Source organism: Ammodytes marinus (genome assembly GCF_949987685.1).
Source record: "Ammodytes marinus genome assembly, chromosome: 14".
NCBI lineage: Eukaryota > Metazoa > Chordata > Actinopteri > Uranoscopiformes > Ammodytidae > Ammodytes > Ammodytes marinus.
In genome coordinates, this window is record NC_137218.1 from 24,550,546 (window position 1) to 24,694,724 (window position 144,179).

The window sequence follows — 144,179 nt, forward strand, 5'->3', positions numbered from 1 at the left end:
GGGGGACACACGACGACAACTGTAAATGATTCTGAATGGCCCAATGGAATAATAGCTCTTTGCTCTGTAATATTGACGCGTCACCCACGCTGCCCCACATCCTTTGCACTTTTATTCCATATGAAATAGTCTATTCTACTCTTTTTGTTATCTTCTTTTTCAACATGTCCACATTTATATTATATTTCATTTGCAGTTTGTTCATGGTGTTGGAAGTTTTTGTATGTCACGTTTGGATCGAAGACACTGCAGTGCTTCATTGACTGACAACACTTACATTTATTTGTCTGTAAATATATATATACAGTATATAAATAATGAATCGGTTCTCGGCTCTGTTTGTTCCTTTTACTTGAGTTTCTTGTAAAGCCCATTTTCTTTGCTCGTTGGGGGAATAGGCCTATATCTCCATAGTTAACTGATTAAGAATTATTTGCAAAGCGTGAAAAGAACCACATAGATATAGGCTACAGTATAATGACACTGCTGCCAATTTGATTATGGATCAGTGTCCATAATAGAAAATGTGTTTTTTGAGAGAGAGAGCGACTGCCTGTTCATACGGGTTTCCTGCACTGAGCCCGCTGTTCTTTAAACGCAAAGACTGACAGATCAAATCCCTTTCAAATGATAGGCTATTTCTAAATAACTGATGATCCGTTGAGAATGACATTCATATGCCTACATGGGCTACATGTATTAAATATTATAATGTTTAACAAAGGACATTGATTAGTTAGACTTGTCTATACAAGATGTGGGAAAATATACCTGTGGCACGTGGCAATAATAAGGTAAAATGCACCCACCATTCAACATAGTCAGATCGAAATATCGAAATGTTCTTACAAGAAATGTAAATATTTTGAGTTAAGAAAACTCTTTCTATTGGCCTAACACCGCTATGTTGCAGTCATGTTCGTGTATGGGCTAAAACATTTGGTGCTGAAATTAGAACTCGATCCTGCACGCGGCTAGCATCAGTGATAATAAATAAACACGATGTATTTACATATGTTTGACCGAAAAGACCACATTATTTTCGGCGGTAAGCACGGATCTTTTTAAATAGGCTACCAATAAATACAATGACCCGAAAACGTATTGCCTGTCTAGGCTGCGTTTGTTCCAGAAAATGGAAATGTTGTGTTTGCTATTTCTTTTTAGATCAGCAGTATTCCAAACTACGTTGTGCAGAGAATTTTCAATTAATATTTATTATTACACATTTCATTTTGCTTAAGAAGGAGAGAGAGAGAGCGCCCGCTTTCTGAGCATTGTTCATGGAAATAATGCATCCAGCAAACATCAGAGAATCAACCCCACAAGGTTCAACATGTTTTTTTATAACGTTTAACGTTTTTGAGATTATTACCATTATTATTTTACTATTGACTATTCTAAATAATTGACCATGTTATTTCTCTAAGGTTTGGTCTTGTTGAGTCCTGTTGAGGTCCTGGGTTGGGAGTGCAACAGCAGTGCGGCTGTGTTCTAAAGAATTTGGTGGATGCACAGAAACATTTGTTGCTCTATTCAAGGGTGTTCTTTCATATAATTCACAGATAAGGTAATTAACCGCTAGTTCACGCTGCAGGATATCTCATTCAAGTAATATTGGAATATAATCAACAGATAGTCAACAGATGCCCAGCATGTGGAGGACAAGCGGATAAAGGCTGTTGAATAAAAGGTTGTTGAATAATAGGTCGACACCTTCGAGTGTTGTAGTAAATGATTGATTGTCCATTTATTTTTGTGGTAACAATGTCAGGAGAGAGAGACATAATGTAATTACTGTCAAATTATTATGAATACAATAACACTTTCTGAAACGAGCCATACATTAACACACAAATTTCATAATCTCAAAATAGCTCTCATTACACCTAGGCTACTGAATTGTTTTACCACATGCTGCATCTGCACAATAACATCCTCATTCTCTCTTGTCCTACGCGCTGGATTCACCAATCCCTTCCTTCCTTTTTGAAAAGCATCTTCAAAATGTGATTCTGATTCACAGGCAACGGAGAGAGAGAGAGAAAAAAAAACGATGTGGAGAATAGGCCATGCAGAAGGTGATCAATTAAAAGATTAAGCGTTTTGCAACACATGGACGCCTCTACATTTGGGCCCTAATAGCAGGGCCATCAGCTCATTTTCAGGAAGCCTGCCGCCTACTGAAAGCGTGCTTCTCACATCAAAGCATCCACGTCTGCCTTGGCTTCCCCCAATGGGCATAAAGGGATGTTAATTTGGCCCCCTTCATGTACGGGCGCTGAAAGACTCCTTCAATTAACTGGATTTCAATGGGCAAAAAAACGAGTAGGTGGGACCTAAAAAAGATGCAAAGAGAGACTCACAGTCTGGATAGGCAGCGTTTCTCATTAATTTGAAAAAGGGAGCTCCGTCATTTGTTTCCAAACGGTGCATCTGAGGACTTAACACTAAAAAACACAGAGCTTCAAAGAGTACATGATGGGTTAAATAGAGACTATAATCTAATTAAAATATTGCACAGAGGTAAATAGGGCTTTGATAATGATCTGAGGGTTCAATTAGTAAAATGAGCTGCTTGAGAGCGTTTTGTGCTCGGGAGGAGTATACTAAAAGCAATGGCTGCAGAACCTGGGACCAAATCAGGTGAGCTTCAAAAGTGTCATCTGTCACCTGAGCAGGATCTACTCCACTGTACACAGAAAGATCAGACCAATATACAGTACAAGGAGTGTGAGTGTGTGTGTATGTGTGTGTGTGTGTGTGTGTTAAATGGGGGGCTGTAAGGGGGCAAGGGAATGGCTAAATATCATTAATGGAATGATATTGTTGCCGGTTTTATGTCACTGACTGACACACTATAAGCACTTAATTTCAGTGGGGCCAACAGAGCTTCATTAAAGTGTGTTTATTTGGTGCCGATAACACAAAGTCTGAGAGATACACTTTAATATTTGTCTATATAGACATTTAGAGTTATGACTGATCATATGGTGTATGAGATAATCTTGCATATTTTGCAATAGCCTTAAAATGTGCAAATCAGACTATATAACTATAGTGCTTTAACATATTTGCATTTTCATAGGCGTGCAGCTTTCTAAACCAGGCAGCCTGGTTACTACTGCTCTATTAATTTTGTTACTACTGTTAGTGTAATGCGATGATAATATTAATGTTAAATTAAAATGTTTGCGTTTGAAAATATAACATAGCCATTTCAAGTGCAATGGTTCTCACTAAGCCAGTGCATCACAGCCAACGAGAGAATGTAAGTAAACATGATTACATGGGTTCCAGAAAATCTTTCTTACAGTAAAACTTATGTAAAAGGCAAATTTCTTTTATCGAGTCCACCTCAAGAAGATAGAATTGTTTATACATTGGTGGTGCTTTTTAGACAGTTACACTCAGGCTTCCCTTTGACCAACATCTGGTTTATAAACTGGATCTGCCAAGATGTAAACAATGCAGAAATCCAGGATTCAAAATTCCATGTCTCTGGCATATGTGGTTGAAACTAAAACTTAAGACATCATTTTTATTTTCTTGATATTGGTGTGGTCCTTTTTCGGGGAAGCTAGACATTGAGATAATTAAGGAATCATTGTCCAACAATGACCAGATTCAACTATGCACTGCTCTAATCAAGCTTAGGCACTGGAAGTACATGGAGCAGCATGCCAGAGGAAATCAAACTCTGCTCATCAAGGTCATCATGACACCAGCTGTTACAAAAGACATCGACAACAACGTCAATATAAGGATTAATGTGAATATTTACAGTGATTTTTCTCATAGGGGGCATTTGTACAGTTTATGAACATCAATATATACAGGTCCTTCTCATATAATTAGCATATTGTGATAAAGTTGATTATTTTCCATAATGTAATGATAATAATTGAACTTTCATATATTTTAGATTCATTGCACACCAACTGAAATATTTCAGGTATTTTGTTGCTTTATTACTGATGATTTTGGCATACAGCTCATGAAAACCCCAAATTCCTATCTCAAAAAATTAGCATATCATGAAAAGGTACTCTAAACGAGCTCTTAACCTAATCATCCGAATCAACTATTTAACTCTAAACACCTGCAAAAGATTCCTGAGGCTTTTAAAAACTCCCAGTCTGGTTCATTACTCAAAACCGCAATTATGGGTAAGACTGCCGACCTGACTGCTGTCCAGAAGGCCATCATTGACACCCTCAAGCAAGAGGGTAAGACACAGAAAGAAATTTCTGAGCGAATAGGCTGTTCCCAGAGTGCTGTATCAAGGCACCTCAGTGGGAAGTCTGTGGGAAGGAAAAAGTGTGGCAGAAAACGTTGCACAACCAGAAGAGGTGACCGGACCCTGAGGAGGATTGTGGAGAAGGGCCGATTCCAGACCTTGGGGGACCTGCGGAAGCAGTGGACTGAGTCTGGAGTAGAAACATCCAGAGCCACCGTGCACAGGCGTGTGCAGGAAATGGGCTACAGGTGCCGCATTCCCCAGGTCAAGCCACTTTTGAACCAGAAACAGCGGCAGAAGCGCCTGACCTGGGCTACAGAGAAGCAGCACTGGACTGTTGCTCAGTGGTCCAAAGTACTTTTTTTCGGATGAAAGCAAATTTTGCATGTCATTCGGAAATCAATGTGCCAGAGTCTGGAGGAAGACTGGGGAGAAGGAAATGCCAAAATGCCTGAAGTCCAGTGTCAAGTACCCACAGTCAGTGATGGTCTGGGGTGACATGTTAGCTGCTGGTGTTGGTCCACTATGTTTTATCAAAGGCAGGGTCAATGCAGCTAGCTATCAGGAGAGTTTGGAGCACTTCATGCTTCCATCTGCTGAAAAGCTTTATGGAGATCAAGATTTCATTTTTCAACAAGACCTGGCACCTGCTCACAGTGCCAAAACCACTGGTAAATGGTTTACTGACCATGGTATTACTGTGCTCAATTGGCCTGCCAACTCTCCTGACCTGAACCCCATAGAGAATCTGTGGGATATTGTGAAGAGGAAGTTGAGAGACACCAGATCCAACACTGTGGATGAGCTTAAGGCCGCTATCGAAGCATCCTGGGCATCCATAACACCTCAGCAGTGCCACAGGCTGATTGCCTCCATGCCACACCGCATTGAAGCAGTCATTTCTGCGAAAAGGATTCCCGACCAAGTATTGAGTGCATAACTGAACATAATTATTTGAAGGTTGACTTTTTTGTATTAAAAACACTTTTCTTTTATTGGTCGGATGATATATGCTAATTTTTTTAGATAGGGATTTTTGGTTTTTCTTAACTTTTTTGCCAAAATCATCAATATTAAAACAATAAAAGGCTTGAACTACTTCAGTTGTGTGTAATGAATCTAAAATATATGAAAGTCTAATGTTTATCAGTACATTACAGAAAATATTGAACTTTATCACAATATGCTAATTATATGAGAAGGACCTGTATATATATATATATATTATTATTATATTTGTTAGCTCAAACAAATTAGACCATGGACAGAGTCAGTGATAATCCCTATCTTCAGTCAGTCTTCAGAGTTATTGTAAGCTGCAGTTAACCACAAAAGCCATGTTAACACAATAGCAAAGTATAAATATAATGTACATTTGTTTTTTGTGTTGCGTTCAATCACTTCTACCACACCATAATCAGAAACCTAAGAGCTTTGGGTCTGTTGTTGGATTGCACCTTGCCTCAGACAGGATGTACTTTTGTGAAGCGAGCCACAGCTTGCTTTTCTTCTTCGTGGCGTTTTCTAAGGACCTCCAGTGCAGATGGTTGGAACACCTCCAAGTCCTTCAAGCAAGGAGCGTGCTCAGTGAAGTCTTCAGACTGGTGTTTCTGGCTCGGCTTGGCCTGACACTGTACAGAGGGTTTGGCTATGGTCTTGGCATATTCCAAGGCCTAAGATTGAACGACAGAGGGACAGAAAGATGTATGTTAATGAACTCACTAGATACTGCAATCGAAAGTGGTATTGGTCCGCCGAAAGGTCTAAAAAAAAGGTCTGTGCATGACTTAAAGGGGATCGCTCAACTTGGTGTAAACTGGTTTACCGATGGCTTGAATGCTACGGACATTCATTTATATAAAAAAAAGTTATGCAATATAGCTTTAAATTTAATAAAGTGAATGTTAAGTATACTTCTACATCACTGGCTCTGTAACTATTACTGTGGATTTCATTTTATGAAACATTAAAAAAGTTCATATAAATTTATGAATAAATTCGCATTAGTGGTGTTTTCAAGGCTAACCTACACTGGAGCATGTGCATTATTCAGTACACATTATTTGATTGTATTGAATCATCATGTTTTGTTAACCAGCTGTGTGAGAACACTTATTCAGGATCAACAATGGTGTGCTTAGGGATCCGGATAACTCACTCACAGCATGTCCCCAATTTAGGCTTTGCAAGACAGGTCCCAGGTTGGTACCATGTAGTGACACTCTCCATAATCTCCTGCTATCTTTCTTTGTCATTCTGTTTAATCACCACTTGTCTCTAAAACAACCACAAGCACACATGCCTGCTCTGAAAGAGACATGTGCCGGGGTTCACACACACGCACACACACACACACACACACACACACACACACACACACACACACACACACACACACACACACACACACACACACACACACACACACACACACACACACACACACACACACACACACACACACACACACACACACACACACACACACACACACACACACACACACACACACACCTTTATCCTGGGAACTTTCTTGTCATTGCCTTCCGGGTCCTTGGCCAGCAGAAAGGGAATCCTACTTATCTTTTTGTTCTGCTCGCGGATCACATTTGAATACAGCTTCTGTCGTTTCATTTTCTCAGCATGATGACGGTGAGTGACGGAGGGAGGGAGGAAAGAGAGAGAGAGAGAGAGAGAGAAGAAACAGAAGCAGATTATAAAAGGGCTTTAATTAACTGAGCCATTTCTCCCTTAAGGCCACTCTCTTTGTGTATCCCCTCAGCAGAGCCTCTCCACGCTGCCCGACCAAAACCAAACACAGCGAGCCATTTAGCGGGCCTATCAACATTTACACATATCATTCACTAATAGGCTTGGCCCTGGAGATGCACAGGGCTCAATCTATCATAAATTGGCCAAACATGCTCACTTTTTACAACTAGGGATTAACAAAAGGATATATCAAAGCACAAATAGCACTTAACTTCTTAGTCAGACTCTCATTTGCTTTGTAAATGTAATATTATCTGTGGAACAGCATGGGAGCCTTTAAATGATGAACCCACACAAATGGAAAGCAGGTCAGTTGATACACAATGGCAGGAGAGGACGTCAGGACTTAGGCACAGAGACTAACTGAAAGACAACTAATCATGTTTGTCCAAACAATTTCTAATCACATTATTTTCCTAACGGGAAATGAATGTAACATCCTGACATGCTTTTATATTAATTTCTTCTGTACCTGCTTCTATCTCTTGGCTAGAAATAATTGAAGGCCAGAGGCTCTTTAATACAGAAAGCAGAAAAATGTGGATGCTATTGTAGTCTACAGATGGATTTCTGCCTCACATTGGTGAAAAGCTTTCATGATATGGATGAATACAAATGACTGAATCTATGTTGTTCTATCTCTAAATCAATAAAGAAAATGGAAATGCGTGTATGGATGCTGAAACTGGTTTCGGAGAAGATCTATTTGAAAAACTTTGAAAATGTGCAATGACAAATTATGCTGAAGTGGAACCTGCAAAACATTACTGAAAATGCATAAGTGTGAAAAGAACTGCAAAACAATACATATTGGTGAAAATTCAGAAATGTCAAAGGAACTGGAAAACATGTAGGCCATATTGTTGTTGTACAGGCTAACTGGTGACATCGTAGCAGCGAGACACAGTGTAGCCTTTATTGGCCCGTGAGTGTAGCCCACCGATTAATTTAATGAAGAGGAAAAACACCACACAATAAACAGAGTGCTGCGCCGACAAGTACAAGACTCTCCACACTCTTGCCGAGGTGAATACACACGGCGATTTAATACGGAGGAGTACCGAATATAAGAGTGATTTAGAGCGGTTAGGCGCGCTTATTTCCGGACCCTACCCAACTTTTGGCAAATGAAAAGCCAAAATAAGCGGACCGAACCGCTCCGACCCGCTCTGTTCGATGAAAACAAGGCATAAGACATTGAAATAACATTGCAGCTGTGACAGCTGAAGGGGTTTCGCTGTGCTTTGAGGCAGACTGTTCAAAAACATTAAGGGTTACAGCTTAAATTTGTTTACACTACAGTACACAATTTTAATGCACTGTTAATGTACTCTTTAAAATGTGATAAATAAAATCCATCTGGCAGCGCACTATCCACATTAATGGACCCACCTAACAGAAGCTGCTGTTCAATTTCAGCTGATAAAACACTGACATTGCAGGTCAATACTTACTGTCTTATCAATGGCTGTGTAGTCAGGACCCAGGCCTCGTAGTTTTACATCTGACTTCAACAGCCTGTAGTCTTTAAGACTGTATGCCTGAGAGAGAGAGAGAGAGAGAGAGAGAGAGAGAGAGAGAGAGAGAGAGAGAGAGAGAGAGAGAGAGAGTTGTGCAAGGTTAAAATTGCTGGACCCTATTTGTGATCAAAAACCAAGGGATTCCTCTGATTACTTTATTTGAAGCGGTTCAAATGAACCATTGTTTTGATGGATGTCAAAATGGCCCCATGGCACAAATAAGACATTCCTGTCTGTAATTTTGAGGCTTTTTGATATATCTCATTGGGTTTAAATGGTGCATTGTGAAAAAGGTATCACTAATAATACATTCAATAGACAAATGCGTGACGGAAAACATGGCTAGACAAAGGCTCAATCTAAGTGACATTGTCTTCACCAAACTTATAGTAAGACTCCTTCTCATCTCATTTCGCCATCTCACTAACTTAAGAGAAACAAATTAAAACTCCAATAAATCAAACATTATAGTAGCCTGGCATCGATTTATTCAGTTTCAGCACCACCGCGGTGGACAGCTCCCACTAAAGGGCTTCTTTCGCTTCATCTTACGGCTTCTCCAAAGATGGCACTTAAGAAGCCATCTGCGAAACACCCGTATCTTAGCGCTCCGTCTTAGGCGAACCCTTCTTTCGACCCTTCTTTGGTCCCAAAGAACGATCGAATCTGGGAAACGCGGCCAATGTCAGTTCCTTGGTTGATCTAACACTTTGTTCCTGACAGAAATATCTCAACCATTTTCGGTTCAATGATACCAGATGATGAAACTTGGTGACTAGCATGATCATACAATGAGATGGATTGGAAATTAAATTTGGTAGGGGAGAACGGGGTAAGTTGGCACACTTTTTACTCTAGTGAGAATTGCTTACCACCTAAACATCTTTCAATAGTCATTCCTATATTAAATTGAAGCTTAAGGTGTTGGCTTGAAATGTGTACCCCTCACTTTTTCTATCGTATTGTAATAAAGAAGAAATTAATCATCAAAGACACCCTTACACATTGTGACAACCAACCCCATCAAGGGGTCGGTTGTCAAACACTATGGGGTTGTTTGTCACAATGTAATCTTAATGGGAATAATCTTAAAAAGAAGACAAGAAAGTAGAACTAAATTTGAAAGTTTAATTGCATTGTCAAGTTGACAAATAGGCCTACATAACTTAATGTAGCCTTGGCAGCTGGTCTAGTTTGGGATGCACTGGGTTGGTTTGATTTTGTTGCCCTTTTTTCTTTTGCATGCTAGCTGCCTTTTCCTGCTCTATTCTTTCCTTCTCTGGGGTGTCAGTGAGGATACAGCTTGACAATTTATTTCGTTATTGGGTTCCTTTTCTGGCTGCAGCCTTGAGATAACATGTGACAACCAACCCCCCAAAAAATTTGACGACCAACCCCAACTTGAATTTCTTGCTAGCATCAAGGCCAACAACCATATGACAACTAATTAGCTTGCTAACCACAATCTAAACTATAGTTTACCCTTCACACTTTGTATAGTTAACAAGTGTTTTGTTATAAACCCATTGTGTAAAAGCCTAGAAGAAAAATACTGAGGAGCTAAATATTTTCAATTTGACATGAAAAACACAAACAGTCGTCTCACCTCAAATGCAGCAGTCTAACTCCAAGGAAGACTATGTAGGTGACCTCTGATCCCAATTCTGGATATTTACATATCAACATTTCACAGACAGCGCCTTCTGGTTCCGAGATATAACGATTGTGACAACCTACCCGTGTGTCACTACTTCAGCCACAATTTAGTTTTTTGTCACTTGTCTGTTCCCATATTAACTCTCTTGTCATTTCAGACCCGGCCACTCCCCCCTGCTCTGCACTCCCTGCTGATTACTTCCACCTGGCCTAACCACACTCACCTGCTCCCCATCAGCTATTAGCCCCACAGTATATATACCGGTTCATTCCCTCAGTTCCCTGCCAGATTGTCTTTGTGTTACATTGCTCTCCAGCCTATTCTGAATTCCTGCCTGTTTACCTGCCTGCCTATTCGTGTTTTGACCCATCCTTTTTGGATTTTGGATTATCCCTTTGCCTGCCCCTCTTGGACTTGTTGCCTCGCTACCACCTGGTTTGATTCTTCATTAAAACTTTGTTGCAATACCTGAACTGTTTGTTGTCGTGCTATTGGGTTCTGGCCTGCCATTTTGGTACAATCCTGACAGTACAATCTGGCCAAAAGATGAACCCAGCCGACACAAAGGCTCTTAAGGAAGAAGTGGCAGCACAAGGTGCCGCCCTACACCAGCATTCGAGACAGTTCACCGCTATGGAAGTGGCTTTCCAGGAAGCTTCGGAACGCCACAATCAGCATTTTGAGGTTCTGAGCGGCCAGCTCCAGCAGCTCACGCTGGCCAGTCAGACCCCAGCGGTTCAACCACCCACCAGCCCTCCTGTCCCTGCTGTCTCCCGTCCAGAGCCCCGCTTAAGTGCTCTAGAGCGCTTTTCTGGAGCTCCAGATACCTGTCGCTCCTTTCTGACTCTGTGCTCATTGACTTTTGAACTACAACCTCTCACATATCCCACGGAGAGGTCGAGAGTGGCTTTCATGATCACCCAGCTTACTGGGCGGGCCCGGAACTGGGGTGCCGCCGAGTGGGAGAAGCAGTCGGCTCTCTGTTCTTCTGTGGCTGCCTTCTCTGAGGGTCTTCGGAAGGTGTTTGATCATGCTACCCCTGGTCGAGAGGCTGCTCGGGGTCTGTTTAACCTGGCTCAGGGGAGCCGGAGAGTGACTGATTATTCCATCGAGTTCCGGACTATCGCTGCAGAGAGTGACTGGAACTCTTCCTCCCTGGCTGACGCCTTTTACAACGGACTTTCTGATGCCATCAAGGACGAACTGGCGGCCCGGGATCCTCCAGGGGATTTGGACGTTCTCATCGCCACCGCTATCCGCATCGATGGACGTATCCAGGAGAGGAGACGAGAGAAGGTACTGACCAGCACTTCCCGTAGCCTTCCACGTCTTCCAGTTTCACCTTCCACTTCAACGTGTTTTCCTACCGCTGCTGCCTCTAGTGACCCAGTTGAACCCATGCAGCTGGGCAGGACCAGGCTGTCAGCTGCTGAACGACAACGGCGCCAAAGGGAGAACTGTTGCATGTACTGTGGAGAGGGAGGCCATTACGTGTCATCCTGTCCAGTAAAAGACAGGGCTCACCAGGAATCCAGAGGGCGCTGGTGAGCCGCATCAAGAACTTTGAAGGTCCCTCTCGAGCACTACTTCATGCCCAGCTCAACTTTAATGGTCTGTCCCATACTGTCGCTGTCCTCATTGACTCGGGAGCTGACACCAACCTTCTGGATCGGGGCCTTGCCATGCAGCTGGGTATTAACCAGGAACCCTTGGCCGAGCCTATTGAGGCTACTGCTCTCGATGGGCGCCTCCTCTGCACTGTAACCCATCGCACAGTTCCTATTCATCTGGGCATATCAGGTAACCACACTGAATCACTAACCTTTCACCTGATTAATGCACCTCAGCAGCCAGTTGTCTTGGGGTATCCTTGGTTAATTAAACATAATCCACACATTGACTGGAGAACCGGTTCCATTCTACAATGGAGTGATCAATGTCTTGCGGTCTGTCTGAAATCTGCCTTGTTACCTGCCTGCAGCACCCCTTCTTCTAATGAATTCCCAGATCTCTCAGGTGTCCCGTCGGAGTACTACGACTTAAAGGAGGTGTTTAACAAGGTACGGGCCACCTCTCTTCCCCCACACCGCCCGTATGATTGTGCCATTGACCTCCTCCCTGGCTCATCCCCACCCAGGGGGAGGCTCTACTCTCTGTCAGCCCCGGAAACCAGGACCATGGACGAATACATAAACAACTCACTGGCAGCAGGCCTCATCCGTCCCTCTTCATCACCTGCTGGAGCAGGGTTTTTCTTCGTGGGTAAGAAGGACAAATCCCTCCGGCCCTGCATCGATTACCGCGGTCTGAATGATGTCACCATTAAGAACAGGTACCCCCTCCCACTCATCTCTTCTGCATTTGAACTTTTGCAAGGGGCCTCTGTGTTTACCAAGCTTGATCTCAGGAATGCCTATCACCTAGTTCGCATTCGGGAGGGGGATGAGTGGAAGACGGCGTTCAATACCCCTAGGGGCCACTACGAGTACCTGGTAATGCCTTTCGGACTCACAAATGCTCCTGCAGTATTCCAAGCCTTAGTGAATGATGTGCTCCGGGATTTTCTCAATGTATTTGTGTTTGTTTATCTTGATGACATCCTCATCTTCTCCAAGTCCGAACAGGACCATGTGCAGCATGTCCGCAGGGTTCTCCAGAGACTCCTAGAGAACCAGCTGTTCGTGAAGGTCGAGAAGTTCGAGTTCCATGCCACTGAGGTGTCGTTCCTGGGATACATAATTTCAGTCGGAAGTATTCACATGGATCCCACCAAGATTAAAGCGGTGGTGGATTGGCCGGTCCCCACCACTCGTAAGAAGCTTCAACAATTTCTGGGGTTTGCCAATTTCTATCGTAGGTTTATCCGCAACTATAGTTCTGTAGCAGCTCCCCTGACAGCCCTCACCTCCCAAAAGGTAGCCTTCCAATGGTCCCCTGCTGCAGGAAGGGTGTTCAGTGAGTTAAGGTCACGGTTCTCTTCTGCTCCCATCCTCATCCTACCAGATCCAGAACGCCAGTTTGTCGTTGAGGTGGATGCGTCAGACTCCGGGGTGGGGGCAGTCCTGTCTCAGCGGTCAGGTAAAGACCAAAAGTTACATCCATGTGCCTTTTTCTCCCGCAAATTGTCCCCAGCGGAGAGAAATTATGACGTTGGAAACCGGGAGCTATTGGCGGTTAAGATGGCTCTCGAGGAGTGGAGGCACTGGTTGGAGGGGGCGAAGAATCCGTTTGTGGTGTGGACGGACCACAAAAACCTGGAGTACATCCGGTCAGCCAAACGGTTGAACTCCCGTCAGGCCAGGTGGGCGTTGTTCTTTAATCGTTTTGATTTTACCCTGTCTTATCGCCCAGGTTCTAGGAACGTCAAACCAGATGCCCTGTCCCGTCAGTTCCAATCCGAACATGTTCCCACACATCCTGAGAGCATCCTCCCCACTAAGATGGTCATCGGCGCAGTTACCTGGGACATTGTGGACAAGGTAAAACGGGCCCAGGCCGACCACCCGGCCCCCAGTGCTTGCCCTGATAATCGTCTGTATGTGCCTGTGAATCTCCGCTCTCAGGTCCTCCAGTGGGGACATTCTTCTCGCCTTGCCTGTCATCCAGGGGTTAGGCGCACTCTAGCCCTGCTGAAGCAACGGTTCTGGTGGGCTACCATGGAAGAGGACGCCAAGGAGTTCATCGCTGCTTGCTGTGTTTGCTCCCAGCACAAGATCGCTCGCCATGCCCCTGCGGGCCTTCTTCAGCCACTGCCTGTTCCTCATCGTCCGTGGTCCCACATCTCGATCGACTTCGTCACCGGACTGCCTCCCTCCGAGGGTAACACCACTATTCTTACTATTGTGGACAGATTTTCTAAATCTGCTCAGTTTGTTCCGTTGCCCAAGTTACCATCTGCCAAGGAAACAGCTGAAATTATGTTGCATCATGTTTTCCGTTTGCACGGCCTTCCCTGTGACATTGTCTCCGACCGGGGGCCGCAGTTCACTTCTCGTTTCTGGACAGAGTTTTGTCAGCTGTTGGGGGCCACGGTCAGCTTATCCTCGGGCTTCCATCCTCAATCCAACGGCCAGACTGAGCGGATGAACCAGGAGATGGAGACTGCCTTGCGCTGCATCACATCCCAGAACCCGTCCTCCTGGTCCAAGCAGCTCCTATGGGTGGAGTATGCTCACAACACACTTCCAAGTTCAGCAACAGGTCTTTCCCCCTTCCAGTGCTCTCGAGGATATCAACCTCCATTGTTCCCTGAGCAGGAGCGAGAGGCCAGTGTCCCGTCTGTCCAGGCGTTCGTCCAGCGATGTCGGCGCACCTGGGTGCGGGCCCGTGCTGCTCTCCTGCGCTCGTCCGACCGATACCAGAGATATGCCAATCGCCGTCGGACCCCTGCACCCGGTTACACTCCGGGTCAGAAGGTTTGGTTGTCTACACGGGACCTTCCGCTCCGGGTGGAGTCTAGGAAGTTGGCTCCCAGGTTTGTGGGTCCGTTCTCCATCAATAAAGTCATCAATCCTGCTGCAGTCCGTCTCCGTCTTCCTTGCTCCATGAGGATCCATCCCACCTTCCATGTATCCAAGATCAAACCCGTTAAAGAGTCCCAGCTCCAGCCCTCCTCCAGACCCCCGCCGCCCCCCCAGCTCATTGATGGAGGGCCTGCCTACTCGGTTCATCGTCTCATCAGGTCGCGACGACGGGGAAGGGGTTTCCAATACTTGGTTGATTGGGAGGGTTATGGCCCTGAGGAGCGCTCGTGGGTCCCGGCTCGCCACATCCTGGACCCCGACCTCATCACCACATTCCATAGGGACCATCCTGATCAGCCTGGTGGGACGTCAGGAGCCGTCCCTAGAGGGGGGGGTTCTGTCACTACTTCAGCCACAATTTAGTTTTTTGTCACTTGTCTGTTCCCATATTAACTCTCTTGTCATTTCAGACCCGGCCACTCCCCCCTGCTCTGCACTCCCTGCTGATTACTTCCACCTGGCCTAACCACACTCACCTGCTCCCCATCAGCTATTAGCCCCACAGTATATATACCGGTTCATTCCCTCAGTTCCCTGCCAGATTGTCTTTGTGTTACATTGCTCTCCAGCCTATTCTGAATTCCTGCCTGTTTACCTGCCTGCCTATTCGTGTTTTGACCCATCCTTTTTGGATTTTGGATTATCCCTTTGCCTGCCCCTCTTGGACTTGTTGCCTCGCTACCACCTGGTTTGATTCTTCATTAAAACTTTGTTGCAATACCTGAACTGTTTGTTGTCGTGCTATTGGGTTCTGGCCTGCCATTTTGGTACAATCCTGACACCGTGTGACAAATTACCCCGTTCTCCCCTATATCCCAGCTGCTCAGAGGATGTTTCCTAATGACTTTGTTGATCCTCTGACTATGTATCTGGTGCCACCAGCAGGTCAAGGTTTAATAATATAAAGATAATACAAAAATAATACCGTGTACCAGGGTATAATTTGATGAGGATTTAAAGGTACGAAAAATAGAATACCGCCCAACCCTATAGTCGTGTTTGTTTACATAAATAGGTAGGCTATTCCTTTCCTGCCATAAATCGTTTTTGTCCACTTTGACCCATTATCACATGATGCTGGCTTAAACACTGTAGTTTGGTGAGATCAACTCTGAATCAAATAATTAAATTCAGTCTTATGAAGTTTTGGATTTCGGTGGAAAATATATGTAAGTGGTGCTCTTTGTTACTACAAATGTAAACCAAATAAACCAGAAACATATTTCAACTTAACTCAATTGAGTGTTTTTTGTTTTTCAGGGGAAGACCTACATTTAATAACAGACACAAACGAGTACAACCGTGCGTGAGCTTTTAAACAATTTAGCCTTCACACCATAGCATTCAGTGTTTACCTTTTAGGAACTGATATGATATTGAAGTACGGTACACAGGCACATAGATGGCGGGCTAAAACGTGTGTGATACAAGTGACAGAGGCAAAGACACAAAGAGATGTATACCTGTTCCTTTGCATGTGCCGATAATGATGATGATGATCGTGCGTGTGGATGTATGTATGTTCGTGCGTGTGGATGTATGTATGTGTATGTGTGTGTGTGTGTGTGTGTGTGTGTGTGTGTGTGTGTGTGTGTGTGTGTGTGTGTGTGTGTGTGTGTGTGCGTACGTGTGTGTGTGTGTGCGTGTGTGTGCGTGTGTGTGTGCGTCCGAGGATCCATGCAATCCACAAACTGCCCCAGACAAAAGGGAGCTAATCATTCCAGATTGCACCGGCTGCTTTTCGGAAGGAGGATTTCAGTTTGCTTTAGCCATTGGTCATGGACACAACAGGGCACCTTTCATAACAAGCTCTCTCCCTTTTCTCTCCCACCGCTAAGTCCCGCTCATCTGCTTTCATGCCCAGGCCCTGCAGCCAGACTGCTTTACAAACTGAGCCTGTAATCTTGTCAGACATGATGGCTAACATATAGTGGGAGAGATGGGAGGTCAAGGGTTGGGGAGTGAAGGCTCCAGTGTGAACTCTAAGCACTTTATCTTACTTTTCTAGCCTTTCTTGGGTCCACATAACACGGTACAGTACTTTGTGCGGTTACCAATTTAAAGTATTGGCATTGTTTTTCACTAAGGTAACAGTAAATATAATAGATTATACATATAATCAATGTGTCTGTCGATGCCTACAATTTGTTTCTTCTGCATTTCCCCAGGACACCCACTAAAAAACGCACATGGCCCTCAAGTTTGTCTATTCTGTTCTACTGTAGAAACATGGCGGTGCAACATGGCAGCCTCTGTGTACGATGACCCGCATCTATGTAGATATTAAAGGCTCATTCTAAAGGTGCGAACACACTAGGCACTTTACACGCGTACAGACGCATATGAAATCGGCCGTTTTTCCATAGGGAACCATTGGTTTACGCGCGTACATGGCGCGTAAATGCGTCACTCGCGCTAAAGCAACATTTTCACTCGCGCTAAAGCAACATGTTTACGCGCGTATATATTACTTGCGTATATATTACGGGCGTATATATTACGCAGCTACGCGAGGAGTTCAAAAAATTTAACTTTTGTTGCTCCTACGCGAGACGATTAGCCGCGTTGGCCAATCAGCGTTGAGCTTGACCCGACGTCACATACATTGGCAGGGTCGGAGAACAGTGTACTGTACACAGAGGCTGATGAGAGACACAAGGAGAAAAATGTATTGTGGGCGGCCGGTGCTGTATGAAGCCGCTCGGGGTGACGTGGGGAAAGTAAACCAGGAGAATGGACTTCCTGGTTAATTCAGTGAATATGTGCGGCTGTGCTTTAGCCGATAAACAAAGTTAGCGCCGTATAGCATTAGTTAACTCACCCTGTTGTGTGCGGGCGGCTAGCGCCTCATATTATGAACCCAAACATGACGACTGTCCGCGGGACTTTCACGACAAGTAGAGCGAAGCACCGGTGTTGATCTACGCCAGCCACGGTCCCCTGTCACAGCCAGGTAGGGTAATTTTGGCTACTTGCCTTTATGTTGTGCCGCCGTGCACCGATGCTGCTGTAACTGTGTTTGTTATGTAGCTGCCGTGAATATGCAATGCTGTTTTAATGCTAGGCTATTTGTGCTGTTCAGTTTGTCTTTTGGCACAGTTGTTGGCCGTGTTGTTGTTGTTTTTGTGCGGACATGCACGCTGTTGTGTCGGGTCTGATCAGCCATGGTTGATAAGGGAAATACAATATCGGGAGGGAGACTAGGCACGTTACGCGCGTATAACCATTTTTGACACAAAATGATCAAGCAACATTTTAGCTGCGTTACGCACGTAAATCTTACGCGTGTAAAATGCCTAGTGTGTTCGCACCTTAAGGAAACAAAAGAACAAAAAAAGAAAGCAACTTTTATCACAAAGTGATTACACACTAATTAAAACGTACTTATGAACATTATATTACATTTATACAAAGTCTGTTCTGAAAAATGCCAATACATTCTACACACTACATACCAATCACGTTGATTTAGAAACTGTTAAATAGAGCTAAGTTTGATTGTTTATCTCAGAAACGGCAGGATGGCTTGGTCACCTTCCACTCCGGCTCACAGATCAGCCTGACAAACCAGGGCCAAAAAGCAGCTAAATCATTAAATGCAAATGGACGTCTTTAGTGGCCCTGCGCCTCAGTCTCTCTCTCTCTCTCTCTCTCTCTCTCTCTCCTAATCACCTTATCCTTTAACACATCTTCAAATGGCTTGTCAGGGCCTGCAGCTCTGCGGTTTACATAGTCATCATCTTATTGCAATGAAGTGTATCTTAGGGGAGCTACACAATTAACGTGATGTTTTGTGCCCTTAGTCCACCAGAACACTCCTGCTGGATTAGGCCGTCCCCGCAGTGGAGACAGCTGAGGGGGGATTGTGTGGGACTTCAAAGGGGCATTTATTTGTGTAACCTCTCGTGTCTGTGGGGATTAAAAGAGAATGACCACTGAATTGAAGAATTCACGTGTAACATTTGTTAGGTGAAACTGCATAATGACTTCTTATTTTTTCTAACGTGAATGCAATTATTCAGTGTGTGTCAAGTGAGTTTTGTGGCCCCCTGAGCAAGTTTGAAAACAGTTTAAAAACCATGAATATTAAACAAAAGCTCAAATGGAGTTTCTTTTAAATGCATGTGACATTCCAGGTTTGGATGGCAGAACCCCAAAGTACACGCTGATGAAACATAAATATAAATATGTGTGAACATTTATGAAGCCCACAGAACCTCTACCAACCTTATAAGCGACTTTTGTCCTTAGCTGCTTCTGTTTCTCCATGTGAACCAGGTATCCGTCAGAGCTGCTTCTATGAATGGGATATGTTGTTTGCACATTCTGACCTGGGGTCAGCTCAGGCTCCTTTCCCGTCACTGGCATTCCTATAGGCGGCAGAACAGTGTAGGAGCCCGAGCCCAGTGAGGCTGTGCTGGTGGTAGGTGTCCTGGGCAGATTTAGTGGAACTTGCTCACTGTGAAACTCATTTGGACTCCACTTCTGCTCCTCACCTTCACTGGATAAAGGCCACTGTAACACAGCTTCAGCCCTGAAATACACAATTGTTGTTGGATGTATAATAATAAGATATCCAATTATATGGATTACTCAGGGGGATTTTTTATATATATATATTATTATTATTTTATGTCTTGCATATGCCTATTCTTCTATTTATGTTTATGTGGTGTTCGAGGCACAATTTCAACCCTTTGTCTCGGGGATATTAATGTAATTTGTCATTATTTCACAGTTAATTGCCTTTAATCCTTATTTCCTCTGTTTTTCTAACTGCTTTTATTTAAAAGTGGGATCAGTGATTCTGGATAATGCTTGTTGTCAATTTTATTTTTTTGTCAAAGTCAATAAATCTCCTCGCGAGCAGCTACCTGTCCGTATTGTGTGTGCACTGAAGAAAAAATCCAGTGTTCATGCACAGCCTAAACGGGCATGTTGTTCACTACGGTGGTCCCCCTTACATAGCCATTTTTTTAATGTATTTACACCTGAATTTTTTTCAGCACGCACACAGTATGGAGAGGTAGCTGATGGTGAGCAGATATTCACTGATTTTTAGAAAAAAATATTTCCTCAAAAAGCGTTCTTCAGAATCACTCTACCTTAAAATTCGTAGTAACACAATTTTCAAGCCGAGATCCTTAAAATATAACATCGTCATCATATTCTGTCATTCAAAAAACTGAAAATATGGTTCACCTTTGCCAATGTTTGGTGCTACACTCCACTTTGCGGTGGTGAAGTTGTGCGTTTACACCTTTCCGAGACATCTGGGAGGACTTTCCCGGATTTATTTGTTGATATCCGTGGGACGATGCGAGTGAGACTTCAGATGACGCGGGGCTCCAATGAGGATAACCGTGAAGAGATGATAGGTTGATGATGGCATCCTGGCCCTTCTGCTGCAGTAATGGAACGAGATGGGATGAACTGTTGAGGTTGATGTTGAGGTGGATGGTGGGGGCCAGAGGCTGAGTTACTGGCGCTGGTCTAGAGCTCAGACAGTCTCCCCGCTCATTTCTGACCCGTAGGGCAGGGTGCTGCTGATGCTGCTGCTGCTGCTGCTGCTGTGGAGGGGGATTGGGGGATTCTTTCCCCTGGGATTTCTTCCCTGTGCTGATCTGTGTGACCTGGGGTTCCTGTAGGATTAACAGTTTGAGGAGAATTTCTTTTTTTTCATTGATATAGAATGTCAGATCATTAGAAAGGTTCTGATATAGAAAGGATTGATTTGAGGATTTAGTCAGTGCACAGGGAAACAGGAGGGGGGTTCATTCACAAAAACGAAACATATGGCAAAGGCCAAGCGAAAACTGTTACACGCTATTCTAACAAAACCTTCAGTGAATAACTCCTCACGGTTCGCTACCTCTTCAAATTGAGTGTGCGCAGAAAGAAAATTCAGTGTTAAAACACAGCATAGGCTCTGTAAACAGGCACATTGATAGCTACTGTGGGCCCCCTTTGTTTAGATCAGAGTTTACAGAGCCTTGGCTGTGTATTAACACCAGATTTTTTTTGCACACAAAGTACAGACACGTATACAAACATACTGTAATTTAAAAAATAGATATATTTAAAGACTATGGCCACATCCACTAAAGGATTGCGAATGTATTTAAATGAGGGAATACTCAAAATCCAGTGCAAACTTGCTCCATTCCTATGCAAATAAGCCTCGTTGCACCTTATCTTCAAAGGCCAGCGCTATTTGCAACAAGCCATTTTAGTGGAGCAAATAACGTGTATGAAAAGCGTGTACTAAATCTTGCTCAATCTGATTATCTGTTTAAACTACCCTTCTATTCATCTTTCTGTCTCCATCTCACTCTTCAACACTTGTGAGCTTTCAATTACTATTATTGAGTTTTATTATAGGGAAAATCTACAGGAACTGGATTGTGTAATTATATAGAAAAAACAGTTATGATGGAGCTAAGGTTCATTTAATTAGGGCTGCTTTATTAAAAACAATGTCAGCTTAAAAACCCGTGATCTGTGTGTAACAGCCGACCTGTGTGGATGTGAAGCAGATTATAGAACATTCATCACCGTCAAATCCTAGCCGATCGTCTTGGCACCATGCGAAAAAAGCGTAAAAGTGAAAAGCGCTGCCTGAAACAGTCCCACCTGGGAAGACATCTGTAACTGCCTGCTGCGTGTCTTCCCCGTCCCCGGGACAACATTATCTTCATAGCGCATCAAGTTAATGACGAGGAGCCGCGACCCCTTCTCCTGCAGCTCCGCGTGGATACAATTCTTAAAATGTTGCATCACATGCTCCAGTAAAGAAGTGGGATGAGAATGTCCTTGTTGAGGTTGTTTTTTAAATAATAGTAGGCCTAAGCAAAGCACCGTCTTCATCTTTTTCACTTTTCTTGTAAGAGAAGTTTGTTACTGTTTTTTTCTCAGAGTGTCTACCCATCCCTCCAGGGCCCGGGACAACTGTAGGCCCTACAGGTGTTTCCCCCTTGACAGTGCGCCTGCCCGCTCACTCACGTTAACGCAAAACGAGGACACACTGCGCCCAGCTGTCACACTTTGTGGGCGTGTTAGCGCCGGTATATACAGTCATATGAAAAAGTTTGGGACCCCCTTCTAATTTTGGGGATTTTTGTTCATCATTAGCTGGGATTTCAAAGAAGCAAATTCCTTTTCATATATGACATACCTTAGGTAAACAGAAGCAATTCAGCAGTGTCATTTTGTTTATTGGAATAATAGAAAATATGCAATAGGCATCATAACAAAATTTGACTGGTGCATAAATTTGGGCACCCCAACAGAAAAATTATATCAGTACTTAGTTGAGCCTCCTTTTGCAAAAATAACAGCCTTCGGTAGCCTGTGATGAGTGTCTGGATCCTAGATGGAGGTATTTTGAACATTCCTGCATGCTAAAGCAGTTCAGTTAAATGTGATGGCTGCCGAGCATGGAAAGCCCGCTTCAAATCATCTCATAGATTTTCGATGATATTCAAGTCATTGGACTGCAACGGCCATATCAGAACATTGTACTTTTCCCTCTGCAGGAATTTGAACTGTGTTAAGGGTCATTGTCTTGTTGGAATATCCAACCCCTGGGCAACTTCAACTTTGTGACTGATGCTTGAACATTATCCTGAATAATCTGTTGAAACTGGGTTGAATTCATCCGACTATCAACTTTAACCAGGGCCCCAGTCCCTGAAGTGGCCACAGCATGATTGAACCTCCACCAAATTTGACAGTAGGTAGCAGGTGTTTTTCTTGGAATGCGGTTTTCTTCTTTCGCCATGCAAAGCGCTTTTTATAAAGACCAAATAACTTAATTTTTGTCTCATCAGTCCAAAGCATTTTCTTCCAATATGAATCTGGCTTGTCTAAATGAGCTTTTGCATACTCCATGCAACTGTATCTGTGGCGTGGGCGCAGAAAGGGCTTCCTTCTCATCACCCGGCCATACAGATGTTTTGGTGCAAATTGCGCTGAACTGTTGAACGATGTACAGATACACAATCTGCAGCCAGATGTTCTTGCAGGTCTTTGGAGGTGATCTGTGGGTTGTGTGCAACCATTCTCACAATCCTCCACCTATGCCGCTCCTGTTTTTTTCTTGGTCTGCCATGCCTGGGTTTAACTGCAACTGTTCCTGTGTCCTTCCATTTCCTGATAACGTTCCCTACAGTCGAAATTGACAATTGAAACCTTTGGGAAAGCTTCTTGTAGCCTTCCCCTAAACCATGACAATGAATAATCTTTGTTTTTCAGATATTTTGGGAGCTGCTTTGATGATCCCATTCTGTCTCACTTCAGCAGAGAGTCAAAGAGAAGTGCAACTTGCATTTAGGCACCTAAAATTCCTTTTCTCATGATTAAACAGACATTTCTATGAGGTTCAATGCTTAACAACATAATCCAACCAATTTTGTGTTTAAAGTCATCAGTTTTACATGCTGTTACAGGCATTAAAATCAACAAAACCACAAGGGTTCCTATATTTTTGCACAGCCAGTTTTTCACATTTTATTTTATTTCATACAACTAAATACTGCTTTTCAAAAAATATTTGTTTAGAAAACATCCCAGTACTTAGCTGTTCCTGGTAAATTAAAGACATACCACTTTTATCTTTTTTTTTGTGAAAGCAGAGTCAATTATAATGCCGGCTGAGAGGGGTTCCCAAACTTTTTCATATGACTGTACTTGAATGCAAATTGAGTGCAAATTTCTTAGTGGATACTGTGCTGAAACAGAGCAGAATGCGGCGGCTATTTCGCCGCAATTCAGGGAGCTATTAGCGTGCAAATGATTCTTAGTGGATCAAAATGGCTATAAATATTGATATTTTTAACTCCTCTACATTGCTGAGAGATATGCTTACATTTAAAGTATAGCTTTGCCTATTTCTGAAGGTGATGTGTGGAGCACAGAGCATCATCGGTAAACCTACCCACTTGCACCACAAACGCAGCAACAGACAAACATGATATCTTAAGAAGAGGCACAATTCTTTCCCCAAGTGTATGAAGGGTTGGCGGCGCTATTCTTTGCATGCTCTCACCAAATTATTTAGCGGGAGGTCTGTGAGCGTGTGTGCCTCATGCCTCTAATCCTGCTGATTTAGCAAACAGCACTGTTGCCTGTTCCAGTGGGGAAATATTCACACTCCTCTGCCTGGTAGCGTTAAGGTGGCTGCTCAAGTGCTCAACATAATAATGCTTCTCCAATCCTCTCCTTTTTCACTCTGAATCTTCTTTTTTATTTTTAAATCGTCTCTGCAAGACCCAGTGCAACAAAACCATCAGTTTTCTTTGCACATAACCTTAAAGGTGGAGTCAGATATTCTGGTAAGTTGCTTCTTGTCAAAATCACTTTTTTTGTCAAAATAGGTCAATATCTCCTATTGTTTGGGCTGACATGTCAACCGAGTGAAAAAAGGGGGGGCGGGGGGGGGGGTCCTACCGTCAAGTGTGGTGTTTCCTGGAGACACCTCAGCATGGGGTCTGAGCTGTCCTCTTGACTTTCTGTGCTAGCCGCTTCCTTAGGACTTTCATGCACCTTAGACACATGACAAAGAGAAAAGCAACATGCTGATACAGATGAATGTAGAATAAAGAATGTGATACACTGGAACTGAAGCCGTTACTAAAGGCCCATTTAAACGTACACCACCACACGTACTTAAGGCTATCAATACTGCACCCATTACTATCAATGCCCGTCTTCTTCGACCACATCATATTCAATCAATTGTTCCTGTTGCAGTTGTTCCTAAAGTACCCGTTTGTGGCATTGAGATATGTTCTGTTAATGCTCTAATGAAAATCATTTAGTTAACTTCAGGACTCCCCTCGACGGCCGAGGGCCATCTGAGTGGATCGATGGTATTGACGGCCTGAAGACTTTTTCACTGAATGCCACTAATTCTGTGCGCTTGAATAGGCGAAGGTCACAAGGAATGAGTAGAGCCAGTTGTAACACGTCCATCAATAAGTGTGTTTGTGATTGCATCTAATGTGCTGAAGATGCTGCGTTATGCTGAGGGGGAAAAAAAAACTGGCAATTGTTGGACAAACCACCACGACCTTATGCTTTTTCAATACGTTATATGCTGAGTGGTCATTTGTCTCCAGCTTTCAAGCAGATTTTCAATGAGGACAGAGCAGTTATTTGAAGAGCAGGAGCAGGTGAAAGTGCCAACTGCATGTCCAGTCGTGTACACGCGCACACACACACACACACACACACACAAACACACACAGAAACACTTTGCGCCGCTCACCTTTACCCATTGCCCCTGCCATTGCCTTTTGTCACCCATTAAGAACATCCCCAATCAGTTGGGAGTAAATGACCAAGCCTGTATTGCATTTAGAGCATGGTAAGCTGTGTAATATCTTTTCTACTAAATTGGGATGCCCGTAATTGCTTCCTTGCGAGACGATGTCACAACAAAGTCGGGCAATTGCAGCAGCTAGCCGTATTACCTCCCGTACACCCGGGAAACATCTGCTTTCGGCAATGAAGACTTCAAAGGGAGCTGTGGATCTTGAATTGCATTTAGCTCCTATTGTGGCCGGCCCAGGTAATCTTGATTAGGTGTTTAGACTGAGGCAGGGTATACAGTGGCAGAGAGCTCCCCAGAGCTTTGGTCTAAAGCTATTAAAAGATTGTACATTATGTTCCCCCTGGCTTTGAAGTGAGGGCCTGGGAGAGGAGAAGGGACTCTAAGGGGTGAGTGCAATAGCCCAAGATTGATCTGCTACTTCTGTCTTTATCAAAGGAGGCCTCCAAGCCCTGATGAAGCCAATCATTTGCTACCGCCACTCTGCCACTTGGCCCAGGCTAAACATTGTGCTGCATTAGGAAATTGTGTACATTTAATAACACATCTAATTATCACAAGTCTTCAGATGGCCGCTCTTCTTCAAAAGACCAAATGGGGAATTTCAAAAGGGGCCCAGTAACAGGCAAGGCTTGTCTGGATACATATTGATTTGTGAAACCGACGCGATTTGTTCATGGAGTGATGCTATCTTTTGCAAGGAGCTACAGGCAGGGATGGCTGGGAGGTGGCAGAACAAACGCTGGGATAATAATGCGCTATTCGAATTATGAAAAAATCTTTGATCTTCAATATTTCATTTGATTCGTATGTCAATGAACAGCCCTATTCCAGAACAAGAGGCCCTGAGGACAAAACACCAATTTGAAGAAGAAACACAACCAGAACCAGAACCGTCTGGTAGACCAGAAACTGTTGTGCATTTGTTTTCAGTATGCATTTACAGTGACAGTTGAACACTATTTACCTTGAGCACTTGCCAGTCAATCACTCAACTCAATAATGATTCAATAATGCGATTTAAAAGAAGCCACATGACAATGGCTTCTAGAGTGTTGGATCTCTTCTTTTTGAAAAACCTACTCATGTCCAAGCTAGCTAATGAAGAATTAAAGGTGTAGTCAGCGATTCTGGAGAATTTTTGTTGACAGAATCACTTTGTCAAAATCAGTAATTACTCCTCATGATCCGCTACCTGTCTGTACGTTGTGTGAACCTTACAAAATATCCAGTGTTAATACACAGCCTATAGGCTCTATAAACGTGCATGTTGCTAGCTATGGTGGGCCGCTTTGCTTGGTTTTGTTTACATGCCTTCTTTTTACATACCAGTTTACAGAGCCTAGGCTGTGCATTATTAACATTGAATATTTTTTTCCGCGCAAACACAAGGATCATGAGGAGATATTCACTGATTTTGAAAAAGAAAGTGAAAACAACATGCAAAATCTGATAAGCGTTGTGGTTCATTTGACTGTTTTTGAAAGCTTAAGTTAAATATATAGATTAACCCTATAATGCAAAACAGGAAAAAGACTATGCAAATCGTGCCCCCTTCTTTTATTGCCTATGTCCCCCATTAAGTGAGACACGTCTTTGGGGACACAAGGCAATGGAAAACTAATGAGCGAATTCAGAGGGAAAACGACAAAACACAAGGGTTGAAGAGAGGGAAAGGCTCTGGCTCTGTTTACCATGGCACAAAGCTAACGGCTCTTGACTATGTAAATGGAAATGATATGAGACATTGTGGAGGGCTGTGGCTCAGATGGGTGAACAACATTGGGGGTATTATAGCCAGGCAGCAAAACAGTCTTGTGGCCCCGACAAATGGGGAATGTGGGCCCATCCCGACCAATTATGCCACTGTGCCAGGTGCAGGGACGTCTAAGAGCCTATTGGTAACCGTGCTGCTCTGATGTTTTTGTTGTACACATCAACTTATAATAAGCACTACATTGGCCAGACATGGCTCTTTTATATGGTGGAGGGGAAGGCAGATGAAAACAACTATGTTCCTCTCTTTCAAATTAATTTTCCAGACTGGGATAGAGCAAAACATCATATGATTTTTTTTTTTATAGCTTGTTGTCTGAGTTAGCAATACAATATACGATGAATACCAATAATATTACTAAATGAGCATAAGCTTGGCTGATGCAGAAGGAAGGGGGGAAAGGTAGCAAACAACATTGGCCTATATTCTGCTCATGTAAAAAGCTTCATTCAAGCAACTGCACATTGATAGTGTCTCCAAGATTAGAATGAACCTTCGAGAGGAAATATCACCTGAGTGCACAGTAAATAAATGCTGATCTGAAGAAACAACAGCATGTGTTATACTGTACATACTGTGCCTCTGTTTATAAAACACTGTGATGCTGTTGGTGAATGGTGCCAGCGTCCAATGAATTAAACCATTGCAAAAAATGCCACAGCACTATATACATAATGCCAAAAAAAAACATTTCCAATGTTTCAACTAGATCTGCCTTTATTTCCAAAACAAACAACTTTAACTATAAAAGATCAAAATTATAGAGGCAAAAGAATTGAATTCTAAATACTGATCCGTCCGTCACCAAATAATGACCTGTAGGGCCAATAATTGATCAGTTATTCCAATATATTCAGTAAGCTGTCCCCTACCATACCTCATCTTAAGTCATGTGAGTGTAAGGACAGCTTGGCTGCCCAAGAATCATAACCAATGCTAGTGCAGCTCCTGGTGTCTGTTTCTGTAATTGCGACTGGTTTCATGAGATGGCTTGCCATTCCAGAGCTGTCTGAGACTTTCCCTGCGTTACAAATTGCGTACTTTTATTTACTATTCTACATACTAGGGCTGATCATAAAAAGTATATAGTTTGCATAGGTATACAGTGGGGACACACTTTTATTTATTTATTTAATCATAACATGATGCCTTGAACTTGCCTCTTGCTTTTGTATCCGTTGCATTGCTAGTTGTTTTCACTCTGAGCCTCAGTCGATGTGACGTAACTTGCGCTGTCAGAGTTGCCATAAAGCATGCTGATTTTTTCCACACTAAAAGTTAAGACTGGATGTATAAGGGCATCCGGGTATTATTAAGAAATCCTGATCTTTCTTCTGCCGTACCAAATAGCAGGGAAGAATGGGGATTGGAACGCAGCCATGGTAAGACCAGCTCAAAGACCAAATTCTAATTTTTTCATCCTATTTTCTTTGTAAGAACAAAGACGATATTGTTTGTGAAAACTGTCACATACACACCTTATTCACATTATGAGGCCTCTCCTGTTTAAGTGCATGCACCGTTGCATAGGAGCCATATTTGGATGTGTTGCGCCCCAGGGTTTTCTTGTTGCGTTCCACTATGTCGTCTGTGGGTCTTTCTAGATTTCTGTTGGATAAAACCTTAGGACTAATCAATGCAGATGTGCTTAATGGAGTGGGCCCGTCTGCTGTGCGTCTCAGTTCTTGCTGGTGGTAGGTCTTAAGCTCTTGGATGCACATGGCATTTATTTTCTCTGTCAGCAGTTCAGAAGACCTTCTTATATCTTCACCATCATTGTACCAGATATTTTCACACTTGTTGTTGCTTTGATGTTTAGTGAAAATGGTGGAAGGTCTTGAAAGGTCAGCCTCTGGTGGGCTATGTAGTAAAGCTTGGTGGTGACAGTGGGGAGATGTTACTGAGCTGGTGTGACTATCTTCTTGGAGCAGGCAGTAAGGCTGGCCAGACTCATTGCCGGTCACATAAGGAGATACAACAGGTGGACCTGTGTCGACGACGTATCTGTATCCTCCTTTTATCAACAGTCTTTGTCTGTCAGCGAATGCCTTACTAGATTTCTCCTCAGGGACTTGGTACTGTTCATCTATAGAAATCTGTGGGCCGTCACTTAATTGGTCCGCTCCCTTCAGCTTGGTCCTCCAGTTGGGATCATAGCGCAGGTCAGAATAGGCGTCATCAGAGAGCAGCTTGCTGCAAGGTTAAAGAAAGACAACAGCTAAGTACAGTAGACCATTCAGCACAAGCCTGAGGCTACTATCTGAATCAGTAACTAATAACCTAAGAATATAGTATATGGGTGTCCCTGACTAAGAATTGACATAGTCAAATCTGATTGGTCAAATCTTGCCTATCATCGACTATTCATCAAATCATGTTTTAGTTTTTTTATACTCATTGATCCATATTCTCTTCTCATGTGTGACATTGACTTCCATTATTTTCACACAAAAGGGGCTGTAACCCCCAATTACAGTTTGTCTTCTTGACTTTGCATGAGAATTTATTTTATTGAGACAGAATACCATTGTTAGGTTATTGATTAAAAGTTCATGAGTTACTTCCGAAATGTTATTAACTATTATTCTTAATAGGCGGATATTCATCCCACGATTGGCGATTTATTGGGAGAAAGTGAGAAACCAAGCAAGTCCATGTAAAATCAGACATTCAGCACCCCAGTATAGCCAGAATAGAGTGATCCTTGTTTCAACCGAATTTTGCAACCATTCATCTGTGAGATTGTCAGTCGAACCTAATCAAATATTCAACTATCCAGGGTCAACCCCAATATAGTATTATTTAAATATGTTATAAGGAAATGATTTAATTGTTGCTAGGCACTTATGTACATGACATCTCCATGACCAAAGCAAGGTTTCCAGACACCTGAATGCCACATGTATGCCTGTGGTGAGAGGTCAAAGGCGCAAGAGGCATTACACCATTATTAGAATGATGATGTCCTTAAACAAAACAGAGCTAGGCCCTATCAGAGAGTTCTGAAATTGAAACAGATGAGGGGGATTAGGAGCCTGTATTTATATATAATTTGGTGTTTTTACCCTCCAGGCTCTCTAATGAGAGCATATTTGAGGGCTACTAGCGGGGGAATGGTTCACAAACGGCAATTTTCAGCTTATGTAATGGCTTCAAAATTGCATGGCTAAAATGCTCTTTCTGATGGTGATGAAAAGATCCAATTAAAATAAATAGCAGAGAGCCTCTTTGTTGTCCTTACTGGGAGGATGAGGGGAGCCTAATTCTCCTGCCGTGGTGTTGTGCGTTGGGGGGGGGTTGCCTAGGTGTAGGGCCCTTCACTTGGATGAGGCCAAAGGGGTAAGGGATGTCTCCCTAATGACTGAGACTCAAACAAGTTGGAGAATGCATTATAGACAACGTGCAGCTGGGCATGATGCCTCTAACACTGGCAAAACACACCACAGCCTAGTATTTCTTTCCCCAAGACACAGACAACTAAATACAAAAGACAGTGAAATATTGTGACAAACTCTGAATGGGAAAATGAACAAAACTGGTCGTACCGACTATACTCAAATATTCTTTTGCAATATTTCCAATGAGATTGGTGTAAAATATAGAGAATAAGGATGAATGGAGTTGTTCAAATTGAATTTTTTTTGCTTGAATGAGGAATGCCACATTGGGTTTGTAAACTATGCAATGGCAAGTGTGATAAGGCTTTGAGTAGAGACGGACTGTATGAAACACGATAATGGGAATGGGACTGTGTGGCCTGCCTTGCCTCTATGGAATGGAGCCTTTTGTGAGAATATGTCATGGTCATTTTTCCTCTGAAACAATGTCCTTTTTGGAAGCGGACCTACACTTGGTGGGCATCATACTGTGCAGGTTAATGACCGGGGAACAGAGAATGCCCCTTTTCTACTTTGGAGGGAAAATAACTATCAGGCAGAGGCAAAAACAGATGTGGCGTTGTTCCCACCGTAGATGCCTACCTCTGCTCCATCAAAAGAGAGATCTCCTTTACAGCAACAATGATCCTTGTTAATGAACCACGAGTGACCACTTATTGGGATCCACCCAAACAAAACAAAAAATCTAATTACCCTCGACTCATCTGAAAGCACACTGAATTAGGCCGTTCTCACTACAATCTCCCTTTGGTTCCTGCATCTCATTAAATAACTGACACCATTGCATTGTTAAGTGGTGAATGAAGGCTATTTATCTTTTATCATCGGTGGGCAGTTTGAAGTAAAAAGGTTTGATTGCCGTGGCCATTCTCCTCGTTTGCTTTCCATCCAAGCAGCACTATTATCTGCTTAATTTCAATTAATTTGTTATAAACAGCGAAAGTGACCGTCTAGTTCAATAGGCAAATTGAACAAGGTCAGGCACAAATCTCATCGTGGTGAATAGCTAATATAATACCGCATGTTTATAGAATTATTGTGATACACAAGGCTGGGTGTGCCAATAATGTGATGCCTTAATAAAAGGTTTTTTACAACAATGGCTTTACCTCCCTTGTCTCTATGCTGCCCAATATGAAATTGAGTTTTGATCAAAACTCATAAGAAATAGTCATTCAAAATAAAAACTGTTTTTGGTACTATGTTTTCCCCTAGAAATGAACACTGCGGGTTATTTTTTGACAGTCAGTCCTCATAGAAGTTATGCCACTCACGTCACTCACTGCCATCTACTGGCCAAGCTGCATATCTCTTTTTCAGACTCAGTCATATATTTTGCTGTCACCTGCTGATAAACCCGGTTCTCAATTTTTACTTAACGCCAACTTTAGTACTGTGTGTGCGCTAAAGAAATCTGGTATTTATATACATCCTCCGTAAACTGGTATTCGAAGGGCATAAGAAAGGGGTCCACAGGAGCTAGCAACTTGCCTGTTTACAGAGCCTAGGCTGTGTATTAACAACACTGGACTATTTTTCAGCACACACAGAAAGTGGATCATGAGGAGTTATTTACTGGTTTTGCCAAAAAGTGATTTTGACAACAAAGCATTCTCCAGAATCGCTGACTCCACCTTTACCCTGCGATTGATCCACATATAAATATATTTATTACGTTATGTATGTGTGTCTTTGTGATTGTAACAAATTAAACTAAAACAAACACCTTACTCATGTTGGGTGCATCTGGCAGATAGCAACACCAACTGAGTTGCCATTGGCAAACATTGTGTAACTTACCTTGTAGTTCTTTCTCTTTCATGTATCTGTGTAGCCAAATATTCCCCCTGTAAGAGAGCGGGGCTGCTCTTGGCATGGGAGTGTGCTGTGACCTCTAGGCTATCATAAACCTGAAGATCTTCAGTTGCATCATCGTTTGAATCTTCATCATCTTCATATCCAAGCTGTAAGCTGTCCATGCTATCCTTTGGAAACCGTATGTATTTAATGTGATCATCACGACGGCCATTATGTAGCTGCTGTTGGTAAGCTTTCTCCTGGGCCAAGCTCTCTGTGTCTGATTCCACACTGCCCCACTGCTGTCTCAAAGGAAGGGGCTTATCTTGCTCAGTCTTCAACACTCCACACATCTTTTCACCTCTGAATCTGTTGTCCATGTTTCTGTTGTGGGTAGTCTGCTTCATGAAGATCACATCATCATCTGTGTGGTCACTGGTCACTGTTAGCAACAAACAAAAGAGATAGCTTTATTGCACAGGACAAGCAGCAGACTGTAAACGGAGGTGAGGTATGTTGAGTATGCATGTATTGATTTCTCTCTGTGTAGGCCTACTCTTCTAAGTGCAGTCTAAGACATATGAACAATCTTTATTTGTTCATATTTATTTATTTTTATTTATTTAGGCTATTTAACTTTTATTTATCCTCGAGAGACCAATTGAGGGGTGACCCTCATTTACAATGACGTCGATACTTTCATAACTTTTAATCCCATAGACCCTTTTCTACAACTCCAAGAGGGTGTGGTGTTTAACCAAGTGAAGGACTCAGCTACACTCCCTGATCAACCTAAATGGCAGCCACCATTTGCTGTTAAATCATTTTAAATAACCTAATGCTGTTTATGGGGGAAAGTACGATTTACTAATTGTTTTTAAGAAATACACAACAACGTGCCTTCATTCTTCGTAGAAATAATATATAAGTATATAATTTGTATTAAGTCGGGTTTGACAGTTTGGGAATGTAGCCTAATTTATTTATTTTAAAACAAACATTTCCACACTTCTTCCACAGGTCTTCTAGTGTGTACAACGAAGGGATAATGATGGGAAAACTCAGATATAGTGTTGTGCTTCATCTGTTATCAGTCATAGGCATAATTTGAAGTGTTAAATAGGTAGCATTATTTCCATCAGTACTTCATAGCATAAAAGCTAGCTTTGCAGCTATTCTATATTTTGCCCAACGACGCTAGTGCCGAGGTAAAAGCATCGGGTCAAACCAAGTAAAAATATCTACTACATGTCTTGCATTTGAGGACGAAGATAAAATGATAAAACCACGTCGGGTTAAACATTTCTACTATAAAGAAAGTGAACTTGTTCAGAGACGCACCTGTTTTCCCCTGACTGTCCTCTCCACAGCAACGTAACCATGGAAACATCGACGTATACATCGAGCGTGTGCTCTTCATAAAATGTCCGACTGTTAAGTAGGTCACAGCTACGATTATGAAGTACACACCAGTGATGTTCTTTGTCACAGCCCGAACCCTAACTAAATAAGAATAAACGGCTCTAAAACGGTGGCTGGACACCATTTATTGCATTTATCCACAGTTGAGATCAAGACAGCCGCTAGAATTTCAGGTAAGAAGTATTTGGGAAACGTCTCACCTCACCTATACACAAGCTACAAGCCTTTCGGTCATAAGGCTGTATAGAGTCCTCTCCCTAATCGTCATGTTTAAAGCAGTGAAAATGCAACTTCCAAGTTACAATTTACCAAAAGCCACTGAGCAATAGCAATCAAGTGGAGTTCGATTCTGGAGAATGTTTGTAAACAGTGAATATCTCCTTACTATCAGCTACCTTGTCAACTGAAAAATAATCTGGTGGTTTGACAAGCCTTCTCCAGAATCATTGACTGCACCTTTAATGCAGCCATTTCGACAACTTAATTAAACTGACCCCATTCAAAACATATGAAGTGGCTCAATATCAAGTAGTAAAGGTATTGCTAAGAACTAACCAAAGATGCAACCACCTCTAAATGTATGCTGTACCTTATAAGTTGTTTATCTGTTTAACCTACTAATGAATTATCCCGTTTTACTTTTGTTTCTCCGCATTTGTATTGTATATCTTTGTCATTTTTATTGTAACATCAACCTGTCTAATGGACTACAGATGGAAATTAGCCCCCGGGCTACAATCTGGCATCTTTACGTGTACTGCTGTACATGTTCATTAATGTGCATTGCCCTGAAACAAATAAAAATCAGCTGAAAGTGGAGGTCCTTTGCAGAGCAGAAAAAAAATAAACATTGAGAGAAAAGGTTGAGGGTTACAAGATTTTTTTTTTATTGACATGAGTTTATAAAACTCTAAGCCAGACGTGAGCTGACAGCCCAACACTGTGCCAACAAGTTGTTCCCAGTTTTGTCGCAAACAATGCAATAAATTGTGATCCCTGAACCCTGGTTTTATTTTATATTACACTCGACAGCTTGTTGTCATGTGCTTACGAGGGTTACTTTCTTTAGAACACTTCTCAGGAGTGTGGAGTGATGGAATGTTTAGTCGACCTCCTCAATGGTTGGTCCGGATGATCCACCGCCACCGGGAGCTGCGCCACCGGCTCCGGGGAAGCCACCGGCCATGCCCTCTGGCATACCGCCGGGCATGCCACCAGCGCTCTGGTACAGCTTGGTGATGATGGGGTTGCACACCTTCTCGAGCTCTTTCTGTTGATGCTCGTACTCTTCTTTCTCGGCAGTCTGCAAAAAATATAACATTTTAGTATTCAGGTAATTCACGTCAATGTAGCCAAAAATCATTTATACCATCTCTTCCCCCACCCCCCCCCCCCCCACATGTATTTACCTCTACAATATAAATATTGTGTGCAAGATTAATGTAAAGCTTTCATTACGCTTGTGGGTTCTACTGTATTTTATTTTGTCGAAAAGGACCCCTTTTAAAACAAAATGGGTTCATCTCAAGGTTATTCCCGTCAACAATGTCAATACAGAAGACCAACAAATGTATTTACCTGGTTCTTGTCCAGCCAGGCGATGACCTCGTTGCACTTCTCCAAGATCTTGGTCTTGTCGTCGTCACTGATCTTGCCGGCGAGTTTCTCATCCTCCACGGTGGACTTCATGTTGAAGGCGTAGGACTCCAGGGCGTTCTTAGATGACACCTTGTCACGCTGGGAGTCATCCTCATGCTTGTACTGCTCGGCCTCCTGGACCATGCGCTCAATGTCTTCCTTGCTGAGGCGACCTGAGGTAAAAAAATCCACATGGTCAGAATCTGTGGTACAGAACATTTGAGATGGTGCTAGAAGTCAAGTCAAAACTCACCCTTGTCATTGGTGATGGTGATCTTGTTCTCCTTGCCGGTGCTCTTGTCCACAGCGGAGACGTTCATGATGCCGTTGGCGTCGATATCGAATGTCACCTCGATCTGGGGGACGCCACGGGGAGCAGGAGGGATGCCTGTCAGCTCAAACTTGCCCAGCAGGTTGTTGTCCTTGGTCATGGCACGCTCACCCTCATAAACCTGTTGAGAAGATGGTGTAAAGGGGGTTAGCAGACATGTTTGACACGTGTATTCAGTACACTACACAACTTTATTTCGCTCAGACATCCAAGGAAGGTCAGGGCCATCTTTGGTCTTTCGACCTCTGGTGGAAACTACGAATGGCAGGAATAAACGTCATCACTGCGAAATTGAGACAATTTATAGTATGATTGCTTTGTCTGTTTACCTGGATGAGCACACCGGGCTGGTTGTCGGAGTAGGTGGTGAAGGTCTGGGTCTGCTTGGTTGGAATGGTGGTGTTACGTTTGATGAGGACGGTCATGACGCCTCCAGCGGTCTCAATACCCAGGGACAGAGGGGTGACGTCGAGAAGCAGCAAGTCCTGCACATTCTCTGACTTGTCACCGGACAGGATGGCGGCCTGGACAGCTGCAAAGAGAAACTACGGTTAACCTTCTAGGCAAGTATTAGTTTGAAACTCAATGTGAGGTCATGAGGGCCCAGTTGTGCTGCTTGTATAATGGAGTGGAGTCAGCGATTCTGGAGAAAGTTGTTGTCAATATCAGTGAGTATATCTCGCTGATTTTGACGACAAGCCTCCGCCTTTAAAAAAAGGGAATGACCTGCTTCCATTCCACTTACCAGCTCCATAAGCCACGGCCTCATCTGGATTGATGCTCTTGTTGAGTTCCTTTCCGTTGAAGAAATCCTGGAGCAGCTTCTGGATCTTGGGGATACGGGTGGAGCCTCCGACCAACACGATGTCGTGGATCTGCCCTTTGTCCATCTTGGCGTCGCGCAGAGACTTCTCCACGGGGTCCAGGGTGCCACGGAAGAGGTCTGCGTTGAGCTCCTCGAAGCGAGCCCTGGTGATGGAGGTGTAGAAGTCCACTCCCTCATAGAGGGAGTCGATTTCAATGCTGGCCTGGGTGCTGGAAGACAGTGTGCGCTTTGCCCTCTCGCAAGCTGTGCGCAGACGACGGACGGCCCTCTTGTTGTCACTGATGTCCTTCTTGAACTTGCGCTTGAACTCTGCGATGAAATGGTTGACCATGCGGTTGTCGAAATCTTCTCCGCCAAGATGAGTGTCTCCGGCGGTGGACTTTACTTCAAAGATACCGTCTTCGATGGTCAGGATGGACACGTCGAAAGTGCCGCCACCGAGATCAAAGATGAGAACGTTCCTTTCAGCGCCGACCTGGAATTGAAAATCGGTGGTCATTTTTTACTCGACTGCCTAAATTTGATCATGCACATACAGGTATAGAAATAATTGTTCCGCGCGTCTTACCTTCTTGTCCAACCCATAGGCGATGGCAGCAGCTGTTGGCTCATTGATGATACGCAGAACATTGAGGCCAGAGATTGTGCCAGCATCCTTAGTTGCCTGACGCTGGGAGTCGTTGAAGTAGGCGGGCACGGTAATAACAGCATTGTTGACAGTCTAAAAAGGAAACAAGCCAAACATTAATATCATTTATAATTAAAAAATATATATATACACATATATGGAAATGTGTCAAAGGCCATGTCAAATAAAACGTACTTTTCCGAGGTAGGCTTCAGCAATCTCCTTCATCTTAACCAGCACCATAGACGAGATCTCCTCTGGGTAGAAGCACTTAGTCTCACCCTTGTATTCAACTTGAACCTTGGGGCGGGTGCTGTCATTGACTACTTCAAATGGCCAGTGCTTCATGTCTGACTGTACAGTTGCGTCCTCAAACTTGCGGCCGATCAGTCGTTTGGCATCTGCAAAACACAGGCTTGTTATCAAAAGAGAAGGGCACTTATCCAAGAGATTTTATTCAATTAAGAAGATCACTCAGACATCCAAGGAAGGTATTGGGCCATCTTTGGTCTTTCGACCTCTGGTGGAAACTACGAATGGCAGGAATAATCGTCATCACAGTGAATAGTGCTTTAATAGTTTAACGTAGGACCATTTAGTATTTTGCTGTTATGTCATTCTTGCCTTCAATTAGGAAGTTAAAACGGGTCGCCCACATTTTGCAAATTGACTGAGGTACCAGTAAAATATGTTGCACAGTCACAGCCGAGGTTAAGCATTTCAAAGTACTTGATAAATCTGTTTTTCAGTAAGCTGGACAAGAATGACATAAAAACCACTATCACAATAGTTGAGCACTAAATAAAGTATTCTTACCGAAGACTGTGTTGGTGGGGTTCATGGCGACCTGATTCTTGGCTGCATCGCCGATCAGCCTTTCACTATCTGTGAATGCAACATAGCTGGGCGTGGTCCTGTTGCCCTGGTCGTTGGCGATGATTTCAACTTTGCCATGCTGGAACACACCAACACAGGAGTAGGTGGTCCCTAGATCGATACCGACAGCTGGTCCCTTAGACATGATTCCTAATAAGAGGGGGAGAGAAAAATAAAGTTAATTTGATATTGTACAATTCAGAGAGACATTTCAGTTTCCCAAACATCATTCAGTCCACAACACCAGCTAATATACCAGTTGTAAATTAATATTAAATATGTGGTAGTATTAAGGAGCTGGAACATCAATAGTGACACTTAATGAAATGGTTTTATCAATCCAGTCCAAGTCTCAAACCATTCTGCACTTTAAAATGTTTTAAACCTGCAGTGTGTAGAATTTTGGGTTTTATTTCCTAGCAGATTTTGTAGAAAGTAATTATAATATCCATAAGTACATTTAATTTAGTGCATAACAGCTGATTTTTTTTTTTTTTTTTTTTTTTTTTCCCTTAGAAAGGGTCTCATATATCTCCATATTTCTGCATATTTTGGACCAAGGCCTTGTGCCGCCATCTTGAAAGTGTCATAGTTGGAATGTCATCAGGTGCATTGTTTAAAATTTAGAATTGTTCTTGTCCTTGAAGGCCAATGTAGCTTCTGTTATTATTCGAAAGGGGTGGGGTTACCCTGGGAGTGTTGCATTCTAGAACTTTGTAGAACTTTCTTGATGGTGTCATATTACACACTGCACCTTTAATGTCGCTCTAGGTGCAAAATAGTCCGTTGGATTAAAAAATAATAATTTAGAACATATATGCAATTTACTGTATTTACAAATTAGCATTTGTTTTCATAAATAATAAGTGTAAGGGGTAACTTGACTGCAAAATATCTGGCTCTGAGCGCATGGCGCCATATCTGACCACGTGACAAATGGGACATCAAGTTACCGCATATGGATAAAGCCGGATATTGATAAAAGCCACGTTATCTTCAATATCACAGCAGTAGACCAATGAAAGCATTATCCCTGACCAATTTAAAATCAACAGTTAATCCGAAGGGAACCGATGCCTTAAAAAAGCTTAAGTTAAGACTCATAACTAGACCATGGGACTTTTGTTCTGAAAGAAGACCGGAAGCAGGTTACGGCTAGCTTGACAGTTAGTTCGAGAACATTCTCGAACATCTTGTGATCCATACCCCCACCCTACCCGCTTTGATTCTGTAGCCAACGTTAGCAAACGCTAATGACCGAAAGGACATTCCGGGACAGACCCGTTACAAGCATATTCATTACAATCATCCATATCGTTTACAGCCAAAAATCACATTCTGTATGCTTTGCCAGCGAATAGTGACCAAGCAAAATACTAGGTTGTTCGCGCCACCGACGCAACCCACGAGGGATATGGAACATTTTGCTCAAATAAAAGCGTAGTATTAGGGACTAATCAAAGAATAACTTACCGAATTGTTAAACCGATGATGACTTTTGATGTTGGGTCGGTTTGGGCCGCGGCGAGGATGACTCGTCCTTGCCGGTATGAGAAGGGAAAAGGAGGAAGGACGTTATTCTCAACCTTATATATCACCGGCAAAGTAGCCAATCAGACGTCGAGTCTCTGAGTCTTTCCTCAACGGTCAACCAATGACGTTTCGTATAGCCAGCCCACTTCCTGTTTTATTATCTGGTGTTAATTCTTCCGTAATCGCTTTGAATCGCTATAAATGACAGCATGGCCGGCGGTATCTTTGTCTAGAAATACAAGATGTACTCAGGCATATGAGTATGACCATTTTATATCAGAAGTATGTATGCGTATCAGTAGGACACTGCGTTTATACTAATATTCTATTGAGGAAATCTAAGTAAAGCTCAGGGTGGTTACAAAGTCCTACTACTACATGCGATCTAACAACCAAAATGACCAGGTTTTCAAACGACTGGAATAAACACTGAACATAATCTTTATTTGAGTGTTTTTTCTTAGTTTGTGATGTAGTTTTGAAAGAATGTATACTGTCTAATATGATATTGTAGGCTATGTTTTCAGCCGCTGTAATGTACTGCCCTTTGTTTCCCATTCGACCAGGACTGGGAAACAAAGGGCAACATGTTCTTTTCAGCTAGTTTCTGTAAAACAACACGGTACTGTTACGGTTTAGGGCCCGAAACCAAAATAAGTAGGTGAACGTGAGATGCTCATCTCATCACCTTGTATAACAGATGCCCAGCCGGCATAAATGCGCTGCACCAGTTTACGTCCTCAACGTGCGCTTATGCAGTGAGTAGTGGCGCCAACAAACGTCAGTCCTCAAGAGGGCGATATAGAGCTTATCATTTATACCTCTTATAACTGACAACAGCAGCGATGTTGTGTAGGCCCTATGTGTTATGTAGGAGTTTCGCTTACTTACATGATCCAGCGAAACAGTCAAGACTGAGGAAAAATGGTAATTTATTGTAAACGTATTACAATTCATGTCTAGGCCTATAGGCCTACTTTATTGTCATTTAACAACCCTTGTTCATGTTTCTTCTTTGTATTACAACTATTAAAACATGCACTCTAAAGAAACAAAGGATGAATATCCTTTTAATAATTTAAATATAGTGGCAAAATTATATCAAATGTAGATTTTTAATATCTGCTTTTGAAGTAGGCATATTTATAAGCTTATCTCCATCTATAATTATTGAGGCATACAAATTTAACCGATATTTAAAAATAGATGATTTGCTTCTTAATTTAAGTTACACGGTTTCTTCAGTTATGTTGACAGCTGTGTTATAAATACCTAGCTTTAGGTTTTACAGGTGCCTTGTTTGTCTTCAATATAGTGAGAAATCACAATAGTTATTTTTTTTACTTAGTAAGGCTATTATTTCTCTTTGCCCTGTATGTCTTGTTATGTCTTTACGGCTGTGCCTGTAATTGTTGAGCATGTGATAAATTAACAAAATAAAAGTTGAAACAAAAAGAGAAGCCCCCCACATGGCCCTCTATGGAGCATGTTTGGGGCATAGTTTATAGTTTTACACATGACAGGATACATGTGGAGACTATGTTAAACTGATGAATTAACACTCGAAAAGGATTTGAAATGTCACGTCGCGCAAGATGATACCACTTTACGAAAAATTGTTAAAGACAGCTATGCAAATATGCAAAAACATAATTTATATTTCACTTCAACATAACTAAATAAAAAAAAATTATGCCATTATCTTACTGCAAAATATAATTTATTGGTGCATTTAAACAAAATGTATATATACATTATTTACAGAGTACGGACAGTAGGCTACTACAGTTATAAGCATTGTGTTACCACATTCAAATCTGTGGAAAAATACATTATGTGTGAAAGGCTATTTAGCTGATCGTGTAGGCACACCATGGTACTGTGGATATTGCTGGCATCATATGCTGTATATTACAGATATTTATAGCTCTGTCTCCTTTATGTCACATTTGGCTGCAGCTTGTCCCAGGGCTTGAGGTTGAGAAGGCTGCTCTTTTTTTACACCCTCTCCTGCCTCCATCGCTGCTGTGTTTATCACTGAGGTTATCACTGCTGGTCTTTCAACGACGTATTGTGTGAATGCAGTGTTAAAGAGCCCTGTTTGAAACAGAGAGAGAGAAGAGAGAGAGCATACAATCAGTGATAAGTTGAACAAACAAGGAACACACAGACTGTACTGTAAAAAACAGCAATAAAAGAAGGGCTGACTAGAAATCAATGTAGTTTCTAATATACTGTTAATGCGATACACTGCAGGCGAAAACTGATTTTTCAAGCCCTGTCAACACGTCTTCTTAAATATTATATATCAAAGGTCCAAAATACATTTAGGGGTTCTTTGACTAAACCTCGTCTGTTTGTGTTTGTATTTCCATCTTAAATTCGATTCAACTCTGATTTTAACTATGGCCTATTCACCTGAAGTCTTCCACCGTAATATAAATAGATGTTTGGTAGTTCTGAATTCAACCCATCATTTCTGATTGTGATCCTAATACAGCTTTCTCATAAATCTGGGGTTCAAGTGACCTTTGTGGCCGGATTGGTACACTACCACTACTTTCCCCAGGCTGGCCAATAATGGTCACCCAGCCATGTTTTTTTTAGCAAACAATTGTCTTAATATGATCCATGTTTAATTTCAGGAAGCATTGTCATGTGAGACGGATTAAATAGATATTTGCTGTTGCATTGCAGTCTTTGCTGGCACCAATGTGTCTCAGTACATTTCCATATTCCTTGTTGTGGTACGGAAGTGCTGAATCATGAGCTTACCTCTTCGCCGTTGTCCCTGGACGTTTCTCTCTTCCTGGCTTGACTTTGATTTACTGCTCTCCTCTGATGGATCTGCTGACTCTTCATTCTCTGTAACAATAAAAACTGTCATATGTTTTTTTTGTGAATACTACAAGTACTTCTGGGTTTGCAATAGGAAAGTCCATTGCTTGTACTAATCATTGCAGCGTTTTAAAGCTATTTCTGGATACACATGGTAAAAAAACCCAGCACAAAGCATCTGCCTAATAAATAAACTGCTGTCTGTGACTGAAGTTAAAACTAACAACAGCTTTAGTGGGATGTTGTTGATGCGATTAAAGGTGGAGACAGTGATTCTGGAGACTGCTTTTTTCCAAAATCAGTGAATATCTCCTCACATGTACTGTTTGTGCGCTGAAAATTAATCTGGCGTTAAAACACAGCCCAGGCTCTGTAAACAGGTATGTTGATAGCTACGGTGGGCCCCCTTTGTTGACATACCCTTTGCTTACATGCCAGTTTGCAGAGCCTAGGCTGTGTATTAACACCTGACACACAGTAGCGGAGAGGTAGCTGATCGTGAGGAGATATTCAAGTGATTTTGACGACAGGTATTCTCCAGAATCACGCACTCCACCTTTAAATATCATTCACTGAAAAGGGATTATTGGCTGCTCACCTCTCCTCCACAAGATGTGTGCTCTCCTCAGCTTGATGGCAAAGAAAATGACCACAACCAGCAGACAGAAGATCAGGCTTGTCACCAGGAAAACCAGTACTGATGAACTTCCTCTGGATCCTGTCCGTGTTATTGGGTCATTAAAGCTCCCTGGTGAATAGACAGGATGAGGGTAGGTGGGTCAGAAAAAGACATACTATCTTATGACATGAGGCAAGACATGTTATCTCATTAATCATTTTCATACCAGAGATCCTGAACATTGAAAGTGGAGTCAGTGATCTTGGAAAATCACTTTTTGTCAAAATCAGGGAATATCTCCTCATGATCTCTACCTGTCTGTGTGTGTGTGTGCGCGCTGAAAAGAAATCTGGTTTTGATGACACACAGCCTAGGCTCTGTAAACTGGTGTAGCTATCTACCGTGGGCCCCTTTATGTAGGCTAGATGACCATTTACAGAGCGTAGGCTGTGAATTAACAACATTTCTTTCAGCACGGATCGTGAGGATATATTCACGGATTTCGAGGTTGAAGTGACTTTGACAACAAGCGTTCTCCAGAATAGCTGTCTCCACCTTTAAGACTGAGTGTGAATTACCTGTACTGTTTCCCTCTGTATGGTTATGGGGTGTGATCTCCTCTGTTGTCTCAGACACAGATATCCAGCCTTTAGAGAATAGTAGAGATGGAAGAAAGAATAATTTACACAGGCTTAGGCTACTAACATCAGGCCTGTTCTTTATGAAACCATTCAATTGTAGTTGTTCAGAATTACCACTAGATGGCATCAGACAGACATTTTTCAAGAGTAATCTCGACTATATTCTTGCAATACAACACACTTGACATGGCTCACCTGTTGTGCTTGTGGCATTAGTGCTGGTGTCATTGTTCCTTCTGGTTGATCCTGAAGATGCAGAGGTTCCAGAGTCCTCTACAAAACAATGGAGAAAAGCAGATGAATAACTGGATGTTATTTGGGAAGCACAGCGGGGGGTTCTGTGTAACTTAAATTATTTCTTTATGACCAATTGTTCTTTTGTGTTAAGAGCAGTGTGGTGTAAAGAGTAGTGATAGGCTCCCTTCCTAGAAAATTATGTCACCTATTACGTTACCATTTTATGTTAAGGTAAAAAAAAAAGTAGCCCATCTGATTTTCAAGTATTAATGTTTGAATGAACACAAGTGAGTTTCACACTCTTAGACTTCCGTCACAGGAAACATATCTGTTGGTGGTGGTATCAGAACTACAGTGGTGGTTAAGCGACTGATCTAAATGAGATATAGTTTCCATCTCAAGGGCTGCTTTGTTTTTTTATACTGTATATTTATTTTAAAGAGCAATATATAAGTAGCATAGAGTCAACCCATTAAATGTTCATTTATCCACAAGAGTATTTCCGTGTAGATTTAACTTTCCTTTTTTAGATACACAACAAATTCATCTAGACATTATTTGTTTTAAAGGATGAGTATATACAGTAGGTGAATATCTCCTCACGATCTGCTACAAAGAGGGATTTTGACAACAAGCATCCTCCAGAATCTCTTTTATATGTTTTTATCAGTCTTGGGTCTTTAAGGCTGTCATAATTTACAATTTGAACTGATTTGACATTTACTATATTCTGTCACATTAAAATTACTTTTTTCATTATGCAGACTTTTACTGTGTCATTCTTTTATCCAATAGTTGTGGCTATTTTGTCGCTAAAAGCTGCCGGCCCAAAAAATCATACACACAATTAAACCAGTTTCACTCACCGATAGTGTTGAGATGTGAGGGTGTGGAAGTAACGGGGTTCAGAGGAAATCCAGTGGCTGTCTTTGGCTCATTGGAGTGAACAGTTGATAACTTTAATGTGGTCTCTGATGAAGGCCCATTCACATCTGTTGTTGCTGGGTGCACTGTAGTTCTCCCATGTCTGGCCCAGCTGGTTGTTGTTATCGGCACATCTGTTGACCTCTGAGGCCGAGCCGTGGGTGAAGTGCTCGTATTTGTGCGGCGGGCCTTTGTATCTGTGACAGAGAGGGGGGGTTTACATTGTTAAAGGTCACAAATTATGCTCATTTCAGGTACAAAATTACAATTGTTGTGTGTTTACTAGAAACTGTTTTCATGGTGTCACGTCCAAAAAACCCTTTATATTTCTCACAGTGCCATTGCTGAATCTCTTCTCTTCTCAGCCTCTGTCTGAAACGCTCCGTTTTAAAGCCAGTCTTGTTAAAGTCCAAAAAGTCCAGTCTGCTCTGATTGGCACTGGCAGTAACTGGCAATCTGAATCTAACTGCCAGTTAGATTCAGGGGTATTTAGGGGTGTGGCTTATCACAGGTGGAGGTAGTGCTAAGTTAGGTTGGTAATGAGGGGGTGTGGTCAACTGGTGTTTTTGAACACAGGTTTTCAGACAGGTGGGGGTGAAGAAAAGAAAGAGAGGGTTTTTTTTATCATACTTTGGGAGTCTCTTGTCACACCAGCGTTAACCATATTAATGTTGAAAAACAAAGATGAAAAAGTGCATTTTGCATTCAATTCTCCGAAAAGCAAAGTGAAAATTCATGCTGAACTTAACATTCTGCTAATCACAGATCTTTTTTCAGAGTAGATGAAACCAGACTATTTACAACACACAAAAAGAGGAAATACACATTTTTTTTCTAAGAGTCTAGTGGTCAGTGAGTGTCATGAGGGAAAACCTTCCCAGTGCTTTCCCTGTTCTGTGACGACACAACTATGGTTTCGCAGTTCCTCAAACAACACTATTTATGCAGAAGTATGTTAAGTAAACAAGTTTTGGCTCATACAAGGGTCTTTTCTATCAATTGGCATTATGTTTATTGCTATAGCTCTTACTGGGTGCAAATAAGACAGAGATAATTATTTTCAGATTAAATGAATTGTATACTCACGGTTTCGTCCAATTTTGACAAAGTTCATCAGAGGTTTTGAGTGCAGCGCTGGATGGCGAATGAGGCATTTCACAGTGGTCCTGTTCTTCACTGGTTGAACATCTATCGTAGCCACTGAGGTGTGTTTTTTACCTTCACGTATGACATGGACATGAGCTGGGGAATGGAACAGGTACAGCCATTAGTATCAATTTCTCCGTACTTAAAAACAAGTTACATCAGAATGCCAAGACATTGCTGAGACCTTTGATGAATATCACGTTTTACACTTCACATTGTATAATCCAAAGACAATTCAAGCTACAAGAAACTCCACGTATGTGCACTATACTTTGCACAAAACTATTGGACACAATGAGACATGGATCAGATTGCTTGTTTCTTCCGTGTAAACTGTTCTACACAGTGCTACACGACTGAGAATGTTTCATGAAAAAGAGAGACAAGTGTAGGCCAGCTACTCCAAAGGTGGAGTCAACAATTCTAGAGAAAGGGGCGCCCTTAGCTCAGTTGGTAGGGCGTCCCCCCCATGGGCCTCGGCCACCAGCGGACCTCGTTCTCTGCATGTCACTCCCCTCTCTGCCCCATTTCAACTCTGTCTCTACACTGTCAATGGAGCATGAAAATGCCAAAAAAATATCTTAAAAAAAAAAAATAAAAAAAAATCTAGAGAAAGCTTGTTGTCAAAATCCCTTTTTGTCAAATCAGTGAATATCTTCTCATTAACTGCTACCTGTATATACTGTGTGGGCTCAAAAAACAGACCAGCTGTTAATTCATAGTCTAGGCTCTGTAAACTGGTATGCAAACATACAAAGTATACAAAGAGGGTCCACCATAGCTAGTAACATGCCCATTTACAGAGCCTAGGCTGTGTATTAAGACTTTTTCAAGGCACACACAGGAGCCATTTATTTCAAGTTCACAACTTATATAGGTTTAATCAACTCACCAAGCGTTTCTGGCCCGTTATCAAATTTCCAGTAGATCTCAGGAGGGGAGTGGGTCCCCTCAGCAGTACATTTTATGACAGTCCTCCCTTCATGCTTTGTTACTTGCATTCTGGGATGACCTTAAGAAAAATCAACACCAAAACCAATGTAAATACAGAACAGAAGTATAAAATGCTCATCCAACTAAAGCTAGGATCATGGCAAGTCATCGTTGTAGCTCTGGTGTTAAAGTCATTACTGCAAGTCATTGTCAACTTTATATCTTTGTAGGCTTGAACAATAAAACTCTCTGTGTCCCGGCCAATTGCAACATTCTACTCACCTAAGACTGTTAGCTCCACTTTCCTCTCCGTCGGGGGGTGGCCATACTGATAGCATGTGAAGTTGCCTCCATCTTTGAAGGTGACGTTGGAAACACTGACGATGAATTCTGTCTTGGACAGCTTGACGATGCTGTAGCGTTTGTCTTTTAAAGCTTGGAAGTCAGGAGAAAAAACATGTTTAAAATACTTACTTAAAAAGAGTGAGAGAATCTTGTAAATGTGTCCCAATTTTGGCATAGACGTATACTGTACATGTGTTGGTGTGATTGAAGCACGAGGTGTGTTGTATTTACCTCTTTTGTGACTGAAAAACATGGTAAAGTCTTCAGGGTTCCTCCATTCCACATGGTTCAGGTGAGCATTGGTAATTGGGCAGTTGAAGGTGACTGTATCACCCTTTTTCACAGTCATGTACTGCCACACTGCTTGTGAAACTGCAATCAAATACAAAGGAACATTGATTTCCACGGAAATTCACACTATTGTAAGTAAGAGCACCATGCCCTTTACAGTCTAATATAACATTCAACATTTCATAAAGTAACACCAATTCCCGCAGCTTCCCCCACTACCGTTCACAAATAGATTAGCAACCGCCTCCAAATACTGAGGTGTCCAAAGTCAAAACCCTGTTTCTCACAGTTTGACTCATCGATTCCTGTTTATGTCACTGTCCTGGGTCACTTTGTGTGTGTGCCTGTTGATGTGTGCATGTGTTTGTGTTTGTGTGTGTGTACTTGTGCACTTTTTTTGTGAGAACCACAGTTGTAGACCTGTAGAGTGAGAACATTTTTGGGAAGTGAGGACATTTTGGATGGTTCTTCTCACTTCGGGACAGGCCCTATTATTTTTTGAGGGTTAAGACTATAGGTTTTAGGTTTCAGGGTTGAATCATCTTTGGTTAGGGAGTAAGTAAGAATTATTTTTGATGGTTAAGTTAGGGGCTACAATACATTATGCCAATGAATGTCCTCACAAGTATAGCCGTACAACCAGTGTGTGTGTGTGTGTGTGTGTGTGTGTGTGTGTGTGTATGTGTGTTTGAGTGCAGAGGTGGTGTGACAGGGGGAAAAAGCAGCCCCCCTGTCACAAAGCTAATGCATTTGTGTTGTGACAGGAAGTGATGTGGTCAGTCCTTTCACGTTGAAAGAGAAAGTAAAGGCGGGTGTAAAGAGAAAATCTCATTATTCTGTGGGTTGTTGCCGGGGGCTCTGGGTGCTTTTTCTTTCCAAAGGGGGGTGAGAATGACGAGCTGTTTGGAAAACCACCACTGTGCGGGCGAGACCAGCAAAGAGGGCAGTGGGCTAGTGGAATCATAGGTCATCAAGAACCTAACTTTAACCCTTTTTCACACGCGTGGGCTGTGTATAAGATATTACTTTACTTACACTGTACAAGTGTATGGAAACAACATAGTGTGTCATTTTTACTGTCAGTAACATATTTTTCCAGAGTTTTTTCTAGACCTTTTATTAGTCATTGCCTTGTTCATTTATTTAAAATGTAATGCCTAATTTATGAAGAAGATTTGCTTCCACAGGAAATACTATATGCATGCAATGTCAAATACTGTATGCAGACATGCAGTCTATATAAACATGCATGCGTATACATTTACAGAATTAAGGCGAAACACTGCAGGTGAATAGGGTAACATTTTAAACTTATATGTAATAATTATGAAACTGACTAACATAAAACAATAATTTCTTGTATTACCATTTTTCAGAAATGTTGGAATAAATATGCGAATTTCACAATATCCAACTGTGTAAATTTGCAACTCTATTCAAATACTAAAATCTAAGAGTTGGATAAAGCCAGAGTTAAAATCTTTGAAATTTTTACAACATATGAGAGTCCAAAGTTTTACAGAAGAGATTTCGGATACAGCCTTTTTCATTGTAATAAATGAAAAAATACTATGTAGTGGTCTTAAAAATGCATTGTCGGCATGTTATTCAGAACAAAATGGATCATAAATCATACACTTAACAACATATGAAGAAATCCTTCAGCAATAACCTTCAGAATACCGCTAACAATGATTAAGGAAAGTTTAGTTGATGTAAGTGCTTTAGAAGTAGAGATTTCTGGTTCTGACTATTGAAAAAAAGTTAATGTTGAAATAATGGCCAGTTGAAGATGTTTGTATACGAAAAATATACTGACGCTAACAGCCAAGGTTTAGTCAGAGAAACACCTAGATTTTAATTGTGGACCTTTCATTTAAAATATTATGAAATAAGTCACGTTATGGAAGCAGAATCATTTTGAGAATAGCCATAAATCTCAAGATTGACCAATGTTTGAAGAAAATCTTTTTTGCCTGCAGTATCTCACCTTAAATGGGTAAAATACTCAAACTAATTCAAACAAAATAATACTATTAAGAAAGTTTAAGGGTGATTAACACATTTAATCATATAATGTATATTGATGACTAAATCAATTGCTCTTCACATAAAACGTACAAGTCTAATGCCTCAAGTAGTATCAACCCTTGCAACAGTGCTTTTGATCAATAGAAAAATGCAGCCATTGGATTTGTCAGAAACTTCAGAGTTTGTTAATACACCCTCACGTCCACAATAAACTATCAGGTTTTGATTTCCACAGCTTTTTATGAACAGATTTGGTTTAAATTCTCATTTCAACATTCTCAACGTTTTTTTCCGCAAGAGAGTTTTCCAGTCAGCGAGTATTGAAGTATTTAAGTAAAGGACTCACCGTGTACAAGCAACATAAGGACACTGAGCTGCAGATTTCGTACCATGTCTGTCACTCACTTTCAATCGCACTCTTCTGCCACGCTTCCTCATCACTCAGTCTACTTGTACTCTGCTACAGGGACCTTCCGTGACATCACTGCTCTGTGGTTTCCACTGACTTTTCGATGCGGAGGAATCTCATGTGATACCTAAAGTAAAAGTATAGGTTAATAGTTCAATCATTTGAAAGTTTGACATTTGATCTAATGACCAACAAAAAGCTTATTCAATTAACACATTTTCATCACAAAAAAATATAACTACTTACACAATTTTGTTTTAGATCACAATCGAAGTTAGTTACATGTGTAATTTTTGTGCTATCAAAAGTCAACATTTTCTCTGTGAGACAGTTATGTTGTTACACTAGAGACATAGAAACACCATTGAAGGCTAAATAAAATGTCCAGAACAGTTTCAGGGTGCTTTGTTTTTCTAAAACATAATGATTTAATTATTACCATACAACTCTCAATTAAAATCAACTCCTGCTGAACTTCAGGTTGGGCAGCTGTAGTTCCAACCACCAAGCCACCATGTCACTGAGGTAAACTGCTCTCAGGTCTGTGGTTTCCTGAGGAGAGGTCTACTTAGCCAAACACCACCTGTGTGAGTTGGAAAGTCAAGTGAAAGGAAAGTTATGAAGGGAGAGAGGGAAAAGTATAAATGTATAAGCCTGGTGAGAACAGCCTGATCTAATGCACGCGTCTCATTTGTTACTCTCCCGCAGATCCGTCAGGACTTTCTCCAATCTCTGGGACGAGGAGCCCGACCAAAAAAATACCCGGCCAATCAGGACCCCCATTCAGACCTAAAATTTGTCCCTTTTAGTGGAAAGAAGCTTCTGATTGGTTTTTGTAGACGCAATCTAGCTTCACGAGACCAGCCATATCTCACAAGCTTATTTGTCGATCCAAGTTGACGTCAACTACTACACGTACCAATCTGGGGCTGCCTTCCACTCACGGAAGGAAAGTGGGGAGGACCCAGTCTGACTGGAGGCTACATCGACGACTACATGAACCAAACAGGGGCTACCTTCCACTAACGGGGGGCCGAGCTCATCACAGTCACGGTTGAAGAAAATACAGATTGTGTCATGCCCTAATAATCAAAGGCTCAAAACAAAAGGTTATTACAATGTCTCATTGATCATATATATAACCATACTCGTAAAATATGACTTAATCTAAAACTACTTAATGAACAGACATACTTTACTACCCTGACCGTTGAGTGATATTGCCCCCTGCTGGAATGAATCACAAATAGTTTTACTTGCCAGAGTCAGGTTGTCATTAGACTTGCAAAGCCAGACCAAACTACAGCAAGTAGTATGAGGTTGCCATGAACCCCACCAACTCGTTGATAATGTGACAGCGGGTGATATGTAATGAAAAATTAATCCCAATGATCTTGTGCTGCCATGGCAGGTCACTGGGTGAGACATTTAATATAGTACATTTTAATATAATGTGAAATTGTAAACAATAAGAGTCTTAACAGCAAAAACTAATAAGTAATAAGAGTATTTTAAAACATTAATATGTGTTAATAAGACTCTAAGTGTAAATAATACGATAAACATATTTATTGTGAGATTATAAGGCATATACAGTATAAGCACATATTGTAAACATGTAAACAATTTTTAGACTGCTGAAAGGTGGAGTCAGCAATTCTTGAGAATGCTTGTTGTCAAAATCAGTGAATTACTCCTTACGATCGGCTACCTGTACGTACTGTGGATTTACAGAGCCTAAGCTGTGCATAAACACTGGATGCTTTTTTTCAGCGCACACACAGTCCGGACAGGTATAATGATATCTATAAGTTAAATAATGTAGGCCTATTCATTATCTCACCTTTTACAAAAGGTGCTGGGCTGGATCAAGTCAAATCCTTATGTGGATCATTTGAACCCCATCATGTATATAATATTATTCAACTGCACCACTGCTGTAGAAATCCCAGAGAGGTAAAGCGCATTGCCAATATGCGTCTCTTTAATTGGCCATTTGTTCTCTCACATAGACCAAAGCGCAAAGTCCCCGGATGATAACAACAACAGAAATAAAGGCTGAACGACTTTGACAAAGAAAACATGACATTGAAACAATGACAATACAAAATTTAAAAACAATTTTGCAGATTTTGTAGCAGCACTTCGAAACTTTATACAACCCCTCCCCAGTCCCCATCCAAATTGGTCCATGTTAAGAAGTGGATTCTCTCCCTTCATCCATCCCCAGCCTGCTGAAAAGCGCCTCCCGTTTTCCAGAACGAACTGCATCATAACAGCGGCGACTGAGCAGTCTCTGAATAGTCCCAAAAGAGAAGCGATAGTGCTGTAGAGTGATTTCAGTGTAAAACCACCAAACATTGTCACACCCATATCTGAAATATTGTGTTATCCAAAAGAACAAACACGTACTGATGATCAGCCTCCAGAGTCTATTTGCTCTTGGCCGGCTTCTCGGTCTTCTTGGGCAGCAGCACCGCCTGGATGTTGGGCAGCACGCCGCCCTGAGCGATGGTCACTCCGCCCAGCAGCTTGTTGAGCTCCTCGTCGTTACGCACGGCCAGCTGCAGGTGACGGGGGATGATGCGCGTCTTCTTGTTGTCGCGCGCGGCGTTCCCGGCCAGCTCCAGGATCTCAGCGGTCAGGTACTCTAGCACCGCCGCCAGATACACCGGCGCCCCTGCACCAACCCTCTCTGCGTAGTTCCCCTTGCGCAGCAGCCTGTGGACCCGACCCACCGGGAACTGCAGACCGGCACGGGACGAGCGCGACTTGGCCTTCGCTCGGGCTTTGCCTCCGGTTTTCCCTCTACCAGACATAATCACTTAAATAATGTAATAGTTATTGGTGTGGAGATATATAGGCCACGCTTGGCGCAGGGAAGGAGAGTTCAGACCCATTTACGTAATGCATTCGTGAGCGAAAAAAGGTCTTTAAACCACAAAGTCTTTCCCGATTGGCCGACTGCAACTGCGGCTTATGGGGCCTATGGCACAGCGCGTCCACCGGTAGTGACTGCCCTCTGGTGAAGAATGCTCCAATCGCAGTGAAGGAATGGCGCACGCTCATTTGCACACAGCCATGTTATAAATAGGGCATATTACTTGCGGGTGGGCGTTAACCTAAACTGACTAAAGTCTCCATAACTTGCTGTTGTTTCGCTGACGTTTAAACGAGAGAGAAAGCGAGAAAATGCCTGAGCCTTCAAAAGCACCCCCCGCGCCCAAAAAAGGCTCCAAAAAGGCCGTGACCAAAACCGTGAAGAAGGGAGGCAAGAAGCGCCGCAAGACAAGGAAGGAGAGCTACGCCATCTACGTATACAAGGTGCTGAAGCAGGTGCACCCGGACACAGGCATCTCCTCCAAGGCCATGGGCATTATGAACTCGTTCGTCAACGATATCTTCGAACGCATCGCCGGGGAAGCGTCTCGCCTGGCGCACTACAACAAGCGCTCCACCATCACCTCCAGAGAGATCCAGACCGCCGTGCGCCTCCTGCTGCCGGGCGAGCTGGCCAAGCACGCCGTATCCGAGGGCACCAAGGCCGTCACCAAGTACACCAGCTCCAAGTAGTAGGCCTAGAGACGGACAACAGCAACTCGCATATAAGGACTGTCTGTAAAAACCCTATTTTACTGCGTCTGTGGGTGGTGTTTACTTTGGCCAAACTGCGTGAGAGTGAATGGCAACCGAACCCAGGCCTATAACGTTGAATGTCTGGTGATCCCAATTGCAACTGAAGCCTGCCATCTTGTTTTAGCGTGTTCATGTGTGTGTGCGTGTGTTTTTCTGAGATCTATAACGTTTTTAACAAATTAAATAAATTCCCAACGAATGTAGCCTAAGTGTTGTTTAAAAAAATGTGGAATGGTCCTTTTCTCTATTCTAATACTGGTCTGTATGGGCTATACGTGCACCTTAGAAACACAACAGAGTTGGTTATATATGTCAAGTTAAGAGCAAACCTTGTGAGATTAAAGAAGTTCCTGCCAGAGAGCAGCTTTGTTTCTACATGTAGTCTGCTGGTGACTCATTAATTTTCTCGCTAAGTAGTCTACCTGGTTAGACGGTAAGGGAGGTGTGGAATAGAGCAACACTTAATGGTAGCAGGAGTCAAATATGGTGACAGGCACAGGTGCTGCTTTTTTTGGGTTAATTGTTTGTGGGGTGCAAGTATTTGTAGTGTTTGTAAGTTGCACTACGTAGTTTCAAGGGAGCTTGATTTGTTTTACATTTGCAGAGCCTGCAGTCAGTTTACAAAACACATTTCCACTACATGTGATTCTTAGTATTGAATAATTCTATCATAAATTAAAACTAAATTATGTTGAAGCCCCTGGAACCGAAACTATAGGCCTTTGCACACCGGGCGCGTTTTATTCTTGCGATTAATTCACACGTTTTAATAATTACTGAACGTATACAGAGTCAATACAAGCTTCCACACTAGCGCCGTAATTTCGCTTCGCGAATTTGCGGCTCTGGGACGTGGCTTCCTAAAGGAGACGCGACATAATTCACCTTCCAAAATATTCGCTTTTTCGTGCCGTTTATTCGCGTCGCGCCCGGTGTGCAACTGCCTTAAGACTAGAATATGTGTAATCAAAACTGTGGGCCCTGCTGCTGAAACAAAGACGGTGAAAAGTGAAAAAGTAACTTTTAAGGAAGCTTTCTAACTTCAAACAGTGTTCCAGGGATCCTGTTTCCTGCAAGGAAGGTTTGTTTCTTCAGGCATGAGAATAGACATAAACAATTATCACTTTTCTGACACAACCAAAGTTACATAGTGCGCCTTTAATCTTCGGCTGTTCTCTGTAAATGTCTTTCAAACTTCACTTGAAACACCTAAAAAATAATGCAATAACAAAATTGACAAACCTGACACTACATCCAACATTCTAAAAAGATTTGAACGCCCTTTTTTCTCACAGTCAGTCTGGAGGAGTTGGTGGAATAGAGCAACACCTAGTATTTGTAGTGTTAATCTTTGGCTGTTTCTCTAAATGTCTATATCCTTATTGTCACTTGGCCACTGAAGTAGTAGAACGTGATGGGATTTCAAAAAGGACTGTTACAGTGATATGCTCAAGGGGGGTCCATCGTCATTTTAGTTCAAAGTGCCCAAGTGCCCATCTTTAAATCTTTATATTCAAACCATGTTGGCTACTGGAACCTCCCGCACTTACCCCAAGGTCATAGAAGGGGCATTTGGGCAGCCTAGGTGCCCCTTTGGTGTGAACTTGCTTCTACTATGATAGTGACAACCCTTCCTTTTTTCATCTGAATGGGTCACCCACCTGAAAACATGTTTTAAAAACACCAATCAGATTTCACTCCCCTCATGACATCATAAGGGGAGAAGCCACACCCCCTCATTACCAACCTAATTTAGCACTACCTCCAGCTGTTATAAGCACACACCCAGATTCAAATTGGAAATTAGATTCAGGGCCATTCAGAGCAAACTGCTTTTTAGAAGGGGAGGGGGTTAAAGAGAGACTCTAAAACAGAACGTCTCAGACAGAGGCTGCATAGAGGAGATCCAGCTATGGCACTGTGAGAAATAGAAAGGTTCTTTTGGATGCTACACCAAGAAAAAAGTGTTTTGTAGCAAGCCAAGTTACAATTTTAAACCTGAAAATTAGCACAATATGGGTCCTTTAATGAAGAAGCTGCTTCGGATGCGAGTGAGCCAAACATGATTCACGGGAGAAGACTTTAAAAATATTAGGTCAACACTCAGGATTAAGAAAAAGTACATGGTAGATGTTTCCCGGGGCTTATAACCCACCCAGACACACTTTTGACTGCTGAATGGGAAAGGGGATCAACAGGACACCAACATAATGCTAAGCTCTGTGTAAGATCATCTCCACTCCATTGTTCGGACCAGGTCTCAGGGTTCCTGGGGGGAGATGTGTGGTTCAGGTGACAGTTATGGATGTTTTTTGTTTTGGAAAGGTGTGCCTTTCTCTCAAAGTGTGAGATGGTGTGCAGTGAACCTTATTTCTTAACAAAGAAAAGTAGCCCCTGGCAGAGGTAGGGGGATGTGACAAAAAAACAACAAAAAACTTACTTTATTGGAACAGAATTCGTTACATGACCCTTTTTGTGGGTGTGCTCAATATGTCATGTCTTGCCCTTAGGTCCTTCCAAATATTTAGGGCTTAATAACCATATACTGTAGCCTCTTTGGACTAGTTGTACTTTAAGATATGTTGTATCTTATGACTGTGTCCAACTGATTATTTTTTTCTCTTTGTAATCAGAACAAAAGACATGAGTTATGGTAAATACATGATGCCTGCCTTACAGCAATGATAGCATTTGAGCTCATAACTGAAATGACAAGATGAATTTATAGCTAGTTTACCAACTGTTCCACCAGACCAAGAACTGTATAATATAGTATATGTACTAACATACTGTATAGGTGGCTCTATTGTTCCATTTCTGTCAGATGATCCAGTTGTTGGATGGATGTAGTCGGCTTGTGTTGCTCTCATGCCTTTCTCTCTCTTCTGAATGGGCTTCCTGTGAACCCTTTCAGCTGGAAAGGAGGTCAGTATAAATGACTGTCATACATGAAGTTAAGAGCACACATAGAAAAGTTACGGAGGTAAATACAGGGTCAATACTCTGTGGACATCCACACAAGGTAAGAATCAACATTTCAACGTCTCTGCCTCAGAGAAATCTCATAGAATGCAATGTTGTTTTTATTGATTATGATAAATGGATTATAGGCTATCCGCCAGTCCTGAATTTAAATGGAATTTGATGTAATAAACAGCAAAAACACAAAATCCTGTATTGCTGACTAATATTACCACACAATTATATTTGGTTCTCTTCCAGTAAGTGCTACATCTAACAGTTTAAGCCTTTTAGACTTGTTCAGATATATTTGCAGCAGCTACTGATTAAGATTGTATTTATTTCATCTTATTTATTAATCTGGCTGATGGTTATCCTCTGTTTTATGACTTGATGTGTCATTTTGGTATTTTGAATCTGCTTTTAAAAGCTGTTTCTTGATGCATTACATCGGTTTGGCATTATAATGTCTGTAATAGTGTTTCTAGACTTATGCGACTTAAAAAAGTAACATAGTAGATGTATCATGTAATTCAGGTACATATTTGTACTTTACTTGAATCATTTCATTTAATTCCACTCCACTACAATTCAGAGGGAAATATTGCACTTTTTCCTTCTGCAGTACTTACTACCTTTCCAAATGAATATTTTACATAAGAAAATATTACAAGGTTTTAAGTAACTATAATTTATAGCACAGTGCATGATTAAAGCCGTTGTCTTGTCCAGATATTTAAATAAGTATTCAAATAGATATTGGCTTGTGAACATACAACAAGCAGAGGTATAAGAGGTGTACCTTATAGGCAGGGAACAGCTGACCTAAACTGATTGTATATACAAAATCATTCACAAGGGACATTTAACTGCCAATACCTTTACTTTAGATACCATACTTCTGTATACTCTTTTTAAATTACCTTTACTTGCCATGGAGTATTTTTCCATTGTAGTCTTGGCACCTTTATTTAAGTAAATTATTTGGCTTTGTCTACCAGTGCTTTTCTACGATAATATACTGTATAGTTGGACTTTTTTGAGATCTTTAACATGATCCAGCAGTGCTCAGATCATGTGCTTCAGGTTTCTGTCCACTGTTCTTTTTACAGAACTTTGAAGACAATGAGGCTGGTCCTTCTTACGTATCAATTTGCCACAATCCTTTTAGCACAAGGTCAAAATGCCTGCATCGGACACTCCACATTCAGGAGACCAGGTCAGTGCTCACACTCGCCCTTTTCATCGTCCTCAAAGACAAAACCTTTGCAAATGGAATTGATATTCTGACCTGCATGTTTTAAGATTCATTTATATTACTAACTAGAAGCTGTCTTACTGATTTGCATTGAAAATGTTTGAAGTCATAAGACTCAGATATGAAAGGCAGCAAGGGACCACCTTTACAAATGTTTTTTCTGTCATTTTGGCAGCTGGTCTAAATACTACAATACCCATGAGCCTCAGCCAGCATTGCTATATGTGCGAATCCGAGTTGTACCCAATTCAAAATTCTTTGTTGTTGAATTTGTGAACAAACACACTTTTCTCTTGCTCTCTGCAATCTTAAGTGTCTCCAAAGCATTTATAAAATCAGACTTTATTTTCACAGGTTGACTAGTATTCCTGACAAAAAATCCCAACGTGTAAAATATTTTGAGTGGCCATTTAAGAGGTTCATTCTGGTCTTATCTATCCTGCATGTTTAAAAGGTCACTTTATCAGGTTCAAAATTATAGTTTGTGTTTCTACTAGAAACTGTTAAAATGGTGTAGTGTCCAAAAAAAACTTTATACAGAGTCACACAGTGCCATTGCTTAATCTCCTCTTTTCAGCCTCTGTCTAAAACGCTCCGCTTTAGAGTATGTCTCTTTAAGCCTCGCCTTTTAAAAAGCCCAGTCTGCTCTAATTGGCCCAGAATCTAACTGATGGTTTGAATCCAACTGCCAGTTAGTCAGGGGTATCTGGGGGTGTGCTTATAAGAGTTGGAGGTATTGTTAGGTTACGTTGGAGATGGGGTGTGTGGATTCTCCCCTCATGATGTCATAAGGGGTTTGATTGTAGTCTTATCCTTCAGACAGTTCAGACATCCAGGTGGACTGTGGCTCTCAGTCAGTGGACCTCCAGATCCTCTTGTGTCCTGTATATTTCAATGGATACAACGAGTCCCTGCTGTCGCTCAACTCGAAGCACTCCAAACCCGAGTGTAAAGGGACTGCTAACTGGACGGCCAACCCGCCTGTTGTTAAATTCAACTTCTCCATCACAGAGGAAGGGATCAATGCCTGCTCCAACAATCTGACAGTATGTTAATCTAAGCCCCCCCCCAAAAAAACACCAGATGCCACTCACACAACGGATAAATACTCAACAAAACTCAATCTCTTTCTCCCCAAAGGTCACTCAGGAGGTGGGAACGGGACTGTTTTCATCCTTCTCGAGTGTCCAGTACATCAGCCTCTCAGGCCAGGTCTGCTCTAAGGACCCCACCAACGGAGCCATTACCTATCACCAGGAAATCATGTACTTGTTCTCCTGCCGCTACCCAATGCAGTATATGGTCAACAATACTCAAATGAGTGTGTAAGTGCTACAGGGAGGTTTCAAAGCCAGTGTTTCTGTGCTCCCCATGGTGCACTCCTGAATAGCAAAGCTCCTGCTTTCTTATTCAGGGATGGATTACAGTTTGGTGTAGTGATTAATGGTATATATTTCCTATTTAAATGATACACTATGCACAAGTGTGCGGGCCTCATTTGATGCTGCTCTAAAACCACAAATATTCTGCCATACAGGGAGTGGTATGTTTTACCTCTCCAGTTAAGAATAAGAAATGAAAGAACTTAAGGTGGAATAAGCGATTCTGGAGAATGCATGTGTCAAAATCAAATGAATTAATATTTTAAAATGCGTTCTACAGAATAGCTGACCATACCTTTAACACGAGCAGGCTCAACGGTTGAGTTAGCCATTATCTTAGCACTGGGTCTGGCAAACAGTTGAGAAGAACAGGCTACATCATCACATAGTAAATTTTGCAGTATAGTAAGATCTTAGGGCATTCTATTGCCCGTTTGGTCTCGCGTTTCCCACAAGAGCCATTTAAAAAAGGCTCCAGTCATATGAGTCCTCTGTACTCAGTATGCAGAGTTTGAATTTCTACCCTTCTGAAGGCAGAGTAATCAGAGGCCTAGTATATCAAGGGGATAATAGTTTCATCTTTCACTCCATCAAATTGTGCAATAGCCAGGATGAGTAAGGTATACGGGGGTCTTTAGGTCCTCCGCATGCAAAATTAGAATGTCAAACACAGAATTTTATGCACCAATTGGTGCCTTTTCTGCATCAATTTACGGTTTGAATGTCTTTCTTAATGTTATGGAAAAGACATAGGGAACATAGTGTGAACATAGGGATGACCCCTTTTTTTTGGGGGGGGGGGGGGGGTTGTGGGATTGACCTCTTATAAATATTGAGAGGGGGCATATCCCCTACATCACACCCGGAATCTACGCCTATACATTAACCCAGTCTATTTACAGTCATATCAAGCATGTTTTTCATATCGATTACTACAAATTCTACACATCATATATCATTATCAACATGTTTTTTTTGTGTTTGATCCCATGTGTTCCCGTTACCTTTAATGTCACACTTGACATATATAAAAAGAAAAAGAAAGTATTAAGTAACCATATGTGTTAATGGCCCTTGGAGCAGCTATTGTCCTAACAGGTGTGTGTTACTTTAGCAACATGCTTAAATCTCACCTTGGTGCATGGTTCCCCCGTATCACATGAAAGATGACCTGGTTGCTGACGACGTGGCCTATTTTTCCTCTTTAACATTTGCAGCTCCTGATGGAATATTTCTTTGTTTTTGAATGACAGGTCTGGGGTCAACCTGGCAGTAAGAGACAACAATGGGAGTTTCATCAGCACTCTGAGCATGCGACTGTACTCGGTAAGAAGAGTGACGTGTCAACAGGCAGTTGCGATATGTTAACTTAAAAGACATGCTGCTGACCTTATAATCACACACAACTACAGGAATGTAAACGATGACAGTTTAGTTCAAAATGTCTTTCCATCATAATTCTTAAAGATCTCCTACTACTTCTCTGGTCTTCATTTCTCATTAATGACTCCTATAGAGCAACCTGACACGAATCACAGCACAAACAACCATGTAGATTTTCGGGAAGCTCTTCCTCTCATCTCAGCGATTTCAGCATTCTCTGTCCACACTCGGCGTTGTGCTTCTCCGCCCCCTCGCCCCTCTCCTGCAAACCCCACTCCGTTGTGATTGGTTACCTTCCGGAACACTTTCAGCGGGGCGCGGGCAGATTTGAGCAGGCAGGTGGGGGCATGGCCGGAGCGTGCCTGAGCATGTTGCATTACCATACATGGAAAAATCCGGGTTGATCTACGTAATAAATCCAGGAAATTTGATAAAGTCAATCGCGACTGGCTGCCCTAGTGTTTAGCGCTCTGCACAGCCACCCCAGATGGTCAGTAGGGAATACGTCTAAATGCATGTAAGTCATTACTTGACACTTTAGTATGGTTAAACATGACTATAAATCATTATAACAACGTTTATAGGTCATAAAAGTTGAAAAAGCAGAATAGGGCCTCTTTAATGTAAAATAGTAAATGTTCAGTCTTGATAACATCATACTACCAACAAAGCAACACAGTTTATACCAATGACATTGATCCAATTTCCCAAAAATATCCACATTCTAACTAGTGATTGTAAGCCTACACTTCAAGGTTTCCCATTACATGGTGCTATATATTAAAGTGTAGTCAAGTCCACTCATTCCAGTTCCTGGCACTACAGAAGTGACTTTTTAAGAAGACATTTAAAAGAGCATATTGAGTTTGTACTGGGAGTTCCACTGTCTTTAAGCTCTTTCAGTCAAGTTTGTTTGAGAAACCAGTCGTAGGTAGATCCCCATAAGAGGATCTCATGTAGCAATCAGGTAGCCAGGTGAGACCAGCCTGATCTTGCAAACTTCCCATTTGTTTCTCTCCCGCAGATCAGTCCGGACTTTCTCCAATCTCCGTAGGGTGGAGCCTGGTCATAAAATGACAGGTCAATCAGAGCACGTGTTCAGACCTAACATTCGCCCCTTAGTGAAAGCCCCCCCCCCTGATTGGTTCATGTAGTCGTCAAGCCTGCAGCCAGACTGGACCCTTGCAACTTTCCGTCCATTAGTGGAAGGCAGCCCTTGATTGGTTCATGTAGTCACCAATCTAGTCATCTTTTGACCAGGCTCCTTCCCACAGAGATTGGAGAATCTCCAGACTGATCCGCGTGAGAGAAACAATTTTAAGCTTGTAAAGTTGGTCTCACCAGGCTAGCAATCGGGTTCAATTTAAGGGTTTTGAAACGGGCGTCAACATATAAAACTCAGAGGTGACCAATAAAGGCAGCAAGAACTGGTGTGATATGGTTACTTCTCTTAGTAAGTGGTAAAAGCCCCATTTAGCATAAGGCACAGTCTTAGGATGTTTTCGGCTGCTGATACCAGAATAAGATGTGTTGCAATAGACAAACCTGTAGGCTGTAGGATGACATTTTGTTGATCTGCAGATAAAAGCAATTACCTGATCTCAGAAAGTCAAGTCTGGTATAGGCATAACTGGTAAGTGAACAGGTGTGTTTGATTGTCTTGATTGCAGCAGAGTTGGGAGGGAGTGTGGCAAAGTCTGAAGAGCGGGAAACCTAGGGTGAATGGAAACGTTCTGACTGGGGGTAGAATGACTGGGCAGGCTGGAAACGGGGGGGGGAGGGTGGATTGACCAGAAATACTGAACTGTGATCATTTTAAGTTTCCATTGGTACAGAAAAACAGTGAGCTGTTTACTAACAGCTTTAATAACAGCTGATGAGCGCTTGTTGTCAAAATACCTTTTCGTCAAAATCAGTGAATACCTCTGTAATACAGGTAGCAATAGTGAGGACGTTGTCATTGGTTTTGAGGATTTGACAAAAAGTGATTTTGACAATAAGCGTTCTCCAGATTCGCTGACTCCACCCTATAAGATGTATATGGGATGGACACAGTATTTATTAAAGCTCACTCATCCCTTCCATCTCAAATATTGTAAATTGTTCTATACACCGTGTTCCAAATTATTATGCAAATTGGATTGAAGTGTCATAAACTTTTAATTTTTTGTTTTTCAATTAAACTCATGTATGATATTGTGTCTCAGGATGCCTTGGATCATTGAAATTAATCTCATACACCTGTGATAATTAGTTTGCCATGTGAGCCCAATCAAAGGAAAAACTACTTAAGAAGGACGTTCCACATTATTAAGAAGGCCAGATGTTTCAAGCAATATGGGAAAGAAAAAGGATCTCTCTGCTGCCGAAAAGCGTCAAATAGTGCAATACCTTGGACAAGGTATGAAAACATTAGACAGTTCACATCAAAACAGCAGCTATGGGAGGCTATTCTGGCATCCTGCAAAGATATTCAAGCAGAAACTCTCCAAAAACTCACAAGTTCAATGGATGCAAGAATTAGTGAAGGTGATATCAAAGAAGGGGTCCTATGTTAACATGTAACTTGGCCTGTTAACATGTTTTTGATTGAAATAGCTTTTGATTTCACTAAATATGACCTTCACATCCTGCAAATTCAATAAATTACCATTTTTAGTTCTTTACAACCTATAAAATGTTTTGAAACTCTGTTGTGCATAATAATTTGGAACGGTGCATTTTGAGTTTTTTATTTTTGAAAAAAATACCGTTATCATTTGGAGGTTTGTTCAATAAAATTTGAATCATACTTTAACGGTTGATGACTTGAATATTATACTGACTGTCATTTGCATCGACTTTTTAGGAAAATCTGAGAAAAATATAATTTGCATAATAATTTGGAACGCACTGTAAATGAAGGAGTATTTCCCAGCTCCTGGAAGACTGCTATAATTACACCAGTATTCAAATCAGGGGATCACACTGTCATTAGCAACTACAGACCCATAAGCATTCTTCCAGCCGTATCAAAAATTGCAGAAAAAATTATTTCTGAACAGATCACAGTGCATTTAAATACGGGTTCCTTCCCATTACATCCTATGCAATTTGGGTTTAGAAAACATCATTCTACAGAAACAGCAAATTGTTTTCTTTTGGAAAATATTAGGGCTAAATTGGATAAGTGTGGAGTAGTGGGGGCTGTTTTTCTTGATTTAAAGAAAGCTTTTGATTTAGTTAATCATGAGGTCTTAATTACGAAGTTATCAAAGTTTAATGTTTCACCTGATGTCATCAAATGGATAAAATCATACCTTACAGAGAGGAAACAATGTGTTCAAGTGGATCATAACATTTCACAAATAGCTGAAGTGTGTGTGGGTGTACCCCAAGGTTCCATTTTGGGTCCCTTGTTATTCAGTCTATTTATTAATTACCTACCTGAAGTCTGTCCACCTACTGTCACCTGTCAGATGTACGCTGATGATTCAGTCATATATCTACATGCTAAAAACAAGAAGCAAGCTGCAGAAGAACTATCAGCTGCAATGGTCAATATTTCAAATTGGTTAGCAAACTCCTGTCTGCATCTAAATGTTGAAAAAACTGTATGTATGTTCCTTTCAAAATCTGCAAACAGCGATCAGATCCAGACGTGACAGTAGAAGGGAGAAGACTCTCAGTGGTCCAAGAAATCAAGTAGCTTGGAATAATGATATATTCTAAGCTCACTTTCAAAACACAAGTTAAAAAAGTCCTAAACAAAATCAAATTCAACTTATCAAATTTCAGATACATCAGGAATAATTTAACTACAGAGGCCTCAAGGTTGTACCTTCATGCTATGATTTTCTCACATATTAATTACTGTCTTACCAGCTGGTCACAGGCAGGTCGGAACACATTACCCTCATTTGAAACACGTTTCAAACAGGCCTTGAAAACGCTAGATAAAAAATCAAATTCATATCACCATTGTCAAATCTTGATAAAATATGATTTGTTAAACTGGGAAAACATGATTAAGTTTGCAGACATTCTACTTGTATATAAAATCTTTCATGGTATGGGGAGCCAAATTCCTTTAGCTGAGGGGGCTCCGCTAAAGGAATTTGTTAAACAAAATATAAATTCTTCCACCAGAGCATCCACAAGAGGGGATTGTAAAATACCATATAGAAAAAGTTATTTGGGGCAGTCAGCCTTTTCCTATCGAGCAGCACATACTTGGAATACCATACCCACAGAACTAAGGAACATTACATCACTCAAATCCTTCTCAAAATCTATAAAAAAAACTGGTTACTGACAAAACAAATATGCGTCCATAATAATCTGGGATAGTGTGTTTGTCTTTGTATTTACTAATTGTGTTTGTGTCTGAGTTTATGCTCCTTGTTTGTATACCCTTGTTTGTGCTTATGTGTTTTTGTCTGCATTCATGCGACTTGTATGCTCCTTGTCTGTGCTTTCTGTCTTTCTTTAAATGCTTATTTGTTTTAATCGTGCCATATGTTCATGCACTTTTATCTGTCTGTATGCTACTTGTTTCATATTTTTCACACGTCACCAACCTATTATGTGTTTGAAAAATTATTGTATAATTTTACTTGTCTGTGCTTGTGTCATTTTGTTATTGTGTTTATGTGTTGTATTTTTCTTTTCTTAATGTTTCTTTTAAGCTATCTACCTACAGGGACTACAGGTGAAAATTAGCCTGCATGGCTAAATCTGGCACATTTACATGTTGAACTTTGGTGCTCATGTTTATCAAAGTGCGCTGTCCCTTCTAAATAAAGAAATCTGAAATCTGAAATCGAAGCACTCTGTCAAATGATCTGATCTCTGTTAGTAAGCTCTGATCTAAATAACATGTTTTCGTCTCTTCTGTTTCTGAAGGACAACAGCTACTCCTCCTCACTTCAGCAGCCTAGCGATGGCCTGGAACTGAAGACCAGGATCTTTGTAGAAGTGAAGGCATCCAACCTCACTGACAGGTACTTGATACTTCACACAGGTTCTTAGCACCTGAGCTATACCGATTGTGCCATGCTTAATACGTGAACAGTTTACAAGTATTTGCTTGATAAAGAAACTGACATTTGTATTCCAAATATCTGTCACAAAACGGTGCTCTCTTTGGTGCACATATCAACTACAGTCATACACACCTAATCAAAATTCTACATAAGTACTTTTTTCAAAAACCTTCTTCCTTCTTCCTCGCAGATTCAACGTGCACCTGGACCGATGTTATGCCACGGTCTCACCTTTCCACATTGACACCTCATTTCACGATCTCTTTGTGGGGTGAGTTATCGGCCTACGTATGTGAAATGGGAAACAACAAGTTTTAGAGAAAATTGCAAGAAAAAATAATTGCACTACGTAGTTTCTTCTTAACATGTATGCATCTCATGTTAACATTAATGAATGGACAATATAATAGACCTGGCCCTCTTTATAGTATTATATACAGTAAATATATAAATAGATCTCTTTTTCTGGTAAAAGCACTTGTGTGAACCAGACCAATGCTTGTCATAATCTCAGAATTGTTTTCTTGACTGAAACCTGATAGAATATTGAACATGGCATAACCAAAAATCCCCATCTGTCCTCGTTAAGGTGTAACCAGGACACCCAGACGGTAATGGGGGTCAACGGAGAGCAACAGAACGCCCGCTTCTCCTTTGAGGCTTTCCGCTTCATCGAAAACACAGACGAAGATAGTGTCTCCACCTATTACATACACTGTGCATCCAGGCTGTGTTTGAAGGCCTTCTGCCCAGACCTCATTCAGGTCAGATTCTGCCTCCTTTATACTACTCTGTCCACGACTTCTATTCTATTGCACTGACAATGTGTATGGGATGTAAATAGTGAGATTCAGATTGATCCAATATGGTCATAACTCCATGGGAAACGGGGCTCCACTATTGCTTTATTTGTTGTTCAAAACTTTCTGCACACTCAAAACACATCACGTGTTTTGGGATGTTTTTTTTTTCAGGATTCATGTACATCTCAACTGCAAATCTAGTAGATAATGAGACCTTGTTCACAAGAAATCACATCTTTATCTTTAACGTAAAGGATGAGCTACTCTTACAGGTCACATATTAGGCCCTTGACATAATCTAATTTAGAAACCCTGAACCCATATTTAAATGACATGGTCCACATTAGGGGTGTCTGAAATTGTTCGAAAATATATAGCAACAGGTAAGAAGTAAATGTAAATATTTAGACCCCCTGAACTGTTACTTCCTAGGGGGAAAAGGAGGTTGTCTTTCATATTTATTTTGAGAGGGACAAATTTACCTAAAAATGTACCTAAATATTGAGGGGGACATATCCCTTGCATCCCCCTCATAATCTACGCCCATGATTTCTACTACTAATGTTCAAATACTGTTAAAGACTAGGGTACTTTAGTTTTGCTAGAATGCTGCCCTAATTCAAATGACTATTCACCTGCAGAACTGCAGCACCGGCACCAACTCAAGGAGGCGCCGCAGCGTCTATGACAACCAGAGAACCACCGTGAGCGACATGGCAACCATCAGCTCTGGCCCCATCACTTTGCGCACAGACAATGGTGAAAACAGCAATGGTCTTTATAAATTGACACCTAAGAATTCATGAGATATTCAAATAACAATGACACAGTTATATGTTTGCTAAATCATACCTGCTGCATGAGTTGATTGGGGCTTTCCTTTGTCATAATGAACTGAAGATGTATTTTGTACTCTCACAGGGAAAACGATGGCATCTGGAGGTATGCATACACCGCCAACATGAATCAATTCAAGTATTCTTACCAAACAAAACAGACAAGAACATTGGGCGCCATTTGTTTACCCTGATCATAGACAAAGACACACATTATTAAGGCCCCCAGGCAAAGTAGGTGTAATGTATTTTTGGACCCAATTCTGACGTCAGAAAATAATGTGTGTGTGTCTCTGTGGGTGTGTGTGTGTGTGTGTGTGTGTGTGTGTGTGTGTGTGTGTGTGTATAATAAGCATACCTTTGCAATAAAGTCAGTGTACAATAAAATGTAGGTGTTGCGAAGAAGAAGAATTTAGTTGTAAGCATAGTGACATCAGTAGAAGGAGCTAGTCAAGGCAGTTCATCTCATGCGAATATCTGGATGGATTCTTCTCAAGGTTGGAGAACATACTGTACCTGCCAACCAAAACCTGGATAAGCTGCCAAAACTTAAGAGATACAAGGATTTCTAACTGAGTATAATCAGGGGAAACAAATGGCTTGACATTTAAATGCAGAAATGGTCTACATAAATACATGGTACAGTTTCCACAAACTGTACATTGTTCTATTATGTCCTCATCCTTGTGTTTTTTTCCTTCCCAGGTGCTCAGCAGTCTCATATGAACAGTACTGTGTTGGCTGTTTCGATTGTAGCAGGCGTCATCGGAGCCACCTGCCTGGCTTTGGTGGCTTTCATTCTTCATAAGATGTACAGCTCTAACACCAGTTTTAAGACATTCTTCTCCCAACAAGAGTGACTTAGCTTGGGGATTATTTTGTCAGCTTCGTTCACTCACATAGTCTGGGTTGCAATGCCATGGGGACATTTTGATAGAAGAATGATTCTGACTTTTTCATTAAAGGTGGAGTCAGGGATTCTGGAGAACGCTTGTTGTCAAAACACTTTATTGACAAGTCTGGTGAATGATAAATCCAGTGTTAATACAAAGCCTAGGCTCTGTTAACAGGTATGCTAGCTACGTAACGTGACAGTTTACAAAACTGTGTAAACTGGATTTATTTTTCAGCGGACAGACAGTACGAACAGGTAGTGGATCATGAGGAGATTGTCACTCAGATCTTGACAAAAAGTGTTTTGACAACAAGCATTCTCCAGAATCACTGACTCCACCTTTAATTGTTGTTATTAACATGTAGAATACAGGATCATTGCATAAGAACATAGGAGAAAGAGAATAGTAGCAAGTTATATCTTCTACTTTATAAATTCAACCAGTTCTTACATTTAGCCTGGAAGTTCATACAGTAAGTAGACAGGACATATGATAGTCTCATATTTACTGTTGGGTATGCCTATGCAGTGATTTCAAGTGAGTTCTCTACTGCCAACAACAGCAGCACTTTACCTGCACTCATAACTATGCTATGTAGCCTTGTAGCTCACATTCACATTTTATTTCTGTTTTTTTTAATACTTTTATATCTAGTAAAGGTTCTTGAGTGTTTATATTTCTAATAGAGGTGATTGACTGAAAATGATATGGTTATTATACATGGTGGATTTTAAGGGCATTTCTTAAATAATTGTAGAAGATGTCAACAAAGCTACAATACTGTACCGTCTTACTATTTCTAATAAAAGTGAATACATTTTTCTGGATATATATATGAATATTGTACTCCACTACACTGATTTGACAGCTACATACTCAGGCCAGATAAGGCTGTCATATGAAAACATGATGCGCTTAGGAAATACAGTGAATATAATAAAGTTGCTCTGAATTTGATGTAGGCAGCAATACATTCTTTATTCAATGTCATAATTCAGTGGCTAATTCTGATTTATACGGGAATTAAACATGACATCTGGTAGGGACCATGGACAGAATCTAGAAAAGTCGGTTTGCGTAAAAAAAAATACATTTCAACATATAAATGGCCTAAATCATCTTGATCAATAAGATTATTATTTTTAAATTTCTGGTATAAATCAATCAAATGTAAAGGGCTTCCACAAGCCTAGCAAAGATAAGGATTCTTCGAAATATTAGATCAAAGATTTCAGTGTCAGTCACACTATGTAATTTGACCCCCGCTAAAATATGCCGTTTATTTGACCTCTCTGTTGGCCTCCCTGTACAAGGTTCAAGTTATAGAGAACAGCAGGGGAAGAAATGTCCTACTCAAGGGCACTTCAGCAGGAGGGAAGATTGTGTGGTAAGAATGCATGACCCTGAGTGGTCCACTTCCATGCACCAACCCCCAGAGTTGCCAGGTCTGCTTTTTAAAAGGGCTTGTTTTTTTGTAAAGTCTTACGTTGTGTATTTTGGTTTCTAAAGTGCAGTCGCCTAGTTGGGCTTGCTGCCCATATATTAAACAAAGTTACAGCGAAATGGAGCTGATGTCAAAAGAAGAGACATTTTGGCCTGTGTATTATGTGCAAGACAGTAGAAGTGGGTTTATTTGTGTCTTTATATAATTTATTTTCGGTGGTTATATTATTGGGGAGCTTTTATTGGCATGCCTTTAAATTGATACTGAATTGATGCCCAATGTTTATGATGAACTTCAGGTGTGTGACCATATTATGTACCTTATGTATTTAGTTGGCTAGTTGGTTTAATTTGGTTAAAAGAGAAATGTTGCAGTATTTTTGGAATCGTTAAAATAAAAAATAAATCCAATCATATTAACTTATCAGCTCTGTTTTTGGATACATGTTCAAGAATATACATCAGGTCACTTCTTTTGGGCTTATTTTTTTTATAGGCCTGGCTGCTTGTTTCTTTCGCGAGGTCTGGCAACACAGCCAACTCCCAAAGTAAATGTCTTGTTGACACATGAACAAAAACACAATCAAATTAAAAACAAAAGGAGACTTTTTATTAACAGCTTTAGAAACACAAAATTATTTTACTCTCCCATTCCTGATTCTTGTGATCTTTAGTTCCCCCCGCCCCCTTTCAAATAATCCCAACTACTGTAAACCCAGACCCCAGTGCCCCCCAGTCCAGGTAACCAGCAGTTAAACAAAACTTCTTCTCTACATTTGGCAGATTCTGAGAACATGGAGCTGGCCTACTGTCACCAAAACACATTTGAGGTTGTATTGGTATCAATGGAAAAAAAACAAAAACAATTCATGAGTCATTTTAGTTGATCCAGCTGGTTTAGACGAATGAGAGGAGGCAGATAAGTGCAGTGGAGGTGGAGACACTACTAGTGAAATATACAATCTCTCAGTTTTATGGTTAGTTGTCAATCTGCACGTACAGGACTCGAGCAGTAATATAATATCATAATATAAACACTAAGTGCTACAACACGGGCCCAAGCATTCTTTTTTAGTACAGTCCAGAGATTATCTTTATCCTAGTAAGCATACTAAAAAAGTGACATGACAGTGACTCATCACTTGACACACTTTCAGAACAGGTAGTTCCACTATCGGCACATTTTAATGCAATGCACACCTCCAGCGTGTTTGGTCATTTGTACAAATTTCTCCTCACATTTCTTTGTAGAATTTCTTGTCATGTTCCACAGCAACTTAAAATGCTTGTAAAATCCCAGTCAGTCATTGTAGTTTTGTACCATGCTGTTAATGTAAACATTCACCAGATCAATGAATCACTCATTTCTAATCAGCTGCTCATCCAATAATTTTTAATGTACTGTATCGAAGGGGTTTTTGTTATGTTTTCTATAATTCAAAAAGGCCGTAATTAATTATGGAGCAAAAAAAAACAACGTGTTTTTATCTATGGTGAATCCTCCAATTGCTGTTAACCAACCCCTGTCACCCTGTGCTGTAGCTAACACCATAAGTAGTGCACTCACTCAGTAAAGGTGCAGTTTGGACAAATAGTAACCGGGCAACTTACAACACACCATTGTACAGTGCAGAGGACAAAGCAGGAGATGATATGAGTACAAGAACCGCAGTCATCTGTGTCAAATGTCCATATAGTTACGTCATTTGGCCGGGCACTGCTTATAGGTCACGACATATGTGTGACCATTTCTTGGACAGATGCAGTCTTGGGGCTGTATTTTATTTTGGTGAGCCGCCTCTTCGTGGTGTGTTGAATCCATTAAAAGACAGGAGAAGTTAACAGCACAGAAGTTGTAGAGGGGGACAAAATGAGTAAGTGGTCTCCAATCCTTTATCCAATCAGCTTCCAACAGTTTAATAAATGGGGACAGACGAAAAAAAAAAAAAAAAAAAACTGAGTGAGAAGGAACTTGAACATTTATACACTGTCAATAAATAGTGATTTTTTTTGCCCCCACAGGTCCGGCTGTTATAATTCGTCCTCTATGTGGTTTTCAGGTTTGGCCTTCTCCGTTGGTCCTGCAAATGAGGACAGAGAAGGGGAAGAATAAGTCCTGTGTGAAGGTGCGATTACATCATCTCACTTCTGTTTGGACAGAAACAGCATTGGCTCTGTACAGCCAGTCAAGAGTAACTCAAGGCCCAATTGACAGATCGATCACACACACACACACACACACACACACACACACACACACACACACACACACACACACACACACACACACACACACACACACACACACACACACACACACACACACACACACACACACACACACACACACACACACACACACACACACACACACACACACACACACACACACACACACACACACACACACACACACACACACACACACACACAAAAGCTGTTGCTATGGTGAAGCCTGTTAGCCAAGGTGAAATGGCTTAGACATTTAAAAAGGCCATCGCTGGAAGGAGAGGGAAAATGTTCCGTAGACCTGGCTTGTCATTAAAACAACTTAGCTCATTTTAAAGCTAAACAAAACATGTCACGTCTGATTGTGACTATGATAAATGTGTTTGTAGCCATTCCAAAGACATCAGAATCTTTCTTGGAAGAAAAAGCGTACACTATTTAACTTTTCTATTGCAAAGCCTGGGTCATTTACATCGGACACATTCAGACTGCTGCCCATCCCCTGCTATGACAGAGTTTACACAGTCAAACCAAAATGTTAAATAGCTATTCAACATGTAAAAGGTAATGCCGCTTTGGAAGAGATGACAGTGTAATAAATGACATCACATTTAAAATGCAGTATTTATTACTTTGGCATAGGTGTTACAACAGAGGCACAGTCTATCATTTTAAGTTGTACCATTTTGTGTTCCCTTCTTAAGAAAAACTCATATTTATAAATATATTTTCTTCATGTGCAAATGAGTAGTGTTTCAGAACGGTTTGGCTTGGACCCTCAGCCCAGTGCGGAAGGGGTTTGCTTTTTCATTACAGCAGGGCTACTTGTCTGTTGGCGTTAATTCAACTGATGATGCACCGCCCTCTGGTGCTTGTGTGTGTATGAATTTGACCACTGAGTGTAGCCTACCGTTGCTCAACTGTCTGTTGGCTTGATAAATTACAAATGACAATCTCCATTCATAAATTAGCATTTAGTTATTTTTTGAGCTTAAGGACAAAGCCCCTCGTTATTTGTCACATGTGGTTGAAGAAGTTACGCTAGCTATGCGCGGAATTATTTGGGTTTTATGACAATGTATTTGTTGGTTGAATATGCTTTATACATTGAAATAGGCTAAGTTCTTATTTATATTCTCGTAGTCGTTACACATTTAAACGACTTATTTGGAATACTGTCTTAACCAGAATATGGATATTAATGGGAATATGCTATGCATGTCATAGAGTTTACACCCTGGATGATGACTGAGCTAACAGCTGTTTAGAAGGAGTTAATCATCCCTCACCAGCACTTAAATTAATGATTGTATAAAGTGACAGCAGGACTGACAAGCTTATGCAATCCATTAGATGAACAGTGACGGAGGTTGGTCACTCCAGTGGGGATTTCTGAGCCTGTGGTGCTGCACTGGACCGACATTTAATGTGTTCCCATTATTTTGTCCAACCCCTAAAGTTCATCGGCATCAGCAGCAGCGGCTTTGTCAGACCGACCTGTAGTCGTTGTTTCTTCTGTGGGCTGTGATTGGCTGTCTGAGTCTGTCTGTTTGTCCTCGGTGGGCGGGGCTTCACCAGGCTGCACCTTCTCTGTGCTTTCTGGATTCCATGAAAAAAAACAGACACGAAAACATTTACTTTTCTATATACATTTACATATTTTTTTTATTATTAATGTATCCTCCATTTATTATCCCTTTGTTATAGGGTGGTGGGGTAGATGCACTTTGTTTTAGCGCTAATGTTCGGTGTATATGCTATTTCTATTCACTTATTTTGTCGTGCTTTTCTAAAATAAATTGTACAAAAAACAATACATATACAGTTTGTTTGAAAATTCTTCTTCAATATTCACAAAGGAACAACCCTATCAGAGTGACCTACCAGTCTTTGTGTCTGTGCTCTCCTCTGTGGGAGGGATGACCTTCTCCTCGGCCTTGGTGTTATTGGCCTTGCTGCTTTTATCAGTGCTGGTGCTGTTCTTAGCTTTAGCTTTAGCCTTGGGTTTGGCGAACTTGGCTTTGTTGAGCAGGTAGTTGACCTCTCTGTCCAGCAGAGCCAGTTTGGACTCGATGTCTTTGGACAGCAGGATGGGCCGCTCCTTAGCAGAGCGCTTCGCCTGCTCCGCTACCGTCTCATTCTTCCATGTCTGGAGCACACAGAGACACATTAAAGGGTCAGTTCACTCACGGTACAGGGTTCACACAGCTTTTGACTTAAGACTAAGAATGTAAGGACCTTTCCAGCACTTACAAAATAAAAGTTAAACTTCTTCAAGAACCTCAGAGCTTTAAATATACAGTGTTTATACCCTTGGAACTTTTCCACATTTTGTCACGTTACAACCACACACGTTACATTTATTTTATTGGGATTTTATGTGATAGACCAACAGAAAGTGGCGCATAATTGTGAAGTGGAATAAGACTAATTATAAATAAACTGGAAAGTGCTCAGTTAAGCTGAATAATTCTGCACGCCACACTTGCCTATCTGGTAAATGGAAGGGTGTCATTATAATGTATACTGACAATCACCTAATAAAGCTATTGAAGAAAAACACGTGGATTTTCCACAAAAGTATGAATATAAAAAAGACTAAACACTAAAATCCAAAATTAAGATGTGTCCTGTCTAGTTCCAATTTCTTGAATCATTTGGAGACACTGGGTCACTTGATATGGAAGCAATTAAACGAACACAGATGGATTTTCTATAAAATTATTAATTTAAAATAGAAGTACTAGAATCCAACATAAAGAGGTTTGTATCATGTGTTCCAAAATTTAACAAAATTGATAAGTTGACAAATCACCCACTACTGTCCTACCGTTGTTTCGTTGATCACTTTTTCCAACATATTCAGCTCCACTTCACTAAAGATTTGGTCGTCTGCAGGAATCAGTTTGGCGCTCCTTTGAAAGCAAAATAACAATTAGTCAATAGCAAGTAATCATCATGTCTCCATCTCCACACTCTCAGAAACAGGAGTACAGTAGGAGTCCATTTCTGTACAATTAACACTAATGTACCCCGCTACGGTTACTAATTGGACTTCACTACATGTACCTTTTTGAGGGCTACAATGATACATATTAATGTATGTTTTAAAGCAGTAAAAGGTGCATGTTTGTGTCATTTCTCATAAATGTGCAGGTATAATATCAGGAGACAAAGTGTGGTTGACCAGATACAAATCAATTAAATTAGCTAAAATATTATTTTTTATGTATTTAGGGTTGATGTGAAGTTGTAGGCTTGTAATACAAAAAATGTGAAAAACGTTTTGTAAGAAGATGTGCAGATATGAAAGGGTACAAATTAGGGTACCGCCCCAGTGACAAGCCATTGTACCCCGAAAAGGTAGAATAATGTCCTGTTTTTTCTGATAGTACAGCGTCTTCCTTTTAAAACTGACCTTAGGAAAAAGCTTGAAGTGTTGAGCATGCTCTCCAGGGCTGAGAGGCGCTCGGGCCACTTGCGTCTCTCCTCCACCCTGAAGAACATGTCTTTGCACTGGCTCTTGAGGGCAGACAGCCTCTCCCTCAGCTGCTTGGTGGAGGCCTCGTAGCCCTCCTCATCCATCCACTCTGAGGCCTCACTCAGCTTGGCAGTGATCTGCTCCTTCTCCTCTGAAGACACCACCAGCTGGTAGTCATCCTGGTACAGCTTGTCCTGGAGAGAGAATGGAAAATAGAATGTGTTATTTGGCCACACGACTGGTCTAAAAGGTCCTCTTTTCTCTCTTGCAGCCAACTTTCTGATTACACTGGTAATACATCTTTATATGAAATGGTTTAATAACCATACATAATGTTGTGTTCCCTTCCCTCTGAAGACAGGCACACACTACAAGACTTTCAACCTTGTCAGATGGCTGTACATGTGTCTTGGTTTTACTTGTAAATATAAGCTATATTCATGTAGACATGCCTTGCGGTAAAATAAATGCCTAACTTCGGAGTCTCAAAATGCCCCATGTAACTTTGGACATATTTATAACACCTACATTTTTTTAAAACCAAAGCATATAATAAAGAAAATTTCCTGCACCAATTTCTGAAAGTAAAAGTATTCTTAAACAGTAAACTGTTCCGCCTTAAATTGGTATCCTTTATCACAGCAGAAGTTATTTATTTTTGAGAAAATTTTGATTGAATCGCACAATATGTTGATTATCAAAATGTTGATGCACTACCAATTCATTTCCTTACCTGAAAACAAAAACAGCTAATAACATCAATGAAGACAGAGAGGGATAGAGACGCTGCTGCTCACCTGTGTCTCAAAGATGAACGCTTCCAAACTGTTGAGCATCTTCTCCCTCTCATGTTTGGCCATGTCTCTCTCGGTCAAATCCTTCAACCTGAAAAAGATTCACAGACTTGTTTTAGACCATTACACAGTGAGACACAAACACATGAGCTCCAAAATACAGTTAACCACTTCCTTACTTTTTGCTAGAGGAAGTGACATCATCGGCAGTGGGGTCGAGGATGTCCTGGATGATGAGTTCCACTGCGATGTCTTCAGATATCTTGCTCTTCTTCTGAGGTTTCTCCTCCTTCTTCTCCACCTCCTTCTCTGCCTCTGCATTTTCACTCTTCTCTCCATCCTTCTCCTCCTGTACCAGCAGAAATATATTTAACTTTCAAAACCACATCTGTAAAGGCTAGTCTCTCACTCTCATAGACAGTAGTCGGTACGTTTACATTTAAACAGGTGATTTATTGCGTTAGTCCGCAGGGTTCGACATAACGTATAGCCCGATGGCCCGGGGCCAGTAAAATCATATGCAGGGCAAGTTGATTGGCCAGTCACTGTCCCGCCCGGGCCAGTGACTGGCCAATCACAGTTCAGTATCTTTTTGTAGACTACATCATGGTTCATTGAAATGCGCGTTCAGAGTCGTAATGAAAGCAGTGTTTATTTAAGACTCAATATAATAAACCTAATATAAAATATATTTTTTAATGAAAGGCCAGTGGACAACCGATGCGTGGGCGTTTTGACAGGCGGAGCAACAAGCGGTTGCACTCTCGCTCCGTTGGCAGAGCTGCCTACCGTCCGCCTGCGAGTCGACAAATCAATCGACTTACTCTGCCCCCTTTCTTTCTTCCCACAGCAGAGGTTGAGGTGCAGAAAATGATAACTGCGCTTTTCCTTTATCTGCCGCCGTAATGTTACAGTATTTGCATCCAAGCCCCAATGGTAATACAAATGAGAGGCGTTATTTAAACGCTGTGAATGCGTCTCCGGTGATTGTGTCGGTTGTAGACAGAAACGAACGGAGGGACTCCGCTCACTGTACAGTTCCTAGTCGCGCAGTTTGGCACTGTGTTTTCAGGCTCGAGACATTCAATCAGATCGCGGAAGTCTTTCCCATTGAAATCGCTAACGGGGAGAATATCCCCGGTTATTATTTTAGCCACAAACCACAGTTCATCTGCGCGGCGGCTCACTCGCTGGCGAGATCACACGGTGAAACGCTGCTGTGATCGGACGAAGGCATTGTGTGTTTCTAAGGTGATTTAACGTCATAGTCTTAGACGAGCGTTTAACTTATGCTGCATATTTTGCACTGCATTGTTTTTTATCAATAGTTTGAAAAAATGGTCCCACACCGGAATCTTATATGTGAAGCTGACACTTCATGGAGAAGTGACACTGCTGCAGCGCGCTCACGACCAGACGTGAACTCACATACACGGTGAAATCTCCCATTAAAAAAACGGCATAACCCACTGATTTTCGGATTTCTATTCTATTTTTAAAGTCAACTTGAGCGCAAGTGGAAAACCGGTCATTCGGTCGACACATTCACATCCCTAATGCATATAGAGAAAGTAATAAAAACAGCCTACCACACCACAAAGAATGATCAGACCTTCATCTCTTATTTTTTTTTTTATGTTTGAACATGACTTCTGCAGGTGAACTATTCATTAAACTGCCCAAATTCAAGAATAACAACAACCTTCAAACTACTGGACTTTAAAATACTGGCCGACTCTTTCAACATACTTTCAGTTGTAGGCTTCTAATTCAATATGTTTGCCTGGTTTTATATTATGTATATGAGCAATATCAACATTTCATATAATTAACTAAAAGAAAAATAACCAAATCTAAAGGGAATATCTATACTGTTACAGTATAGATATTCCCTTTAGATCTGGTTATCTTTCTTTATTTTTCTAATACAGGTATTATAATTATTGACACTAAATTATGAAGAAAAAAAAAGTGTGTGCAGGGCCAGTGAAAATATACAAGGGGCCAGTAAAACTCGGATCCACTGGCCCGGTGGGCCAGTAGGAAAAAAAAGTTATGTTGAACCCTGGTCCGACTTAGTTAGTACCGGACTTTTAAAATACATGGATGTAAACATGTTAGTCTGACTGAAATAGTACTAAAAAGATGTTCTCAAACTCAAGCTAACGCACTCAGATAATATGATTGGGAGCCGAGTCTCTCTTGCATGTATACAGTCAATCAGACCGTTACAGGCCTAGGTGCTCTAAGCATTCTCTCTACAGTGTCCCGCCCGGGGCTTTGACTGAAGTGGAATAGCATTCAACAGAAGAACAAAAATTGAAGAAAGCTGTGCAAGCATACAGCACGTATGAAATATACAGAACTGTCAAGCTATCCATATAGTGGCTGGACATGGTACCACTTTGACAGTCGCTAACCATTAGCCGCACGCTCACATTTACGCTTGTGACCCAATAGGTCAACTGGCAATGCTTCCAAGCTGAAAACGGCTTGTAGGGGGTATAAAAAGGGGGCCACCTATCGTAGCGGAATTGGACAATAAACGATTCCCCCCCCCAAGCTTGTGTACTGGGACAGGGCCAATAGTCCAATTAATTGTCCCAGTCGAGCTCTAACCACAGCCAGTCTTAACTGTGTATGTAAACGTAGTGATTGTGACAGATCTTACCTTGGCCTCAGTCTTGCTGTCTGCCTCCTCTGTCTTTTCCTCAGTCTTCTCTTCAGTCTTCTCCTCTCCTTCACTCTTCTCTGTTTCCTCCTGCTTGTCCGTGGCGCTGTCCTCCTTCGGGGCTTCAGGCTTTACTTCCTCCTCTTTCCCTTCCTTAGCGGGCTCTGGAGGCACTTCCTCCTCATCCTGCACACATAGAAAGATGTTATCAACGATATGGGGCCAGGCATGCGTTCATGGATGATCTTAATATACTGTACTTATGCCTGCTTTTGTATTCATGCCAGGTGTGTAGCTGCACATACCTGGACGGGTTCAGTTACATTTGGAGCAGGGTCTGCAGATCCTCCACCAAACAAAGTGGAAATGGTGTTACCCAGCTCTGAAAGACAGCAGATTGTCGGCTCAGTTAGTCATCATGAGTCCTGTCCATCATAATAAAAGGTTGCATTTGTTTGCCTGAACCAGTAAGGAGTCAGTTTAAAATACATGTTAAGCATGCAGCACCATTGTTATTTCTAAATCTTATTCTAAAAGCTAGTACAAGCAGTGATCAACCATCCAAAAGAATGGCAAATTCATGATGTATTTATTTATGATTTTAGGAGTGTCAAAGACTAAGAATCTAATGAATCGATTCTGACTGGTTTATCAATAATAGGCTGATATTTATACCACAGATGGTGATGTGTCATGATTTATTTAAAGAAACAGGCAATTCCGTGTACAATCAGAAATGCAGCACCTCCATATAGCTGGAATAGAATGATACTTGTTTCATAACAACATTATGCAACAATATCACTGTGAGCTTGACATTTGAATCAGGCTCGTTCCATCAAATCTTCTACTAGGGTCACAGCTGTGTGCTTAATGATGTATTGTGCTGCCTTCAGACATAAGATTTAATGCAGTAAAAGAGACCTTTCATGAAGAAGAAAGCAGCTGTGGACTGTATTCTGTCTTTGCCAATTTAAATGCCCCTACTGGTCGTGTCTCTTCTAAACACTGACAATCATTTTTGGACAGAAGATGTTACAGACAAGCTGAACCTACTGGTGAGTGTTGATTCCTCTTCTTTCTCCTCCACAATCGTTTCAAAGACAGACTCCACCTGTGGATGGAAATGACAGCAGTGGTGTTAACAGGAAGAAAATGCTCAAGGATGAGTCGATTCTAAATGAAACAGTCCTTTCTCTCTGAGCTCAGCATGTGATGGATATACTGATGCAGCAGGGCTGATTCATTATGCAGCATATATGCATTGTTTGCCAAAGTTGATTTGCTAGGTATGTTATGTTTCAACCCTCCCCCCCAAAAAAGGATACATACTTGCGTAACTTTTTCATATGAATGAATGTTGGTTACATTCAAGCCATTGCCAGATGAGTCGACACAGTGGATTAACCCTATGGGCTCCAAAAAACTATCTACATTTTTAAGTATGGCTGAGTCGCCCCTGACACTGGTGCAGGAGAAAAAAAACCCAAGAAGCGCCCAAGAAATGTATCAGTCGTTCTGCTAAGAATAAACCTGGATGTACAGCAGAAGAAGGTATAAAATCCATGTGCTATCACAGAAGGCTTACCTCATGTAGATACGCTGACAGTGTTGTTCCAATAACTCAAAATTGAGTCATTCTAATCCGTGGGGGTGACAGAACTTACGCACTATAGCTTTAAGGTATTATACATCTGTAAGCTGTGCAGGTTATTATGGGATTAGCTACTGATAAATCATCAGATGTTTTGGTTTTTAATTCATCTCCTTTGAGTTAAGCACATTTTCTTGCATTCAAGTGTTTTTGGCTTTGATTTCAATAAGCCTCACTGATTACCATGGAAACCACAGACGGCAGTACAGCAACAAAGTCAAAGTCTGACAGAACAGAAGGTAAAACAAAGACAGTGTCCTAGGGACCGAAGGCAGCCACCAGTTACTAATGGAGAATGTGAAATAAGAAAGTGTGCCACTCACCCGATCCAGAAGGAGAACACCGCTTTCATCCATGTTGAAATGGGCTTTGATGCCTTTTGACTCTGCGTCTGTGTGCTTCTGGAAGCTGCTGCCCACTCCAGACAGTTTGACTGTGGTCAGGTTCAGAGAACCAAACACACTGCAGAGAAGAAAGAGAGAGAGAGTGAGTGCTCAAAAGCATTGGAACTTCTTTGAAAGCCAGAAAAGTCAAGTCAAATGCCATGATAGAAGTTTTCAGTAAACTCTGGTTTCTCCTAGTATGCCTTTTATCACAACCTATTCAGAAATGTCAGTAACTGCTTTGTAATAACATTTATGTGCTGCAATACTTTTTTAAACTCCAGGAAGAGGAAATGCTAAAGCAAGCAGCTAACCAACCTGAGGTCTTCCTGACTGAGGAAGCTGAGGTCTCCGTAGTTGATCTGGAAGTCAAAGTCGTCGCTGTAGCGGTTGAATGTGATGACTTTGCGCTGGGGGAAGGGCGCCATCCTCTGGAAGAGAACACGCTTGTTGTGCTTGAGGGTTTTGGAGCCGTCCTCGTCCGTCTCACGGGTGAACTCCACCTGACGGAAGGAAACGACATGTGGCCTGTGTTCAAGATTTATTTTTACATCTCATCTTGTAACAGTGAACAAAGCATGGCGCCCTATTTTGAAAACAGTCTATGTACAAACAAGGGACACAGAGGGCTTTGTTTTTGACGATGTTATTGAACTCAGGTTTGTTTCCCCCTTTGCTGCGGTTCTCATGCTCAGGTGAGAACACATCAGTCGAAATCTGGTGGTCACCAAAAGTGGACCAAACAAGCTTTCAAACCAACTCTGGTGCAGTCCGTTTGTGGTGAGAACGTGACCTTACTCGATCTGACCCAGCTCCAGGAAACACTTATATACAAGTATATTTGGACTAAACAAGCTCACGTATCCAGCTACGCTATGCATTATGGGATGAGGGAGAAAATCTACTTCCTTTAGTTTCTTTCTGTAGTTTTCCCACATGGAAATTCTGACCAATCATTGAGCAGTTCAGGAACTATGTTATTGCTCCCGCCCCAGACACATCTGACCAATGAGTGATAAGGATGTTCTCATGTAGTTTATGCTGCTGCATTTAGGTTCACTTCACCAACTCATCAACTAATTTGGACCAGATTAAATGATAGGTGTGAAAGAGAACCAAACCTATTGACAAACGTGTTTCATTCTCACATCTGGTGTAAACAAAGGAAGCAAACTATATGTAGACTATCAGGTGTGAAAGGGCCCTAATGGAAACATATGAATCCATTTAGTACACCTATATAGCTTAGATTTACAGATGACCAACCGGTCCCCCAATAAAGATAATTGAGGTTCATATCATTTTCAAAAAATATATAAAAAACATTTTGGACACCTACATAGCTGAATGTTAATGACGACCCACACAATAAGGATTATTAGACTTCATATCATTTCCTTAGGTGATGGTGTACGGCTCTGACCTGAATGGGGAAGACGGCTGCGTCTCGGACCAGGAAAGGTTTGACCTTGAAGGCCTTGCTGAGGGCAGCAGCCTGGTACACTGCGCCCATGGCTGCTGCCTCGTCCGCATTGATGTTCTTCCCCAGGTCCTCTCTGCACGGAACAGAAATACACCATTACAAACGCTGATATTCACAATCCAACAAAAATTGCTTGTCTAAAGCTCGTTTTCCCTCATAAAGTCTGTGACCAAACAACTTGAAATCAGAGTAGGAGTTGTGGGAGAATGTAGTACTTTGAGTTCATATCTGAAAGTGAAAGTTTCTCAACGGTTGACACACTTACTTCTCCACAGCTTTGAGCAGCACTTCCTGAACCTTGGGGACACGGGTGGAGCCGCCCACTAAAATCACCTGCTCTATTTCATCCTGTTGGAAGAAATAGACACACTCAGCACTCAGATACACAACTGTTACACAAATATCCATTAATTTACTGTGTACTGCCTGCACATTATCCCAACATTTTTATGATTCTGGCCTATGCAAGTCCACACCTTAAGATGGCAAATGACATACACAAGTTTTGGCTTTGTCACAGTGGGTGTCCATAACAGGGAATTAGTTGAAAAAGTGGCAGACTACAGGACGATACCATACCACAAGAGTTAACCTTTCTTCTATTCTTATTCTATCTAGATTTTCTGTGTTCTCATATGTGGGACAAGCAAGCTGCCCTTGATAAGACTAGTGGAGTCTGGTACAGTGCGAATACTGACCAGCTTCATCTCTGCTGTGAAGAGGGCGTCCTGCACCGGGCCGGGCACTCTCTCAAACAGATCAGCGCACAGCTCTTCAAACTGGGCCCTGGTCACCTTGGATTTGAAGTCAATGTCATCCATCAAACCTTCCACCTGAAGAAAAAAAACAAACACTGTTTATTTATACTGCAATGACCCTGTGTGAAAGGAGCTTATGACATACCCCAACAATGGGTTTTTCTATTTTTGAGAACTTGACTAGAACTGTATTTGAAGTCATCTTCCAGGTGCTTTCAAACAGTGACATTGGTCTTAGTTCTAGTCAAGTCAAGTCAACTTTACATTTATAACAGTAAAATACATTACATCCAGAACATCATAAAGACATGTAAATTCAGAAAAATTTAAAGTAAATTAAAAACACAAAACAATAGTAAAAGTTCTAGACACTGCTGGGATAAAACAATCAACTAGACATAAGGAAAAGAAGTTCAGACATATACAACATTACTGTAGGATGCATAGAGCAGTACAGTGGGCTGACCTGGGCCATGAACTCCATGTTAGCACTGAGCACAGTCTTGAGCCTCTGGGCCTCTTTGAGCAGCTTGGCCATGGCGCGGTGGTTCTCCCTCACGTCCTTCTTGCTCTTCTTCTGCTCGTTGAAGAGTTTGGCCAGGTGGTCGCGCAGACGCAGGTCCATCTCAAAACCGCCCAGACCACGATCAAACCTGTAGACGGAACAAGACAGAGGCACCACTTAGTTTTAGTTTTATTTCTTTGTGCAAGATAAACAAGATTAAAATAGCAAAAAGATGCACACAGACATACATAAATGCACGGGTGGGAGAAAAGAAACTCCAGAGGGCTTATAAAAAGGATGCCCACCTAACATTGAAATACAATAAAAAGGTAAAGAAATAAAGTGGACGAAAAAAGAAAAGACAAAAAAATAAATAATAATAATAATAATAATAATAATAATAATAATAATAATAATAATAATAATAATAATAATAATAATAATAATAATAATAATAGAAATAAAGAAAAAAAAAAGACAAAAGAAAAACTACAAAATCATGTTGGACCGAGGACTGACTTATCACTTGAGAATGTGGGTATGGACCATAGATAGTATAATAAATGGTATGGACAAATCAAAAGCAGGTAGCACTTATTATGTTTTATAATTAGAAGACACTACTGATTTGTAAACACCCGCACAAAGCATCTTTAAAAAAAAGGTGGAGTCAGTCAGTGATTATGGAGAATGCTTGTTCAGTGAATCAGTGAACATCTCACCATCCACAACCCGTGCGTGCTCTGTTACTGGCAGCTATGGAGGCAAATTTAGTTTACACACCCTTTGTTTACAGAGCCTAGGCTGTGTGTTAACACCAGATGTTTGTCTGCACACAAACAGTATGGTCATGTTACTGATAGTGAGAAGATATTCACTGGTTTTGACAAGGTGATTTTAGGTTCCGTCACTAAAACCTGAAAATGATTGCTTTACACTCCTTTACGTATTAGAGTCAGTGGGTGGCCTGAGGGGAATATGTTACTACAAGAGCTATGTTGACTGCACCAGAAAAAAAAGTGTAAGTTTTCAACCACAGGAAATGCAAGATATTGGTCTAAACTCAGCAAGTCATGTGTACTAGACTTTTCTATTTCCTGTGAAATACATCAGGAAATGTCACATGCAGCAAGGTTCACTTCCTAGGGTTCCACATTTACTTGTAGAGCACATGTCAAAAACCCACCTATTGACCATTCAGCGTACTCAATTAAAAAGTGCTGACTTTACCTTAATGTGACTAGCAATACCATTTATTTCTTTATATAAATCAGAAGATTCCCTTTGTTTTACTGTCCTGAGTGGACACCTCGATGAGTGAAAATGTGTCCTCAATCTTTAGCATATTAATAATCATGTTAGGCAGATCTTCTACCAAACATAGAGATGGTCTACCACACTAACATATTATATATAAAAAGGTGGAGTGAGCGATTCTTGAGAACAATTGTCAAAAGCAGTGATTATATTCTCATGATCCCCTACCCTCCCTGTCTGCACCTTCTGTGTCTCTTCTTTATAACCACCAAGACTGACACATGTATTTATATAGTTGCCTATCCACAACCCAAATTAACATCTGTGTACAAAAATAAATAAAACCAGACTGCCTGTGTGTTACAGTACATGTGGATGGCAGTGTTAGAGCTGTGTTAATTTCAGCCGCCTACACTTCCACTACAGATGGAGATGGATATGTGGGCACGATGTGTGTGTTCTGTTCTCTGTACGACATGTTTTCAATTTCAAACAGGAAAGACAGAAATTCTCATTATGACATGATGCCTGACTTCCAGTGTTCAGAGGTTTTTATATGTGAGAAGGTCATCAAGATAGAAAAAAAACATTTAATAATTATGAAAACATGAACGATTACGTAACATTTCAGAACCATTAGGCAGTGTTTAAAAAGTTTATAAAGTTATTTTATTTTTTACAGTGTACCGGTAGATAATAAATATTACATTTATTGTGAACACTTTGGGGCTCAACATTCACAACACAAGTAATTCAAAAGACATCATACCGATTGTGCACAGCCAGAATTTCTATCATATTTTAATCTTAGAAGCTTTCTCTGTAGTAAAGCCATTTCATGGAGCGTGGACTCACCCGACTCCTCTGATCTGTAGCTGGGGCTGGGTGCCTGACTCCTTGGTTTTGACCGTCTGATAGGAGACGATGGTGGCTGTGGTGCTGCCTGAGCCCATGTCATAAAACATTATGTTCTGAAAGGGAACAACATTAGACTGTCAGTCGCAGAGCCACACAGTTACAGAGGCATTCATGTCAAAATAACAGTCTGAACAATATGAAGTACTCCTCTAGCACATGGTGAAATACAGGTCCGGAAAAAATTAAGGGACCAGTCTGGATTTTTCTTGAAATCTTCATCTCTACATTACTTAATGGAAATGCTCTTGATGACAATATTCTTATTGTGAATACGGTAGAAATGTTGCCAGTAGTTTATACTGTAGAATAAAACCAAAATGTTCATTCTACTGAAACATATACCTATAAATAGTAAAAACGAGATACACTGAACATTTGGAGTGGTCTCTTAATTTTTTTCCAGAGCTGTACATTTAAATTGACGAGGCAGTTGATGGTCAGGATCAGCCAGTCGTCTTTATTCTCTCAATTTTTTGGCCCTTGACGGTGTTGCCGCTTATACAAATCTACAATTTCACCAGACTGATTTGTAAACCCTGTGGCTGTTCACCTTAGGGGTGTTGTCGATATCTTTCCTCCTGAACACCCCGTAGTTCAGGGCCACGGCTGTGTTGTCGTTGATGAGCTGGAGAACCTTCAGACCGGCCATCTGTGCAGAGTGCAGCACTGCCCTGCGCTCCGCCTGGTTAAAGAAGGCCGGCACCGTGATCACTGCGTCTTTGATTGGCTGTTCTGTTGGTAGTTGGAGTAAGAAGGGGGAAAAAAAAAACTATATTAATACGCAGGACATTTTCAAATACGTCATACATCTATGCATCTATGAGCCAAACTGACCTGCAAAGTCCTGAGCCAGTGCAGAGGAATAATTGAGCACCATGCCGAGGAGCTCCTCAGGTGTGTACTGCATTTCTCTGGACAAAATAATAAAAAGAAAGCGTTAATGCAGGTGGTGGGAGATTTTTACCATGACAACTGCCATCCATCTGCACAGCGACAGTATGTCATTTGTCATATTATTAATTGTCTTGTATAGCCAGTCCAAACTACAGCTAGCAGTTTGGTCTGGCACCACGACCTATCATCTTTGAGATAGAGGGGAAAAAAAGGTCTGCCGTGTTTTAATTTCTGTAAACCAATCACAATCGTCTTGGGCGGCGCTTAACCCAGGAAGCAGCAATGTGTCCTTACAGAATAGTAACGGGGGAACTTGTTTTGATAGAACATTTGCATATGAAGAGGTTGGCAGTGAGATGGCTGAATCCCCAATAACGTCACGCAAAAAAAACTATCAAAGCTATGTCGCCTATGTGATGTTAGTTTTAGGTGTGTGAACGTTAACAAATTTCTTAATTTTATGCGACGGCAATTATACTGCGTACACATGTAACACGTTTACAATTGCCCACTGTCAATAATGCAACGTCTCAGGAAAGCTCTGTGATTATAGAAAATAAAAAAACTCTCTTCAGGAGGTGGAAATCACATCAAACGGCTACACTGTAGAGCAGCACAGCCTGATGCAGCATATTAATGGATATACAATCTAGTTCTAGTTGACTCAAGTGATATAAACAAATAACCCTTGTGACTTGTAAGGTCAGGAAAATCACATGCAAACTTGACGCAATCATTCAAATAAATAGACAAGAAATGGGCTGAAGTTATTTGTTTGTGTGTGATGGGAAACTAAAAACAGGACAAAATGAAGTGACTCACTCTGAGTTTTTAAAGAAAGCTGTTCCTCTCACTGTGTCCTCCTGCAGCTGGTGCTCAGGGAAACGTTTCTGGTAGAGCGCCACCTGGAGGTTGTCGTGCTTTTTGCCCAGGAGGCTTTGGAGGTGTCTATAGACAAATTTGGGGTTCTTCACAGACTGTAATAAAACACAATATAAGCCCGTTAATAGCATACAAGGGGAAAATATTAAGCATTTGTCAGCTGAACTGTGCATTGAGCAAAGATATAATTATTAGGATTTTGGCTGAATTGTTGAACCAAACTCAATATAAGGACATTTGAGAAGACGTTCCTACCATTCCCAGTGCATTGTCTCCAAAAAGTCTTTCAGTTTCCTTGAGACACACGGCGATCGGTGTTTTCCTCCTCGACTCCCTGAAGAAAAAGAAGACGACAAACAATGGTGTTCAACTCAACAATTTTAGGCAGTATAATGTAACTATGCAACAGGAATGTGTGGTGTTTTTATTGAGTGCTAAATAATTAGCCGAATAGTTATCCAAAGCGTTTTATTGACTTTATTTTTGTCACTAGTAATACAATGGCGCAGATGAAGGGGGCAAACAGTAGAGACTCAAAATAGTATTTAGAGAAGAAATCTAGTCTACTCAAACACATTTCATTTGAATGGTTATTGTGGACAAAATGCCAGTGAAATAATATTTTTTGTTGTTAAAAACCTTATATAGTACAGCTTTAAGCTTTCTCTTTAGGAAATTAAAAAAACAAAGATGCAGTGTAGGCAATAGGCATGTCTCCCTGTTACATTTGGTCTAACACACAAACCAACCCACCGGTTGTACACCCAATTGTACCATGATCAAGAAAAAGCCATCACTTATTATCTATACACTCACTTGTTGAGAACAATCTCCATGGGAACACCAGGTTTTACTATGGCCACTTTCATCCACTCGCTGCCCATGTCCACTGACATGACAGCCACAGTCTCTGCAGAAAAACAAACAGTGTAACATAAAGCTGGCAGACAGGTGACACCAGAGATAGGATAGAAGTGCTTTATATTATGGTGTGTGTGGACGTATCACGTTACCTGTGTGAGAAGGCAACATGGCCACAACCAGGCAGAAGAAAGCAGCCAGCGCCAGCTTCCTCCCCGCCATCATGAGCTGCAAAAGATGGACAAATGATTAAACATCTATGTGAAAAACAATAGAAAACAACTGAATAGATTTTCCACAGCTTCTGACTAAGGCTTGTTGCTAGCTACAGTGGGTCCCCCTTTGTTTACAGAGCCTAGGCTGTGTATAAAAACCAATTTTTTTTGTTCAATGCACACACACACAGTACAGACAGGTAGCGGGAATGTGAAGACGTATTCACTGTGACACAAAGTCATTTTCGACAACAAGTATTCTCCAGAATCGCTGACTGCACCTTTTAAGTAGAAATGCAAATCCAAATCGCAATGTGACCTACTGCAATTTACAAATCGCAGGAAAGTGCAATATTTGTTAAAGGCTAAATGAATCAAAACAGCTTTTGAAATTAATTTCCAATATGTTTTTCAACAACAATGAGAATTTGCGATATGCAGTCACAATAATCGCAGATATGATAGATATTTTTTTCTAAACCGTGCAGACCTATTCCTTACTTGTCCTAACGTGGTCCACAATTACCCACCCAGTGTGTCAAAACTTCAGCTTTGAATTTGTTTCCTAAAGTCACATCTGTGTTCACACATGCCATATGTTCATTCATTAAGATGGTGCATGTGCAAACAAGATGGTCTTCCACTAGAAAAGCCAAACAGGTTTTCTTCTAACATCTACACCCAATTATATTGATTTCTTCCCAGGGCTTCTCCAAAAGTAGAACCAGGGATAGGTTTAACTCCTGGGCTCCTCAGTGCTGATGTGACTGACTGACCTAATGTGAGAGCAGTGAGTGCACCATGGCCTTTTGCTCACGGATATGCTAATCAGACAATGCACCTGATACCACCCACAAAGGTGTACTGTAGACACAGTTTCCAAACACGTGGCATTAATATGATTTCCAAGCTTTGATGTTGGATTAAGCGACAGTACAAGACACCATTTGCCTTCATTGGAAAACAATTGGTTTGATATGCATCAGTGCGTTTCATACTTCAGCCAAAGCTTAACATTCAAACTGTGAACATCAAGACACCGTTTGTGATCAAGGGAGAGAACAATCTGCTCAGAAACTTCCAGTCCCCGGTGAGGCAGTGACGCATGCAAAATGGTTGCATGACTAAAAACACTCATTATTCACATTATTAGAAGAAAGGGGAAAAAAAATTGTTGTATTATCAGCATCTGGAAACCACTTGAATGGACTGGCTAGTTGCTGTGTTAGCAATGTCGCTAAATTGGATACAATAATTATTCATTTGTGTTTAATTAGCCATTGTCTGTCCACTTCAAACACAGCTGGACAATGAGGACCAACGTCTGACCTTTACAAATGAAAATTCAGCCAATATACAGTTTCTATGAGGCTGCGAGGAGGAGCTCTTAACAGAAGTTGACAGCTACTATTAGCTAGCCCACTCTCTGACAACCATCAATGAGCGAGCATGATTGACACTGTTCTTGGGACATGGGACTTACCTTTTTTCCTACGCCGGGAGGCACCAGTGAGACCGTGTAGGAGTTACCAACGGACCGTGCTTTACCAGGCGGGCTCTCAAGGAAGGTGTCCCTGCTTTTAGCCTTAATTCAGAGCTTCTTTGTTGCCGCTCTTGGTAGTTTTTTAGTTCCCCTTATCAACCGGCTTGCTCTCTGTAGTCACTCACTAGTCGGGCCCTGAACGCGGCGTCACCTCATTGGATCTACTGTAGCCGCTGCTGGGAGGAAAAACTACTGTCAAGTTCACAAGAAGCAAACATACTGTTTCCGGTTAGCATTTAAGAGCAAAACACACCGTGGACACAGACGTCGACTGCCATTGTTATTTTTGAACATATACCAAATTGAACAAATGTTATTAGGGATGTTTACAAATGTGTTAAGTATTTTATAATCAAAACTTAGAATTTCGTTCTAAAATTAAAGTTGTATTACCTTTTTGAGGCATGAGACTATTTTCGTGCTTTTGTTTTGAAAGGAAGACTCTCTCACGTCCTGTAATTAACACGAGCCATCTTGACGCATGGTGCAAACACCAGCAACGACCCTCCAATCCGGAGCCCGCCCAGCTCGCTCCACGCACAGCTGAGTGATTGGTCCACGTGAGATGAGTGACGTAGGAAAACCCATGGACCTATTATAAGAGGGAAAATCCATTCTGGCTGGATTGAATTGGTCCACGTCCAGATAGTGGGCGTGAACTGATTGACGACATTTCCAAGGTAAAGTCCGTCATCCAAACCAAACCACATGCCGACATAAATTAATTGATTTGATACTTTTTTTTATTTATTCACTTTTTTGAGTGAACTGATAGTAGGCCTTCAGCATTTATAAAACGTAGCCTACTATCAGTGTAGGCCAGCCATTGTTATACCGAAAGGAATTTTAATTTTGTTTGTTTGATTTAATCTTTTCATTATTATCATGGCTCCTGACCTTACATGCATTTTTTTAAAGTAAAACATTGGGGGCAAAAATATGACAAGTTTTCTTTTTTTTCTAACAACCACACAGCAAAACTCATGAAGCCCAGAAACAAAACTGAAAAAAAGAGAATGCACTTAATTACTTTATTCACAATTTTGATCGGATATCAAATAATTTCATTAATGACAGACCACTGGACTATTATTGATATGTGCAAGATTACATAATGAGTACAAGCAAGGTTTAAGGACACAGCATTACATGTTTTAAATTAAAGTACATTCATACAGTCCCTAATGAATCATGAATCAGAATGGGAACACAGTTATGCAAGTCGGTCCATCACAGGTACTAAAAGCAGGCAGCTGCTGTCGCTGCTAAATAAAGTGGCATACCGTGCAGCAAAGCACGTGGAGGAGAGAGCCTGTGTTGATGTGAAGCTTCAGTATCAGTAACGTAAGCCTATCTTCTCAGCTAGCATTCAGAGGTTCCTAGCTGTTCCTCTTGGTGTGGATGAGAAGGTCTCTATTCAGGTTGACTTCTAGATTCCCAACAGTTTTGCTCCCTGGCGGGTCAGTGACCAGAGTCAGTTTGTTAAACACTCCTCGACCAAAGTAGTCAGCCACCACAGAGAATCCATCATTAGAGCTGCGTAACTGAAAACACAGAACATAATTGATTAGAGGAGATTATGTTAAATCATATAAAGTAACTGTAAATTCAGCAGCTTACTGATGAATGTTACAAACAAGCTAAAAAAGAAAGCTTGTCTGCCTGTCCCAAGCCCACTATTGCAGTCCACATTTTTACATGGTAAAAATTGCGGTTGCGTAACATTCAGCATTTTTGTAAACATTCACACATCTTTCATCACATAGATCTTTAATATTTTTCTCTGGCGTTTGGTGGAGATTAAGCCATTTCATTGCCAACCTCTTCACATACAAACATTCCATCAAAACAAGTCCCCACGACACTATTTTGCAAACGTTTTCCCCCCCCAATACAGCATACTAACAGCTGTAGTGTAGGCTGTCTGTGTGAGCCTACCTGTCTGTTGAAGTGGTCGTGGAGGTCTCGTTTCTGGTCCTGGGCGCGCAGCATGTCCATGACTTTGCGGTTCTCTGGCGTGCAGGTGGGGCACTCGGCTTCACTCTCGGCGTAGCTCTCAAAGCAGTGCTGGTGGAAGGAGTGGCTGCACAGGAAGTGGACAGACGGCAGCTCCAGGGGACTGTTGCACATGTTACACTTGGTCTTCTGGAAGATCTTTGCACTGAGTGAGGGAAATATGAAAAAATGATTGACAGGCCTCACCTCAGTCCACATTCGACATCTGAATACAAATGGAGGATCGTTTTACAAGACGAAAGTGCTTTTGCGTACTGCTTAAAGTTGCTGCAACCTCCATATTGGAGTCAAACGATTTCAAAACCCAATTTACATCTTTATTTTCCTTTTTGAGTCCTTCCTTTAGATTTCTCATTCTGAAGCCAGCCCCATGACAAACTATCTGCCCAAACTCAAGTCAAAACTTAAGGCTAATGTATAGTGGGGTTGCTTGACAGAAATTAGTCCGCTGCATTTTCAATATATGCTTGGTCGAAAGTTTTCAGTCATCTCCATGGTTCCAAGACACCACCCTCCAGCCAGCTTAAGTTGCATATCATCCATATCAAAGCGTTAGGTAGCTTGTTTGGTTTTATTTCTATTCGTGTAGGGGCAAAACTCTGGAAAAACACATTTTCTTTCCAAAATTACTCAAATTAAATTCCATCATTTTCCATACTACGTAGGAACCCTTAAGAGAAAGACTGACTGTCCTAAAGTGAAGTTGACTTAAACTGCCCCCCTCCCCCTCCTATGTGCCCTCACCTTGTTTTAAGCTCCTTGATCTCAGAGCGCAGGTGAGACGTCTCCTCGCGGTACTGGCGGATTTTGCGTTCGTCGTCCTCTATCTGCTGGCTCTCCCTCTGCAGCTTGTTGATGAGGTAATCCTTGATGACGGACAGAGTGGCCGTGGAGTTGTGCGCCAGTGTCTGCACCACTACGGAAGATCACGAGGAACAAAACAAGACGACAAAAAAACTATTAAAATGGATGTAACGACGTGCCTCTTTGCAAACAACTTCAAACTGATGATAGGAGATCTCTAGGGCTGGCCTGATTTAAACTCAAATATTCTCCTGTTCGTTCGTAGTGCGTTAAAATGAACATTAGAGTTGCTAAAAGTGCTAATTGTTGTCTTTGGCTGCTCCCTCTGAGATATTTAACTCCACCGGTTATTTAATAATAATACATAATTGTATCAGGTCTTGAAAACGTCACACTCACCATGCCCCACTGGCTTTCACAGGCAGTGGAATTGAGCTATAGAGTATTATTTATACAATATCGCCTCCTGCTGTATCCATTTGGAACCGCAGAAACACCTAACGACTGTATTATTAGTATTGGGGTTAATATTGTTGTTTTGAAGTGTGTGTGTTTAAAATGGTATTGGGACAGCCCTAGTGGTCTCATGGTCTTTCACCAGCTCACCTAGTAATGGAGGCATGAGGTTGTTCTGGTCGATGTGATGCAGCACTTCACTGATGTAGGCCTTGCAGTCTTCTTCTTTTCTGGCAAAGTATCCCAGCGCCTGCTCCCAGAGGCAGCCCTCCTGGTCCCCGTAGCGCTTACAGGCCTCCACCACTTTCCCATACTCCTCATTCTGCATGTGGTAGTGCATTATCTGCTGGTACCTGCACACACACATGCAAATCAGGCATTATTCACAGTCATTACATTGAAATGTATTGGAGAGAAACCCCATGATAAACACATGCTACACCCAAAATCCTATGATGAAGAATGATTAGGTACACAGGTCACATGGAAGCAGTGAGTATAGAGGGGTAACAGTATGTCAGGGAATGCTTCTTTAACACATTATTTAGCGTCAAACATATTCAGACACTGTTGTTGCATGACTTACAGCTTGCCCTTCTCATAGAGGTAGAGGACGCCCTCTTTGAAGTTGTGCATCTGGCACAGGACCAGCGCCTTATCGAACACAGTGTTGTCACTCCTCAACAGCGACACTGCTTCCCCCTGCAACACCTTCTTTCTCTGGAAAAACACATGGGATTTTTAACTTTGTCAATCAAAAACACTGCAATTATTTTCTGGAGTGACAATTTCACACTGCAAATCTCTTGTTTACTGCAAAATGTATAAAAGATGCGCTATGCAAGGATTGATAGCTAGTGTATGCGTTTGGGACTGACCTCAGAGTCTTGTTCGTGGGCCCAGTCTTGCAGCCTGAGCTCCAGCAGTGTGTCGTACACACCCTGGGGAGAACGCGGGTCCACCTCGATCATGTGCTCCAGGAAGGCTTTCAACTCCCGAGGGTTGTTGGCAAAAATGGGAATGAATTCCTCTGAGTTGGCCTTCAAACAAAACAGACATGGACAGGTAAGACATGGTTAAGAAACAACATTAGTACATGGTCACTCTGGTCATTTAAAAAAAAAATATCTTAAAAATTAAAAAATCATTTTGGTTCAATTACAACACTGTTCAATATTGAGAAATATTGTGGTCAGATTTCAAATCTTGAATACACAAGATTTAAAATCAAAGCATTTTCCAAACTTTCGAGACAGTCTGAACCCTGTAAGAACAGCCAAAGCTTGGCAGACTGACCTTGTTGACCAGCCCCCTGTCCAGGCTGTCTCTCTCTGCAGTGTCTCCACTGGGCTGGTAGTTGGTGCATAAGCCCTTCAGCAGCAGTGTGGTGCCTTCAGGGACATGGTGCATCAGCGTTTTGCCATAACGCTTCATGTTGCTCTCTGCTTGTTCGAAAGGCAAACGTCCAATGTAACGCAGCCCCTCCTGATAGTTCTGGGATAGGGAGGGAAAGACAGAGAGAGAGAGAATCAACATGAACATTCTAGGACACACAAGAGAGGTTTTCACAACCAAAGAGATGATCTTAATACATCTGTCTAACCACATAATAGTCTGTATGTCAGCCTGAATGCTTTTTACCTTGAGGTCCTCCAGCTGGATCTTCAGGTACCACTCATGGTGCATGTGTTTCTCAGCCAGGAACAGAGCGTGGCTGTGGTAGCCGGCCTGTCGCAGAACCTTGATGGCGATTTCCACATCAAAGTGGACCTCACTTTCACTGCTCTGTTGGGATAGAGTGCAGGAGGACAATGGTGTTATAATATGGCAGCCATTAGTGACATGTTCAATATAGCCTCATTTCCACTGAGAGGGTGCACCCGCTGCTAAAATGGCACCATAGTAATTAAGCTATAGACTCACTGTATACTCTGACCATGGTTATTGATGATTTATTTATTTATTTGTTGATTTATTTATTTTTCTTTCGGACAATTCCACACAATACACAATTTTCTCTTTCACATATTCATACATATTACTTTGTGTTGTCCGAAGGGTAACAGGAGAAGCCAAAGGCTTATCAGGTCCCGCCCCCATTTTCATCAGATTCAGATTCAGATACACAGATACACAGTTACTGATACAGAAAAAAAAGGATAAGATCAGTTCTGCTCAGTTCAGTTTTTCTGTGACAATGCAGAGTGTGATGTGGCCTTGTATGTGGCCTTTTCAATTTCTTATCTGGTAGTCTAAACACATCTGCAAAAGTATTCAAAAACAGACAATTCTGTCTGCTGACCTCTATTATTCGTTATGATATTGTTATGATAGTGACATTCACCTTGTGCTCAGCTTATTAGTAAGCACATTGGCCCTCATTTATCAACCGTGCGTAGACCAGAAAAATGGGTGTACGTACATTTCCACGCAAATCTCGGCATTTATCAATATGGACGTGAGCGTAGGATACGCTCAAATCCCACGCCAGCTCTCAGCTCGTGTACGCAAGTTTGTAAACAGCATGGACTCGCAGTGCAGGCTGTGCCGGGTAGCCGATGACTTTGTTGGACAATTATTAGAAGGTAATACAAATGCAGTGTTTGCTCAGACCGAAATAAAGATATTCATCACTTAAAATTGTGCAGCTTATGGTGTGCAACTGAGTAGGAGAGCTGATTCAATAGTGCGCACACCGGCCACTTAGGAGCGCTGCATGGGACTGCGTAAGGGCAGTTATCTTCGACTTGGAGCAACTGGGGGGACACTGAGGCACGGGGGCTGCATTCATTCAAAATGTTAGCCTAAGTACTGCTCTTTATGATAAAAAATACACGGCACAACATTCAACTTAACATTTTATATTTATTTGACGCACTTCTTAGATGTTAGTTCCTCTTTTAATGTGTCATTGATCGCTTAAACGAGCGATTTATTTCCACCGTTAACCGGCACGTTTTTCCGATCTGCTAGTGGAGCAGCTCAGCAGGACAGTGGGCGCTCTCACAGCTGATCGTTGCCGGGTCGGCTTATGCAGCTGACGGCCGGGCTGACCACTCGTGCCAAGCGCATGCTGTCATACAGTAAAATGCAAAATGTGTTATTTTTAGTTTTTAAACCCCTTTTGAGTAGTGCTATCTAAAAAAGCCAATACATTTTAATCATTCAAATCTCTGCAGACGTGTATTTCTTTTATGGGGACCATTATCGGACAGTTGATGCGTCTTTTTCTCCTCTACCACTTATATTATGCCTGCACGTTGGTTGCATTTCAGAACAGCAACACGCTTTTTTTAGTGGCGATTTTTGAGTCAGACCACTTTTTCTTCATCTATGTAAAGAAATGGCGACGTATAATTGTATATGCTGTTTTATAGCATTTGAGCGATAGTAGCCTACTGATGTAAACCTCAAATGCAAAATTCTCAGCTGGAGATCGTCTGTTGTCAACACCAACGCTGTTGACTGCAGCAGTTATTTCCTTCCTAACTGCTGCCTTCTGTCGTTCTTTGATGCTGCTTGTAATGCTCCGAAATGAAACTCTTTTTTTTCTTCTTTCGCTGTTATTTTGTCAATTTCTACTTCAGATAAGTTCCTCTTCTGTGCCGTAATGCGCATATCCATGTCGTAAAACCTCTGGGCGAGGCCTCTAAACTGAGAAAATATAGGGGCGTGATACGATTGTTTTCAGCCGCCGCATTTATCAATAATGGCCTGGCGTACGCCGAGATTGGCGAGATACGACTGTTTGATAAATCCCACGCGATACCTGGCGTAGGGAGGTATTTGTGCCAGAATCTGCACCAGTTTCCACGCAAGTTTGATAAATGTGCTCAGCTGTCCGTCTGTAATTTCAATAATTTTTTAAACATAATTTATTTTGAAATTGCGCAAACTGCAACTCCCTGTGACATCTTCGTCAAGTTCATTCCATAGCTTTCCTTTACAGAAATCGAAAAGGATTTAAGTGTGGTCCGTATATTTTTCTCAATGAATTTTCTTTTTCTTCTTAAATCATGCGAAACTCCTCTTTCTTCAAACATTACTTGTAAACCGATAGGAAGGCTTTTGATCAGCATATAACCGACCTATCAAGTAATGGTACTGTCTGCAGTGGAAATGCAAGCCAGACCTAGGGTTACAGTGCCCTGCTGAACCGTACTGTGCCGAACTGAACTATGCTGCTCAGTGGAAACGAGGCATTAGAAAGTAAGCATTTAATTATGGGATCTGTTGATTTGGGGATTATCACCCAAATCAACACCCTCAGCACCTACAGTACTACTAGCGGTCAGTCACCTTAATGAACTCCTCCAGCTTGGAGCTGTCCTTGAGCTTGGTGTAGCAGTTGAGCAGCAGTGTGGTGTGGTCTGCGTTGGCCAGGGACTGTCTGTGCAGGGCCTGGAGATACGCCGTGAGGTTGTGGATCCTCTGGGCGTCCAGGAACTTCCTGATGACGTACGACGGCTCCAGTTTACCGATGGTGCTGTGGAAACAATGGTGTTCAAGAGAGGGGGTTTGAACAGCGGGGAGAATGATCAGCTATCCAGTGTCCGATAGCTGGACACTAAAGAGACACATGTTGAAAGTGCAGTGTTGAAAATGAAGCAGGATCACAAAATCAACATGGCACCTTTTTGTTCTTGGCGTATCGTCTAACTGGTCTTAGGGGTGTCACCAAATAGTACACGATTTAATGGAAGGAGCCTGATTCAACTGTCACGCTCACATTGGAATAGTCCCAAAATGTGGTTATGATCATGCTTTAGCGGCTATACTGGGGTGCTAAATGTCTGATTATGCATGGACTTGCTTGGTTTGTCCTAATAAATCATGATACATTGCTTACTGTGGTACAAATATCAGCTTATTATAGCCAAGTGATAAGAAACATGTTAGTGTGCGTGAACAAAACAATTAATTCCTTTACCAAGTGAAGAAGAAAAAACGTAATTGGGTGTTTCAGCCCCTTTGTCTGGTGTGAAACTAATGGAAGCCGATGAGCAAATCAGAATATGGATCACTCAAGATTGGGCCAATCAGATTTGACTATACACATTGTTAGTCGGGGACACCCCTACATGGTCTAATGGTGGACAGAATGCTCATTGATTAGTCAAACACAGTCCAACAGTTTCTTATGCTTATGTTTAGTGTTGTAGTTACCGGATGTACTGTTGGATGGCTCCGTCATGGTCTCCCTTCAGGTAAAGGTGATCACCATACTGTCTGAATATCTCTGACAGGCCGTCACTATCCAGGTGCTGGCTCTTTGCCAGGTTTATAGCCATCACAAACAGGTTCTTCTTAAAGAGCATCTGAAAAGTAAAAACAAACAAACAAGGATGTGACAACCCTGAAATCAATGGTCAGTTCCAGGTGGTACCCTGTAAGTTAAAGACCTACTTCACCGGTGGAAATATGAAGGTGTATAACTGAGATCCTATATAGTATAAATGTGCAGACATTAACTGGACAGCTGGGCCAAGGGAAGACTGAGGAAAGACTGAGGGAAGAAAAACCTCATTCATTATATTATAATAGCCATTTTATAGAACGCCGGTTCCGTATAGGTGAATTATTCCTTTAAGTTGCTTTAATATACACAGAGTGCATTCACCCTCTGCACTCACCTCCAGCTTGGTCTGTGTGTCTTTCTCCTGAAGGACAAACATCTTGCCGTCCCGTGTCAGGATGTAGAAGGATCCCCACTCTGCCACCACATCGATGACATCATCCAGGGAGGCGCTGTACGCGATGAACTTGTTGTCCAGGTCATAGACGGTCAGCAGCTGTTTGTCTGATGAAGAGCTCTCCCTGCTAGGAAAGTCTGGCCTGTGAACAAAACAGTCATCCAGTGAGTATTTGGGGAAGCTGCTTAGCAATCGCTGGACTAAAAACCTGTGTTAAGACTAGGGCTGTCAATAATGCGTTAATAAGGAACTGATGCGAATTCCTTTTAACACTATTACATTTTTTGACGGGCAATTAATAGATGCAGGTTCTGTGATTATGACCCCTTAGCCCACCTTGTATGTTTGGGAGATCGGGATGTGATGAAGCAGTAACATTGTGGATCAAAACCAGAAACAAGCCTTCGTGAGAATAAATTAACATAGACATTGGTCTTATGAAAGGCAAGTTGAACTTCAAAGCTCTGCCAGATGGTTCTCTCCACAACACCAAAGTTACTTGCCTTCGAGTAAATACCAGAGTCTTAAATAACAAGCACACAGCTGATGTAGAGAGCCCTTCTCCCCCTTGTTATGCTTTGAGCATATTTTTGGAGCATGCAGTAGCCTACCTGTGAGGAGAATATTTCAATATTGCCGTACTGCCTTTTATGCCTCTGAATAGGAGCCAAGTTAAACAGTTAGCTAAATGTGATAGCTAAGCGCCTAAAGAAGGGCTAAACTAATCATTACTAAATCATTCCCATAATCAGAGGAATGTCTTTCTCTACATATTTACTTTCATGTAAAAATATTTTCATTGGAGCATCATGATTGGCATCATTTAAACGTAGCCTCGTTCTTGTCAGTTGATTTGCTCCACTATTATTTCATCCCAACAAGGTCGAAAACACCTTCATCTTTTCATTCAGTGCGGTCCTCCTTACTTGTTTGGCGACTTTGCGTCCCTGATGACTAGAAAGAGATATCCTCTGTGCCAGTGGGCCAGCAGTTTCTGTCCATCAAAGGCGAAGCAGGGCCCTCGTTCGTCGGGCTGGTACAGGTACACACACTCATCACCGGCCACTATGAACTGAGAGTCCTGGGAGGGGTCGGTCAGCGAGGAGCAGCGCAGCGCACAGCCGTGAGTATCCAGCTCTATCTTTGGGTATTCTTTGATGGACAGGGTGTAGCACTGGGGAAGAGGAGACAAGAAGGGGATGGATATGAGTTCACAAGGGGCAGCCTCTAGAACAGACTTCATAACTTTAAGCTGAATGAAAACCAGAGGGGTTGAGAGGGTTTATCTTTATAGCTTCATTTCCACTGAATGGTTCTGTTTGGTGTGGCTTGGCACGCTTTTATTTGTGTTTCAAAGGTCAGAAGTTGGGAAGGGTCCCAAAATAAGCGAGCCGAACCGAACCTATGTTTGTCCCCCTTTCTTTGGGGGGTACAAAGCCATCCTAAAGGGTCCCAAAAAGTGTGGGGCTACACAGTACAAACTGTAGATTTGTCGAGAGAATCATTTCCGTGTGAGTGTTAAACCTCTGTGTGTCACCCCAGAAATAGTGAAGAGTCTTATTTAGCACAAAATGTCTTTGATTATTGTGTGCCGATTTCTCCTGTTCAAAGAATGAATCAGCTGGCTACACTGTGTCCTGCTGCTATGATGTCACCAGAGTTAGACTCTCTATTCTCTGACCGGAGCTATCACCATCCGGCATAAACCCTGTCTACCAAGTAAGGGTGCTGTCAGCAGTGGAAACGCAAGCCACATCTAATGATTTCCTTGCTGACCCGAACCGTTCCGCTCAGTGGAAACGAGGCATGTATCTCTCCATGCACCATGATGTGCTTGCAGTAAGGAGACTTACATGGACTTTCTCCAGTGTGGCGACAAACAGATGTGTGACCTTTGCGGCTTGGCGGAACGAGAGGCCTGTGACTGGGCTGGTGCCTTCGTGTAGAGTCAGAGTCTTACTGTGACGATCTCTGGTGATGTCACCCTTAGTCAGAACCACACTGCCGTCTGTGAAGCCTGTGAACAAACAAACACAATATTCATGACAAACTCAGAGGACAACAGCCCATGTTTGCCCAACAGGGATAACAACAAATAATTGTTTTAATATATGAAATCAAATGGCAAAGTTTAATGATAGTATATCAGTTAAAAATGTTACCCTATTCACCTGCAGTGTCTTACCTTAAATTGAACGCGCACACTATATAAGTGATCACTGTATGAATAAAGAGCCAATTATTCGATTTTAGCACAGTTAAGTATTAAGTTAATTACATCAATTGTTGGTATATGCTTGGTTGTTGACTGAATTGTTCAGCAGCTCCTCTCCCTTGCTGTGTTTGTTTCATGTATGTCCTAGGGCTCTGACTGTTTTCTTACATTGAACCGTTATTTCTGATGGAATGCCCTTAACCCTGTGAGTGTGTGTCTTACCAATGGCCATGAAGTTGAGGTTCTCATGTACGCTGAGGCAGGACACTTCAGTGGGCTTGTTGCCGGGGATGGCAGGGAAGATCCTAGTGCACAGAGGATTCCCACTGTCTCTCTTGTCAAGGTTCCAGACTTTTACCTGAAACAAATCAATATAGAGTCAGTTTAGTGGTCGTCGATTCAAATCCTTCTTGACACAACTGTTGTGTATTTTAGGGAACTCCACACACTTACTAGAGGGTTGATTCCATGCTCGTCCTGCCCCACTGACACCAGGATGCTGTGCTGCTTCAGCTGGTACAGGTGTGTCACCCGCAACTTGTAGGCCTGGAAAGATGTCAACTGCAGGGAGCGCGTCATGAGCCAGACCTTGCCATCCATATGTAACATGGTGGAGGTTAAGGACAATGATGTACAGTCAGGTTGTACTGAGAGATGCAGTCAATTGTAAATGCAGACCCTACAAGCCAATCACATAGCGTGGCATAGTGTAGTGTTGTATAAAGGCTTTTAGAGGTTAAGTTTGTGTGTAGATAAACAGCAATTTTCACTTGATTTCAAACCTGCAGGCTAAGCCCTTTAGTTCATACACTCCACTCCAAGGTGGCGTCAGCGATTCTGGCGAATGCTGTGGTTGTCAAAATCACTGAATATCTCCTCAGGATTCACTACTTGTTCGTACTGTGTGTGTGTGTGTGTGTGTGTGTGCAGAAAAAATGCTGTGTGCTCCAGTGCTAATTCACAGCCTAGGCTCTTTAAACAGTTGTGTAAACAAAGGGGCTCAGACAGACCCACCATAGCAAGCAACATGCCAGTGTAAAGAGCCTAGGCGGTGTATTAACACTGTTGTCTTTGTTTTCAGCATACAAAATACTTACAGGTCAAGAGGAGATATTCGCTGATTTTGACAAAAAGTGATTTTGACAACAAGCATTCTCCAGAATGGCTGACTCCATATTGAAGTCAACAATAGAAGATGACTGAAGGTGTCAGTGGTTCTCATTTAACTAGCTTATAGCTGTTCAGTTTGTACAATGTAGACAGAAGTGGAAACTAGCTACTAACAACACATGCAATGTTTCTCAAATATCAGGTCCACACTATATTTAACTGTTTGTAAACAGAGTTTGGTGTGAAGATTATACCAATGCCAAAAAACAGAACAGAGCCTGGGTCTACCGTTCAGTCTAACGACCACTGTTTGATTTACTGCAAGGTTAAGGAACTATTGTCTTAACAAGTACCAAACTCCCACGGTTTGAGGTCTGCTTTCAGAGTTGCTGAGTTTGGGGTCCACTAGTATCAGCTGTCAGTAAGTCAGAACAACATTAGCCTAGCTAGCTACTCGGTGCAGTGAAAGGATATCTCCCAGAACAATATGGCCCCGGCCGGAGTCACAGGCCGATATGCCGCTCGGAAGTGCAAAGTTTTTCCCATTATCCACAGGGTCCTTCACCGTATCTTTATCAAAGAAGGCAAATTTTCTCCACTGCAAGAACGCTGCCATTTCGTTAGCGTTAGCACGGTAGCTTTACCAGGGCGTGGTCATGTGACACAAAAGTCACGTGAACAAACCAGCGTCAACTGCGATCCTGAATTTAGAAATTACTTTGAATCAATCCAAATGATTTAGCCTACCATAAGAAATGTGCTCATACAGTAAATATGTTTGAATAACTTTTTAGAGAAATGTAATCTTTAAAGCCATTCTTTGATGTTTATTATTTTATTTATTATATTAGCGTATTACTTTTATTTTATCTGTTTACATATGTATATGTTAGTGTGTGTGTGTGTGTGATCTGTTTATATGTAGAGCTATACAAGTTTGTATAATGTGACTATTTTCTTTACATTTTGTATTGCTGTTATTATTTTATTCATTCATTTGCACCTGAATGATGTTGTTCTATGATGAAGGACGAGTGGTTAAAGTAAGCTGGACTTGATATTGGCTCACTTAAGATGCCTAAATGTTTTCTACTAGTGTCTGTACTGTGAGTTCTGTTAACAAGTTGCAATACAGAACAAATGTATGTTATTGTCAAACCTTAGTGTGTCAGCACCCACTTACTTTAATCCATTCATTATTCAACATGATGCAGGGGCTTCTGAAAAATAACTTTCTGTTAACTTCAGATTTAGCAACACATATTTTGCAGTTCTCCGTTTCTTTTGATTCTGCCTAGATCAAGGCAGAATCTGAAACTATGTTCAGACATGAATAACCAGAGCACTTTATGTGTGGTAAGAAATAAGATACATATAAATGTAGTAGGCTATAATGCAATAAGATATTTATAAAACATAGTTATGTTTTTTCTTTCATACTTACACTAATAACATATCCCTGTAAGGAACTTATGACCAACCATGTCCACTCTAGCTGCAGGTGCGTAAAAGGGTAAATCAGGTTAAGATGCCCCCTTAAGAACAATCTTTATTTTCTTTCAAATTATAAAGAGTTTAAATATTATTTTAGTATTTACATGAGAAGCCTGTGTGCATTCATCTTCATTGATTATTTGTGATTCAAAGTTTTATATCTCCCTCAATATGAATTTTCATAAATAAAGCATTTGGACTTGTACATATGCACACATTTTGATTTCCTTTTAATGATTAATTACCAATACTTTTCAAATATTAGAAAGGCCGCTATCATCCAGGGATAGAGCTGGAATGAAAATTGGCACCAACTAGTGGTCAGAGGGAGAATAACACACAGCCCAAGTTTACCCTACAGTTCAATGAGGGCAACAATAGGTTTGAAATATCAGCATAAAAAAACAAGCGTTTCACACAGAATGTAATAGATGTTATTTTAATAGGTGTTCAAGATGTAATAGTTGCGTCAGCAGAAAGTGTAAAAGGAATAATAGTTGCATCAGCAAACAGTGTTATGACATAAGAGTTGTGGGTGGGGCGGGTTTGGGTATAAAGGGTGGGTGGGCGGGTGACTGAGGGATCCCTCACTAAAGCAGGGGGTTCCAGTAAGGCAAGGCTGCATTAAACAACTGGGCTGTAACAATCAAAAAACAGATCAGTCATCATGATTACAAATAACATAAATTAAGATTAAGCACACGCTGTTCAAAAACTATCAAGAGGGAAGAGACTTCAAAAGATCTGGCATAACCTCTTCTTCACAAAAACAAAAAACAAAAAAATAAGCCATGATCTACATTCCAGTAAAGGGTAGATACTTGTATACACGTTCATGTATAAATGGATGCATATCAGTTTAATATCTTATTGTTTTTTTTTTATTCAGCTAAACCTATAAAAAAGGAACAGTAATAAATAAGTTGAAACGCAAGCATTCAATTGCTCTACATCTGATCGCAGGAGGAGTGTCCCTGCTTTATAGACTGTCCTGAACAGACATTCACTTTTTACTGTAAAGGATAAAGAAGTAGCAAACCTAGGGGAAAGCTATTGTCCTCCCACTCAAAATGCAACAAATCTCAGTTATCAGTTTCTCCAAGTCCCCTAGACTTAAAAACCTCTCCACATATCCATTGAGTTTCGCAGCGCAGCAGCTATCCCGTCATGAGAACCGTCGGTTGGAACAAACTATGCACCTAAGGAACAGTATACCATCATAGCATACATACAGTACAATCAAGACTGAATTAGAAAAATACAGGTACAAAATGATTACATTCAAGAAGACAGTACTAGCACAAAAGGGTATTATAGTCATTTAGGTAACTAATATAGGAATTTCAACTTTATAGAAGCATTTTCTAGATAGAAAAAGTGAGTGGATGGGCTAATGACAGTATTATGGCTGTTTGGTAGTCGGGTGGATTTGTTATTGACTAGATATTTTCTCGCACACATGATCGTTTAAAATGCATAATTTCCTTAGAATGGGTAAAAATTATAGATTTATTTTTTCTTCAAAGACCATGATTCTTTTGGTTTGGGTCATAAGGTGCAAATACTGTATATTAAAAGAGGCATTGAGTGGCGCCCTTTCCTTGCACTTCATTCCAACTGTAGGTTCAAACGCCAAGGAAATCCCATTAGACACACAGGATGAATTGTGCTGATATTGTTACCTGAAGATTTACACACCTAAAAAATGCAGTGCAACTGTTCTGCTAGCTTTCCTTTTCTAAAAAAAAACTAAACAAAACAAAAATAAAAGAGGATTTCCATTTGAATATATCTTTCCCTTTTCTTTGGCAACTGTCAATAAACTAACTTGCTATAAGCAAATATATCTCTGTCTGTTTTTTTGGGGGGAAGACAATTTCTCTGTCTTTGCAAAGGACTACACTGATGACCAACCAGTGGAAGAACTAATTAAGATTTACTGCTTGGACGATGTCATCCTTGATGTAACTTTCTCTCATATTTGTCAAAAAAATATACATACTGTTTATTGTTAGGATTATCATAAAGCAGACTGTGGTTAGCCTTAAGCTTAACTGTGAAAAATCTGCAGTTAAGTTTCGATTTAGGGACAAATTTAGAGGGTTTAGAAAGGTGTTGCATATACTGCACTATTAGCACACAAGGGCCTACATAAGCAAAACATTATTACCAAGTTAACAACACCTTGATTTAGGAAAAAAATATATTTCCTCGATGCATGAGTTTCTCTAAGACGCATTTGTTATTTGTCTGTCCTGTCATTTAGTGTCAGAAAAAGCACTCTGGACACAATCTTAACACAAGCCAATAGGGGACGCGGTCGCAGTCAAACAAACACACACCTCCAGAGGTGCCAAAAACAAGCCTATTGTGTAGAGACGCTGCATTTTATCTCAGTGCCTGTTTAGCTTAGCAAGTAAGCATAGATGCATTCATCGCCTATGAAGCTTGATCTTCTCCACAACATTCTTTATTCAGTAAACTGAACTTCAGGGGAAAACCCCCAATGAAGTTCATAAAGAGGACCACACACTAACAAAAGAATAATCAAATAGAAAAAAAACAAAAGATCTATAAAAGTTATAAACGTGATCCATTCTAAAATGAAAAATTCAAAAAGGTGCACTACGCAGTTTCAGTGGAGGGGGATTTGTTTACATTTGCAGAGCCTGCAGTATATTTCCACTACATGTAATTCTTAGTTTTGAATAATTTATTATCATAAAATCCAAACTAAATTAGTTTGAGGCATCGTAACCAAACGTCAGACTAGAATATGTTTGTAAACCAAACTGTGGGCCCTGCTGCTGTAAACAAAGACAGTGAAACAGTAACTTTTCAGAAAGCTTTCTAACTTCAGACAGAGATCACATTTTCCTGTGAGGAAAGTTAGTTTCTGCAGTTATGAGAATATCCCTTAGAAAATGATCACTTCTCTGACACACCGAAAGTTACATAGTGCACCTTTAAGTATTGGTCTACACAGAGGAACAAGAGGCTTCTGGGTAAGGAGGTAAGGGGCTATTGCTGCTTGGGGGAGTCTGTGAAGCTCTCAGTTAACCTCCATTAGCCTGTGCTAGCTCTTCTAGGTTCCACCAACCCTTTAGGAAGACAAACAAACTTTGCAACATGACAGCTTCAACCCTTCTTTCTCTTCTCACTACTACAGCTGATCAACTGTAAACAAAAGTCTGACCAAGACAAGAGACATGGAAATGGAATGATTCGGACCAAACACATTAACAAAACAAAGCCAAAAAAAAGAATTAGAGAACACCAAGTTGCATCTACGGTAAATATAAATACACCTAAAATAAATCAAAACATTGATTGCATGTGACCTCTGAGTAGACCATTACTTGGCAATAAAATCTCAAAAGGCCAATGGGGAAACAAAATGGGGGGGGGGATTATTATCGAATGCCTTGTCTTCATTAGCTCTGAGAGGAACCATAGCATAGTGTGCTTTGTTTTCCACACTTAACATCGATATCTTGTTTCTGCACGGAATCAGAAAAAATATATTTCTGTATTTTTTTTTTTTTTTTACTTTACTAAATTGCTCATTTTATGAGACATAGAGAATAACATTATTTCATAAAACAAACGATCCATTTAAGATTGACAAACTCCTGATCCTTTAGGTTGGCTTTAGCCAGGGGCCCTGTGGACCTTGAAGACACTATTGAGAGGCTATGGTGTGAGAACACTGTGACCCGTGGAGACAAGGCATCTTTATCACGCAACTCAAAACTTCAGCTACAAATTAGTGCAGTGTTTACCATATATATAAACAACACAAAATTAAAACAACATTATTCCATTAAAAAAGTCGCACGCGAGGAATTAACCTTCCTAATTGCTACGCAAAACTGCAATAATATCAAGTATTGACATAAAACTGCATTTCACTATGCAAATATGTTTACACTGACTTTAGGACTGCGATGACATCGATGCAAGAAGCCGGTTGAGGGGTTTTTTCGCGGCGGCAGAGCGGGTCTAGGCGGGAGGGTTAAGGCTATATTTGAATCATTTTCACACAACTTCCCTACACAAGAAGCTGTTTCTAAGACAACCTACTGTCTCATAAGCTTGACAGGGAAACTGTACCAACTACTCAAAGACATAAAAGGACAAACACCCTCGGCTAGTCAACTCTAGCTCAGGTGCAATGGTATGAACAGGTCTTACACATTCAGTCTAACGTGATTATTTGTTGCTACCTAACACTGTTTTTACAGTAGCATCGTCTTGACATACATCAGCAAATACTCGACCATGATTTCCTCTTAGTTTGGAGTAATCAGTGTACCACAGGGACACACTCAGCGAGTAGTTGTTAATGGAGGTCTATCCATGATCATTTACCCTGGTTAAAAGTCATTTTGGGCTGAAGCTGGAAGGAATGGAAGGGATAAGAGCTATTCAAATACAGAGGTATTCTACCAGAGGCGGAGGGAACTCTTCAGTAGGCGTGTGTGTGTGTGTGTGTGTCTGTGTGCGTGTGTGTGTGTGTGTGTGTGTGTGTGTGTGTGTGTGTGTGTGTGAGGTAAAAAAGGTAACAGAAAGCTGTGTTCGTCTATATCAAACGAATGCAGTGTGTTTTTTTCCCTACCTAAAATGCCTAAAATGTTTTCTAAATGCAAGACTTGACCTTAAAAACGGCGTACAATAAAACCCATGATAACCATCTCTATAAGGGAAGCCATGCACTGGGGGGGGGGGGGGCAGCGTGGTTCTTCCACAGGCCTGAGCATCTAAAGGGTAAGGGGGGCGGAGGGGTAAGAGAATTCAGAAATGCATCCTTCCTCTAACCAAAGGAAGGCTTCAGGGGAAACACTGAGATAGCGAGGGGGGAGACAGTCTCTTCCTCCACCACAGACCTGATGCTCAAGCTAATTCACCACAAAGGGAACGTCCCAAAACGTCCTGATGGAGACTCCCCCTACCGTAGGGTTATCACCACTGAGGAAAGCAAAGCTCCACTGCCAGTGTCCATGTTGTGTCTTCTCATCATAGCAGCAGAGGTTCACTGGTCAGCACAGGAGATGAGGACTGGAGTCTGGGCCAGCTCTTTCTTCTGACCGTCAGCCAAGCCTCTCTGGCCTCTGGAAACAGGACATCAAACAGAGACATCAAAGGTGTGTATTTGCTTTTTGAAATAGAAAGCATACAGAAGGTCTGCGCCTGGCTTTGCTTTAAAGGGCACCTTTTATGCATAATGCACATGATGTTTCACCATTAATATGGGTCCCCGGTGTGACTAGAGATTCCCAAAGCATGAGGAAAAAAGCAACCCTCTCTTTTTTCTCCATCTCCACCTTTCCCACCTCCACCTTTCTCAAAAACAGTCAGATTTCTTCCCAATATGATGTCACATGGGGAGAAGCCACACCCCGTGATTAACAACCTCACTTAGCACTACCTCCACCTGTGATAAGGAGACCCCCAGATACCTCTCAATCTAACTAGCAGTTAGATTCAAACCGGCAGTTAGGTGCAGGGCCAATCAGTGCAAACAAATTTAAAGGGTGTTTTGGACACTATACCCCATAAAAATGATGGGGTATGGATTAAAAACCCAAATAACAATGTGACTATGTGACCTTTTATGTAAGTGATAATATGCTAGTTTAAGGGTGGTAGTGTGTACTCAGCAGTGTCAGTAGTCATTATAGGGGTCATTCCTTGTGGTCAGATCCACAAGGAATGGATTGCGCGTGCTCAATAGCTCAATGATTTGCAGAAAACTAGTACCCACAATATTCCCCGTTTAAGCACAGTATCCACAATAGAATTTGCACTTCCTTGGCAGCTGAGCACAGTTTGCCTTCCTTTTGCGTTTACGTGAATAAGCGGATCTCTTCCCAGTTTATTATATATATACTGTATATATATTTATACAGTGAATGTGTCATTTGTAAAGAAGAAGCCCTTATTGAATTATCCTGAGTTCCGTCAGAACTGTTTTATTTTAAAATCTGATATAAGCACACAAAGCACTTCCCCAATTTTAGCACATAATTTTTGAAAATTCCCCAATTTACATACATGCAAATGGGTGAAGTGCACAGGTGTCTGCTTGGAAGTGCAGTGTGTGTGCATTTCCACCTTTGCCCATGCTTTCTGAATATTTGTCTTCCTGGCAAATGACCCTGACAGGATATTTAGAACTAAATAAATATATTGTATATTAAAATGCTCACATGCTAGCAAAAGAATAAGACTTCTGATAAGATGTGAAGATCCACAAAATTAACCTTTTTTTAAGTAAAGTAACATTATTGTGAATAGGCACACTAAGGAGATTAGATTGAAAGCATACACTATATTGAGTGAAGCATATGTTCTAATGCACTCAACAGTGTTGTGTGGACACTAAGCTGTGTCTGTACCTGTGAACGTTTTCCATGGCGGCCACTTCAGCGAGGGCGGCCAGGCTGAAGAAAGCAGGTAGCTCGTGTGCTACGGGGCTCCGCTCGGCCTCCTCCGCTCCTGGATCACTGTAGCACCCTTTATCATTATCATTGCATAAGTTCTGTTGGGGTAATGGCTTTGTATCCTGTTCCTGGGTCAGGTCCTTAGTCTTGTCCTCTGCAAAAACAAAAAAGATAAATTAAGTTAGCAAAGCATTTTATATAGAATTATCTTTTCAATGAATCAAAACTTTAATGTTAAAACTTCCACTAAAAAACATTTAAATGAGACAAGACATCACTGTCTGTTGTGCTGGGAAAAGTACAGCTCAAAAGTACAGTTTTGACTCATTCTAATAATAATAATAATAATAATAATTGATAGGTTTTATATAGCGCTTTATTGCCTAGGCACTCAAAGACGCTTTACAGGGTTCCTGGTTCAATTCGTTCACACACAGTCATACCGGTGGTGGTAAACTACGAGAGTAGCCACAGCTGCCCTGGGGCAGACTGACGGAAGCGTGGCTGCCATTCAGCGCCAATGACCCCTCCGACCACCACCTCAAACATACAGCAATCATACACATTCACACAAGGCAAGGTGGGTGAAGTGTCTTGCCCAAGGACACAACAACCATGACACAGGTGGCCGGGCTGGGATCGAACCGCCAACCCTTGGATCGTTGGCCAACCCGCTTAACCACCTGAGCCACAGTCGCCCCTAATGACTATCTATTTACTTTATTAGGATCCTGATTGCGTTTCCACTGCTGACAATACCCTTACTTGGTAGGCGGGCTTTATACTGGACGGCGATAGCCGTGGCCAGAGCCGTTGAACAGCACTGGCCCTTACAAACAGTCCATGCTCTGGCCTCAGCAGAAACTTAACTATGGTGACATCATAGCAGCGTGACAGTGTAGCCGGCAATTCATTCCATAAAGAGGAAGAACGCGACAAATTAAACAAAGGGCTGTGCGTCACTTTTCTCTCACTCTTGCCAATGTGACAACACACACAGCGGTTTATCTCTTGCACGGAAATGACTAGTCTGTCGACCAATCTGCGTATTTACCGCAGTGTGTACCTCCACCCTTTTTACCCAGCTTGGTACCCCAACGAAAAGGGTGTCAAAAATAGGTACGGCATGGTTAGCGTATTTTGGTAACTTTTCCAACTTTTGCAGTGGAAATCCAAATAAATGAGGTTGAGTTTTAAAAAACAAACCCAAAAAAAGGAATATAACAAAAAGTCTATCTTAGTATAATCTTATAAAGGGATTACATAAATGATATGAGACAAATGACGGGTTAACACGTTTTGTATTAGGTATTTTCAAAATGAGACGGATATAGACAGACAGATGTTTCTGATACCACACATTAATCAATGGATCAATAACTCACCCTCCACTGGAGACACACTGCCATCTGCTGTGCGCACCAAGTGTGTGATCTTGGTCTTCCTAGCCTTCCTCTTCTGGCTACCGACTAGCATCTCCATACTAGCGGTGCCCTGGACATCTGGGCACAATATGGCAACAGGGGCACACGATTTGGCTTTTGAAGCTGACTCCACTATGGTGGAATCACTCTGTACCACTGCTAAAGAGAAGAGGTTCAGAGTAGTTTGAGTCAGTTGAGCGTTTACACAAAAAATGTAATGGCACAAATTAGTTTCAGTTACTTAACATGGAGGTACAAAAGTTCTTCATTCATTTGCGGACTGTCAGTGTGATCTAACTAAATGAAAGTGTGTTGTTTAAATATAAATAGAGCAAGATGAAATGTGACTGTAGTGTATAAACTACAGTATGAAGTACATGCATTTTTAAACGTCAATGAAGACCGTTCTTTTGGGTAGCTCACCCTTGATTCATTAAATGAATGTTCTGTAGGTAACTTCTGCAAGTCAAGTTCATTTTACCAAAGGAAAATGAATGGCAATAATCTAGATATTCAAAGTGTTGTGGTGATAGGTAACTGTTAGGTAGGTAACCTGAAAAGTTTACATCTCTTATAAACAAAAAACAATCAACATTCTAGTTCACCTTTGTCCACTGCACTTGGTTTCTCCTTTTTTTGTTTTTGCTTCCTAATGATCTTGTGGAATGAAGTCTTTTTCGGAGATGGAGATGACCCTGATATAGCAACAAAAAAAAATAAGAAAAAAAGAAAGAAAAAAGAACATGGGAATGCTGTGTTGTTATGGATGACAAGTGTTTCTGTTTGAACAAAGAGAGAGAACAGAGGGGTATACTACGAAGCAAACTCAACACAGCCTGGCTCTCTTTTCTTGATCTGGTTCAACATAACACATACCCTCGCTCAGAACTAAGTTATCAACCTCTTATGTTGAACGAGGGTTTCAGCTTCAGGCTCTGTGCGCGTCCCCATGAGAGGGGGCGTTTGACCCGTCATTTGACTCTGCTTCCGCAGACTGGACTGATATTGTGCTGCTAACTTTATACAAACTGACTGATTACGAGCAGCTGAGTAAAAAAAAAAAAAGTGCGTCGCTGACTTCACTCAAGAGGAAGAGTTTGTCAGTCTGAATGATCACAGAACAGCAGAAAACAGAGAGCCGAAAAAAACTCTTACTGCAAATAAGGAGAGAGTGGAATGTTGTCAGAAAATTGGGCTACTGAATTGATTAATTTATTTTACAGATCGTTCTCGCAGTGCGTAAGGTGACATTATAAAGCAATTAAAGGTTGAACTCGGATTTAAACAGTACACCATTTAGCCTAGTTGATAATCCTACACTGATTTAAGTCTGACAATGTCCCCTAATGAATAGCATATGTGGAAAATCACTTTAGTTTTGGGCGACATCAAAATTAATACAATTTTGATTTAGGCTAATAGCCCTTTATTTGCATCTTATAAATACCATTAAAATAAATATCCTAGATACAAAACCTGTAGTCTGTATTTTCCGGACAAATATGAATCTACTGTGAGAAGCTTAACCTGCGAGTCTGCAGCGATGTCCGAACTGTGACAGCTGTCACGTCCCAACTGTAATCGCTACTGATGAAAAGAAAGAAGCCTACAGTGAAATAATGTTGCAACCTGTGATTTTATGGAACGCTTCATTAAGAGCCAGTGTGTGTAGATCGCCAGGTAAAATCATTTGAGGTGAGAGTGGCGCTGCATAGCCTACAGTAGGTCTAGGCTATTTTACATTTTCTGCATCAATAACTGTATGCATGTGGCAAAAAGCCGCAGCGCGATGTTACAGTTCACTCTAAGCCTTATGTCACGGCTTCGTTTCGTTCATTTACTTACTGATCAATAAGTTTACTGATTTAACTAGTTTACTCAGTGAGAAGTATCGCTCAGACAATATAGTCAGATCCGCGGGATTTCAAAAGGTGTAGTTTCCTTAAAGGGCAGCGCTCTAAGAGCCAAATTTAAGCTCAAACTCTGGAACAAAAACTGGTCTGGGGAGGTTAGCCGTGCAGCCTCTGTTACCACGGTGATCTAGCCAGGTAGAAAGAGAGCCACCTTTCGTGATACTGAAAACTCTGGCTTTAGACTCAACAGACCTCGCTCAGCCCTTAATCTGGCTTCGTAGTATACCCCTCTGGTCCTGAACACAACACAACAGTACAAGCAGGTGCAGAGCGGCTCATGGATGAGATGAGAGGATATTTAAAGAGCAGTCATTGTATTTTGTCTTTGAAAATCTTTGATTTTGTTTTGGTACCTTTTACAGCTTTAGGGACTTCCTCTAGGACCGGGGGGCTGTCTGGCTTCTTCTTCTTGGCCACAGCAGCAGCAGTCCCCTTCTTATCAAACGTCATTGGGCTGTACTGAGGCAGGCTGTTGAACTTCCTTTCAAACTCCTCCTCCAGTTTCCCCAGGCTGACGAGACAAGTTCACAGTCTAAATGGTTGGGCATCGATAATTTGTCCGGAATGTTTTTTTTTTCCCCCACTCTACTTGGTTGGTTTGAAAAAGGGCTGGTTTCTGTAGGTCTTCACAACCGATTAAAATGGTTCAACAAAAAACAACACATTCTATTATAGCATTACAATGTAGTCATAAGAGGAGACACGGCATGACTTACCCCGCCGAAGATTCCTCTTTGGACTTGGATTTTTTCAGCTTCTTGGGGTTATTAGGTCCCATCTGAGCAATCGGCCAGCTGTCATCACTCCAGTTTGCGTCGTGATCTGAACCACGGAAAGCCCCTCGTTTACCTGTAGACACAAGCACGACAACTCAGACATACAGGAGAAGATTGTTCACAACACAACACACACAGATTGGATTATTCCTACTTTAATTATTAAAGGTGGAGTCAGTGATTCTAGAGAATGCTTTTTGTCAAAGTGTCTTTTTGTCAAAATCAGTGAATATCTCCTTAAGATCTGCTACCTGCCCGTACAGACTGTGCGCTGAAAAAAAAATCCAGTGTTCATACGGGCATGTTGATAGCTACGGTACTAGGGTTGCAAAATTTGGGGAATTTTCAAAGTTGGAAACTTTCCATGGGAATTAACAGGAATTTATGGGAATTAACGGGAATTTGGGGAATTAACGGGAATAAACGGGAATAAACGGGAATTTACTAAATTTAAAGCAAACCAAATGCACTAAATCCTTCTAACTATGTCATCTAAGTCCGGGAAAACGTTCTAGACTGTAAAAAGCAGTTTTTTCAACTACGTTTTATAATATTTATGAACATTTAATTTCAAATCAGATAATTTTTTAAGTTTATTGAGACACCCAACTTGATATCATATATTGCTTTTTACTAGACCAGGTTTACAGAGGCTTAAACAGTGATTTTAAATATAGTTGGGGAAAATATATTTTAGCATAATCTTGGCTAAAACAACCAGATTTCATGCAAGTACACTTGGCAAGTTGCACATAGCACACTGCTTACTGCAGGGGTACTGAGGCCACAACCCCTACATGCACTGTGCATTTGTCCATCACATGGGGGGCAATTTACTTTATTTATTGAATGGATGGGGTCAGACAGTAATATTTTACTCAACATTGATCTTTTTGTTGTTCAGTGAAATTATTGATTGTTCTTAAAATAATCAAAACTTGATAAAGTTCTACTTACAAATAAATCTGTTCAAATATGTTTTTTTTATTTTATAAGTTTGCATGGATGTCTGCCTATGACAAAACATAACGTTTATATGTTTCGATTAATGTTTGGATATAAAAAAAATAATTTAAATGAGCGCCATTTAGTTACTTCCTATAATTCCCAATTTTGAATATTCCCAAAATTCCAGAGCGAAAGTTCCTGTGGAAAGTTTCCGGAAATTTACCGGAAACTTTCCACCCCTTTGCAACCCTAATAGCGACGGTGGGCCCCTCTGTTTACCAACGAGTTTACAGAGCCTAGGCTGTGTCGTTACTAGACAAACTTTTTTTGTTATTTTCACAACAAGCATTCTACAGAATCATTGACTCCACCTTTAAAATATGTTGATTCAAATGGGATACCTCTGTCTATGTTGGCTCTCAGTGATGTCAGCATGCCCTCGGAGACCAGGGTTTTATACAAGGCGCCTTTGCAGCTGCGCTCTGACTTCCTGGAGCCTGAGCTGGACTCACAGGTGCCATCACTGGCCCTCTCCTTCCCCTTGTCCTCCTCTTTAAACTTAGCGGGTGAGGGGCTGTGGGGGGAGTGCTGCTGCTCTGCCACGCTGTCCTGAAGGTCTGTGCTTACTGTGCTAGCCTCTTGGGCTTCTTCTTCTGGCTTTGGAATAACGGTGGTCAGCTCTTCTTTCATCTCCACCTCAGAGGGACTGTGCTGCTCACACTGCCAGCTGTCCGTCTCCTCTGTCTCTTTGACGGATGTCTTGACTTTGTGCTTGCTCTTCTTTCTGGGCACACTGGAGCTTCCAGCAGTAGGGGCACTCTGGGTCCTCTTCCTGGGCTTCTGCTCCTGTGTGTCGTCCCAGCCTCCTTTGGCCACCGCCTCGATGGTACTGAAGACACTGTCCACGCTGGACTCTGGGTTGTTACACTTCTTGACCAGCTTCTTAGCTGGGCTAGACGTCTCATCGTCATTATCGTTGGCCGCCTCCTTCTTCTTACCCTTGTTTTTGACACGTGCGTTTTGGCTGCTGGGCTGAGGGGGAACATGGGCAGAGGTAGGCGAAGGTGAGGGGGCTGGTTTGTGAGAGGAAGGAGGTGGTGGGCCGGTGTCTGCTGTCTCCTCCTTGATCTCTGGCTTGGTGCTCTGCTGAAGAGAGGAGCTGTCCTCAGGCGGAGAATCCTCTACCTCCATCTTACCAGCTTCAGACGCTAAGCACATCTGAACCAAATACAAACAAAAAACTCAGTGTTACAAAATGTTATTTAAAATGACCACAACCGTTACTCCTAATAATACATTTCTTCATTTTGATAACTCATTTTGTTTTCAAACGGTTCAGAAACTTCCACAAATTGTATTGTATATCTATTTCGCTATTACGTTAAAAAAATCTTCCTGAGTTAAACAACAGTAATGATAGCAGATGGTTAAGATAAACTAGAACTACCGCCTGGCACTTATGCCTCCGTGAGGCATACAATAGTCGAACAGTGAAAGTACAGTGTTGGTAGGCAATGCGTTAATTAAAAGGTAAAGCTCCTAGGAAATTACAATCAGGTACAAAGACATTGCAACCTGAAAATGTCTAAGGTCACAGTGACCTTGACATTTGACCTTCCAAATCAAAAGGAGTTTATCCTCGAGTCGAGATGTGATATTGGGCCACATTTTAAGAAAAACCCTTAGAGCGTTCATGAGATATTGCACAGGAATGGCCCGGACAGCTAACCAAAAACATAATGCCTTGGGCCATCGTGGTGCTGCTGTATACAACGGTAAAGAAAAACTGATGATAAAGTGAAGCGATGGTGAAGATAACCAAAGATAAAGATAACTCATAGTAAAGTAAAGTGATGCTAAAGATAACTGATAACAATCAGTACAGTCACAGTTGGTGTTTTCATAGTTGAACATTCTTACCAGTCGTTCTATAAAGCTGTAATGTGCTACTTAAGATAAGCTTTGTCCAAACTATCACATGTCTCACCTCGGCCAGCTGGAAGAGAGCCGACTGACTGCATGCTTTTCCTTCAGGTGCCGCAGAGGGAGAGGCCTGTGAACATACAACATGCTTTGTCACTTCTTAGTTCTTTAATGAGATATCACACTGCCTAGATTTCTGCAGATGCACTATTCAGATTTTTACTGAGGATGGAGTATGTTTGTCTGACTCGTGCAGTGGCCGTTAGGGACGTGCATGGGCCACTGCTTAGATTTTGATGCGCGTCTATTCATGCTGTTACGGTAGCGTTGCACTCGTCCTTTTTTGCCATGTTCCTTATCCATATGACAATGCAAAAGTTAATTTCCTGACTGAAATGTTGCATTTAGAGTCCTAGGAGCTTATAAACAGTGTGTACAGAATAGAGGGTGCACTTTTTAATTTCCGATTATCATCACAAAGTTATTCTAAGCTGCAGCGATGGCATGATGTTGCAAAAGCATTGACTAGAATTGTCATAATGAAGTTAGAAATCCATAGATACTTTTAAGGTCGATGAACTATCCCTTTATTTGTAAGTAGCACTGTTTAAACCAGAGGGGACACATGGCAAGTGCTACATATAATTAATATTATTGGAACATCGTTAATGAATTGAAATTCAAACATACCTCTGCCAGTGGGGAAACAGCCGGCTGGACCTTGCTTTTAGTCACATCAGGCACTCGGTTGGGTATCGTCCCAGACAACATCTGTAGAAAGAAAGATGTTAAAAGATCAAAAACAAGTCAGCTCGGCTTAAATACATATCAGACATCAAACATATCAGTGTTAAAGTGAAATCTTCAAACTGGGACATACTGGGAAAAGCAGAATCACTCTAAAAAGGTATATTATTATCGAGTTAACGTATAAGACTCTACTGTTGTAGCTGCGAAAGGTTTAGAGTCATGTTAACAACTTTACATGGCTAAACATCATAAATTATTTGTTGATTATAGTTAAGTTGAGTTAAGTTACTTTATTAGTCAATGGTTGGTTACATTGAAATTTTTCTTTTCGCATATCCCCTCTCAAGTTACCACACTGCGGAGGGGGTCAGAGCACAGGGTCAGCCGTAGTACAGCGCCCATGGAGCAGTTTTGGGGTTAAGTGTCTTAAGGACACAATGGTAGAGATGGTGGGCACCGTACAGGTAATACCAGCCACTGCTACTTTTACAACTAACACCCTCCTGTCTGGTGCCGGGGATCCAACCAGCGACCTCATGGATACTGGTCGGCCACCTTTCCTCTAGGCCAGCCTACCACCCCCATGCATAAATAAGCAGAATCCACAAAGGAACCATTAACCGATGCTCTCAGATGAATAGACGTTGAGTAAAATGGATGCATAGTGTCGTACTGTAGAAGAATAAAAGTAAGATAAAATGGAAATTATCTTCTACCAGAGACAGCCCAACCTCAAGTATCTGGTCTTATACCGTATACACCGAGTATAGGGACACAGCCTCAGTCAGAACTCACCTCTTCCTTATCCCCTGGAAAGGAGCTCCCTTCGCTGGCTGTGTCAGGTAAACTAGGTTTAGTGCTGGAAGGGATCTAGAGGGGGAAACAATACTGCAGTTAGTAGGGCTGTTAAAAAAAAAAAAAAAAGGAACTTCTTGAAATTCAAAAGAATCATTAAAAAAAACACAAACTTTTTTGTGCAGCAGATAACTAACATCAATTTAAATGTCTTTGAGGCCACCTGTTGGAGAGCTGGTGAATTACAAGGATACACCCATTGGTGGCCTCTTAACAGTGACCTACCTCTCTGTTTGTGAGGGCATGTTCCCCAGCTAACAGCAGCATGCTAAGGCCTCCCATCTTTGTAGGATCTGACAAAAGAAAATGACAGTAGTTAGAAAAAACAATCCTACATTTTTTTCATGTTGTCACTGAACAAAGACATCTTAAGTTATACACACCTGCCATGGCAAAGTTTAACTGTGGCATGCTTTCAGTTTTGGGCACTTTTTTGGCAGTGGTGGAGTCCTTGGTTGAGTTGGAAGAGAAGGACCAAACTTTTTTGCGGGCGTTGTTGACTGGCGGACAGGAGGGGCTCTTGACGGGTTTGCTGGTGGTGGGACACCACTTGTAGCCCGGGTTTGCTTTCATAAAGGCATCCTTGTACTGAAAGAAAGGATTGGGTTAAAAGATAAATCTGTGTTGGAGATTGTGTCTGGTTTAAATCATTAACTGTAAATCCAAGTATTATTCTATTCTAGTATATTATATGACATTAAAGTATGATGCCATACAGTGGCCTGGCATCATAAACACACAATCAACCAACTGTCACTTGGATGTGTCTAAAAAAAATCATCTTTTCAATTCAATCCTGCCATATAACATGGGACATTCATAAGGTCATATGGAGTAATATAATGGCCGATGATAATCACAACCCACTAAATAATAAATAGGATGTGACTTCAGAAGCAGCCTTAGTTTCAAATGAAATATTGTTAATACGGATACAAACGTCAGAGAGCAGTCTCACCTCCTTGGCCATGTCAGTGTATTTCTGCTTCTCTGTGGGCTCCAGCACGGCCCACCAGTCAGCCAGGATCTTGGTGGCTCCGCGGTTGTCCAGGCGAGGGTGTTCCTGTCTCACCAGGGAGCGGTGGCGTTTACAGAAGAGGAGGAAGGCGTTCATGGGCCGCCGCGCCCGCTGTTCGCTGGAGTCCTCCTCCACCTCCTCTGTGGTGCCTGCACACTGCAGCTGTGAGGCCTGCTCCGGCTCCACCAGCACTGGCTGCTGACAACAGATAGGAAACTGTGAGGGCGCACTCACACTTGGCCCGGTTGATTAGTTCCATGCTTTTAGGCCTGTACTTACTACTCACACACTGATTCAAAAGTTCCGGGCCAAATGCAAGATAGCTTCTTACCAATACGTCACTATGTCGCTCTTAATACACGCAGGTTTGGGGTTTTGGAGCATATTTGTATGAGATTGTTGTTGAATACTTTACTTCCGGACAAATTTGCAGACCAACGTGAACCATATTGAACGTATTAGGTTGCGGGGAACAGTCACATATGAATTGGCATTAGGACCGCCGTCTATACGTTTGCTCGTGCTTGCTCGTACATTAGCATCCATACCGTACCGAAGCACACTTCTCAACAGGGCCAAGGAAGTGTACCGTGCTTGAGCGCGGTATGGAGTTCTAACACTGGTAAAGACTTTAGCCGTCAATGGTGCTTGTACAATGCTGTATCATTCATCTTACAGTACATACATATTTTCCATCCTATGTCCGTGGTGAACAGACAGCTCTGATTAGTTCTATACAGACATGAGTATACGACGTGTGGAGCCATCAAACACACTTACCTTCTCCAGCTCTTCTTCATCGTCCTCTTCCTCCTCCTCAGAGAAGTCCAGAGCCTTCTTGGAGAGGAGCGGATGCCACTGAAGGCATTTGCGTTTGGGACGCTTGCCAGTGACCTCCCCTGCAACAGGTGGCTCCTTACCTCTCCCTCCACCCTTCATGGTACTACCGCACCTAACAAATAAAGAAAGGGCAAACCATAAGATCATGTCTGCACAAAACATGCACAGTAAAACATGTTACTGTACCTAACATGCATTAGTTAAAAAAAAGTATCATAAATAAGATAATTAACAACATATGAACAAATTATTCAGTAATAACTTAGGAAATAGTTCTAAGAATGATTATTCAAAGTTTAGTTGATGTAAGCGTTTTATTTGATTAGATCGGAGTATTGAAAAAAACTAATGTTGAGATAATGACTGTTAAAGATGTTTGTATAAGAGAGATATACAGATGCAAACATACTAGGTGTAGTACAATAAACACCTAAATGTTCATTTTGGACCCTTTATTTATACACTAATAAAAGAATACATGTAGCAAAATAGACAAAAATCTCTAAACGGACGAGTGCTTGAAAAAACACCGTTTTTGCCTCCAGTGACCCGCCTTAATTCCAATAGATATTTTGGTGTGGACTTCATAATGGCAAAGAATAAAGAAAAGGAATCTCTCAGGCACTGGATTTTTTAAAAGTTGTATTTTGCATAAAAGGCTACATTTCCCAAATAGGCAAGTACACAGTACCACAGATTAGATACTGATGTGTTATAAACTCACTCTTAATGTGCTCTTCAGTACTGACACTAATGTAAACAATAATAAACAACAGTCATTTGTGTACGTGTCTGGCTGCCAGCCGCGGAAAAAGAAATGATAAATGCCAGAATGATCCATGTGCCTTGAGACGTTATAAAAGCCAGCGATAAAACTGTCTCTAAAACCTTTCAGCTGCAGCTTCTTGCAGCATTAGCTTTCATTTTACATCCATGTGAAGAGGAAGCCAAATGATCCCCCCACTGACCATCATTTCATTAGCCTTAATTTGCTAATATGCTAATTCTCACTCTTAACTTGCCTTGGAGAACCCTACTTTGGGACCATTGAGTAACATTATACTGAGCGGCAAAGCATGGTGATTTATGGCAGTGACTTCCACATTGAATTAGATACCGCCCACTATCATATCAGGGTCTACAAGGTTACAGAGGAGCACTTAAACATGACAAGAGAATACCCATGAATATTAAGCAGAAGACAATTCAAGGATGTTTCTCTGAGATGGCAATGGGATCAATACAATCAAGGACAACTCTAATGATTTTCATCCATGACTTATTTTCCTATGTATCCGAGTGCACTTGTTATGAAGAGCATTGGTGTCACTTTTGATCCCTTCCTTTGCATTCAAATGACATATTAAAAGATACTGTATTACTAGAACCTAGCTTTCTTTTATCTATAACAATACAAATAATACATTCTATACTAACGCTGTCTGATGCTCAAACCCTGGTACATGCCTTTGTCACTTGGATTATTGTAAAATACTCTTTACCAGTTTACCCAAATCTAGAGGAAGAAGTCTCCAACTTGTTCAGAATGGGGCTGACACCAGAACATTTGACCACATTACACCTATCCTGTCCTCCCTACATTAGCGTCCTATCCAGGCTAGATCTTAGATTGTAAAGTGCTACTGCCAGTGCCTACATACAAAATATTGCATGGACTAGCACCTTTTTACTAATCTGACCTCATCCCACCTTTTTTTACCAGCATGCACCCTTTGTTCCCAAAATGCAAACTATTTTATTATTTGTTTTTATGCATTTGTTTTTCATTTTACTATTGTTCTCTTTATGCACTTTAACGGTATTTGTTATGGTTGCCCACATCAACAACCTATGTGGGTTTGGGAAATGCCCACTGGGGCATGCAATCCAATTTCTGGTTATACAAATAAACGTGACTTGACTTGACTTAACAGCTGTAGCTATGGGAGAAATTAGGAAATAAATTCATAAAGAGCTACAGCTGCAAAGTTTACAAGTGGACAGAACTCTTCAACTCTAAAATTGTTTTACCAAAATTTAAAAAAGAAATAATCATGGGAATTCAGGGCTTGCCAAGTTAGTGTCCCAAAATGGAAATCATATTTCAAATAAATATTTAACCGGATATTTTACGAGATGTAAAATTTGACACAGGATCTTAAAGGTGGAGTCAGCGATTCTGGAGAATCACTTCTTACCAAAATCAGTAAATATCTCCACCTGAACCATAAGTTGTTCGTACTGTTTGCACACTGAAAGAAAATCTGTTGTTAATACACAGCCTAGACTCTGTAAACTGGTATGCAACAAAGGGGGCCCACAATAGTTAGCAACATGTACAGGGCCTAGGCTGTGTATTAACTCTGGACTTTTTTTTTCAGCGCACACACTTTGAGTAGGTACAGGTAGCGGATTGTGAGGAGATATTCACCGATTTATTAAACAAACATTTTCTCCAGAATCGCTAAATCCCCCTTTAAACTCCAAAACATTATTGGTTTTAGACTACTGAGCGACATTATATTAAAGCTGCTCGTTTGTGAACTTGAGTTTTCAGACACATCGTTGTGGCTTTGTGTCGTCACTGACAGGTGAAGGAAAGTTTTGGTTGGGTCACAGATAACAAAGTCCCAACTGAAGGTTGGTACATTAGTCACAGACAGATATACTGCAGGCAATGAGTTCACTAAAGGTGGGGTCAGCCATTCTGGAGAAAAGGCTTGTTGTCAAAATCAGTGAATATCTCCTCACAATCTGCTACCTGCACCTTCTGTGTATGTGCTGGAAAACATGACCCAGTGTTCTGTTCATACACAGCCTAGGCTCTGTAAACTGGCATGTTGCTTCAGCTATGGTGGGCCCCCTTTGTTTACAGTGTCAAGGCTGTGTATCAACACTGTTTTGTTTTTTTACAGCGCACACACAGTATGAACTGGTAGCAGATTGTGAGGAGATATCCACAGGGTTTGTCAAAAAGTGATTTTGACAACATTCTCCATAATCACTGACTCCACCTTTAACTGTGTATGATTTGGTGATTGGATTCTTTCATGTTACCACGTTTCAGAGGGAAAGGGTTACATAGAAAAAGGAGAAAAAATTGGAAGACTTATTCAGAACTGTTATGGAGGACATAGCAGTAGAGTACAGTAATTGGATTTGCTGTATGGGGCAGTACATCTTTGACCCTTGCACTCTTAAGTGTAGTGTAATGGACCGGAGCTTGTTCTTATTCTGTACTCATTAGGCATAACTATGTCAAATGGAGAAAGAATACATCCATAACAATGTTCTGTTCTGTTATTCTTGGCTGCAGCAGGCCTGCATGTTACGTTATGTTATGTGCTCCCACACACACACACACACACACACACACACACACACACACACACACACACACACACACACACACACACACACACACACACACACACACACACACACACACACACACACACACACACACACACACACACACACACACACACACACACACACACACACACAGCTCAACATTGTTAATTAAGCATTTCTGTATTTTTGTTTTTTCCTTTATTGATTTTTATTTCTGGGCTTTCTACTAAACATGACACAAATGACATTTTCTATCAATGACTGAATGGCTTCGTAATGACTGTATTCTTCCAGTGTTTGTGTTAATGGTGGATGCCGAAGTGAAAAAAACGGGGGATATACTTACAGAAGAAAAAACTATGGAAATGCTGGATGATGAGTGATGAAGATGAATCTGCCACAGCCTTTGTCATGCAATGACGATGACCTATAAAAATACACAAGACACCGCTCTCAGTCATGCGTTATACACACTGTCATCTCTGCAGCACATTGATTCCCAACATGATCTCGGGCTGCAGGTTATGGCTAAAAGACGCGTGCAAAGCAACTTTACGAACAGCATTAGTTGAGTGACACTGCATAGCTTTAAAGTGCGGTGGTGGTGGGACATTTTGTCTCGTCTGATTAGCGATCACTTCAGTCGTACAGTCGATCTATCCGCCCTTGTGGCCAATAGCAAAAAACATGTAGGCCGAAACCCTGCGACCACTGGATGCATTTCATAAATATCACACAGCTTCAATGAAGCGGGCACAGTTGCAATGAGCATTTCGCTGCGTTGTGTTCACAGGTAAAACTGCTGATGCGCGAGCCGCCTGTCTGTCTTGGGGAAGTGTGAAGTGTTGAGCTACTGTGTGTCGAGCTTTCACAATAACACCGCCAATGTATGAGCTTTGCGAATAAACGACCCGTTTGCCTACCTCGCGTGCCCCCCTTACGTTAAGCACACATTTTCATTTCCGTGCAAAAATGTTGTCGATCTGAGCTCTTGACGAGACAGACAGGCCGAATGAGAGTCCATCTTGCTTTGGTTTGGAAGGAGAGAGAGAGAGAGAGAGAGAGAGAGAGAAAAGCCTAAGCAAGTACAGTACAGTCAGTAGTGCTGCTTCTGGTGGTGGGGGCAGATTTCACTCCTGTCAAACTCTCCCGATGGACAATGTCGTCGAAATGCCCCTCGCTCCCGAGGACAAAAACATCCACAATCATTAATTAAAGTGGGGATTTTCTGTCCATGCACGTGCGTCCGTGAGCAATGTTTTGCCGAACAGTATCTCCATTTTCTAGCAGTGTTACTAGGAATTAAAAAAAAAAAAAAAAAAAAGTAGCTAGTTAGCACTGCTAGCTCCACAGCCTGTGTGTGTGTGTGCTAACTGGACTGGACGCGTCACGGCATTTAACGTGCAAATGGTTTCCGAAACACTGTAAGCTTCTTGAACAGCTGCTGATAAAAAAAAAAAGCCCCATAGACTAAATGGTGGGATCGATCGACTTGTCTGTGCGGTTTCAACTGTTCGTAACACACACAGCAGCGCAGGTTGGTGGCTGTATTTGATGCGGATAGGAAGAGAGAGAGAGAGATGGGGGGGGGGCATACCACCTCACTGAGAAACAGTTGCCTGGCCATTTATTTAACACGGCGATTTTCAAACACGAGTGAAGAAATATTTTAGCAAGGCCGTAACGGTGACAACAAGAGTATACTGGTCTATCATTGATTCATTGTGGACGAGGAAACAAACACGTTGAAATGGGGGCAAAGCGGAGCAGGCGGACATCATGTCCACGGCAGCGATAATAACTATTTTTCAGTGAGTGACTGAGACGGGCTGAGCGAGCAGCGAGCAGCGACCGACCGGGTTTTAGAAGGAGGAAATCAATGAAAGTACAAGTTATCTGTCACGAGCGTCTACGTAATGTCTGAACGTACCTCTAAAATCCTGCTCAGGTACCGGGGGGGCCCTCTCATCATTGGTGCCGTCCACCTTTTTTAACTTATTGACACATCATAACAGTTCAGCACTGGCTGTATCAAACACAGACTCTGCCGTCAAGTCCGTTCAAATCAGGCACGCGCAAACCGGAAGCGTAGCCGTTTGTCACCAAAATAAAAATTAAACTTTTGCACTCGAAGTGGCCTAATGAAGCACCATCGCCAATACATTTCTGGAAAGTTTGAGCCCTTCAATTAAGCACAACTTCCAATACAGATATCCCTCCAAATCAGGCAAACATTGGTCTTTTATAATAACTAATGTGGTTTATGGCCTAGGCCTACATACATTCATTAGGCTATCATGAAGTAAGTTATGTGTGCGTGCCTCAATTATACATTGTCTCAGGACTGATTAATGGTCAGCTATGTAACTGGGAGAAATCCAGAAGTCCCTTATGGCAATATGTTACCTTAGCCTGGCTCCGCCCGCCTACCTACTTCCGGACAAATTTAATTTTCCCTTCAGTAGTCAGTCTGGGGACGGGGCGTATTAGTGGGATTCTGCTCAGGCAGATTTCTGCCTGTCCAATCAGCGAACAAAACGAGTGGCTGCGAACGATGACGTCGAAGTCGCGCTCCAGTTTCAGTTGAATGCTGCGTTCCTTTATACTCGGAAGAAGGAGATTTCCGACTTGGTACCCTAGTTCCGACCTGTCTGTGTTCCAGTGCATCTGCTCGTGAAAGTATGGACGCCTACAACCTTTCTCATCCAAATAACTAAACGTTAGGCTCTAGCAAGTTACTGTTGCCAGGTTGCCGGTAGATCCATAGACCACAATATGTAGTGAAGTCGGAAATTTCCGAGTTTCCTGTACAACTGAAACGCACCGCCAGAAGCCGGCTCATGACACACGTGACGACCAAACGTTATGCGATTGGTTGGCTAATCCAGAGTGGCACTGGGCAGATCCAATAGTTTAAAACTTCAACAGACACCCGCCTCCAAGTGAGTGAACGTTTGCCAATTACAGCACTTCCAGACCTTCTGTACAAATGAAATGAAGTACGATGGTCTGGTAGCACCAGGCTAATGTTACCTAACTTACACAAGGGAAAACCAAGTGGAATACACAATGCACATTTTGAATTTTCAAAATGTGTTTTTGTGTCTTCATTAATTTCTTACAGAAATAACTTGACGGAGTGATTGACGTATTTAACCATCCGGTGTGTGTGTGATGACGGGTCGTTATATTAATATTAAACAGCGCGCCGCATTTACATTAACAGCTTGGTAATGGAAGGGCTCCTAGACGTTTACATTGTGCTTGATTTTCTTTCTCACTGTTTTTAATAGACTAGTCATCCCTACAATATATGAGACTGTCTCCAGCGACCCAATACGTCCACAGGCGCAACGTAAACTACATTTAAAAAAAAATTGCCGTCAGATTTTCGTTGGTCTGATGTGGAAATGGAATGTTTGGTAGAAAACATTCAAAAACAATTGTTTAGCCTACAGGTAGGCAGCATATGCTCCTAATCCCAAACCTGCACGCATATAGACGTGATGACGTAGGGCAAAAGCAATCGTGCCCAGGCCCCGATTCTTTAGGAGCAGTGTGAGTACAGCAGTGTTTCCCACAGAATTTTTTGAAAGTGTGGGGGGGACGGACCCCGACCCCCCCTAGGAGGGTCCGGGGGGTATGCTCCCCCGGAAGAAAATTTTGTACCTTTTAAATGTTAAATGCATCAATCTGGTGTACTTTGAGGAACACTATTCCTATATAAATGGTGATTAAGATGGAGTTTAACACACTTATCAATGGTTAATGAATAAATAATTTTCTATGATACACATTTGAGCCATCAAAAAAATTAAGCAAAGGTGGTGGTTACCTGTGGTTCAAAAGAGTGAACACAAGCGCCCTTTTGTTTTATTAGATTGTTGAATTACTAGTACTCAAATAACTGTGACTACAATCACAAAGGATAGCTCACAATATTCTTTCCAGCAGAGGGTGCTCTGCTGGAAAGGCAGCAGGCGCGCAAATTACCCACTCCCGACTCGGGGAGGTAGTGACGAAAAATAACAATACAGGGCTCTTTCGAGGCCCTGTAATTGGAATGAGTACACGTTAAATCCTTTAACGAGGATCCATTGGAGGGCAAGTCTGGTGCCAGCAGCCGCGGTAATTCCAGCTCCAATAGCGTATCTTAAAGTTGCTGCAGTTAAAAAGCTCGTAGTTGGATCTCGGGATCGAGCTGACGGTCCGCCGCGAGGCGAGCTACCGTCTGTCCCAGCCCCTGCCTCTCGGCGCCCCCTCGATGCTCTTAACTGAGTGTCCCGCGGGGTCCGAAGCGTTTACTTTGAAAAAATGAGAGTGTTCAAAGGCAATACAGTCAAAGCGCGTGTTGACACCGCAGGGGGAGGGGCTGATTGACTCGGGGAGATTGAAGCCTCGATCCCTCAAGCGGCGCTTTGATAATACAGTACGTCCATGATTGAAGGAAATATTGTTTCTTGAGATCACAGCGCGAATCACACGTTAAAGATTTTTATGCGCAAATGCTATTGTTTCCAAGTGAAACTCGCGCATTGCAAATGAAATGTATACATGTAGCCTATATTTTTTAAATAGTAAAATATACATATATAAAAAAAAAAAAAAATTAAAGTGTGGCGGGGCAAAATGAAAGTGTGGCGGCCCGCCACGGAATGATACATTAGTGGGAAACACTGACAGGCCAGCGGAGGAGTGGAGAGGGGGGGCAACCGTGCTTGGGTACGGTACAGGGCAACTTTGCCTAGTGTGAATGCGCCCTTTGGGTGAACCTCATGTGAGAAGAACGTTCTCTTGACTCATTGGTCAGATGTGTCTGGGGCAAGACTATTAATGTAGTTCCTTAACTGCTCTATAATTGATGTCAGAATTTCCATGCGGAAAACTACAGGAAGTAGATAGTTTTCCTAATCCCATAATGCATAGCTCACATGCTGGCTATGTGAGCATGTTACGTAGTGCTTCCTGCAGTTGGGTCGGACAAGGTGCGCACGTTTTCACCACAAGCGAACCACACCAGAGTGTGTTTGGAAGCGTACCAAGATCTCCTCTTCAAGCATGGTCTGAGTACACTTGTTTGGTCCACTTTGGTGCACACTCGAGTGTGATTGCTGTGTTCTCGCCTGCTCAAAACAAACGCAGCAAAGGTGGAAACGAACCTGAGTTTGTTTCAATCGAACCAAACACACAGGAGCCAAACACATGTATCGGCCATTGAAAAAAAACATGGTCGACCACTACTCAGGTATTAGTAGTGGTCTAGTAGTAATATAACTATTTTTTTAAAATGTGTACTTCCCAAACATATATGCAAAAGCAAAATGTGTTTGGCAAGTAACCCTTGTGGTTTGTAATTGTTTAGGCAATGTAAGGAAAGTGTATTTGTGTAGTAACCTACCTTCCAAAAACAAGGCAATGCAAAGTGTTTCACATAAGATGTCAAAGGGTTGAAGAGAAGATGTAGTCTAAAAGAAACACAGGGAATGATAAAAGACACATTTAAATATAGTTTTGAAAGAGGAAAACCAAATACAAAAAAAAGGCACAAAAATGAAATATTACCAATAAAGCATCTGGGAACTAGGGCAAAATGATCCAGTAAAATGATGGATTCTCATCATTTGAAGGAGGCTGGACTAACTACTATTGATTCTGTATGCCCCTATTGTCACCATTGAGGCAACACGAGAGCTTCAATTTACACATAGGGATTTCCAAAATGACTATATCCGCCCCTGATGCCTAGAGACCAGAGAGCAGTGCTATTATGTTGGCCTTGTAGTCTACTGATATTCTTGGGCATGGACTGTAGCCTATATTAGCCTACTATTGTACTTAAATAGGCCAATAATGTTGTTGCACACAATGGACGAAACTTGCCCCTCCAGTGGGAAAGGAAAGTAGGAAGGAAACACTTGAAACAATTTATTTGCATTGCATTCATTTACATCTAACGACGTGCCGTATGAAGTCCATGCTTTTATTTGTATCATGTAAACCGGAAGTCAACATTGTCATTCTATCACGCTTGACAGTGGTACAGAATCGCAGCACTTCACGAGATGATGAATGTTACTGTCGAGGAAGAAGGCGACATATCAAACGACGTCAACACAGACATATAACACCGTGGTGCGGTGATTCTGGCAGAAACACACACTTGTTCAGTCACATAATGTTATAAAAAACACTTTCGTTTTCACCGAGGTGGGGAGAAAAATTCTCTCATCTCGGCTATATCCCTCCCCTCCCCCGGTTTGCAAAGTGTTCGTACCATACAGACTGGCCTGTACTCGCTAACAACATCCCTGACCCAACTTTAGCTAGGTCCGACCGTCAGAACTTCCCGAAAAGATGCGGGCCACAACAGCAAAGCCTAATAAAGACTTATTAAACGCCAGTTACATTTTATCTCAGTTAAGTGACTCTACTTGTTATAAGCTTCCTGGGTGTTTGTGCGCGTGATAACTGAAACAAATTGTTACAGTAACAAATAACGGTTGGTCAACGGTACATACCTGCCGGTGGCAACGTAGTGAGCGAGTAGCTAGTTGCTTAAATCTTCTTTATAAGCTTTGACCGCGAAATTATCAACAGTTTTGCAGCATACTGTACACATTGAAATATCCGCCCTCCCGTCATGTGCTGCCGTATGTGAGTGGTCACTCGATTTGATGGACAGTTCCATTTCACCAATAAGAAGCGATGTTATATTCTCAGTGTTTCGAGATTAGTTTAACGTCAAATTAAATGTTCAGGACGCGTGTGATAAATGTAGGCCTAAACAATACAAAATAACCATAATATGGGAAATAGGCTACTTGCGTGTCACTGAAGTAGGCTATTCAGAAGTGGAACTAAACTGGCCTTGTGGTATTTTTCTAGTGTCGCCTATATAATCTCCCAGAGATTGCTACAATATCCTGTAATCTTTTGAGCACTCCTACATGGACTTTTATTTAAGAGATGGCAGAAGGGACTTGATAGGCTAAATTTGGTACACACCATTGTGTTTTATATGAAAAAGGTTGGGTGGTCCTCCCTTAAGGAGAGACGTGATGCACATTGGCATATTTTTATATATAAAGCTCTGACTGGAAAGCTACCACTATATTTGACAGAAATGCTGCTTATTTCAGATGGGCTTTATCAAACCCGCTCAACTGACATGCTCATGTTATATGTCCCCTATGCCCGGTCTGAGCTTGGTAAAACCGCTTTTAGCCATAGTGCCCCTGACTCCTGGAACAGCCTACAACATACAATTAAAATAAATACACTCATAACTGTTAACCAATTTAAAATTATTATTTTGAATCAGCCCCTCTACACTTGTAACTGTTTTAATTAGGCTATTATGTCTCTCATTCAATTGATCTGAATGTTTTTAATTGTTGTTGTCTGTGTGTGTGTGTGTGTGTGTGTGTGTGTGTGTGTGTGTGTGTGTGTGTGTGTGTGTGTGTGTGTGTGTGTAAACTTGTTATGTATTCTCATTGTATATTGTGTATCTGTACAAACTCGACGTCATTGTAAAAGAGGGTCACCCCTCAATTGATCTTTCGAGGTTAAATAAAGGAAAATGAAAAATGAAATGAATGGTCAAACTGTCTCTGAGCAGCCTTCTTTGTTGGTTGATTGTATCAGTTAATCAGGAAGACATGATTAACTGTAGGCTATAGGCTACCTTACATTGATAAGACTAGAGGTGGTCACAATGGTGATACAGTATAGGCTACACTGAATATTCACTTTTGGCTAATAAATAAATGTAGACCTATTTAGGCAAGACATTAGGCCTACATGTGAATGGTAAAAAAGTTTACTCGTGAAACTTTGCCAGTTGATTACTTAGGCCACATTGAAACAATTAGGCTAGGCCTATAGGCTACTTTCTTTCTTCCTGTCTTTCTTTCTTCTTCTTCTTATTTTTTTTTTTTAGAAATGTTTGATTAAATAGGCTATTTGCCAATTTCTAACTTATTATGCGTAGTCCTACATTCGCATCTCTTCAAAACCCCAAAATATAGATTTTGGATAAAGCCAGAGTAAAACATGTTATTTCATTTTTAAAACATTCTAACTTCAGAATAGCGCTGAGAATGATTATGGAAAAGTTAGATTTATGTTTGTATGAGTATTGATTGGGGATAAAACAGCTAATGTTGAGATGATGGCTGTTCGAGATGGTTGTAAAGGAGAAATATACAGACTCAAACAGACATGGTTTAGTCAAATGCCTGCAGTGTCTCGTGCTGATTATAGGCTATGTCCCTTTTCTATTTAGCTGTTTCAGTTTCAAGGGCCCGGTGCTCTGATAGCTTGCTGTCATGTCTTACTGGAACACTTGACTGATGTTGAACCATTGTTAATGTTTAAAGTAACACCTGTTCCTACTCTTACAAGAAAAAATGTCTGCCTTGAAACAGACTATTTGGTTTGTTTCTGGATTAGACGTCTGAGTTATTTGCTTGATAAACATTATGTATGCTAAAATGGGAAGGGTGCATTGGTCAGGGCAGTATAGCAGGCCTAGAGGAATTCACTGAGAACATTGCACAACTTCACCAGCAGATGGCACACAATGTACATCAATAACATACAGCAAAGCACCTCAGCGTTTGGGGTCAGACAGAAACCGTCAATGGTCACCTCCAAAGAAACATGACGCTACAGTGAGGGTTTTTTTTTTTTTTAGAAAAGAGGAAATGGGATTAAACATCACCACATTATCCAGTCCATTGGCTCTGTCACATCAGAGGCCATGGTTAATCAGTCTTGGCTTTCCACTATATTCCATGTGATCAAAGTTCAATCGTGTCCTGTCTATATCAAGGTTATACAGTTGAGTTTGATGGACTGGTAGCCATTAGCGTCGTCAACATTGTGCCTCCAGGAGTTAGGCCAGGAAGGTTTTTTGGTAAGTTCCTAAACTATTTGACAAGTCATAATCAAGAAATGTACAGACATCTCATTTCCGACCACCCCCAACCTGTGTGTGTGTGTGTGTGTGTGTGTGTGTGTGTGTGTGTGTGTGTGTTTCTAGAGAGACTGAGGGTCGGGAGTAGGCAGGACTAGATTTTACATCTTCTTCTTGGTTTCAAGTTAGATCACTTCACTTTTTGCAGCGTGTTTTGGCATTGTCATTGATCTACAGTGGACAATGTTGCTTCCGTTCAGTGGACTGTCTCACCACACCAAAAAGTAAGGTATAGGCTATAACATTATCCAGAAGTCCCATTGGCTCTAGATATGAGAGCCATTGTTTTATTGATTGTGTATTTTATTTGTAAAGTTTGTATTTGTATTTGCATGCTGCATGGTGAAGGTGCACTTTAAATAAAGATCAGAAGTTACCTTCATGACCTTGTTGACTTTTTATTTTCTGCTTGACATTTGCATAGCCTATAGTTTAAAGGTGCAGTGTGTAATATGACATCATCAAGAAAGTTCTACAAAGTTCTAGAATGCAACGCTCCCTGGGTAACCCCACCCCTTTTGAATAATAACAGAAGCTACAGTGGCCTTCAAGGACAAGAACAATTCTAAATTCTAAACAATGCACCTGATGACATTCCAAAAACATGGATGCCTCCATAAGACTTACCCTCTCAATGTACAAAATGTAATATTAATCTTTGTAATTCTCCGCTCAGGAGGATAATTCAGATTTTTGGCAGAGGAGATTTTACACCAATGAGGACATATTTATGAATGAGGATATTCATTTTAGCTAATACATTACTTAAAATGTTACACAGTGTCCCTTTAAACAATATAGGCTATAGTTGGAAGTCCTAGAAACCTGTAAATTAGAATACTATTAGAATACTACTAATAGTTAGTTGTTTATTTTATTTTGTCTTTGTTTTTGTGTGCCTTTTTCCAGTTTGGTTTTTGTTGTGTGTTTGTATGTTCTCTAAAAAAACACATACATGAAGTATTTAAGTAAAGATAAATTGATTGATTTAAATCAGTAAAAAAACAGTGTGTTGCCATGGACTCCTGTAGAACACTGTGCATTTAGAATTCTCAGTAGAATGTTAATTGTGATGTCACATCAAGAGTTCCATCACTTGACAAGAGAACTACTCTCCTCTATTCTGTGGCATCATTCACCACAAACCCACCAAAGAGAACACATCTCAACAGACCAACAGAGTACATCAACAGCACACGCAGAACATTTATTATCACTAACCAAAAGGTGAACAAAATGTATCAAAGTTCCCCCCTTGCTGAAATGGAGTGTGTGAAAGATGACCATATGAAACTGATCCCAGGACAGAGGAACAGCCGGTTCAGCAGACACATGTATGTGGAGCGTAAAGCAGTGGAGACGGAGCGCAGACAGAGAGTGGCTTTGGAAAGCTTTGAGAAGAACAAGAGGGAGAGAGAGGAGAGAGACAAAGCGACAGAACGTCTGAGGAGAGAAAAATGTGTGGAGGAGAGGAGCAGGACCAATGCACTGCAGCAGGGCCTGGAGAAAAGACAAGCAGACCGACTGAAGCAACAGAGGCTCGGCTGGCTTAAGGTGGAGGACGTGGAGGAAGAGCAGCTAGTCAAACTACACAGGTGTATTGCTGTGAAACCCCAGGCCAGCACCGGACAGCTGAGCTCTGAGCTGAAGGCAGACGAGCAGGGCGGAAAGAAGAAAACTCAGTACAACAGCTGGCTTGGAGAGCAAGAAAACCAAATCGACTGTGAGTCTGTGGAAGAGAAGGTCCACGCCAAGGTCCACCCAGACAGCGCCACCTATCCACCGTTTGCTGCAAAGCCAGGCCCCAAGTCTGAGGGTGTGTATCAATCAGTCCTTTATTCTACTTATTTAAAGCTATAGTGTGTAATGCGGTTGCCCCCCCCCCCCCCCCCCATGTGGAGTACTAAGTGATTACAACAACACTGCCGGCTTGAATGTAACCGACATTCTTTAAATATGAAAGAGATACGCACCATAGCTTTAACACTAACATTTAAAATACTATACTTATAAATGTATTTATTGTCCACAAGGATATGTATTCTTTATTATACATGTGATTGAAAATGAGATTTGTTTGTTTTAATGACTTGAAAACACTGTGTCTTTGGAGCTCCATATGGACCTTTCTATGTAAAAATTCTTCATTGACTGTGTATCAATATATTGCACTTAATGAACATTTATCATCTTTTGTCCTTAGAAAACCCTGAAACACCCAAACACAACGATTCTAAGGAGTGGCTACAGAGCAGACTGAGGGTTGGATTTTGGCTGGAGAAGTTCCAGGACCACAGACAGAAGAAGGATGAAAAGCGCAAGCTCAACGCAGAGGAGCAATATGCTAAATGGACGGCTTACAAGGCCAGCTGCACCAGCCTGTATCCCCGCCAGTAGGACTGCTATACTGGAGGATTTGCTGCAGACAGAAACAGCATCCTCAAATCCCTGTTTTAATGCACATCACCTCACTTTATTCATTATTTACTTACTGACTCATTTTAGTGTGTTTGTGATGTATGTACCATATTAAAACTTTAACACAAAGTGAAAACAAAAAGTTGTACTCTTCAGTCGTATATAAATAGTGGTTCAGATGTGCTAACACATATGGGAATGATATACAGTATATGTCACAAATTATGGCATTGGACTTGATATGTGCATGCAACGTGCTAACGGATACGTATGAGAGGTGGAAAGAGATCAAAGATATACAGTCATTTGCATATACCATTAGTGGGGAGGTGAGGCCTGCACAGTGCCCACAGGCCTGTGTTCATGAGTTATAGCACCACTACCTATAACTGATGGTGTGTTGAATGTATAGATCACATGCCAGGTTCATAGGCCGGGTACAGAGTTTAGAAAAGCACATGTGTTATCTCTCTCACATAAGCCGCACACTCCATAGCACTCTGAAATGTCTGTGCCATACTACTCCTCATCCTAAAGTGAGAAAGTTGTTGAAAAATAGCACTGCCCGTTTTACATATTGTCTCACCTCTCCTGTGGCGAGTGTGGCAGCAGAGGGTTATGGTTCTGCAATACAGCACAAAACGGTAAGGTGGTTCAACATTGGTCTGAAAGCAATGTGTTACATGTATGCCCTCTTGTGGATTGTTGATGACACAGTTCAGTTTTTGCATTTGTGTAGTGTGATTCTATTATACACTCAACAAAAATATAAACGCAACACTTTTGTTTTTGCTCCCATTTTTCATGAGATGGACTTAAAGATCTAAAATTCATTCCAGATACAAAATATTACCATTTCTCTCAAACATTGTTCACAAATCTGTCTAAATGTGTGATAGTGAGCACTTCTGCTTTGCTGAGATAATCCATCCCACCTCACAGGTGTGCCACATCAAGATGCTGATCTGACGTCATGATTAGTGCACAGGTGTGCCTTAGACTGTCCACAATAAAAGGCCACTCTGAAATGTGCATTTTTTTGCTTTATTGGGGGTCTGGGGACTCAGAACCAGTCAGTATCTGGTGTGACCACCATTTGCCTCATGCAGTGCAACACATCTTCTTCGCATAGAGTTTATCAGATTGTCAATTGTGGCCTGTGGAATGTTGGTCCACTCCTCTTCAATGGCTGTGCAAAGTTGCTGGATATTAGTGGGAAGTGGTGCACGCTGTCGTATACGCCGGTCAAGCACATCCCAAACATGCTCAATGGGTGACATGTCCGGTGAGTATGCTGGCCATGCAAGAACTGGGACATTTTCAGCTTCCAAGAATTGTGTACAGATCCTTGCAACATGGGGCCGTGCATTATCTTGCTGAAACGTGAGGTGATGTTCATGGATGTATGGCACAACAATGGGCCTCAGGATCTCATCACGGTATCTCTGTGCATTCAAAATGCCATCAATAAAATGCACCTGTGTTCTTCGTCCATAACAGATGCCTGCCCATACCATAACCCCACCACCACCATGGGCCACTCGATCCACAACATTGACATCAGCAAAGCGCTCACCCACACGATGCCACACACGCTGTCTGCCATCTGCCCTGAACAATGTAAACCGAGATTCATCCGTGAAGAGAACACCTCTCCAACGTGCCAGACGCCATCGAATGTGAGCATTTGCCCACTCAAGTCTGTTACGGCGACGAGCTGGAGTCAGGTCAAGACCCCGATGAGGACGACGAGCATGCAGTTGAGCTTCCCTGAGACGGTTTCTGACAGTTTGTGCAGAAATTGTTTGGTTATGCAAACCAATTGTTTCAGCAGCTGTCTCAGTGGCTGGTCTCAGACGATCTTGGAGGTGAACCTGCTGGATGTGGAGGTCCTGGGCTGGTGTGGTTACACGTGGTCTGCGGTTGTGAGGCCGGTTGGATGTACTGCCATATTCTCTGAAACGCCTTTGGAGACGGCTTATGGTGGAGAAATGAACATTCAATGCACGAGAAACAGATCTGGTTGACATTCCTGCTGTCAGCATGCCAATTGCACGCTCCCTCAATGCTTGTGGCATCTGTGGCATTTTGCTGTGAGACAAAACTGCACATTTCAGGGTGGCCTTTTATTGTGGACAGTCTAAGGAACACCTGTGCACTAATCATGACGTCAGATCAGCATCTTGATGTGGCACACCTGTGAGGTGGGATGGATTATCTCAGCAAAGCAGAAGTGCTCACTATCACACATTTAGACAGATTTGTGAACAATGTTTGAGAGAAATGGTAATATTGTGTATCTGGAATGAATTTTAGATATTTAAGTCCATCTCATGAAAAATGGGAGCAAAAACAAAAGTGTTGCGTTTATATTTGTGTTGAGTGTAGATGTATACATGTACTTTTCAGCCAAATGTTAAGTACTGTTTAGATTAATATATATATATATATATATATATATATATAAATATATATATATATATATATATAAATAAATCTATTTAATTATTCAAAAGAAATTGAACAAGATAACAGTCATTCTGAAAATGCTGTCTGAGTTGCAGAATGTATATTTTATATTTATTTGATGTGTTGTGAAGTGTTGTTAAAAGGAGAAGTTGGATTACTACACACCTTTATTGTGACAGACGTTATCACTCTGTACGGTGTAAATACTGCAATATTCCACATATTAACGCTGCACTTATAGGCACTGATGATCATGCATTATCCAAACGTGGCATCTTAACTCATCATCTCTGATTCACATGAACACACACCGCGAACACAACTGAATACATTCTAAAATCGTAAGAAACAGTCACGTTCATTTTAAAAGTAACACCCTTTTTAATTTCCTTTTCAAAAGATGGTCTTTGCAATAACTTTATATATTTACAATACATATCTAAGTATATACATACACACATATGCATATATACAGTATATATATGCATATTATATGCATACAGCGATAATCATACGTATTTCATCAAAGCAACCGGATGCACACTAACATAATGCAAACACAATGTTCTCTTTGTTCATAAGCTGAACTAAATACAAAAAGTAGGAACTTAAAATGTGTTAAATAATGAAGAAACAGTGTTGAGAAGTCAATGTACTTAATGTGTGTCCTGTATGTCTATCACTCCAGTGAACAAGACATCACCTACAGTCCTGTGTAAATCAGATATGGCATAATATGCCTCATGTTAGGTGCATATCATATTGATATTGGACAAACATGAAGGTTTACAAGCTATTCTGAACAAACAAAAGCAGACAGCGTAAAACATGGCAAGGTTTACATGGATGTAAAGCAGCTCATCCTTAAGTGCAACTTTCCAGGAAGAAAAACAAATTGTCTTATTGATCATTTGTAAACATTTCTTGTGTAAATCTTTATTTCATGTCAGACCCAATGTAAGAAATGATTAAATGAATTACAAGTGGTACCCTCTGTACCATGGACCCCTCAAAATGACACACACATCAACCTGGACGGAAGAAGACATCTACAAAGTCTTAGTGGGTGCAGGTGCACCAAAAATATACAGTATATATGCAGCAGTATGACGGTAAGAACAGGAGAGAGAATGTGGTGCATTCTCAAAGGGACAATATTCTGAAGGGGAAATGATATAAGCCAAATTGTGGAATAATTTTGCTCTTGGACACAATATGATTCATTCAGTCCATGCCCATTTTATTTATCCACGTAAAAAAAACCTGTTAAACTTAAGAAAATACATCTGTCAATCAATGCCTGGTCCATGTTCCTAAGTGCAAACCTCATTAACTGCAACACTATAGTCACCGTTGACACCACTCCATGACTAGTCATTTCTTATCAATAATTGGAAACTATATGTCATACAAATTGTATTGGCTGTGTCCCATTTCAGCATCATGGCTCCATTAATTGCTCTTCCCAGTGTGGCTAAGACATGCAGCTTGTATTCCCATACAATGTGGAAAACACCATTGACAGACTTACTTTTGGTTGTTTTTTTTTTTCTTTTTTTTGGGGGGGGGGGGGGGGGGGAGGGAACCAGAATTTTTAATCATACATTGTGAGAGTTTAACAGGGGATAAGCTAAATGTGATTACTACAACATATTGCTTTGGACACCACCTCTTACAACAGTGATTTTATTTGAGTTTTATGAATGAATGATTCAAATCTGCCGTTGGATCAGGTCTTAAAACACAGCATTTAACCCAATGCTTCGGTTGCGTTGAATATTGCACATCCACAGGAAAAAAGAAGACTGTTGCCACATGCATAGATCAGAATATCCTTTACGTTTCCACACAGAAAATCCCCCGCTGGCCCATAACCATGTCACAATGTACACAAAGACTTTGGAAGTATTGGTGTAGCATTAGTATTATGCCAGTATATGAATATATATTTTTTACATCTCATCATATAACTGGCCAATATCGCTTTTTTTCAAAACTAAATATTGATGTCTAGTCACCGACTATTTTAAAATGAAATGCTCATATTTAAGATAAACTAAAAGTTATTAAAATATCTCTTCAGACTTTATCAGCACAGGGCGTAAACACCCTCAGCATGACATATGCCTTCCAAGTGATTCAGCCTTCTTTCGCTAAAGTTTAGATGTGAATGGGCAATAAATAAAATGGAATGAGGAAAATAAATAAAATGGAAGAGTACATTTATAAGCTTTCATTGATGATACTCAGTAAACTTACTCTGTTAAGGCAAGTGGTGACCAGTATGTTATGAAAAATTAAATGAATGAATGATGGCAGAGTTGTTGAAACATATTGCAAAAAATAAAAAGGAAACAGTTTTGTTTTTACACTTATTAAGGTTTTCCCATCTGATTTTAACCAGTTAATGACAAGAGAAATAATTTACATAAAAATATCATTTCCATCTTAGAAGTATACACACTCGTTTAAGTGGGAGTGTTTTGGGGTGCTTATCTACTACAGGTTCAGTATGTGGTCCACACAAACAGGTCAGGGAGGATTCAGTCTGGGCCATCTTATTACACACCAACCAGATTTGATTTATATTTGCTTTTAAAAATGTGTATTCTTTACTGCTATTTTACAGTGGCTATTTGTTAACAACACAATGAATAAGTGCACTTTTGAAATGTCCCATTGATTAGAAACATACCTGCATACCTCATTTCACTACTATATTAACTTGCTAATACGCATTGGGTGAAAACATGCCGTTTAAATCAAGCAGGAATACTTAAGTATATCATTTATATAATATCACTCACAAATAAATTGTTATGGGAATCTAATGACCAATGGCATTGCAGTTCAACAGAACAGGAAGGTTATCACACTTGGTAGATGCATTAGTCACTCCAAGTGCTTTAAGTTGGCCTAAATTATGAAATTTAATTTTATCATTGATGAAAAAAATAGATACTATATTTTATACCCTTTTACGGAAAGGCAACCCACTGGCGAGTAAACTATTTATAGTGGATATTGCATCGCGCTGGGTCAGTTAAAGCGATACCATGTAACTTTGATTTTTGGGGTGTATTTAGCGACACCTCTGGAAGAAAGTTGTCATTACAGCTCATTACTTTTGAGTGCCTTTCCCTTCACCTTCATTATTTATTATTCATTATTGCACTTTTTTTTTTTTCAGTTTTGCTTTGAGAGCGTTGAATTCCATGTCTAAATAATTAGCCTAATAGTTTAAACATTTTTCACTTGCTTTTGTTTTTATTTTAGCAGCTAGCAATACATTTACAATGTATGTAGGGGGCAGAGAGTAGCTATTCAAAATAGTATTTAAAGAAGAAGTCACAAAACCTTTAAGTGGAATGGTTAATGTGGACACAAAACAAACAGTGAAAAATGATATAAAAATCCCAACTTTTTCTTAAATTTAAAGTTGTACAAATGACACCTTTAAGCGTTCAAGACATTTGGTCTCATCCCCTTGTCAAACAAACGGTAATACATCTAAACAGGTAACTAACTTTTCTCAGGCCTCAAGCTGATTCAAGATGGTCCTTGCTGTCCGCTCAGGTTGTCTGCCCAACATTTGAAGGTGTTTTAACCAGGAACTGGATTGAGAAAAGAAGTTAGGCTGAAAGAAGTGCACACTCATTAGCGTTTTAGTATACAGTGTATCCATAATCAGTACGTCTAAATATTTACATTATTCATAATCTAACCAATTAAAGGACATATTCACATTTTTTTCAAGTCTGCCAATTACCAGGTGCCCAAATGAACATGGAAACAGGTTTAGCCCACTGTAATCAGTCCTCCTGTTCAAACTGGGCATTCAGAGATCCTTTTCTATGGAGTTTCCAAATAAAACTGATTGGAAACAATACCCACTTGTCTGAGTTAGACCATTCGATTGGGCATCTTTCACAAGCTATAAACCCAATCATTATGATGGAACCTGGAAACAGCTTGCCTGAGGAGAACCAGTCATCTGAATCAGTATCCTTCCAAATTAAAACTCACCTTTTTCAGGTCTGTCAACTCCTGAAAGACTCCATAATGTTGCTACAGAATATGAATATCTGATACTTATAAATGCATTTTGTGCAATATATGCGTTCCCTTTACTTCCATGTTCTGCACTGTTTCTGCCTTTTCACACTAGATATTGTTATACTTTTTACAAATATGTGTTTCAGTGTTACATTTTATCAGAACTTTAACCTCTCTCTCAACTCTCTCTCAAGTCATAAAAAAATACCGTGAACATCAAACATCTCTTTCCCCATAATATTGCCAAACACATTAACACAGTCACAACATACTACGTCACTCAAATAAAATATGCTCTGTCAATGACCTTTTTAATCAAAGTTATGTTTTCAGTAATAAATAATGATGTGCTTTTTCGTGCTCTCTAAGTAGCAAAATATAGTGTCTTATCTCTGTTGCTAATCGCAGCGTTCTCCCACTTGGCATTGTCAATGCAACAGATGGATGTCTGCTTTTAAATAAATAAAAAAAAAACATGAAAATCTTACAGTGAATAAAACGTGTTCTTCACACACACACGCACTTCATGTCAGATAAATAAATACAGCAATTGAAGGAAGAAAAAAGGATGTAAACAAACACAAAGCAAAGCTGTGTTCAGGGGGATGCACCGAGGCAAAATCATACAAAACATTCAACTGCTAGGAAGATTTGCTAGTTGCTGCAGTGTAAAGGGAGGGTGGTATTCCTATTTTCCTTCATAAAGCCACTTTTCCAAAGCCTGGAAATCCAGACCTGCTACTGGCAAATTTAAATTTGCTCAGCCTGTTGGTCTGGACACGATCCATTGGAGCTCATTAAATATGTCGGAGAATTCTTAATTACCAATCAAATCGTTATCTATCTATCTGATATGGGTGGGCCAGAGTCCTATGTATGGGGCTCTGGGCCGGACGTAACTGGATGACGACAGTGCTGGGCATGCTTACTACCACGGCTTCGACGCGCTAGTAAACAACAAAGATGGATGCAGATACGTTGTTTGAGTTTGAAACGGCTTTGGCCTCGACACTTAACGATTTGGAAGACGGCACTCAAATCTTTCATTAGCAAGAAAGAAGAATTTTCTGTTTTGCCGACCGACCACGGCGAAAGTTTAATTAATTCACCAGTTAACCCTGCTGTTTCGCTAAATGAAGGGGCCTTAATACGTCACCTTGTTCATTGCTCTGATTGGTCGTAGTGCTATCCAATTGCGTGCAGTAGTATTTGAAATGCACGCAAAGGTGCCGCCGCTTGAGTTGGGAAAGTCTATTGATCATGGCCAGACCCTGTATCGTTCTAGATGTGGGTCTGGATTTCCAGGCTAACCTTTCCACCAAAAGTACCAGGAACTTTTTGTCCTCTTCAAGGAACTAAAAGGTTCATTCGGCCCTGTATTGTCTGTGTTTCCACCACGGCCTGAAGTCCTGGGAAGGTTATGCAAATCAGGCCGATGACGTATGCATGAACATGTTAAGTCATGATAGATTTAATCAATATTGAGTTCCAACAGAAATCAGTGTGCCTAATTGTATGTTTAATACAAACTATTACTATAAACTATGGTGGTAATGTTGCTGGTATGATGTCAATATGGTGGTATTTTGGCAGAGAGACCTACACGTCTGGTAGCAAAAGCAGAGTTTCAAACATGGCGTGTGAAATAATAATAATCAGAAATCTTTAGCATTACAGCCCCGCCCCCAAATATCCTGAACCTCTGTACAGTTCTGCCCCCATTGAAGGGTCTTCAAGGGAAAAATCATGGTTAATCATTTATCCAGGAACTATATTTAGACCCTGGTTCCTCCAAAGGGTTCCTAGTGCCTTGGGAAAGTTCCCGCGGTGGAAAAGCAGCTTTAGGTTAGCGAAGCAAAGAGGCCTGCACTGTATATGCCACAACCAGTCTCCTGCTTGAAATTCTACACAGTGCCCGACACGTACCCCATATTTATTTAGTTTTCGTAACATTTTCTTTTTCCTTTTTGTTCAAATAGAAAAATCAACAAAAAAAAATGCAACTGATTCCTGTTTCAAGACCTAATATTTTCTAACACATTAGTGGTTTACATTCAGGAACATTCATGTTGAGTGAAAAAATGAAGCAATAACCAACAGAAAAAGAGAAAACAAAACAAAAACAAAACTGAAAAAAAAAATACATATTCACAATAATTATTTATGAGGACTATTCATCGCCATACAGTTATCATATGTTACACTTTAGATCTAGTTTTGTAGCAGTCCAGACTCCCTTCCAGGGTGATGATGGGTTATTATAGTTTCTCCTTTGAGGGGATCCAGATATAGGGTCCTGAATGTTCCTCTATGACCTGTTTGCAGTAGTTATAAATGTCCTCTAAGGTGTCTCCTTGAACCAGGGCTGCAAGGCAAAAGGGAATGTACTGTGGAA

The 144,179-nt window shown here is 41.3% G+C and overlaps 9 protein-coding genes across 13 annotated transcripts in view; 2 read left to right on the forward strand and 7 right to left on the reverse strand.

The window, feature by feature from the left end:
- Positions 1-34,299: 34,299 nt before the first annotated feature.
- hspa8 (heat shock protein 8) lies at positions 34,300-39,329 on the reverse strand. Its single transcript, XM_080040774.1, has 9 exons — positions 39,209-39,329; positions 37,676-37,885; positions 37,055-37,260; positions 36,800-36,952; positions 36,151-36,706; positions 35,735-35,937; positions 35,328-35,526; positions 35,015-35,247; positions 34,300-34,739 (listed from the first exon to the last, which is right to left on the reverse strand). The coding sequence occupies exons 2-9, from the start codon at positions 37,878-37,880 to the stop codon at positions 34,539-34,541; spliced, it is 1,956 nt and encodes a 651-aa protein (XP_079896900.1). The 5' UTR covers positions 37,881-37,885; positions 39,209-39,329; the 3' UTR covers positions 34,300-34,538.
- Positions 39,330-41,117: 1,788 nt separating this feature from the next.
- On the reverse strand, positions 41,118-49,703 carry crtam (cytotoxic and regulatory T cell molecule). Its single transcript, XM_080040712.1, has 11 exons — positions 49,679-49,703; positions 47,183-47,323; positions 46,889-47,041; positions 46,566-46,685; positions 45,614-45,769; positions 44,470-44,724; positions 43,562-43,639; positions 43,304-43,372; positions 42,705-42,854; positions 42,044-42,133; positions 41,118-41,365 (listed from the first exon to the last, which is right to left on the reverse strand). Exons 2-11 carry the CDS (start codon positions 47,298-47,300, stop codon positions 41,190-41,192), a joined length of 1,365 nt encoding a protein of 454 aa, XP_079896838.1. The 5' UTR covers positions 47,301-47,323; positions 49,679-49,703; the 3' UTR covers positions 41,118-41,189.
- A 1,533-nt stretch (positions 49,704-51,236) lies between these two features.
- Positions 51,237-52,568, reverse strand: h2ax1 (H2A.X variant histone family member 1). The gene has a single exon (XM_080041704.1). The coding sequence runs from the start codon at positions 52,499-52,501 to the stop codon at positions 52,115-52,117; it is 387 nt and encodes a 128-aa protein (XP_079897830.1). The 5' UTR covers positions 52,502-52,568; the 3' UTR covers positions 51,237-52,114.
- Positions 52,569-52,809: 241 nt separating this feature from the next.
- Positions 52,810-53,679, forward strand: hist2h2l (histone 2, H2, like). The gene has a single exon (XM_080041092.1). The coding sequence runs from the start codon at positions 52,875-52,877 to the stop codon at positions 53,253-53,255; it is 381 nt and encodes a 126-aa protein (XP_079897218.1). The 5' UTR covers positions 52,810-52,874; the 3' UTR covers positions 53,256-53,679.
- A 3,725-nt stretch (positions 53,680-57,404) lies between these two features.
- On the forward strand, positions 57,405-67,825 carry LOC307261056 (zona pellucida-like domain-containing protein 1; the record flags this gene model as incomplete). The annotated part of the gene is made up of 10 exons (XM_080041493.1): positions 57,405-57,502; positions 58,361-58,583; positions 58,678-58,862; positions 60,173-60,245; positions 65,187-65,284; positions 65,517-65,597; positions 65,916-66,090; positions 66,771-66,888; positions 67,051-67,071; positions 67,671-67,825. The coding sequence occupies 10 exons, from the start codon at positions 57,405-57,407 to the stop codon at positions 67,823-67,825; spliced, it is 1,227 nt and encodes a 408-aa protein (XP_079897619.1).
- A 2,198-nt stretch (positions 67,826-70,023) lies between these two features.
- On the reverse strand, positions 70,024-89,953 carry hyou1 (hypoxia up-regulated 1). The gene is made up of 24 exons (XM_080041546.1): positions 89,773-89,953; positions 88,227-88,302; positions 88,030-88,123; positions 87,469-87,547; positions 87,154-87,308; positions 86,272-86,348; positions 85,988-86,169; positions 85,375-85,490; positions 83,224-83,410; positions 82,698-82,832; positions 82,265-82,347; positions 81,940-82,072; positions 80,835-81,019; positions 80,457-80,595; positions 79,536-79,593; positions 78,785-78,861; positions 78,480-78,665; positions 75,988-76,157; positions 75,812-75,899; positions 74,952-75,208; positions 74,364-74,448; positions 73,418-73,682; positions 73,031-73,132; positions 70,024-71,385 (listed from the first exon to the last, which is right to left on the reverse strand). Exons 2-24 carry the CDS (start codon positions 88,297-88,299, stop codon positions 71,336-71,338), a joined length of 2,976 nt encoding a protein of 991 aa, XP_079897672.1. The 5' UTR covers positions 88,300-88,302; positions 89,773-89,953; the 3' UTR covers positions 70,024-71,335.
- Positions 89,954-90,849: 896 nt separating this feature from the next.
- Positions 90,850-102,771, reverse strand: vps11 (VPS11 core subunit of CORVET and HOPS complexes). The gene is made up of 16 exons (XM_080041612.1): positions 102,597-102,771; positions 101,470-101,614; positions 101,239-101,374; positions 100,655-100,818; positions 99,728-99,975; positions 98,742-98,943; positions 98,275-98,426; positions 97,408-97,594; positions 94,750-94,893; positions 94,405-94,602; positions 93,987-94,148; positions 93,695-93,828; positions 93,259-93,461; positions 92,593-92,764; positions 91,771-91,993; positions 90,850-91,376 (listed from the first exon to the last, which is right to left on the reverse strand). Exons 1-16 carry the CDS (start codon positions 102,740-102,742, stop codon positions 91,212-91,214), a joined length of 2,781 nt encoding a protein of 926 aa, XP_079897738.1. The 5' UTR covers positions 102,743-102,771; the 3' UTR covers positions 90,850-91,211.
- A 5,004-nt stretch (positions 102,772-107,775) lies between these two features.
- Positions 107,776-130,429, reverse strand: bbx (BBX high mobility group box domain containing). Of its 4 annotated transcripts, none has more exons than XM_080041423.1 (16): positions 130,383-130,429; positions 124,211-124,291; positions 120,451-120,622; positions 119,611-119,865; positions 119,036-119,240; positions 118,878-118,945; positions 118,593-118,667; positions 117,738-117,818; positions 117,112-117,177; positions 115,526-116,342; positions 114,117-114,249; positions 113,754-113,911; positions 112,093-112,182; positions 111,449-111,643; positions 110,019-110,217; positions 107,776-108,731 (listed from the first exon to the last, which is right to left on the reverse strand). In XM_080041423.1, exons 3-16 carry the CDS (start codon positions 120,607-120,609, stop codon positions 108,653-108,655), a joined length of 2,580 nt encoding a protein of 859 aa, XP_079897549.1. In that variant the 5' UTR covers positions 120,610-120,622; positions 124,211-124,291; positions 130,383-130,429; the 3' UTR covers positions 107,776-108,652. The 4 variants fall into 4 exon arrangements, with proteins under 4 accessions (XP_079897549.1, XP_079897548.1, XP_079897547.1 ...); XM_080041422.1 differs by having other exon boundaries at positions 111,449-111,646; XM_080041421.1 differs by having other exon boundaries at positions 119,611-119,868.
- Positions 130,430-144,013: 13,584 nt separating this feature from the next.
- Positions 144,014-144,179, reverse strand: part of dlg2 (discs, large homolog 2) — a gene marked incomplete at its 5' end in the record, with an annotated part of 170,721 nt that continues 170,555 nt past the window's right edge. For both annotated transcript variants that reach the window (XM_080041553.1, XM_080041552.1), the window contains one exon: positions 144,014-144,149. In XM_080041553.1, coding sequence (XP_079897679.1) covers positions 144,043-144,149 — 107 coding nt within the window. In that variant the 3' untranslated portion in view covers positions 144,014-144,042. The remainder of the gene's footprint in view (positions 144,150-144,179) is intronic.

Excerpts from the sequence above, each read along its gene's own strand:
- hspa8 (XM_080040774.1), bottom strand. The coding sequence starts at position 37,880 with ATGTCTAAGGGACCAGCTGTCGGTATCGATCTAGGGACCACCTACTCC. Across the intron at positions 36,953-37,054 it reads CTGAAGCCTACCTCGGAAAA|ACTGTCAACAATGCTGTTAT; the intron begins GTACGTTTTATT and ends TTTCCTTTTTAG. Across the intron at positions 36,707-36,799 it reads CCTATGGGTTGGACAAGAAG|GTCGGCGCTGAAAGGAACGT; the intron begins GTAAGACGCGCG and ends TTTCAATTCCAG.
- bbx (XM_080041420.1), bottom strand. The coding sequence starts at position 120,609 with ATGAAGGGTGGAGGGAGAGGTAAGGAGCCACCTGTTGCAGGGGAGGTC. Across the intron at positions 119,869-120,450 it reads ATGAAGAAGAGCTGGAGAAG|CAGCCAGTGCTGGTGGAGCC; the intron begins GTAAGTGTGTTT and ends ATCTGTTGTCAG. Across the intron at positions 113,912-114,116 it reads AAAGAGGAATCTTCGGCGGG|CCTGGGGAAACTGGAGGAGG; the intron begins GTAAGTCATGCC and ends TTGTCTCGTCAG.
- crtam (XM_080040712.1), bottom strand. The coding sequence starts at position 47,300 with ATGACTGTGAAAAAGGGTGATACAGTCACCTTCAACTGCCCAATTACC. Across the intron at positions 44,725-45,613 it reads TGTCAAAATTGGACGAAACC|ATACAAAGGCCCGCCGCACA; the intron begins GTGAGTATACAA and ends TCTCTGTCACAG. Across the intron at positions 43,640-44,469 it reads CTCACATCTCAACACTATCG|AGGACTCTGGAACCTCTGCA; the intron begins GTGAGTGAAACT and ends ATTGTTTTGTAG.
- hist2h2l (XM_080041092.1), top strand. The coding sequence starts at position 52,875 with ATGCCTGAGCCTTCAAAAGCACCCCCCGCGCCCAAAAAAGGCTCCAAA.
- vps11 (XM_080041612.1), bottom strand. The coding sequence starts at position 102,742 with ATGGCAGCGTTCTTGCAGTGGAGAAAATTTGCCTTCTTTGATAAAGAT. Across the intron at positions 97,595-98,274 it reads GCCATCCAACAGTACATCCG|CACCATCGGTAAACTGGAGC; the intron begins GTAACTACAACA and ends TTGTTTCCACAG. Across the intron at positions 94,894-97,407 it reads AGCTGGAGGAGTTCATTAAG|AGCAGTGAAAGTGAGGTCCA; the intron begins GTGACTGACCGC and ends CTATCCCAACAG.
- h2ax1 (XM_080041704.1), bottom strand. The coding sequence starts at position 52,501 with ATGTCTGGTAGAGGGAAAACCGGAGGCAAAGCCCGAGCGAAGGCCAAG.
- hyou1 (XM_080041546.1), bottom strand. The coding sequence starts at position 88,299 with ATGATGGCGGGGAGGAAGCTGGCGCTGGCTGCTTTCTTCTGCCTGGTT. Across the intron at positions 86,349-87,153 it reads GCTTTCTTTAAAAACTCAGA|AGAAATGCAGTACACACCTG; the intron begins GTGAGTCACTTC and ends TATTTTGTCCAG. Across the intron at positions 71,386-73,030 it reads AGAAGAAACAACGACTACAG|GACCAACGGAGAAGGCCAAA; the intron begins GTCGGTCTGACA and ends CCTCATTTGCAG.